Raw genomic sequence first — 144,179 nt, forward strand, 5'->3', positions numbered from 1 at the left:
AGTCAGATGCTTTCCACAGATACCAGCTCTCTCCTCAGGAGGATTTCTCATCATGTGAAAGAACAAAAATAACAATAAAGGGACCTCTTTTTCAGGATGCAAACAATTGTTTGAGATCAGATGATCTGAAGGGGGGAAGACACATGCCAGCATTTTAACACCATGTTGTTCAGGCCAATAAAAATAAAATAGGAAATAAAGAGCATAATAACATAACAGTTAGCAGAAGTATTTCTTCTCTAACATGACACTTTTGATCACTAAGCCTTCTGTTTACAAGTGGAATTTTTTTCACCCAGTATTGATTAACAACAAACTCTCATAGGATGGGCATACAGAGGTCTCAGAAATAAAACTGACTTGATAAATGAAGGCAGAAATCTGCAGAATTTTCTGTTTAATAGTGCTCTCTAGTGTATCTGAAGTCCCTCATCAGTTATTTTACTAGAAATAATAGAATATTGCTTACCATGACGTCTGAATTATTTTATTTTACTAATTAATACTAAGTTACTCCACGTAACATATTCTCCTGATTATTTTCAGTGATTATAGGGAGGTTTGCAGCCCTGCTTTTTAAAGAGAGTAATGTCTGAGTTGGAGGTCCTGCCTCTGCTTTTTGCCCATATGCACAAAATATCTCTCATATCAGTGAAAGATACAGGCCTCAGCTAAGGAAATGGCTCTAAAGCATCACTTTTTATCGTGCTGAGAATTTCTCTGTGCTTGAAGGGACTCAGGCAGTAGGAAGCAGCAAGAAACATCTGCAGTCAAAACCAAGGTATTGTCTCTGAGACTGTTTGAAATTCACTGATATATCTTGAAGTCACTGTGGATAAATACCAGAAACTACCTACCTACCTTTATTTATTTTTTTTTTTTTTTTTTTTTTTTTTTTTTTTTTTTTTTTAAGACCAGCAAAGTCCCCTATGGAAGGAAGTACACGCATAATTGTTTCCAGTCTAGAAAAGGCACCCTTGCAGGGAACATAAGCAAGTGGAAAAATGCTCTGTCATTTTGAACTACAAAATCAGACTAGTTCTGCTCAGTATTGTTTTACTCAAGACTGCATGAAACATATTTGCAGTGGCTGAGACTTCCATCGTGCTCTCAAAATCACCTCCCATACTAGAACATGCAATAGCACTGTATGAAATGCCCCTCATGATTTCTTTCTTGGTCTCAACCTGCCCCACACGATCTATCTCATCATATGCAGCTGTCCACTGCCCTCTTTTCCATTTTCCATAAAGGTGGCCAAACATCAGAAAGCACACAGTCACTAAAATATGCACTCTGGCAACACAACCAGACCACCCCAGTTAATATTTCCATATGGAAGAGTAGAAAAAGCACATCATCTCAGGTAGCAGGCTGCTTCTCTCCTCACATCTTCTGGTCCTCAGAAAAGGCCATCCTGTGGAGGCTGCCATCCATGTGAGTGGGCATGCTCTCCAACCAGCAGCCCATTTCCATAGCTCTGGCTGACATGGCATTTGGCTCATCACTTTTAAGTGACTCGGGCTCTAGGAGGAAGGCCATGCTATTCAGACTAAAGGGTTTGGTTTAAGAAAACAGCACTCACATTTTCTTTGTTGAAACCCAGAGCTGTGGCAGATGATCATTTCCATGTTTACAGGTGGGGCTGTAGCTATTGATGCACATATTCATGTTACCTGGACCTCTTCCCAATCTTTACAATTAATTATTTTCAATTTCTGTTTATATTAGCATGTTCCAAACACACAGTGCACTAGAAGATTTAAGGTCAGGTGGCCTTTTTTTCAGTGATCCATCCCTCAAGTCACACAAGCAATGTGAGTGGCTCAATTGGCAAAGTTTTATTTTACATGTAAGTGTTAGAGGGAAAAGAAAAAGTTAATACAGAAATCGAGGCAACCAAGGAGAAAAACACAGAAATAATTTGATGTTTTAGTATGATATTTGATAACTTGATAGAAATTGATGAACTGATATTAATAAACTGATATTTTAGTATGCAGAAAATCTAGGAAATATTATGTAGAGAGATTTAATTATCTTGTTTCATCATAGTCCAAAACCAAATAAATAGCAGGAGTGCCAAGACAGATGGGTTTGTCATTTCTCTAAATTTTCTTGCCTTAACTCTACAGTACAGCAAGGGACATATTCTCCTTTTGAAGCCCAGACCTAGCATTAACATTTATGGGAGTTATACACACATCAAAAGAAAAACCTACATTAAGCAATTTATAATCTGAATATTTTTTCTCTGACCAGTGCAATTGCAGGATTTATCTAAAGGAAACTAAAAAAAATTCTCATGTTATTTCTGCTGCTGAGTAAATGTATAGTAGGGGAAAAAATAGACCTAGAGAACCAGAAGCGGGGGGGGAGGGGGGGCAGAAAGAGGGTGAGAAGGAAGAGAGGGAAAGAGAGAGAAAGACACCCTGAGATTTGAAAACAATTTAGAACAGCTTCTGTTCTTCCTGGTATGTTTTTCTAATCCTTTGAGGGACCCAAAGCACATTTTTATATAGTTAGAACTGTATGTAGAAGTGTTTCCCTTCCCTACAAGACATTTTATTTTTTATTCACCTTTTAAGGAACGTGTACATGGCACAAGTTCACAATTTTTAAACCCTTTCTACATTATGCCATGAAGTACTTGTACTCCCTTCCATTTTTTCAGTGTCTTCTAATCCAACAAATTAATGTGTGTTCCCATCACAGTTTTGTGATTAAACCGCCTTGATCTTTACATGCACAAAGAGATTCCTTGGTCATACTTTCCTATTCAAGAGGGCTGATTAAAGGAGTCCCTAATTCGGATCCATTCTATGCCTTTCCAGTTTAATATCTTAGAGAAATAACCACTTCCTTTTCCTTGCTTCTTCCTTGGTTATTTTTAATAGATTTTGCCCATACATATTCTCTTTTATCTGATGTGTAAATTTAAATCCAGCAAAAAAAGTAAACTTCAACTCTTCCTTTAGAGGAGTAAGGTGCTTCTGTGACCATTTAACAAACTTTGCAATGAATTCATATTAAATTTGTGCTCGGCCATAGGGCCAAAAATGCCTGGTGAGAATCTTTTTAATCCCAGATTTTGGATTAATAGGGTCAGTGAATCAGAGATGCTTCAAGAAAATATTCTGGGACCTACAAGTAAACACTTTTCAATGATACCATGTTTCTTTGGCAAACGCACTCGCTGATATTCGAGAGAAGACTTGTAAATCTGAGACCATGATTATATGTGAATTTTCAAAGCTGCATGGGACCTTGGTTGTCTTCTCTTCTGTAAACCACATCTAACCAGCCCACACTCAGACCACCAGCTGGTATTAGGTTTTTATGCATTTGCTGTGCTAAACCCCACAATTCTCCATTCCATTTCTCACTATATTGTTTAGTCCCTCAAGAGGGGCTTTATTTCATGAGCTGTAGAGTAAAATAACCCCAACAAAGCATTGGAATGCCGTGGCTGGGGTGATGTGATTCCTGATTTACATCTGGCCAGCGTACATCCCCATTCTCCTGGAATCTGCAACACGGGCCCTACTTTAGGCCATAGATTCAGGCAAGAGATCTTTCCTATAAAACATCTTACCTGTTACCACCTAGTTTTAGAAAAATGAGACCTGATGCATGGTCATTTGAACATTTTGGTACTGGAGATGTTTTCTATACCTGCTTCTGGCTGTGAAATACTATTTTTCCATCAAGTTGAAAATGGCAGCTGGCCAAAGTACAGTAAATGAGGAGTTTCCTCAAAATATGACTGATGTTCACATGAGGTTTGCTGCTCTCTTGAGATACAGTGACAAAATATTATGCAGGCTGTCAGACAGATATGCAGGGATATGTTTGCATTACAAAATCACTACATAAAACCAGAAGGATTTCCTTGTCAAAACTTTGCAAAGTCAGGATAAGAAGTTAGCATATACAAGCCAGTTAATAAAACAAAATTACAAAAGTAGTAGTTGGGATACCAGTTGCTATTTGGGTACTAGTGATCAGATTCTATGAAATAAAAAAGAATTTTACATGTAAGTTAAAACATTTATTACAGGTGCTTAATCATGAAATCCGCTTAATCGGGACATTTCCCAGGGAACCAAATTAAGCCTAATGATACTTAATGGCAAGGACTGCTGCTTAATTGGGGTGGTAATTCCAGTTAATTGGGATTCCTGCAGGTGAGTAAATGGCACTCAAATAGAGATACTGTATCTGGCCTTCATGATGTTCCAGTATTGGTGGTGCTTTGTCTTCCCTCAAACAGCCTCTCCTGCCTCTGGATCAGCAAAGCAAAATTACCCCTGTGCTTTCATTTTGGTCCTTTCGAACATTGCTTAAAGTTACAATCACTCTCTCTGGGCTGTAAATACAAGAGAACTGCATTGAAGTCTAGTAATTCTGAATTCATGGATTTATTTGCATTTCACCAGGATTCTGGAAAGATCACACTCAACCCCTTGCCTGACCAAGAAGCTTTTTAATAAATCTTCAGACATCATGGAGATGCCACAAACATATTTGAAAACTGTTGGTTGCAACTTCTACTGCAGAACAGCATGTCCTAATTAGAAAGGTTTCTGCACTAGCTTACGAGGATAAATACTCAACTACCAACACCCCCCACCCCAACATACATCCCTTTCTTCAATACTAGGAAAGACATGCACTGTCATGGCACAGTGCACAAGGTTTATTTTAGTCCTTCACATGCACACAGAGCCACATGCTAAAATACTTGGATTTTTTTTTACCATTATTAAATTATGTTTAAATATTCAGGTTTTACACAGCACCAGAGACCCTGAAAATGAGAGCTGATAATGGCATTCAGCTTATTAGAAAGATCTGTTTTCATCATTACTTCTTGAGGTGCTCGTGCTCTCTGGAGGATGTGGTACCCAGCACTCCGTGTGCTGCACCGTTGCTCACTGAGTTGGAAGACAGGCAAGTTGCCAGTTCTTGGGAGAGAGAGCTGTAGCTGCAGTGCCTGCAGCTGCTTGGGAAGAGCCACTATTCTCTATAGGTCTTCAAAAGCACAGCAGAGTGGCCTGACTCCAGAACTACTGCCTCTCGCAAATCCACAAGAGGCTCTGCAGCTCCTAGGCTGTCTTGGGAATTTTGGAGAGAGAGGAAATCTTGCTTGCTCTAGTCCTTGCAAAACCCAGGCTGCCACTGAGCCTGTATTCCCCAGTGTGCAGGCAGGCCTGCTGGCTGGAAGGAGAAGATCCCACCAGTCAGCTGAAAGAGGTGGTGCAAGATCCAGGCTGCCAGAAAACAGCATCCCCAGGTGAGTCCAGGTTTAATTGGAGCCAGGAGATCCCCAGACGACAGACTTTGACTTTTCAGAGTGGCACATCTTCCTTTGTGAGCTTGAGGGGGACTGCTGCAGCTCCAGCAGTGCTGACATGCAAGAACAAGCTATTACCATGAGCTGGGACCCCCACAGCCCTCATTTCATACAAAAATCAGGATTGCACCTCTGTCAGAATCAGCTGCTCCTGACTCCTGGCTCCTGCTGAGATCAAAACCATACCTGATTTTTCCTCCTCCACTTCAAGCAGTGGTTCGTTTTCTCAAAACCTTTCACAACAGAGGTGCTCTGAACAGAAAAGGAAATATTCTGAAAGTACTTTGCAGGGCTGATTTTTCTATTAGCACAGTGTACCCAGCCCAACAGATTAGTACATTCCACAGCTCCCGTGGGTGAATGCCAGCAGGAGCTCCAGTTTGTACAGCTAGGGAATAGTACCTCTGCACACATTTCCCTGAGCCTCTGTGAACCTCCTTAGTCCCAAACCAACACACAATACCTGATTTTGATTCCCCTTTACAGTGGAGAGCTTCAGAATGAGAAATCAGACTCAGAGAGAAATACTATCCAAAAAAAGCACCAAAGTCAGATTTTACATGTGCTGTTCTTTGTGTTCTTAGACATCTATAAGCTGCAGATACATTTGTAGTTCTAACAATCAGCACTTGCAAAAGGAAAATGAGAATGACAATCTCAGGACTAAAACAATTTGATCTTTGTTGTGGAGCTGTTTAAATACTGTAGTTAAAACACAACAAAATTCTCAGTGGAAGTATGACAAAAGATTTCACTTCAGTTTTTCTCGATCACATCACTTTCGTGTCACTGCAGATAAACTAAAATAAAGGACAATTAAATGATTGGGCCAAAATTATGAAGGATGTCTGTCGATCTACTGCTGAAAGGTCTTTCTTCAGTACAACACATAAAATCTGTAGTGTAACAATTAATCTAGTTCTTAATTTATACCTAGTCATGTGTACTGCAACAAATGAACAAGAGCACAGTTACAAAATAGTGAACACACTCAGGGAAATCTAAATGGAAGCCATTTTTCATGCTGATCTCACGCTTGAATTTACAGATTCTTCCCAAAGCTTATCATAAAATATTCACAGAACTAGAAGAATATCAGTGTTACTAAATTATTCACAGTCAAACGTTAACTTGAAGTAGCAGCTTTTTCTCTTCTTCAGAGCATCCACGCACAGAAAATGAGTCGCTGTGTAAAGCAAAGATTCATCTTACACATGGGACTACCTTTGATGCAGGATTTGACCAACAATATCGCCCTACATTTCCTCTGCACTGGCAGAAATCAGAGGTTTGCTGCCAAGGTTCCCATCAGAAGCAGAATAGCAGCAGTAGAGATAACACCAATAACAGTGGAAACAGAATGACTTTTCTATTTGGAATTCCTGTTCAAAATTTTAAACTGTTTTCTACTGGTTCCTGCATGCTGCCAGTTCCAAACCAAAAAAAGATAACCAGGATTACTTATCCTCAAGAAATGATACTCTAGCAACAAGAACTCGCATAGATTGCCAGAACCCACCAGGAATTAGCTGAGGGATTTTAATGGACTCTGCAGCAATTTTCACTGTTTAAGGGGAAGAATTTATATGAGTTTAAATAAGTAAAATGTAAATTATTAATCATCATCATGATGAAAAAAGTTGAGGTGTCAGAAAAAAATTCTGTAACAGAAGATTAATGAGGACAACAAAAGGAAAAGGAGAAAAAAAGAAAATAAACAATTATTAGAAAAGTCAAGATTGTTAGTATTTGAAATTAGTTATTGCAATGAAATACAAGGGCTCAAAAATGATTGAGTCAGCAGGTGATCAAAAACATAAATGAATATTAAAATAATGAAGGACAATAAGTCAAGGTGAACTAACTGAAAATCAAGCCAGAATGATTTTAAGGCATTAGTAATGAAGAGAAGGGGACAGCACCTCAGCAGGTAGAAATCCACCAGAGCTATGCTGGTTTAGACCAGTTAAAGCGGTGTCTATGTTTGTCAGTAAAGAGGAAAAACCTCACCTCTCACTTCTGGGCCCGAACTGGAAGAAAGAAAAGATGGCAGTCACCCAGATGAATTTCTGCCAGGAGTACAGCATGCAAAAACTTTTCAGACAAATAATTTATTCACTCAGAAAAGCAGTCAGGTCTGCCATACCTATCTGCCAACTTGGACCTAATTCACCAGGCAGCGCTGGTGAAAAAAACTAAATCCAGAACACGTGCAATTCTGAAACATTTTATTTCAATGTTTCTAAAAGTATTATTGAGTTTTTCATACGCGGTATTTTAAACTGACAAAAATTAATAACAGAAAGATGTTAAAAATCCATTTCAGGTTGGAAAAATGTTTCAGTTGAGCTAAAATAATTTGGGGGAGTTCATTTTGTTCAGAAAATTGAAAATCCATTCTTTTCACAGCTCTGTAGCTTAGACCATTTATGGAGACTCATATTTGCTCCAATCTCGGAAGTATCTAAAATACAATCAAAACCTATATATTTCCAGTGTGTACAAATGATTACCCTTTAAACAATGCAATATGCATAAATGGAAAACCCTACTCCAACAAAGACATTTGTATTTATTTTAGGAACACGAGTTCTTAAGCAAATGAAAGATTTTGAGATGTGAACCATGAATAAACTTAGCATAAGATACCTCTGCATATTGAGATACTTAGCAATATAGACAAAATTATTACTGAAAAGTATTTTTTGAATTATAAAGCACAAAATTGACATGATATCACTTATGAATTTATTTGCATTTTGGAATTTATTACTCACATCATACCATATAGTAATTCAGTTAAGGAATGACTTTTCTAATTGGCAACACTACCAGAGTGGAAGACTTAATCTTATTTAAAGGTTTCAAACAAGAAGGGAATTAAATCTAGCCATGGCTTTCCATAGGTACTTACCTAAAGATTTTGACAAGCTTCTCCAAAACACAGTAATTAAGTAATTACCTAATACAGGGCATGCATAAGATTCTAAACTGTTGTTCCCTTAGAGTCCCAAGTACAAAGCTGAGCAAGAAACTCATTTGGCCATAAAAAGGATTTTTAGACAGTAAAGAAATGGTGTGAGAATAAAAATATGGACACTAGCTATCCTGAGAGGAAAAGGGCCAGCAACACAGAATGAGACAAGTACATTTTCTGTGTTCCACACAGTGTTTCTTTCTCTTCTCAAGCCCCCTGGTGAGCGTCGTGAGCAATGCCATTGACACCCAGAGCTGTAGATCCATACGAAACCTAGCGTGACTCCCTAGAGCACTTGCCTCCAGTCCCTGACAGCAAGAATCACGCTCTTCTATCACTAACGTGACCTCAGTCCTCAGCTGCCCCGACACATTCACAATCAAATTTGCTCCTTGGTAAAAGTGTGCCAGATTGTTCTACCAGACACTGCAATATCTCAGATCAAACTTTGCCTTGACTCTGTCACAGTCCCAGGGAAAAGTATCCCAACAGAGAGGCTAAAGCAGGGAATCAACAAACCTAGACTCTCTTCTCACTACTAACTACTTTACCGTGTGTTCCTGTACTTTCAACACTGACATGTCTTGTTTTTCAAAAGAAAATTCATTAAATGCTTATAAAGAATTCTGGGATTCTCTGAGGGAAATCGTTACCGACATTCAATATTATTAGAAATAGCATGTAGAATAAGCTAAAGCAATCTATCTCAATTTAAGTCAATATACACATTTTTGTATCATCTCCCCAGCATAATCTCCCTGCTAACTGCTGGTAAATGACTGCTTTCTAAGACTGGTTTAAAAAATTGTTCACACAATCAGAACTGCATCATGTGCATTTTAAACAAGACTAGAGCCAGAAGCAAATTCCAATTCCACCCTCCCCTGCCTCACCCAGTGAAGTCCACAGTAATGTACATTTTCAATTACTCTCCATTCAAAATTCAACAATTCAACAAACTGTCATATTAGAAACAATTGTAGCTCGTTGGCAAAACCTAACACTATTATTACACAGAAACTGTCAGCAGAAAAATAGTGTCATTTCTCATTGAAAGAAATGTTCTTGTAGAGGTCCATCCAGCAGCAATGGATGGTACAATTTAGGCTATATGGTTTCTAAACAGAGTAGGATCATTTAAATATCATTTTCAAGCAATCACTATCTCTGACTCAGAAAATATATTAGTATCCAATAACTAATTATTATTCTGAAACATTCTACACACTGTATCTTGGAACAACATGAAAACTAACTTCTTTTCTATTCAAACACTGAATAGTTTAATGTTATGATAAATCAGACTGAACTGGAATTAATAACTACCAGGTGCAGAATATTATTATACTAATTCATAAAGCACAATTCACATTTTCCAGTATGATGAATTATTTTGCTAATGAGGGCTGCAGTATAATAGAGAAGCTAATAGGTAGATTCTTTAAAGTCATGCAATATAAGTTACTTCCCACTCAGTTACTTAGTTTAATCAAGTTAAGTATTATTGTATTACATTTCCAAGTTCCTTGGGGAGATGGTGTCTCTTTTGATGGAAAGCAAGGTTACTTTGAAATAACAGATCATCTTCATCAACTGAGGACATCACCTAAATTGTCTCATGATTTCTACAAGTTGGGAACACAACAAGTAATTACTAACAGCCAGCTGATGAGTGATAACTTGCAGAAACACTGCCTGCACAGTTATTGCTTCTAACTCCACAGTAAACAGAATAAAATTTGAGATTGTTTCTTAAAAAGAAAGGTGAGTTCTCTGGTATACTCTTTCCATAACCACAGAAGGGCTGACTCCCCATTTCTTGTTTACATGGCCATACTGTGCATTCATTTTATTCAAAATGGGAACACGATAGGCAGAAGACTGGCCGCAATCTCAGAAAGATTCATTCCCTGTCTTAGGCTTTGGGACAGGCCAAATCACCATGCTGGGAATGGGACAAAATACCACAAAATTTAGCATAGTATCATATATGATCAAAACAAAAATGCTGCCTCAGTACTGTGTACAAAGTTTGCAGCTGGGTATGATGGCACTATTCAGTATGTGACTGACATCATGTGATGTTATAAATTTGCACATGGAAGGACTACTAGAATTAATGAAGCCAAATTGGATAATAGCCAGGGTGCACTGTTGCACACATCACATCACACTTCTGTCCCTCAATTGCAGAGACTTGATTATATTTTACAATTTCCTTGAACCCCAAGCTGCAAGCTACACTGCTGTCTGCTGAAAGACACTTACAGAAATGTTTCCAACAACCCTGACAAATGAAAACCACAATACTCTGCACAGCTCTTTTCTGCTAATGCAGACCCAGTCACATCTGGTGCTCCTTTTATCTTAAAACAAAGATAAATTCATATGTGAGAACAAAGAGATATCCATGTCATTTGGTGTTATTTTACAAAAGAGGAAAAAAAAAAAGAAAAAACAACAAAACCTTTCTGGTTTTCCCATGTCAGCAATCAGAGCTTTAAATCCATGAAAGGAGATTTGCATTCATTATTTAACCACAAGGCAAGACAATATTTTTAAAAAGCATCCAAGATTGACTAAACTTCCCCTTGGGTCTCCTTTCAGACATATCTTCTGGAAACCCTTACACTACAAACATCCCCCTAGAAAAATGCATCTGCCAGGTTTTAAGACCTCTGCAATGCACCTTATTAGCATATTATTTTCCTAGCCCACCCCCAATCAATAATACTTACCTTTCTCTTACAGCATTTGATAGTTCTTAATCCATCCTACAGTATCTCGCTCAGCCTGCAGCCCTGGATGTGTCCTGATTTCAGAGCTTGTCATCCCTGGACATACCTCAGATAATTGTTTGATTCTCTTCCTAAATCCACCTGCAATTTTGGATACTTGCATTACAAAAAAAAAAAAAAAAGAAAAAAAAAAAGAAAAAAAAAGAATTTCTTCAAAACTGCTGTTATTAATTATTACCATGGAAAATATTATTTAGTGACTTAGGGCCCAATCCTTTTCCTACTGAAGTCAATTGCAGGACTCCCATTACCTTCAGAGAAAGTAGGATAAGGTTTTAACTTCCAAAGGCTTAAATACATCATTAGTAGAGTTTGAATGAACTTTACAGCATATTTTTGCTTAACTCAGGAATCCTATAAGAGTCCAAAACATTCTAATGCTGAACTCTGATGCTGAGACACTTGACATTGGGAGAAAGCTGGAGGTTATTTTACTTCTGCACTCTGGTATGTGTCAGTGCAACTGCTGCAGAGTTTGTTGAAAATAAAACTGCTGCAGGTAATTCTTGGTGCACGGCTTGGTACTGGGCAGAACTTCTCATAAACACCACAAGACAACCTGATTAATCTAAGAATGAAGGAGGAAATGGGGTGGTGGGGTAGAAATTTTTGGCAATACAGAAGTCTAGAGCAAGACTCTAAATCCCTACTTAAACTTTTGCTTGTTTTGTAGAAATCATCACAAGCAAGGAAATGTAGTAAAAATGGCATTACTCTCCCACAAAAAAAAAGAGGGAAATGCTTCATATACAAACATTCAGGGCATATTATAATTGACCTTTGCACCATGAAGATTTAAGTTGTGTTCTGCTCTAGAAAATCATTACTCACATGCTTGTTCAACTGTGTGCACCTCTGTGCCCCACTGAATTCAAATGTGAAGTTAGATATAAGTATAATTATGTTTAGGATTATCACTTTGACTTTAAGCTCCCTGGGCCAGGCTGTGTGTACATCGTTATCCATTACAAAGTAGAGTTTGTAGTAGCAAGTAATGCTGTGATACTTGTGTGCTGAATTATATAGCTCATGATAAGGAAAATCATAGAATCACAAATTCTGAGTTGGAGGAGACCCACAAGGATCATCACATCCAACTCCTGGCCCTGCTCAGCACCATCCCCAGGAGCCACATCTGAGACTCAGTGCCTGAGAGCATTGTCCAAACACTTCTTGAGCTCTGCCAGGCTTGGTGCTGTGACCACTGCCCTGGGGAGCCTGTTCCAGTGCCCAACCACCCTCTGGGGGCAGAACCTTTTCCTAAGATCCAACCTAAACCTCCCCTGACACAAGCTCAGGCCACTCCCTCGGCCCTGTCACTGGTCAGCACAGAGCAGAGATCGGTGCCTGCCCCTCCTGTTCCCCTCAGGAGGAAGCTGTGCCTGCACTGAGGTCTCCCCTCAGTCTCCTCCAGGCTGAACAGACCAAGTGCCCTCAGCCACTCCTCACACGGTTTCCCCTCAAGGTCCTTCACCCTTCACAGCCCTCCTTTGGATGCTCTCTAAGAGTTTGGTGTCTTTCTTACGTTGTGGTGCCCAAAACTGCCCCCAGCACTGGAGGTGAGGCTGCCCCAGTGCAGAGCAGAGCTGGACAACTGCTCCCTTTCCCAGCTGGTGATGTTTTGCCTCATACATCCCAAAAAAGAACATGGATTCTGTCCACACATTATCATTGTTGTTGTTTTGATTTTTAAACTATAAGGACTTTCCACAGTAAGTGACTCAACTGCTTAAATTTGTCCCTGGGTGAAACATTTAAGACTATTTACTTTACAGATCTATTTCATATGGTTTGAATTATATTTGGCGACTACACATTTAGATTCCTGTTTGGCAATCAGAGTCACATGTGCTGACATGTAAATTTACATAGGCTTAAGCCAGAATCTCCTTTTTCGGCAAATCCCCGTATCTGATCCCCATTCCCACAAACACCAATACAAGTAAAACCCCTCTGAGTTCAGTGGAAACTACCTAAGCCTTATATCACTTAGAGATAACTACCAGCACGACAGAATGACAGAAGGTATATCTACATCAGCATTCTGTGTCAAACCCAGAATTCATTTTTCTATCTTGTCATCCCCATTCACCACATTTTGCCTCACATTGCAGGGCACTCTCAGGCTGCACAATCCCCTGGAGGAAACCCAAGGCATCTCCTGTGCACCTGCTGCTAAAGAGCATTCAGCCCATGGGACCTGGAGAGACAGGCAGCCTTCCTAAAATACCCAGAACTTGTGATGAACATTGGGGCCTTGCCTGTATCACTCTACAGATTCAATTTTACTTTCAGAGCTCACTAGAACACTCAGGCATTCATATTTATGCTTTCATGTTCCCTATCACATTCATATTCTTCTATACCAGGATGTGTATTGCTGTTTCCTCTAAATATGGGGCCGATCAGAGGGTACACAAGGACAAGCCTAAACATTCAGTTGTATTGGTATTATTTCTTTCATACTTCAATTTCAAACTCCTCTGCAAAGACATAACTAAAAATTGGTGGAAAAGTTCACGAGCACTACATTACTTTGTGCTAAACTGAACACAGCTTCGCCCTAAATTTCTGGAGTTTTTTACTGTTTAGCACCAACTGTTAATACAAGAACCATTGCAGCCTTTCTACTAGCAGTATAAATGTTTGGTTGATGATGTCCCTTAAACCAGCAGTTCTCACACCACCATATCTATGGGGAAATCAATGGTATCTGAATCAGAACATCCTTCCACTCACAACTCTCCACCTTTGTGGCAACTTGCAAAGCCCAATTTCTTCTTTTGCTCAGTTTCACTAATCCAAGATGAAGATCTTAAAATCTCCCAAGAGGCCTTTAATTAATGACTGACATGAATACACAAACATTCTCAGACTGACACCGGAAGTTAACAAATATATCTGCAATCCCTCAGGATTTATTGAGAGTCATTTCTTAAGCTGCAGCTTGCTGAGCTGCTGCTTATTTGCCCTCTAAATATTTTGGTTCAAATGTTGCCAAAATTCCTTCTCCTTCTTCAAACATTGACACAACTCCATGAAAGAAAACAATTAGGTTTTAGTTCACTTGTTTTCTGTTCTACTTGATAAAGAAGCACATCAAGTACATCCACACTAAGGACATGCACTCTGCAGTATGTTTAGAACTCAACCTTCAGCTCTTAAAATGCTTTCTCAGGAAAACCCTTCTTCCTATCCCTTTTCCAAGGATTTATCATCCCATATATGTAAAGGCAGGCCAATGACTCATACCAAAATGGAAAGATAATTTGTATATTTCCCACTGCATTGTAGATGTGAATTCAGTGTGTTCAGCCACTCTGCCGCATCATTACGCATGCACGTGATGACTTTCTTGACATCTGCATTAGTTGCCTTAACAGAGATGTCAGAGAAATGCATTCTTGTAGAGTGCTGTTGACAGGATCAGAATGTCATTGCTAATGCTTCTCCTTCCTTCCCACGGTTCAGCAAAGCTGTTTGTGTTTATAACAAAAAAATAATCAATTTATGAGAACTCTAATCCCTCTTTCTTTACAGAAGCTCACATCAGTAAGCAAGGTAATGAATATTTTAATAGGCTGTAGTTGGGGTTTGGAACATGCTGCTTGTTTTCAGGGATCCCACTCAGGAGCACAGTGGGAGCATCACTGCAAAAGGCAACCTTCTCCCCCTGGCAGGCTCACTCCAGAACTGCTCTGTGGACCAAGGGGAACAGGTCCCTACTATGATGCCCAAGAAAGGGACCAAGCCATGTAATACTCGCCTCGCTGCTGTCACAATTCAGCACACATAAAATACAAAAGCAGGTTTATAAAGCAGCAGCAAGATCCTACAGAAAAAATCTTTTTTACCCTACTCAGCATGACCTGAAGAAGCAAAGAGCATTAAGAAAAGGGGGACTATTTAAAGCAAAGTGAGATCTGCCATGAAATATAAGCAAAAAACTGTTACAATAAGTTACACTTAGTGAGTAAGCTGGGCAAGTGAAGCAAAGAGAGGCTCCAAGATACTGAAAACCTCAGATCCATCCTGTGCCTGCCATTCAGTGGGACATGTAACCCAGCACTTTTCCTTTAGCTTCATGGGTACCACATCAGCCTGGTCTTCTTCAGCTCAGCAGCAGGAAATGAGCTTCACAGAAAGAATATTTCATTTCTCAGAAACTGCTCATGGGGAAAGGAATATTTTCAAGCTTGCCTGAAAGCTAAAAAAGAAAAAAAGTGTGGGTGTTCTTTTAAAACAAAAACCCAAAAAGAAAAAAAAAAAAAAGAACCAAAAAACCCACCAAAAAAACCGCAACAACAAAACATACACATACACACAAAGAGTGAAAAACCTGTAATTACTTCATAGCAGCTAGTATAAGTAACAATACCGAACAAATTGCAGTGATTACAAAATCCTCTATAAATATGGGTAGCACTATTCTTGACAATAATTAGTGTACAGCATCTTCTCAATAGTATCATGATTAATATTTATTCTGATGTCGTTTTGTTCTGGGAGATAGGAGGGGAGAAAGGGAAGGGAGACAGCATTCTAAGAGAGCTGAGTATGTTTGAGAAGCAGAACCAAAAGAAAAAAAATCTGCTTTATTTTCCTGCTTACTGTCATTTCCCCTCCCCTCAAAAAGGCAATGCAAATGGTGCTTTACTGGTTTTAAAAGTAAAGACAGAAATTATGTGGAGTTGGGACTGCTGAATTATTCATGAGTTCTGATTGAATGGGATCATTATCTCTGGCCTTACAAGCTAATAAATACTGTCTAATGCCTGGGTACTGTTTTGATCTAATAGTGTCAGAGGAAAAAAAAAAAAAAAAGACAAAAAAAGACTTCCTTTTTGCAAGCTAGAGCCTAAATTAGGGAGGAGCTCCCTGATGAGCTCATTGCAAGAAAACCATGGGGTTTTTTTCCCTTCCATTGACTACAAGGTTCACTTTGCAGTTCTCAGTCTCATTTGCTGCAAAGGCATTTTAACTTGGGCATGAGGTTAAGATGTTGCTCAGTGGTATCTACACAATTACTCATAAATTCTTATTCCTTTCTTATCCTCAATAGCCTTATCCTTCCCTCCACCTCCACTCCAAGGTTTTCCAATCTCTTGCACCTTGCAGAAGAAAAAACCAAAACCAGAGTACTTTCAGAGGCAGAGTACAGGAAATGATTATGCTATCTAATCATCTGCCTGTCAGCAGTCAAATGATCTTAAATTGCATTGTTCTGTGATTTATTTCAGGATTGATTGTCCTGAGTCTATACTCACTTGATTTAATATCATAAACTAAACATTTTGTATGGAACCTGAATTAAGGTTCTGCTCAGAGACCTGTGAAAAGTGAAGAGGAATTTGTTATAGTACAATACAAAACAATCTTTGTTGATAATATTTGAAACAACAATAACAAAAAATAATGGTTCAAAACCCACATAAATTAAAATTAAAGCCAAGGTATTTCATTGGATAGTTTTCCATATGCTTTCTTGAGGATTACTTTTAGAACAAAACTTGTTTCAATAAGAGGAAATAATTAGGATATTATTACAAGTTTAAAAACCTCTCATAATTAGATAGGGATTAGTAACTTCGTTTTCATATGATTAACACAATAAAACCCATTTTCCCCCAAAGTAATCTGAGGCCTATTAAGCAACATGAGATCATATATCAAGGGACCTTTTAGTAATTCAGCAGTTTGTAACATTTATGCAGACTGAGAGTCTTTCACAAAACAGCTGGCTTCTTTCTATCAAAAAACCCATGGTTTTGGGCATATTTATTTCAAGGTCTAACACAGTCCTTGGAATCATAATATTTAATTAAGGATTTTTTTTTTTTTAACACCAGTTAGAACTGTGTGAACAGCTAGGGGGAAAGTGTGAACAGTTTCTCAAATTGTTTATAAGTAATGGAGCTCTCTGCTCTTCTTAGTCTAGCATGGAAGGACCCACCTGGTACATCTGGATTTTAAGGAGTATCTCCTAATAATTGGCACATTTAAGCTTAAAATGGCCAGTTTTATGGTGTTTTGTTAGTCTAATAATGTTAAATGCTTAGCTCCACTATGATAACTAGGCTAAATATGAAGCAAAGTATTGACATATTTGCCATTTGCACACACAGCTAATAAAAACAATAAGTAATAAAGAACAGATGCGACATAAATTTAGGTTTGTGGTTCTATTCAGTGGAATAATTCTCCAAACGTTACCTTTTGAGTCGGCTTTTTTAGTGCTTTTATCTGCAGCAAAAATACAAAACTGTTCCTTTTGTTGTTATTAAGTAGGAACGTGTTTATTCGTCTCAGCTTTTCTGCATTTTCTGCATATGATGGCAGTCCCTGCAGCCAGTGAGACCTTCAAACAGTGGCCATTATCTGTCACACTCCTGGACCAAAATAACAAATAATATGCCTGGAGGTGCTGCATTTTGTGACTGCTAGTTTCCCCGCACGGCATATGCCTAGATAGACTCAGATGAGAGGTGATTGCACAAAACTGTGATTGTGAGATGACTTAGCAGAACCCGTGATGATGTCCTAATGGCCTCCTGCAGAGGGGAACAGGGGTAATTGTTTGTCAGGGGAAGGAACACATCTGTAAGGAGGCATCCTCTGCAAACCAGGCAGCCATGTGGAAAAAAGAGAGGAAGAATCGCAGTGCAGCAAGGCTGCATTCAAGTCTAATATAATGAATAACAAAGAGGTGAAAAATGAAACAAAATTACCAGGTTAAAAAACCTGTTAATTGTAGGCTCTGGGTTTAAAAATAAACAAGTCACGTCTAGACAACATGGTTCTTTTAAATTTTTTAAGGAAAATTCTGTGACTCCCAGTGAGGAAAGTTAGTGCAACAAACCCAGGGAATGCAAATGCATCAAAAACATCAAAAACGGGCACACAGGGCCCTCCTTCCTATATGTTCTCACCTGTGACAAGGGTGGCTTGATAGCCACCAACTATTTGCTGCATCCTTTTTTTCTTCCAGCTCTTTAATCTTCCATTTAAAATATTTGTTTTTTATCTGATCACTGCTTAGAAAACTGACATCATCCCAACATCCTATCTAGAGTAAAGCTGTTGGAATTGAGAAATGAGAAAACATCAATGTCAACCCAGGCATCAGCCACATCAGTGGGAATTCGCCTTTGATGTCAACTGGGGCAGAAACAGGCCCTTAGAGTATATTACGGACCTCATTTTATACTCTTTCAGCATCTTCTATTTGATCAAAAATAAACTGGAGCAAATAAGCTAATTAATCGCACGCAGAACAAATTCCCATGTCTTTCCACCCTACATCTTAATTATTTATTTTCTAACTACAGAGTAACAAACATACTAATCTCAACATAAATACTATTAGCTACAAATCAATCAACTGATTATAGCTTCACTCCCCTTTAGGTAAGAGCCACTATTTTTAAAATTTCATACAATCACGTGTGTTCATTATTCCACTTACCAATGGGCATCTGGTAAAGAGCCACACAAACCATGAGTTAGGTGGGGTAATCCTTGACTGTCCTATGTTCATGCAGCTACACCAAGGTCAAAAGGTTTGCTTTATTTATTTTCTGAAAGCAATACCTGCTGAATTCTCTGTGAAAGAAGCAGAGCATTGAAAAGTACCTTCAAATCAGATCTATCTGGACTGAAAAAGCATCCATAATTACTGCAAGTAATTAAATGAAATTTGAAAATAGAATTGGACAAATAATACCTCTTTTTTGCTTTAATGGGTAACTTGGGCCAAATAAAGCTATAAAAAGGGTTTAAAAACAATTTACTCTGCATCAATTGCTTAATTTCATTTTCAAATAACCCATTTTAAACCTTTTTCCCCAATTGAAGGTTGATTTTTAAACAGGAGAGGAGTCTCACAAAAATTAGTTTTGTTTAAAATGTTCAAATGAAATATTTTAGCATATTCTAAAAAAAAAAAAAATCAATATTCTCATCTTTTCCATTCACTTTTTTCCCCTACCAAAATTATCCACTGTAATTCATCAAAACTTCCAATTAACTCTAATCTCTTTTTAAAATGCTACTTTTTATAAGGTTATTTCCCTAGAACAAATGTTACTTAGTCCCATTCACAAACATTTTGGATAAAGTTTTCAGTTTAAGAATCTCACTTCAAAAATATGCCAAAAATATGCTAAAAGCCAAGTACAAAGTCTTAGGCAAGAACATGGGACCATCAGCTGAGCAACAACTGTCAAGTACTGACCTGTTTGACCACCAGCTGAAATGTGTAAAGGCCCTTCCATTCACTTTGGAGTGTTTCTCCTCCGAGGGGAAAAAAAAAAAAAGAACAAAGAAACCAGACAACAAAAAAACCTGTTTTAGTAACTACAATTATTCAACAGTCTTGATAGAGAAAAAAAAAAAAACAGGTCATTAACATGGCAATATGAGGTCTGGTCACAAATTCATCACAAAACTGTTTTAATAGGAAATTGAGTTTTCAATGAAACTAAATTATCTTCTTGGGTTAAGTATTTATTTACCAGGAAAAAAAAAATAGAAATTGAATTGGAAAAGAATTTTTTTTCCTGAAAAATGGCAGGGAGTGGGGTGAGGGGTGTTTGCTCTGCCTTTGACATTCACAAAGCGAATTTCCTATGGGCAAACTGGTCTTGGACACTGCTGAAAAAGAAAGGAATTGTTTGCTCAGTGACCTGTCCATATTTCCCTCTATTTCACCAGAACTGCTGAGATGAGCCTTCAGTCTCAAAGCATAATTGAGAATAAAGATTGGTTGTCCGAACAAACAGAACCCAAGTCTGATGAATAGCTTCCTAAAAAATAAACCAAAAAAACCCCCAGGTCTACATACTTCCCAAGATATAATAAATATAATAAACATGAAAATACAGACAGTGTGATGTGAGGAGAGACACATTCTGGGTTTTAGATTTTACTTGTTGGTTCTGTTCTCTCATTCAATGTTCAGGTTCTGAGCAATTATCCTTCTGCTGAATTCAGAGTCCATGAAAATCTGTAAATTTTCTATTCTGTGTAAAATGTGCTACAAATTCTTACACTTATTGTAGTCAAGTTTTAAACAGCTGGGAAAGGTGATCATTGTAGGTCCCTTCCAACAGAAATATTCTATTTTATACAACTCCTTGAGATAGTAGAAGTCTTTTCTAGTTCTATTATATTGTGTACTCAATTGAAGCTTGAATCTTTTTATGATACTGGAAAATCATGAGAGATTTTTAAAAAATACTAAAGTGACAGAAAAAATAAAAATCACCATTTCTTTCCTAAAGCTTTTACCACAAGCTTTACAAATATGATTTTAAAATATTTTATTGCACTGCTTAATTAGTTTTTAAAAATTATTGAAAGTGTAGTTCTTAGTGAGTTTCCTTCTGTTGTAACCCTGAAGAGAACTTACAGGTAAATGCCGGAACACCAGCATATGCTTTAAAACAGAAGAACATGTGAATATTTTAAGCACTGCTTTTATCCTATTAGTTCTGAAAATTATAAAGGTCAACCAAAAAAGTAAACTGGCAGCAAAGCAATGTTTTTGCAGTGATTCCCAGGCAGCACACTTTGTCTTCCTTTCACCATAGGGAAGGCATTTAAATACTCCTACATCTACCCTCATCCTGAAGGTAGAGCCCAGAGTATGCATTTGAGTCTTTGCACACTCTGGTATTTGGGGAGCTTTTCTACTCAAAACCACATGAGAAGCATTTGTGCCTCCTCCACCTTCTTCTGAACAGCTTTTTCAACTGTGTTGAAATTTGGTTGGAATTATAGACTAATAATAAGGACAAATGTCAGGAAACCTTCTGAAAGGGACAAAATGCCCCAATATCCTTGCAATCGAACACTAAATATTTTATATTTAATAAAGAAAGGAAAATCTATTGAAAACAATGGAGGAAATTGCTAGATAATTAAATACTGTGAATTCTTATGTATGATATATCTAGGCTGAATGCTTGTCATGATTTCTTTTCTGTATAAAATAGGAAAACCAGTAAGACATAATTATTCCTGAAATGCAAAACCATGCAACTGGCTTAGAGTGTCTTGAAAAAAACCCACACCATTATAAGACATGGTGGGAGAGAAAAAGACCCTATAAAATGTGGTGGAAGTACCAGCCATACTGGATGATCATTCATGAAGAAACCTCAACCTACAGAGAAGAAGGAAGACTTAGAAGAGAAATCACAGCTCTAGGAATTTAATGCAATTTTTATTCTTGTGACATCGGGTAGGATTTCACTGCTACTTCAAAATATAATTTTTCAACAGGAAATCAAAACAAGACTAATTTCAAAAAGAAATGCTGTGCTAAATGAAGTCTAATTTCTCTCCTACGTGCTTTACTTCAGTGACTATATTAAAATACTTTGTGCTTAGCATGTGAGTAATAATTTGCTGAACTGTGTCCAAGCTGGTTACTTGCCTGAACTGAGTCAGATAAAGTAGACGCGGAAAGCTCAAACTCAAGAACAGCTATTTTTTTCACTTTCCTTCCTTAATTTCAGACATCACACCTTGTTCAGTTTACACCTCTGGCAGTCTGCTAAATCATTCTTCTTCAGAACAAAAATAGCATAACAGCATAAATTCCACTTTACACAGGAGTGAGAACAGAAAGTATTCAGTTTAGCAGGCACTTCAAGTGAAATATTCCCCCTCCTACCAGGCATTACCTCTCTGTTCCAGCTGTATTTTTCTATCTTACTCTATACTCCTCTGGTAGAATCTTTGTTGTCTTGCTAGGAAAACATAAAATGGAATTAGCAACTAGCCAACAGTGAATCACAGCTGGTAGTGACTGCAGGCAGCTCTAAAGGTGACACCATTACTTGTCCACACAAGAGACAGGCCAAGAGGAAATGGCCTTAAGCCAGGGGAAAATTGGATATCAGGAAAAGTTTCTTTGCAGAAAGATGAAGGTTTGTTCAAGCATTGGGGGCTTCCAAGGGAAGCCGTTGAGCCACCATCCCTAGAGGTGTGTAAAAATCCTGTAAACAGGGCATTTAGAGTCATGGGGTAGAGGTGGATTTGATAGTGTTGGGTTAATTGTTGCACTTGATTATGTTAAGAGTTCTTTCCAACCTAAATGATTCTGATTCTATGAAAAATCAATTATTTTGTGCTATGCATCTAGCTTTTATAAGCTTTTTAGTCTTGACCTCAAATAGAATTTTTGCATTATAACGCACATTGTATCTTGCTGCTATATTGAAACTTTATATTGTCATCTTTGAGTGAATGTTAACCAGCAAACACACATGTGAGTTATTTAGGGGCAAAGGTGGCACTGTTCCAGAAGGTATTTGCTCCTGAGTATAACTGTTTTGCAATGTTGCTCCACCAAGTTTATAAGACTTAGCTTTTTTTTCCCTGTTCTAACAGCTACTAAAAAATATTGGGGACTTTTTCCAGGGAAAATTAGAGTAAAAATATCAGGATCTGTCTTCTCTAATAGATTACTCTTCTATACTAGAACTTGTTCATAAAAGTTTCAATTAAAGCTAATCTTTTTCACTTGTAACACATGTCAAGGGGTCAAGAGCACTAAATAATCCCTGATGTCATCAAGAGTGAAAGAGATCAGCGGCTTCACAGGGGTTCTAAAACAGGATGTGACAACAGCACCCTGTAGGGATCCATCACCCTGTGGAGAGCTGGATAGTTCATGCTGATTGTTGAGCTGTAAGGGACCCTTCAGGCTCATTCCTACTATGAATTCCTGAGGCCACCATAACTCCAGAAGAGAGCATGACAGCCCTAGCCCAAGAACCATGTTTAAACTGTCCAGGAGGCAGATGTCGGCCGTGTGCCTGTCCCTCTGAGCCAATGGATAAGTCATAGCTATACAGAGTGGAATTTTTTATTGAGAAATCTCTGTGAGACAGTCAAGCCAACCACCTGAAAGTCCACAGTTTGACCAAGGTAGGGCATGAATTTGAGGTCTCCAGGCAAGCATTCTGAATCAGGTGTTTCATAATGCACAGTTTCACTCTGAGGAAGTATCAACAAAACTGGGACTGAAAAGTCTCTTTCTGTAAATGAGATTTTCCTGGGGAAAAAAAAATATAAGCATTTTCCAGTTAATTCCACTGTGACCTAGCCTTACTTTCTCTCTGGCAGATAACCCTGAGAAATAGCAGACAAAACAGAAAAATGTTGATTAGCGATGTTCTACCTCAGTCTGATTTAGCATAACACTGCAGTATTTTCCTGTGTCTTTTATATTCCCAATCACTTGATTACGGAGTTGCATCATTGCTGAACCCTGGGCCATAAAAATAAAGGAACACAATGACACTCAGCCAAAACAGCACAAACAGCTGCTTGTCTAGACATATTAGTAGTGTCCTGAAACCTTGGCAGCCTGGTGATATCATCTAAAAAACTTTGTGCCACTATTCTTGAAATGTCTTATTGTGATTATGTAAATTTACTCATTTATTTTCACTAGAAAACATAAAAATACAGGCAAAGGAAATAATGAATCATTTCACCCTTGGTTCCTAACAAACAGTATGATCCAAAGGGAGGTATCTGCAAGCTTTCTTCTCTAATGAAAGTCTCCCGTGACCTGCGTATTCTGTAACATGAAGGGACAAATTAATAACAGTGTTACAATATAGTCATTTTCTTTCTGTTATGTGTGCTTATTTTGCTGTGGCAATTATTTGTTTATAAACCATTAAATTATTTGTAAAACCTATTTGATGTTCCACTGCTGTTTTAATTAGTAGAAGACAGTCCCTTTGCAATTAACAACAAAGGTGAACTTTTTATAAAATTCTCAGTAGAATTGAACATTTCTTTTCATAGGTTTTTCGCATCCACTTCTAATTATAGATAGATGGCTTTGTTCTATTAAAATGTGCACATAAACTCCACAAAATATCACCACCAATAATAGAAGGTATCAATAATTCCCACATAATCACTCTGTAGTCTAAGTTCCTGGTAGCTCAAATTCTGAAGGAATTAAAAGACCAGGAAAGCAGTTAATGGGCTCTGGCTTGTTCTAGCCACAAAAAAACATTAACATCTAAGACATTAACATCTACAGTTGAAACAAGGAAGTTCTTGAGTAACAGGCCAGAATTTTGGGTGCTACTTCCCTTCAACTTGCTTTTGTGACTTTTCGAAGTTACATGAAGTGCAATTTTGCTGGACTTCAGCTGCATTGCATGTTTGAATAAACTGAGCACCTTGGAAAAAAAGGGCAGCCTTTAAAGACAAAGCCTTACACCAAATGTCTGAAGCTTCAAGAGTATTTAATGGTTAAAGATATTTCTACTTTTTTGGCTGCTCGGAAGGGGCTGAGAGGTAGGCAAGATGAAGAGGGAGATCAGAATTTGACCCTCTGTTTCTGTCACTTTAATATTTGGCATTTCTGTGGCCTAAAAAGACTGGGGAAATCATTTAAGAACTAATGAAGAGCTATTTACCTCCTAAATCTTCTTCCCTTGAGTAATGAAATAATTACCCTCCCATAATCATGGAAATATTCAACTTGAATCTTAAATTGAGCTGTTGTGAAAAGTGGTAGTGATGTTACATAGGTGATCACCATGGTAACGTTTGGAAACTGCACTGTCGTCAGCCAAGAATATCGTTCTGCTTTTCCCATAACAGTATAAGAGACTGGAAATGAACTCTTCCAAGATCCCATATTGAGAAGGGAAAGAGAACATTTATCTGTCTTACCTGCTAGGACAAATGCTTAAAAATGAACACACAAATCCACCAAAACCACAAAACAGCCCCTCAAAAATCCACTCACCAGCACATTGCCCATGCACTGAATTACTTTGTAATGTGATGTTACTGTTTGCTAGTTTTGTTTTGTTTACTCTCTTTACATTTAGTCAAGACAGATCCCAAAGGAACAATGTGGTAGGATTATAAGGAAAAAACAAAAGATTTTATTTGCATAACTTCAATAATTAGACATCCTACAAACTATCAGAGCAGTTACCTTTTAACTTGGCTCTTTTACAGATGAGCCCTCTATTTCTGCTTGAACCTTTGATTTCTTATGCAATGTGATTTTCTACACTGGCAATAATAGTCACTGCAACTGAAGACTTCACTTCAGGCTACCCAGTCCAAGTACCCCAAGAATAAAACTTGCTCCCTACTCAAGGGGCAGCTCAAGGGAAGATCAGTACTGAGAACATTGCTTCTATCAACAGTCAAAGAGGTATAATGAGGAACCATACTTTTAATATTCTCCCCTTACAAAAATGGTCTGAGGTTAAAACCTTTCAGAACATGTAAAATATTCAGGACAGAAGAAATGGTCAATTTTTGCTATACTTTTGCTATCCAAGGGATGAACTAATGTGCACTACAAATAAGGACTGGAGATTCTGTATCAAAACTGAAGGAGCTACACAACTCCCAGCTCTAAGATATCTTGATTTTCACACCTCGATAGTTGTTTTTCTGCCTTAATGCTGAGTGCTATGAAAGCATAACCATTCAAAGAGGAGATTAAGTATCTGGGATACTAATTTTCCATTTACAGGATAGAGAAATTGAAGTGTCAGTGCTGCTTGAGTACACACTGCTGTGGAGATGGTAGATAGGATGCCCAAACTGCATTGGCAGTTTACAGCTAAGAATGATTCTATGGGTTTTTTCTAAAATGTAAAGTTAATTAAAAATCCAAATCATAAACAAGAAAATTTTCAGAAAGAATTTATACGCCTAGCAAATTACAAGGAATTACAGAGGATTACATTCTTCTGTTACGGATATTCTCTCTACTGAAGAATTAATATACCTGAGAAACATTCACACTCATTCTTCAGGCAGTGTAAGGAAAGCTGCCTTCCAGGCTGCTGCAATAAAACAGCAAGCAGCAGGTGAGGTGAGACAAGTAATAAAGGCAACATATCCAGGCTCTGAAAAGATTCATTTCACTTGAAGTCACAAGTGATCTATGGAGTTCACAGTTGATTTCTAAAGGCCTAACCTTTATCTAGTGGTTACTGAATTTAACTATTCTCTGATAATGATGGGATTCATCTCTCCTTACTTTAGCTACCTAAACCCAGGCAAAACCTAGTGTAAACTGGCTTTCTTTGTAGCCAGTAACAAATTATGCTTGAACATACAGAAGGTAAGATACCTTTTCTTAAACACCTCTCTGTGGTCAGAGAGCAGTCATCACATCTTTCCACTTCTTTTCCATGGAACAGAGGAGTTTTATATCCTAAACTTGGCATTACATCTACATTCTTAATCGCCTAAACAGTTGTTATTGCACATGAACCCCAGGCCTAATGAAAGAGAGCCTGTTCACACCTGCTCACCAATGATATCAAGCCTGGGATGGAACAAACTGGCATGTTGCAAAAGGGAGCCAAACTTCTGCCCCATTGAAATGGGAGCAGAGGCCACAAAGGCCTCCCATTCTGCCTGCTTAGCACAGAAGGAGAAGATGCAGATACTGCAGAAGGAATTAGAGCTCAAGATCACTTTGACACATGTAAAGAGGTGCTGAGGCAGAAACAGCATGTGGTATCAAGTGGAAAAAAAAAAAAAACACCTGCTTTAGCCAAGTACAGATAAGGACAACTCACTGACTTTTAGACTGCTCCAAAGGCATAGATCAGTGCAGCGTTAGACTTTGAGCAGCACTTCTTTCTTCTGCGGGCAGCGGGGGCATCTGACTAATCCAAGAACACCTACAGTTCACTCTTGGATACTTTAGAAGCTGTAAGAGGCCTCTTTATTCCCGGAGAGCCTGGGATAACCATTTCAACAGATGACACACTCAACGTAGACTACGGTCATGTGAAGGAAGCAGCAGATGTCTTCCTTGGAAGAAGTTCTGAGTCAAATGTCCCTTTCACTGACTCCACTATCCAAGCCATTTTAAATGTGCTTGCCAGTCTGTGGTCAGCCATCCTTCTCAGAAGCTTCCCCAGTTTCCTAAACACATTTTCAAGTTGCACCCCTGTTTGTCTTCTTCCTGTCACCAGGATTAAATGGATTATCTTCTCATGACCCCTTCCCAGAACTGCCTTTAACAACCCTGGTTGTGGTCAGGAGACCAGGAGCCAGGTAGGACTGCAAAGCCTCTGGCCCCACAAGTAGTAGAATACAGCCTTAGACCATACACATAACCCAGTTATTTAGGTCTCATACACGGCGGTCATATGCATAACAGGAGTTGTACTTGGTGAGTAAGAGAAGAAAGATAAATACTCTCATCTCAGAAAATACTCCCATCACTCACACTTTTAAGAAGTAGTGCTCAGAGTAAGAGCTCAGTAGGCAAAAAGGGGAACTACTTGCAGCTCCCTCATGCCCAGGTTTGCATGCGGTGGTTCAAATTAGAATTTGTCACTCATTTTACACTCATATAGGATATAAAGTAGAATCAAACAGCTGAAAAAGCTGTACAAAGTGATGAAAGTACAAAATTTCATCTGCCCTATATCCTACCTTAAGATAACTGTGCTTAGAGGACCTATATTAGATAATCAGTTGATCCCAAAGACCTTTAAAAATGGGTATTCCATAGACTCCTCTGACAGCTTATTATTATGACGGGTGATTTTCACAGAACAGCAACACCCTCAACTATTAGGAAGCTTTTCAAATAACTAACCTGCATCATGTTAGGCCTGCCCTGCTTATTGTTCAGAGACATGGAAAACAAGTAATTTCTTTTTCTAGCACATATTTCTTTTTGCACTACCTATTATCATATGCTTACACACACACACTTCAGTATCATTTTACTTAATCAAATTTCTTCCAGACCTCAATCTCTCACTGCTCTCCTTTGGACCACATCTGTTTGGTCCACAATTTATTTCAAGTAGAGTGCCCAAAACTGGAACAAATAGTCCTGCTCAGACCCTCCTGGTGCTTACAGTAGCATTATTCTGCACACTTATATCCCAATTCTGTCACTTGGAAACTTTGCAAGAGCTCACCAGTTTTTACTTGCTTCTGACCTGTGGTCCACCAGAACCATTACATCATTTTCTACAAAACCCTAATTTCTCCTGTGCTCTCCTATGCATTTTGCAAACCCAGTGTGTCACTTCCTTCTAGTTTGGTGGCACCTGCAAATGCAATAGACTACTCTCAAGTCCATTGGTTAGGTCATTAATGAAAACAAGAATAATGCCTGATCCGGAACAGAAACCATTGGATGCTCACCCAACATAGTTTTTTGGAGTGAACAACTGTTTCATACTTGCTCTGTACATGTCTCTATGTATTTCAGTGTCTTTCCAGCAACTGTTTTATAAATTCCTCACTTTCCCACTCTTTCTAAATAATCACTAAATTTAGATTTTCTAGTATTGAGATAACTTTTCTGCCTCTCAGAAGTTCCTGCAGATAACTGTTACAGGCTCTGAGAGTTCACCTACCAGCCCATTACGCACCAAGAACAAAGTTCACCTGCCCAGCTGGCATGAAAACATATAAATTTTATACACTCTATCAAACCTGTTTCTTCCTTATTCTCTCCTGCTGGTGCTGGTGTTAGGCCACCTTATTGCAGCTGACCTTTATCCTGATATCCAGCAGAAAAGGCTCAACACTTGAGCCCTTCCACTATCCCCTCAGACAGCCTTCCCTCTCTCAGGAACAGCTCCTCTGATTTATATGTGTGCAGTTTGCCATAGTGAGCTGACCTAGTTTCGACTGTGTGCAATCCTCCTTCTCATGTTTGAAGTATGGGAAGTGCTCTTGATTTAGCCAGCTCAGGCTCCTACTGTATTTCCTGTCCTTCCCCCTTGATGGGATAATTTGCACCGTACCCTTAGTGGGCAGGTCCCTTCTTACCTTCTCACTTACACCAGACTCCTAACAACCCTGCCTCTGCTGTGCATACAGTAGATGTATTTAGACTAAAGTTTTTGCAAATAATGGCATCAAGGATCACAGAAATCAGGTCCGTGTTACTATTTTTTCATTTCAGACACCTACTGTACTGTTGGATTAACAGATTTTTCACTTCACCCAGGAGCAGCTGAATTTATCTACATTCTTTCACATCTTCTAAACAGCAGATTTTCTTCCAAAAAATTTTAACTGATTGAAATGGAATTCATTAACAATTCAAACAGTCACTGGTCATGACCTCCAGTAAAAACATGCAGATACTTACAGGTGAAAGTCCCGTATCTTATTTTTCTTGAGATGCTAGTTGAACTATTCCAGTCTTGCTTTTCTTGGGTATTTTTGCTTCCAACTCATTCAGTCTTTTTCCTTGACATTATTCTGGTCAATATTGTAAGCTGTGATAACTGTCGCTTTGATACACTGTTCCCAAGTTTTCTATGCATCTGTAGCATTTTTTGGCATTGGTACACAAATAAAATACAAAGAGCAAGAAATGTGACATGCTACAAAACTGGAGTATAAGTCAACCTTCTAGACCTGCATCCACTGGGTTCTGGGGTTTGAGGGTTATTATTGGTTTTGAAAATTTTATTCAACTGCTTTTGATGGACTTAGTAAAGTCTGGATCCCCTTCACTTTGAAGTGATCCCAAGCTCTTAATTTGAAGAAAAAACAAAATTTTTTTGACCAATCATGAAATTGCATGAATTTTCAGTACATAATACAATTTAAGAAAAGAATAAAAAAGGTCACAAGCTTTTAAATAACTAGTGACTTCATGAGAAAGAGGGATCAAGATATTATTATAATCTATAAAGATTATAGTGAAGGAAAAAGAAGAGAATGAAACCGTCTCGACTTTTCAAAACAATCTAAGTAGTTTACAGAGATCTGTGTCATTGGCCCATGCTCTTGTTCTCTAATCACCTTTGAAAATTCCCACTCTGTAATTAGCGCTCTCTGTCTCTAACACTACTGAAAAAAAAGGCACACCTTGCCTGAAATTGGGCTGCTGTTTATAATGCAAATTAGTAAGCATTTCCCCCCATAAAAAAATCCTTAATTTACAATGTTTAGCAAGTTTACATTCTGGACCAGACAAGATAAATCATTCACACAAAATTATACAGAAATCCAGTCAACATATCTTTAGTAAATATGCTTTGAAGTGTTATAAATAAGAAAGCTGACAATTTTAAATTTTTTTCCCCTTTCAAACTCTCAAGAGAATGATACCTGTATATACCAAGTTTTCCTAAAATACCATTTTCAAAGAATACACAGGGTAAAAATAATGTAGAATACCTTGATCAAAGTGATTGTTGAAAATGAGCTTTATAGTAACAAAAATATTCAGTACTTCAACTATTCAGGGTTTAAGCCCAGAAATTAGTTCACCCAATGAAATTCTAACATCAAGACAGAGCTAGACAGGAGAAAAAGCTATAGGTATGAATGACATTTCTTTCTATATAGGGATTGAAAAATGTGGATTATCTTAATAAACCAAGCTTTTTCCTGGTCCATAACAGATGACCTAATAACAATGCAAATTTCTCATAAAACTATAATTATAAAAAACCCTGTTATTCTAATTATCTGTGGTCATATTCATGTATTCAACTTAACACCATCTTCTGATGCATCTAATGTCCTCAGCATGCTGTGCCATTTTGCAAAAAGGTGGTACATAGGTTTGATGGGCCAATTTGTCCCAAATCTCACATTCTGTCCTGAAAGTGCAGCAGACATAACTGCACCTACTCAGGCAGCACCCAGGAATCAACTGTATCTCAAAGTAGCAGCTTTATGTACCATTTTCTCATTCTTCTGAAGAGATAAGGGGGAGGGGAGGGAAAATTTAACACCAAGACATTCTGGTGAGCAGAGAGAATGGCACCATCTCTATCCTGGTTGTCCTTTGTCTCCACAGAGAAAAACAGCAATCAGTCTCATTTGTTCTCCTTATAATTTAACTGAAAATTTGAGACGGGCAGGATATTAAAAAAAAAGAGGGGGCTCATTTCCCTCCACTGCTAAGTGAGGCAGATGAAGGTGCACATTACATTGCATAGTGTATAGTCAAATATACTGATCAGCAACATACAAGCAGTCCCTAAAATTTCAAGTTATGTACCTATTAAATCTAATCTGATCATTAGTTTCATGTTAAAGATATAAACTATCAAAGGCAACCAAAAACCAGAGGCAGCAAATATTATACATGATGCAGTTTTTCTATATCATAATCTAAAAATCTGTGTTCTTTAGCATAGTCAATGTGATTTTCCTAGTCACAGTGATTTCCTGCTGTGACCTGGACAAGAGGCTTGGAGTTGCTCCTGCTCTCTTTTCTGACCTGCACTAGTCCAAGGGCTCAGGAGTGACCCTGTGGGAAATGGCACTGAGAGTGGAAGCTGTAACAGCAGTGGTGCTGCATTTCCACACCGTAAATCTGCTAGTCCAACCTTGGCAGCTCCTCTGTCCTAAATGTGCTCTGTATTTCTGGCAGATAAATACTGCATAGCTATGCAAAGCACTGCTGAGAGGAGGAATAGGGCTTCAGTGAAGGTGTGCTCCTCATAGAGACCAGGAGCTGTTCCCGTGACCAGGAAACCCAGATCAGTCCCTTCTAGCCTTATTTCCAGGCTTTGTGCAGCATTGGGATAAACCGTTCTAGCTCTGGCATTTTTAGCCTGGGTTGTCAAAGGAAACTTCTTGGAAGGCCACCTGAAGACTAGAGAGCAACATTATTTGTTTACACAATTCATGGCTTTAAACCAGGACTTTTCTTTCTGATTAAGTTCATTGATACAAGAATCTTGTATTATTCCCTCATGGAAGTTAATGAACACATGGTACTTGAATTTGTGCCATTAGCAAAACCACAAAACATTACCTGGAACAGCAACAATCCACTAGCTTATAGCACCGACTGGCATACATGCTGGACTCACTAAATTTGGTGAAATAATGTGGCTGGGAATAAAAAGCATAGTAAAAAAGAGTAAGGCCTGAAGCAGAGAAGTTCAAACTGCAGTGGGAGAGTTGATATCTTGCATCATTCTTGCGCAGAAATCAGTTGGCAATGGGATGCTTGCTTATTATCCATGCATTACAGCATCTTTGGATGGCTCAGCTGTAGAGGCCAGAAGAGCCAAAAGCTGAAAACAAATTCCTTCCAATTTCTTGCCTCTCCCCACTCATTTATTATGGGAAAAAAAAAAAAAAAATCAACAGATGCATCACCTGTTCCAAATCTTCTGGCCCTCAAAGCTTAAAAGATTAGTGGTTATTCAGATCCATGAGTCCCTCTTCATCAAATCCTGATGTAACTTGTTTGAAGAGACAGATTCTGAAAACTTCATCTAACATCATTTACTCAGGGAACAAACTTTGAAATGAACAGGAGGAATTCTGAAAGCATTCTACTTCTTGGTATCAGTGAAATCCAGCCCTTGATTACTAGAGGCAATGCTTCATGTTACACCACTTCCATACAGTATAACCACCTGCCTTGCAGGGGTCAGATATCACTATTTCTATCCAGACATAATTAAATCTTTACTGAAAAAGGTAATGCATCATGAATTTGTATGCAAATTCTGAGGAAAAAATTCATAAACTATAAATCATCCTTTTAAGGTCTAATTACATGAATTTGTTTTTATAAAAATATTCTAACTTAAACAAAGCACAAAGAAAAAATATCAGGAGGATTTCCTTGCATGCCCAGTTTTGAGGAAAATAATATTTAGAAATTAAATTCTTGTCCAGGAAACAGACAAGAGATGATTTCTTAAAAATAAGCTTGCAGAGCTTGAATATCATCCTTGTTAATGCCATGCCCTGTTTGTAAGCAGAAAAATCTTTCTTCTTAAGTTTACTTGTCAGTTCAAATCTTCATGGACTGATGGCATGCATCATATAAAACTAGATAAAGAGGACAGAATCTTTAAAGAAAGAACATCTTTTCAGAATTTGCTGGGTACTATTTCTGATCTTCTTTTTTGCTTTATGGTTATAAATTTTGATTGACTGCTTGACTGACAACTGTCTCAGGTAAGACCTATTTGATATTCTCAATCTTTTCTTCCTGAGGTCCCCAGAAAATAAAGTGGTGTCTTCTACTGCTCTTTTACCAAGCCTCACAACTCTCTATGTGTCTCTCTCTGGCATGAAAGCCTCCAGATCTGAAGATAAGACCACATGACTGCAGAGGGAGCCAATTGTGTGCAGCTCCAGGATGCAACGCTGTAAGGTTAATGTCTCCTTGTTGAAAGCCTATGATCATTTTGAAGTATCTTCTTTGTTTTGTTTTGTGGTTTTGTTGTGGTTTTGTGTCTTGGGTTTTGTTGGTTTGGTTTTTTTGGGTTTTTTTTTTTTGTTTGTTTGTTTTCTGTTTTGTTTTGTTTTGTTTTGTTGGGTTTTTTAAAGAATGACAAAAAAAAAAAAACCCAGAGCCTAATTTTATGTGCCTGGGAGTAGCTATCTGAGCTTCAGGCAATACAAACGCTGCTATTACTGGGGAGTAAAAGCTCTGCATAATTAACAAACATCATCAGCCTTACAGTTCCTGTAGAATGTAGTAAGTTCCTTGCCTGAAGGCTGCTCTCAGCCTAGTAAGTCTGTTTACCCTGTCCAAGATTAGATTAGTTTAATTATTATGAAAAGGCTGCTAAGATCTTACAGCCTAATTATGCAAATGTTTCTAAATGTTCACAAAAGTAATTTATTTATTTGGAGATAAATGAATCTGTTTTGTCATAAACCAGATTGCAGTCCTGGCAATGTACAAGCAGGGTTATGTGCCCTTAGGCATATCCTTCACCACAAATATCAGTGGGACCCCTGGATTACAACATTTATAAATACATAAATGTTTTTAGCAGGTTTTTATTGTTTTTATAAATTATAGTAATCCCAGAAAGAACTATCACAGGTTTAATACTCACCAACCTTGTTATGAAAACAGGGTTTCTCAACAGAAGCATTTAAAAGATGCTAACAGCTAAAACATTCCTGGTAGACCTATTAAGATGCACCTGTTTTATTATGCTTTGGAACTGGTATCTTCAAAAGAGTTCTCCCCTCCTAGCACAGACTCTTGCTGCTAACATAACCTGCATCAGTACAGTACTAATATTCTAAATAAAGTCATAGTATTCTTCTCAAGGCATACAGTGCTAACCTTAACTGGAAACAACCCCTTTTACATTAGGAATTCTCTAAGTTTTCCTCATAAACCTCATTACAGGCTAGAGATTTAATTCTTCATCTATTTGTAATTACATGACAACACATGAAACAGATGCAGAAAAACTGGTCTATATTTAGCTCCTGCTCCAGTTTCATTGCTATTATCATGGAGATAACACCTAGGCAGCACACTGATGCCTTCTCTGAACTCCTGCACGTTCAAGGTAGACTATTTAAATTTTGGGATGTTAGGCACTTAAAATCTGATCTTGACCACAAATACATCTGAAAAGCTTAATGTGTTGCACAGCTGTGTGAAATGAAGTGGGACATAGGCCCAGAAGAACACTGGCCTTTACAGAGGTCAAATCTTGTCTTAATGAGGCCAAACATCTGTAGACAGGGTCTGTTTTGTGCACGTCAAAGCACACATCCCGATTCCCACAGGCATCAGCTTCAGAGGGAACCGAACTACAAGCACCTTTAAAACAGCAAACAAGAAAGGTTTAGCTGGGTATTAGTAGCAAAACAGGTGAAGTACAATTCATATATTTATTAAACTCAGATATTTTGAGCTAAGTTCCTTTACACTGTAACATCAAATTGATGCAGTAATGCCCTTCTCCCATCAATGTTTATTTTCTACAGGAGACAATAGCGTGACATTTTACTGGAAATATACTGCATTAAAACCAATGCAGAGTGACTTCTTGATTTGTTTATAAATTAACCATTCCTTAAATAAGCAAGGCAATAGCTCTATATGGGAATTATACCCACAGTTCTCCTGTGTATTAAATGGAGGATGTGAGCGATTATTTTAACTGGATGCTATGACATCACCATTATCATGGATATTCAAGACATTAGAAGCTGTGTGCTGTCAGTTAAATGATCACATCTCAAGTGCACCTGTGTTATTATTATTCATTTGGAGCAGGATCATTAACATATTCCTTAAGTCATTTACAGGCAATTTGACTCTACAGTAATGATTTTTCCCTCTTTGTAACAAATTAATGAGATATATATAAATACCCAAGTACAAATGAAATTCACACAATTCATACCGTAATTAGCATGTACCAAAGGTCTGAAGATTGTCTAACTTGTTGTTTTTTTTTTTTTTGGGGGGGGGGGGGTTCTTCTATGGTAGGCAGCTATTCAGCACTATATATGATTCCTTCAGAAGACCCCCGTCAATATATTTTAACAGTCACAAGGTTAGCAGTCACGCTAGCTGTTAGCACTTATCAAGCAATACTTGTAGTCCAGGCTCAAGAATTTAACTTACGAAATTAGGAGAGGTAAGAAGCTGGAGGTTTATTAAATCTATCTATTGAACTACATAAGTTACCTGTTCAGTATCACCACTGTAAATAACTTGCCCCAGTTTCAAAAACATACAGTTGTTTCTGGCTAGACAACTTTGAGAATCCTGGAGTTGATTGATGTGTACAAATACAACAAAGCATGTCCACATACCTGCCAAACAGCTTAAATATTGATAGGATTTTGGGATTTTTTTCCCGTGTCCACGCTGACAGAACTTCCCTAAAACTGTAAAATCTCTGTTATTAGTGCAAGATAGTACTGATCTCAGCTTGCATACAAAGTTCTTTGGAGAGGACATTGCTGGGGTGAAGGCTGCTGTAAGACTGTCAGAAAACTGCAGTGCAAACTCATTTGGACTCAAAGAAACCTCTATCCCATAACACCCAAGATGCCATTATTCCCTACTTCCAGGCAACATCTTTTCCTCACTCACAAGATGTGCTGGACTGAAAAAAATCACAGCAACATTTACACAGATCTGTCCTACACACTCTTTGCCCTTACATTGTCATTAGCCGGTGTCATTGGATTGAAATAAATTGTTTTATTTGATTGCAAAACAATTCCCTCAATCATATGCAGGAGAGAGGCAGCGTGGCTCTGAACTACTGGGTTGAAGTCTAGGTGCTGGGCAGGTGTACCCTGTCTCCAAAGCTCCATTTGTTCCACTAGCAATGTGGCAGTGAGCACAGGCTTCTCCACTGGGGAAAGAGACACTGTGAGGTGGCAGCTTTTCTTCTAGCTCATTCCCCTCAAAATGTGTGTAATACTCCTGCTATTTGGGGAACTTCTCTTACACAGGTGCTCTTTAGAAGTGACTTGGGAGTACCTGGAGAGACAGAGTGGGGAGAAAAGTGTTTCCAGCTTCTCTTCAGTTTGACAAGAGTGGATCCTGGGGGTGCTCAAAAATCCCCAAATATACCCACAGCAACGACATCACCTCTGCCTTGGCTCAGCAACGTCTGTTGGACAAATCTTTAAGTGCAAATAGATGCTTCACAGGAAAGAGCAGCTGTATGTGTGCATAGGGAACTCAAAGGCAGTAATCTATAACTCAAAGCATGAGACATTCTGAATGACATACATGATCTTTTTTGGCAACAAATACAGAAAGGATCCTAGATTTAACTGCGATCAATTTTGTGCTAGACTTCCATTTGGAAATCTTGACCTTAGGAAGGCAATTGGAATTTTCCCTTCACTACTTCCATAGTCAGGATATCAGAGAGAAGTGGTGAACCAATGGCACACGAGAAACTCAGTAATATGATGCCAAAATCTCTGAGATTCTGTGATCTATTTCCCTAATTATCCTAGGAAAATTACAGCACCCTTCATGGAACAAGAGCATTATAAAAATAATAGTTTGCTCTGTGGTTATCAAATCTCTGGTTACAATCAGCCAACTTGACAGGTGAATAAAAAAGTATCAGCTGATACTAATGCTGTCAGTGGATGAAGACACCACCATTTCTGCAAGTATTTCAGAAAAAGGAAGAATTTTAATTACCAAATGTCACACCAGTCATAAAATCAAAGCACAGAGGCACTGGGATGGAAGAAAAAGCAGATGAATCCTCAGTATTTTTTCAGGATATAAATAACTCAGATAATCCTACCATAAAACAATACGAACTGTGTTGGAAGTGTCATTCCCAAGTATCAGTTAGAAACAGAGATTCAAAAAGAATGTTTAGACCCTTGAACGTCACACTCTATCAGAGTAATTTACTGTTTTTAATATACAACTAAAATGCTACAGGAAAAAAATGTTGGATTATAATCTATTTTGTGTTACTGAAAGGCGCTTCCTCCACACAATTGAAAACTCAGCCTTTGCCCTGCCCATCCTCCTGGTACAGCTCATGTCCCCATCATTTGGCCAGGTGGCTCTGCTCCACAGCCCTTTCTCAGGATCTGATGTTTACAATGTGGCATCAGCAACGGCCACATTGGGGTATTACCTCTCCTGGAATAAAATCTGACAACTCACCCCCTCCCATTTCAGTACCTAGAGACTGTCCATCCCTGCCCACCAGCCACAGTTAGTGTTTCCCAACCCAAGCAAGCTGAGAAGGGCTTCTCACAGGATTTCTGCACTGCATCATGACAGCAGATATTTAAAGCAGTTCACAAAAGAAATAATTTGCTGTTCTTTTACTCAGTGATGGAAAGCATCAGTGCCATGGTAGAAAGCCAAAGAAGAGTTCCATATACATACCCTTGACATACACATATCCTCTTTCTCCCATGCCCGAGACAACCTGGATACCCATCCAGCTTGGGACAGCAAGCCCTACCCCTGAAATTTCTTGGTGCCCTGATTCTTCCCAGGGTCTGCATCACACTTTCCCTCCCACATCTCTCTAAAACTCCCCTCTGTCTCTTCAGGACAGAAGAATAGAAATTCTGCCTGGCCATCAAGTGAGCCCTGAAAAAGGAAGCCATCCTACTCTAGACTGTTACTGTGACAATTTAAAGCTGTGCATCTGATGTTATCTTAACCTGCGCCAGCACTTTCCTTGTCCCTCTTCCAGCTTTAAAGACCATTTTAAAGCGGCATAAAGCTGCATTCACTCAGGCAGCAATGCACAAGTTTGAAGAAACCCATAATACACATCAGAATAATGCAGAGCACTCATCATGACTCATTCTTACTTCTTCTGTATTCACTGAAAGCAGTTTTATATTTGTGAACTGCATGATACCACTGAACAGTACCTGAGTGCCTTCTCTGGGTGACAAAACTTGCCACTGCCAATTTGTTGGACTTTATTCAGAGCAGAGCAGGATCCATCTAGTTCCTTTCCCCTGGCCCACCCAGCACCAGTCCCCCACCCTCAGCCTCCAGGCAGTGAGCGCCCTCCTAAGTGCTCCTTCCAACCTCCCTGGGCTCCCTTGGCCAAAGCCACTGGCTCAACACAGCATCACAGACCTGCAGTCCCTTTTTAGATGGCAAAAGGGACAGAGTTGGACCCTGTTTGCTCTGAATTGCTCTATTGTTCACGTGCAGGTGAGACAAAGACTTCTCTTCCTCCCATCTTTCCTGTAGTTCTGCTTGTGCTTCAACCTACTAGTGCTTCAACTGAAAATATATGCCACAGTAAACCAGTTATCTTTAAGACATTAACATTTACCAGCTGTTCAGCTACCTTGACATCTGACAAAAACTAAAGAAATATTATGGCATCTGTATATCACACAGGCAAATAACCAAACTTAAATCAAATGTTACATCATTTTTCATCTCTGACTATTCCAGCAAAAAAACAAAATAAGGCAAAAGCAGGCTACATAGTACTTCACACTCAGAATAGATTTATTTCATTTTACTGAGGCTTCCTGTATAAGTCATTACTCATCTATCCAGAAACAACATGTTTAGCTTATGAGAACAATAGCCTGTAAATTTCGGAATCTGAAATATTCATGAGAAATAGGTAATGACATTTACAGCTTAACACACACATACACACTCTGAGTTTCTAATGAATGATCATAAAAAGCCAGAGTGCAATGCAGCATTATCCTTTGTTTTCAACTATTTTGAAAGACAGTCTACATGGGAAAACATCTGGGAGAGTTGGGGTATTTTCAGTCACAGCAGTAATTGTCTGGGAGAGGATCTGTGGCTAAAGGACAGGGGGTCCTTTAGCATTGCTGAGCAGCTGCTACAGAGCAGTAGCCCATCAATTTGAAAGGAATGCTGCTTCCTAGACCAGAATTACAGATGGAGCAGGTCTGCTCAGGCCTGACTCACCAATTACCATAAATGACTTGGACACAAGACTCAAAGGGATACTAAATAAATTTGCCAATGGTACTAAACTGGGAGGAGCTCTTGACTTCTTTCAAGGCCGAGAGGCCCTGCAGGGAGACTTTGACAACTTAGAGGGCTGTACAATCACCAGAGTTACGAAGCTTAACAAAGACAAATGCTGGATTCTGCACCTGGGATGGGGCAACCCTGGAAATACGGACCCCTGTGTGTGGGTGGGGAATGAGAGGCTGGAGAGCAGTGCCACAGAAAGGGAGCTGGTGGATGGAAAGTTGAATATCAGTCAGCAGTGCTCTGGCAGCCAGGAGGGCCAACCCTGTCCTGGGGTGCCTCAGCCACAGCATGGCCAGCTGGGCAAAGGAAGGGACTGTCCCCTCTGCTCTGCACTGGGGTGGCCTCACCTCTAGTGCTGGGGGCAGTTTTGGGCACCACAATGTAAGAAAGACACCAAACTCTTAGAGAGCATCCAAAGGAGGGCTGTGAAGGGTGAAGGACCTTGGGTGAAGGACCAAACTCTTAGAGAGCATCCGAAGGAGGGCTGTGAAGGGTGAAGGACCTTGAGGGGAAACCGTGTGAGGAGTGGCTGAGGGCACTTGGTCTGTTCAGCCTGGAGGAGACTGAGGGGAGACCTCAGTGCAGGCACAGCTTCCTCCTGAGGGGAACAGGAGGGGCAGGCACCGATCTCTGCTCTGTGCTGACCAGTGACAGGGCCGAGGGAGTGGCCTGAGCTTGTGTCAGGGGAGGTTTAGGTTGGATCTTAGGAAAAGGTTCTGCCCCCAGAGGGTGGTTGGGCACTGGAACAGGCTCCCCAGGGCCGTGGTCACAGCACCAAGCCTGGCAGAGCTCAAGAAGTGTTTGGACAATGCTCTCAGGCAGATGGTGTAATTCCTGGGGATGGTGCTGTGCAGGGCCCCAGGAGTTCTTCTTTGATAATCCCTGTGGATCTCTTCCAACTCAGAATATGCCAAAATTCTATGATTCTATCATATACTGGTAATTAAAACCTCTTTTAAATTTGATATAGGTTTTGTTTTCAGTTTGGCTTTTTTTGTGAAATGGAAATGTTATATCATTTGGTAGAGCAAGTTTATTTCAATTAAAAAGCTAATCTGTGTTTTGAGATAGAAAAATAGTAGTCTACCAATGTTATGGCTGATTTATTTTTTAAGTCAACATTATCACATGGTTTACAGCTTTATGCAACAACTATTGAGTTACTTATTTCAGGTCCCACAATTCACAAACATATATTCTTGATAATATTAATAATAATAAGCATTTCCTTCAATTAATTCTAGTTTCCTAAAACTTGAGTGTGACACATTTTAGAGATACATCCTTCATATATAATTGACTTTGAATCGAGTATCACAAATACTGAAATACAACAAGTACTGCTGATGGAGAAAAACAAAACAGATGAAAATCCCAAACACTGTGCTCATTTCAACAAAATAAACGTATGCTGTGATTCTGAATTTAAAAAAAAAAAAAAAAAAAAAACACAAAAACAACTCTATACATGAATTTATCATTGATCTATGAAAAGATCACATTACTGGATTAAATTTGATCTCCCCTATTTCATATCTCACAAATCCTTTGCAAATTAAGGCAGGAGGGAAAAGTGACATTTTTAAAGAATGTAAAGGAGGCTAAGTTTCCCATTGACAAAGAAATCAAGCATGTTTAAAAGGATCGACACCTTTGATTAACTGGAAATTTGATACCCTCAGAGCACCTGTTGACTACAGCATTTAAGGTACCAGATAGTCTTGTGCTAATCGCTGACCCTTACCTCATACAGGGGTTGAAAAGTGTAGCTCATCCCCTTAACTCAGGAGGGGAAACTGGAACATCAGGCATCACTTTCATTTTCACTTTATCAAGAGCTCAGACCTTCCTAGACCCACATCATCTGCTCTTATCAGAAAGATGCCCTCTGCTCTCTTTCTTCTGCTTGAAGCTGGAGCCCCTCTCTGCTACACAAAGGATTTTGTCACTGCTTTCACATGGTTTGCAGCTTCATTACAACCATTTTGCACATCTCAGGCTGGAACCTGTAGATGAGAACAGCTTTTTAATGTTTTCTGTAGTCTGTAAGAATTGTGCAATTATTCAACTGAAAGCAGTAAGCATGAAGGGAAAAATATTGTTTTTTTCAACTCTACTTTCACTGCACATTTCCAAGATGAAGCAGTGAAGCTTCATTTGCAGTCTGTTACAAAGCAAATCAAGATATATATTTAATATCTAAATTGTGCACAGAAGCAATATGGAAAGAAGAGAAGAAACTGCTGATTATGTAGTTCAAGATGGGGCGAAAAACATGCTGTTCGCACATATCAAGTGCCAGCAGGCAAATGTTGGAATAGTATCATTTCCTGCTCGCTTAACTTGCTTTGTGCAGAAACTGACACATCTGTATAAATATTGTAGGACACTCGTAATTGAGGTCTCTCGTTACAAAAATAAGGGCTCCAGAATTAGCTTCTGGAGTGCCTGGCACCCAAAACTGCAAGATAGTAAAGTGATCTTCCACAAGATGGCTCTCTCTCGCTCTGCCCTTATTACTGATTCAAACCTATGGAGAGGGAACATAAATAATATTCAGGACAAAATGAGATTACAGTTTGGAGGAGTAAGAGTGCCTCCACATGGGAACAGAGATGCTTCGCTGAATTAGGCAATCTATGTGACAGTGGAGAACGACACATCATCCATTTTCTGCTGACTGTAAAGGGGTTTCACAGGGTGTTTTGAAATTACGTCTTTTGAAAGGCAGGTGCTTCTCCACCTGCAAGCCAAGCTGGTGGCTTCCAATGAAGTTTCATTTTATCAGCCCCATTCCTAAGGGGCAGTGCCTAAATTAACAAACACTACTTTTCAGGGCTAACAGAAATGCTCAGCTTCTGGACTCGATTTAACACATAGTAGTTCCTGCTCTGCTATGAGCATGGGCAGCGAACCATCTCTGCAAATGCAAATTCATACTTGCACTCCAGACTTCAGGGAAGATGAAGCAATAATAATAATTGTAGAAAACGTTTGCACTAATATATTTTTTAATATTTTTAGACAGAAATTCTATTCATCTCTTATATGACAGCTGTGGAAAAGTATGTTTGTGACATTTGAAAACATGTGATTTTGAGTAGCTTTAAAACCTATTGGACACACAGAGCTTGCTTATCCATATTTATCCTGGACCATTTTGTATCTTTACCTTATTTTCTGTGAAATGCACTTTCCTGTTTATTGTTCTGTTTAATGTGCTTACCGGAGCCTTGAGAATTTGTGTAACAGATTTGTTTATGGAGTGTTCATCTACACCTACAGAAAATTGTCTCAGAAATGAAGTATCTCAACAATCTAAAATACATTTGACAGGAACAGAGATGCTAAGATCTTGCCTTATGCCACCAAGAGCTTTACAGTACCTGATAATGATATAGATATTTGTCATTGTATAATGTGTTTTCCTCCTATGTCAAGTGTTTAAAGTAGCTCACCTTTAAGCAGTTCCATTAGGCAGATTCAGGACAGTTTTGTTATCAAATAACTGCCCTACTGAGCAAGAGAGAAACAAACATCAAAACAGGAGAATGGGAGGGAATATTTTTCACACTGTTGCTTCCTTCATCTCCAAACAGTACTGTGGGACAAGCATAAAAGCAGCAAAAAACTCCCTACCCCCCATCCTCTTTGCTATAGAAAGTGGGAAGAGCTGTGAGGGAAACCTCCAGTTCTGTGGGATTCCTGGCAGTTTGGAGCTGGTAAGGTGTGCACTTCCTAAAATACATTGTGGGAAAAAGCTGGGACACCAGCTTCCCACATGGTTTATCTAAGGCAGCTCACAGCTTCAGGCTACCTCACTTCTACTACAGCACAAAAGTACATCACTGGCAGCTGCACTAGGGCAGCTGGGATGCTGAAATTACCATGTAATTTACTCTCACATGCCCATGCTCATTGCTTCTGGAATATACCATCCTCAGTTGGCCCCATTTTGACAGATGATAAGTGCAGTGTGGTAGGCAGGGACCTTCTTTCTTCTCACATCACTGTTATGTGGTCTCTGCAGAGCTGTAAGAAGTGTAGACCCACATTTGGCTTGACAATAGCCAGCAGAGAGTTCTCTTACCACACTAGGACTCCTCAGTGAGCATTTGCAGCTAGATTACATCTCTTCCTCATAGTATGAGCACAGGAAACTGCTTACAGGGTCCCCTAAGAATATGGTCTATTAAATTAGCAAAACCAGGATTAGGTTTAAAGCCTAAAAGGAATGAGAAAACAGTGTTTCCTACACATTACAAATTGATATTTTTTTTTTATGTACCTCGAATTGACTATTGACCACCTGCTCCTTATCACACACAGTGCTCCCCACCTCATCATTCAGCTTTCTTGCATGCACGCAACACCCTTTTCCAGCACTGTGGCTGCCATTCAACCATTTTCCTAGCAATGTAAAGGAGCTCTGCTCTCTCCATTTCACCTCACCCACACTAAAGAAGTCACATTTTGATCCATATTACAAGATGAGGGAGAAGCCTGAGCTCTAAGAGTAGCTGCCTTTCTGTCCTGGGTGCTGCCAGTCACAATTAGGGCATGCAGCTGAGAGATATAAAAAATGAGAGAAAAGCCCAAATTTCACACTCACATGTGCACACAACAACAGCAGCACATGACTGGATCACATCATCCAGTGCTGCCTCTACCACTCATCAGAAATGGTGACTCAGACCTTGGGGTGTGTAGCAAGCTTCTGGCACTCATTTCATAAACAGTTTAAAAGTTAGGCAAAGTATAAAGAGAATTTTTTTCTTCAGATGTTTTTTAGTCCTTGAAAGATAAGTCTGTCATTAGTTTCACTTGCTTCTTTGCAACTACTTCATTTCCCCAGCACATTAGACAAAGTCCGCACCCAGTGCTATCTCACAGCTCAGGTACTGACCATCTCCTTTGAAACACTGACCTCCTCCTCAAAAAACATTCCTGTTTTCTACTTGTGCACATAGGTAGCAGCACTGGGGAATGGAGTTCAGTTATGACTTGGCAGGTTCTACACTGTGAAGTAACTTCTTCATCCGTTGGGACGAGAGAAAAGGAGCTTGAAATTTATAATGAATGTAAGGGCTGCACTGGAAGCAATGTGGCTTAGCTCCATTCTGTCAAAAGGAAGATTTTTTTTTGTAAGAAACACAGGGATATATCTTTCATATGCTTTCAATCTGTGTTAATTAAGTTATTTAATTTTACTATCAGTGAAGCTTAGGCATGTTACTGAGAGCTCCAAGATCCAATTCTGATGACATACTGACTCAGATCAGTGCAAGGCAATAATCTTATTTTATAGAACCAAACACAAGGTATTCTGAAAAGAAAAGGAAAAATAAACTAACATTTTTGCTTGCAGCCTTGTAATTTCCCTGAACCATGCTGTGCTGTTGACTTTTAAGCAAAAGTCTTTATTGAAATTCACTAGAAGTTCTATTTAAGAACTGGTGGCAAGATATGGGCCATTGACTTCAGTACAATTACTCCAAGTTGTACAGCAGAAGTCTGAGACTTAAGTCCCGAGTATTTCATAAGCTTGGGCAGGCTTAAGATCCATTATACAAAATAAGACATTAAACTGAATGAAAACATACCCAGAAGTTCTGTGGAACCTGATTGGACCTCTTTTCTTTTGGCTTTTTCTTCTGTGGGTTTAATTTAAACTCCAAGATAAACTCAATGTACAGGCAGTTCATTTTCCTTGCATATAAAAGTTTACATGAAAAATGTTGTCATTGTATTAGAGATTACTTTATGCACTTGATACGTTTTTATTTTTATGACATTTTAGAAGAATCCTTCCTCTTTATTATTGTCAGATTTCTTTAAGAAAACACATTAAAATCCAAAAAAAGGTCACAGAAATGCAAATAGAAATGGTTAATTTTCCTCTGCTGGGATGTTTCAGTATTTTGGGAATATCTTATGTCCCCAGAGACCCAAAAGGCAAGTCATTTGAAAAACAGTGTGTATGCAGAAAATCACCAGAATGCCCTGTGGGACCAATCTGAGCCCTTCAAAATCCACTGGAGTCTGTCTGCTGACTTCAGAGAGTTTCAGTGATAGTCCCCCATGCACATTTTCTAAATCTAAAGAATCATTAAGCTTTCCAAAGCTCCCTGTTACTGCCTGCACTTTAACAGATTCAGGAACAACACACCACTAAAGATTGATGCTGTACTACCCCATGGACTGTCCGATCCCGTTTTCTTTCCACGCTGCTGACCACGGGAGCTGCCATACATATGCACTGCAGCAACTGGAATAAATTGCAGGGAAGGAGACGTGTTGAGTGCTGACAAGTCAAAGATCTGAGAGCAGCCAGTACTCCTAAAGAAGATTCTGTACAGTGAAATAACACCAAAGCAGGATTAAGCCCACAATCAGAAGAATTTAGTATATATTAACTGGAGTTTGACTCAGGGAAGGCAGACCAGCAGTATTTTTGGGAATTTTCACAAAATATCAAAAAGTCTCCAGAATACTAAAAGGCTGGTAACCAAGGGCCCCAGGTTTGGGACCCAGCACCTGAAATCAAAAGGCCACAGCTGAGATTCATAGAAGCAATAATTGCAGAGCTACTTTCAATGAAATGAAAAATAATATTATTACGAAAATTAATTCAAAAATCCATGGAGAATGTGTTTTGTTTCCCTGGAGCATGGACCTCTATCTTCACAGCAAAGAAACAAACCCCGATTTGTACCAAGCAGTGTCAGCACTGTAAGAAAAGTGTAAATGGCTTGTTATGGAAACTGTTATGGCATCTGACACATATTTCATCTGTACAGGGAAAATCTGTTGCATGTTTTCACATCATTTAAATTAAGCTTGTTCATACAAGCAGTGTCATAAACATCTTAAAAAGAAAAAGAGCAGAAGGCATTAAGTAGAAGCAAGAACTACCATGTGGTCTGAAAACTGATCTGCTGTTTTGGCTGCTTCATTTTACACTTACATGAATTTTGGGTGCAGATAAATGCTGAAGAAACTTGGTCTATGAATTGAAAGTAACCCATAAATTGCTTAATATATTAGTGACTTCTATAAACGGTCAGCATACACAATTTTGTTCACAACATTTTCTAAAGGAAGGATGGATTTTGGAAACCTGTACAAGTATTCGTGAATATTACAACGGAACACAAGTGGTTGGCCAAGCTATATTTAGAGTGGCCAAACATCTTTCTCATTTAAAACCAGGGAATCCCACGGTGGGGAGCAGGAGGACACACAGTGCCCTTGGGCACAGCACCAGAGGTAGGGGAACACAGTCTGAAAGAATGAAGCACAAGCTCACTGCGGGAAGCTGCTGCCTGCATGGGTGAGGTGTTCTGAGCAAACTGGGCTTGAGAACTCCCTTCCTGACTGTTGTCACCCGAGCAGCACAGGCTGAGCAGTTGACTTACAGTAAAATCAATTTATGTAGTTTGAAGGCTATACCTTCAACACCTGATTAGATTTTCTAATCTCAGCATTAAATATTTGGAAAGCTTTTACCGGTGGTGTACCCTTTTAAAGGGCAGAAGAACTTTTCTCATTTGAAATACAAAAATCAGCATAGATCTCAGTCAAACTATTTACATTTTCTCACCTAGTTCTAGGTCTTAGTTCCCCATTCCTTATCTAATCTTTTCTATTTTGTATCTATTTAGGAATTTGGCCACTCACCCAAGCTCATTTTTTCATATGCATAAACTGTAATACTTGTAAGAAGCATGAAAACCTTTTCATGTAATGAGAACCTTCCCAAAGTGCTTGGAATTCCTGTAACTTATTTCTTCCTGGAACATGGATGCGAGAAGCTGGCTTCAAATCTTCACACAAAAGTCTGATGATCTTCTTAACAGATATCTCCAAGCTATAGCAACTAACACATATTTATGTGTGAGATGGCTCAGAATAATCAATTCGGTTTGCTAAGGTTCCAGTAAAGAAGCTACAGCTACAATCTCTTTTTTCCTTCTCCCTCACTGTTTTCTTGCATAACTTTTTTTTCCTTATCATGGCTTATTTTCATGCAGAGCGTGTTTGCTTATTTGCTATGGTCAGTAGACACTTTATTTTAATTACTTCAAAGGTAAATGTATTTGAAGACACTTGGCTCTCATTCCAGGTAAGAAAAACAATTAATATGAAAGCTTTAGAACTGCACAAGAAAAAAAATGTAAAAAACGTGAGCTGCCAACACTTAAACCCCCCATATTCATTAATAAATATACTGATTATTTTGCCTTTGGCTTCACCTTCTTTCAATGAATACAGTAGTGGCAACAAGTTAACTTAAGTGCTACCTAAACTTATCAAAGGTTATTGTGCAGTTATTTATCAGCTGTGAACCTACAACTTCATTACTATAATTATGTGGTAACCAGCCAATTGACTTCTGGGGTAAATGCATATTGCTCTTGCACTTCCTGCTCCAACACACATTTAGTGCAAAATTTCTGTTGTTACTATCTATGTGACACTGCAGCACCTCCAAGGCTCTTTAGAGATCAGAATGCCACCAATGCTGACACTGGGCAGTCAAATAATGTAAGAATGCATGGAAACCTTTAAGAAAGCGCTGGTGATATATGCGAGATACATTTGTTGTAAAAAAGTGACAGAGATCTCTCATGTAATGTAGACCAGCTCATTCCAAGATGGACGAGAGGATCTAAATCATAAGCTAACATCAGTCACTCTAATTTCAATCAAATCCATGAAGTAACACCAACCCAGGAGAACACTGCCCCTCCTTCCATAACATATAATGTACATTTCATAATATATATACAAATTAGAAACTTGGGAATAGGATACTGATACAGTCTGTCCATACAGGTATTGATACCACTCTATTTTGATGGTTGCAAAATTCACTGGTAGTCCAAAACAACTGCTACAGATGTTTTCTATGAAACTGAATCAATATCTAGTGCATTGAGGCACTAAGCAGCTGAATAATTTCTGACTGTTTCCATGTCCAAGGAGACAGTACTGAGCCTCCTAACTCCAGCCCCTAGCTGGCAGCACACAGATCGTGTTCTCCACAGTCCACTGGTGGTCCCCAGGGCGCTGCTGCTGCTCAACCCAGGCACTCTGCAGGCAAAGCCCATGTTCCAAAGGCGATTCAAGCATGGAAAATTTGCTATTCAGCCTTCCAAGGGAAACTTAATACCTTTTTATTAGGTAAATGTGCTCAAATGACACAAAAATTCCTTTCCAGACATAGGTGAAGGAGAAGAATTTTAGAGAATTATAAGAAAGATGTAACAGGGTGCCTCCTGATGATTTACAGCTAATAGGGCTGTCCTGAAATCAAGCATGGACGTCTGTTTCTTCCCTTAAAACTACTTCTGGGAATACATTTACTGCCCCTATCCTCTCTCAGATTCCCCAATCTCTTCAAGAGCTTGTAAAAAGAATTGCTTGGCAAATAGAATTTAATTGCATTAAATAGCAAATTAATCTTTTCCCTCTAGATATCCTACATTGTCTCTCCACACCAGAAAACAACACGAAATATAGCCACACACTGACTGGAGCTTCATTGTAAAAAGTTATTCCAGGATATTGGCTTCTGTCCAAAAGGTAAGAGTAACGGAGGTAATTTAAATATGCTTGAGCACAGGAACAAATCCCTAAGCTCCGTTGCTCTCTTTGTCAAAACCCATTCTTTCAGAAAATCATTTTCTTTACTCATTGGACAACAAAATGCAATGTCAAGAAATTTTATAGCAATAATTATAAAAGATGTCCATTTGAACCCATTGAGGTCTTACTGATTTTATAATACCCAGCAGACCTCCCTGCAGGAGAACACTATATTTATGTTAGCAATATATGCAAGAATTGAGATCATAAAATTAAATGACCACATAGAACTGTCATTTATATGATGAGCACCTACAAATGTGAAGGCTGGTTTATCTTGCAAGATAGGGTAGAACTAAATGGTCCACTCTCAGTGTATGCTTTTAATCACGCATTTCTTCACTGTTTCTGCAATATTACACTTGAAGGACTGGTGAGCAGTTTGCTATGAAATGTTAAATGGCTACTAGCAGTACAAGCCCGATGGAAGTGCTCACTAAAATAGAAGTACAGTACATATTGTATGCAATTGTTTTATGAGAGACATTATGGTTACTAGAATAACATTTCACCATTACCAACCGCTGGGAGAAAAGTCATTAAGATATTTGGCAAGCCAGTGTAATTTTTCAGCAGAACTACAGTACCAGACCTCAGAATAGCTTCTTACAGAAAGGCTAGCTGTCTCAAGAAAACAACTTAAGTCTTTGGTGTCATTTTATTCATAGGGGTTTATTTTCAGATTCCAATGAGAAAGTTATTGCTGATGGAGAGTGAACAATTGAGCCTTAACCCTTATTATAACAGTGCCATTTCAGAACCAGTGCAATAAATCTTGCAGCAGTGTTTCCATTAAAAATCTCTTCTCTAAAGAGATTTTATGGTGTGTTGTTTCATTCAGACACTTTTATGAGAGATTTCTTTAAACTATAATTTCAAAACTAGAGAAAGATTAAGCACGTGTTTAAACACTGTTAAATACTGAGGTGGAAATAAACAAAATTCAAGTCCTTGCTGTCATCTCAGCCTCTGCCATGGTTTTGCAAATACTGCAGGAACAGAAAATTCATGCTCTCCATAAAAATATCAGAGTTCATGCTGGACAGGGTTCCCCTCAACACCATCAATGGAGCAGCAACTGTCCCTTTTTCATATTGCCATTAACATATTAAAGATTGACTCACAGACACACATATGCCATTCCTTCCACCCTGATTGTTTCCAGTAAATACCCTCTCCCTCTTGCTACAACTGTACTCTAATGATGTGACGAGGCATTGCAGCTTCAAGGTGCAAACATTTTGAACTGAAACAGCCACTATGCATCACCGAACTAAATCCTTTTCTCTATAACAAGAACGGTAATGACCTATTACAGTATTATCACAAGGTAACAAGACATAAGTAACAAGGCCCACTGCAACCAAACACTTCTAGTTGTCAATGTTTCCAGTGGAAACAATGATTTCTGGTTAACGTGAGCTGACAGGAGATCTCATGAAAGTCCCATAAATGACACAGGCCAGCATTAAACAAGCTGCTGTTTTAATCTTGCTTCTTTCTACAAATCTGACCATGACAATCCCAAAATTGGGTTGTTCCAATAGGATTTTCTATTTATCTGATTTGGAAAAAGGTCATTTTGTTATTTGACTTCTTTTGATCTGATATTGTGTAATTTCCACACACATATTTAACAACTTACTTTAAAGCAGACCAACTAGATTCAAGCTCAAGGAAACATTTGCCAAGTGATCCATTTTCTAAGAGAAGAATAGATCAATAGAAGATCCATCAAATACAAGGCAATTATTTGACACCATATGGGAAAGGATTATGCTGGGGAATATTTTGTCTATAAAACTTGGTAAAAACATCCATGTTCCATTGTGTTTCAAAAAGAATGCAGTTCCCATGAACTGAGGTTTTTCAGTCATTTGTTGCTAGCACCTAAGTTCAGAAAGTTCTGTTCTAAAAAACTCATTCTGAGACCTCTCAAATTCTGAATAACATTACAGTATGGTTGGTCCTAGGTCTGTAACTTCCAAATAAAACAAAACACCGAACTACAGAAACTGAAATTGCATAGAAACTTAGTTACTTGCCTGGATCTCTCAGATGATTACACCTCCGATTCACAGCCCGTCACTCCTTTGGAAGGTTTCATGAACATGTACAGGCATCCAGAGTATTCTCCAGGGCAGCAGCTTCCTGAAGTGTCCTGTTTGGAAGACTACAACAGGACAGACTGAATATCCGGATTTACTTGATAATTGTCAGAAGTAACCCCAAAAGAGAAACATGCAACACAGAAAACCATGGTGAAAATTAACTTATTCTCTAGCAAAGATACATCCCTGAACTGGCACTTCTGGTCAAAGCCATCCTGTTCAGAGAGACTCAGGCTCAGTTGCTACTGTAACATTCTAGGCTTGCATCATTATATTTCGAATTTTGCAAACATTTAAACATGTGCTTGATTATGCCATCATGAGTAATTCTTATGGGTCTAGTACTAGTACAGAAATAACTCCCAAAATTGTCCATTCACATGAAGAGGTGCTTAAGACATTGACAGTTTTCATACATCCATCACCCCTTTCTGCACTACTCCTCACAATTAGCAAGTGATTTCTGAACAACTGTAGTTCAATCATGCATTGTGAATTTACGGCAGTTATTGATAATGGAGGAAAAATTTTAGAAGAACAGACCTAGATGTTTAGAACCACAACAGGATATAAAAGAAATTTAGACTGGAAAGATGAAAACATTTTCTAGAACTTAACTGTTGAACTCCACAACTCGAATGTTATTACCATAAGGGTTTCTAAACTAAGCATTTAAAAGTAAACTTCTTTTTCTTACACAAATAATAGCCAAGAACTCAAAGTAACTACCATTATATCACAGAATTATTCCCTGTTGAACTGAAAGCTAATTCTGGGAACTTCATTCTCAATTAGATGCAACTGTACATACAGAGGTATCAACATCTGTATTTAATTCTCATACTCATTTCAATTCCACAAAATTAATTTCCAAAGGGAAAATACATTTATTAAAGATCTACTTTTACTTCCCTCTCTCCTAACTTAATGAATTTGCTTGTGTTAGAACCAGACAACTAAATCAGATATATATCCATGCACTAAAAAAAGTATTTTCCCTTTGGTCTTAACAATGAATAAATTTTGCTTTTATTTTAAAAATCAGCTGTAAACTTTTTTTCCTCAGGAAAACATTCATTCTCTTTCTTAGGATTTTTCAGAATAATTGTGAACATAGGTAAACATAAACAAATGTTTTGTCTATAAAGCTCATCTGTTGTGCCAGAAGGGTGTGCTCTTCATCATTTTTAATTTAGAATGCTAATTTTACAGAATGTGAGATTTCAGAGCTAGCTCTTCATAGGGTCTATCCCCACTAGAGTTCTCTCTGATACGTTAATAACTTTAACAGTTTTTCTGTTCATTTCATTTGGCTTTTCCCTGGGTTTTTGGGGTTTCACAATATAAAAATCCTTAAACTTCAGAGATTTTTTAAAAGAAGTTGCTAAAATTTCCCTCAATAGACTAAAAATATATAGCAACTAAGTGCCTTATCAAAATTTCTAAAATTTCACCATCAATATCACTTAGCAAAAAATTTCCAAAATTATGCCTATATCAGAAAGCAAAAAATGACATAAATTAAATTTAAAACACTAGCTGCATTAGCTGTTTCACTTCTTGGATGTAGATCTACACATCTTATGCAATTTACAATATGAGTGACCCAGTCCATGTTTTAAAAATTAAAAATTTTCAGGCAAAGCCAAACTCCCTCTTCAAGGAAAATGTTTGGGGTGAGGAAGGAATTTCTTTCCTCAGATAACTGACATGACAATAGTCATGTGGTCGCCAGCATCGCCATTGAGTTCTTTAGGCAGAATAATGCTGGCAATTTACAAACTCTGAAATTATAAAAAAGTAATCAAATGGTTTTGCATATAGATGGCTAAAAAAATCTCAGCTTTTCCGACCAAAGGAACTACTTGATACTATTTGTAGGACAAAGGGAAGCCACTAGTGTGTTGCTGAGCAAGATACTTCAGATACTTCACAGAGGTGTTACCATTTCCTCTGACAGATGGCTTGAAGGAAAATATCTGTAAGAATTAGGCTAAAAAGTGTGAAACAAAGATAAGTTTTTACCAGGTATGCCAGGAGATACCCACTAGACCATTTAATAATACTCGCAATTTAAATATAAAAGTGTACAGTTAGTTTCACTCACTGCTCTCTATGCTCGAAACTGATCAAAATTATGTCAGTTTGTGATCAGTCACAATATGTTGGTGCTTTGTTCACACACAAAATGAAGAAAAATTACATTTTTTCCCAATCACAGATTCTATTATTCTAGTTTTACAGTATGGTGAGGTGTGGTATTTTTGATCAGAAAGGGATGTAGGAAAACAAAAGAAAATAATAAAATTGTAGAAGTGACCTGTGTAACTATTTGAGATAATAACAGTTGACTTCACTGTTTCATATGATAATTAATTTTTAAATCATATTCAAAACAAAGGCATCAGAAAAAATGTGTTGAATTAATTACTTAGGAACCACCATGTTTAACTGGGCAAAGTGTTAGACTTAAATTATTTGCCTCCAGTGACCCCTGAAAAAGGCTTATTTTTGCAGTTTGAATATAAAAAGCTTAGAAATGCTAATCATTCCATCTGGAAATCAAAATCATAAACTGCTAGATTAATGAACGTTACAAGTAGCTCTCACATGCAGAATAGTTAAGACATTGTTAGCAATTTGTTTTGACAAAAGTGATTAGAATATTTATTTTTGCTAATACTTCTCCTACATGCGGACCTGGAAAAATGAAACTTGTTTGTATAACACAGTAATAAAATCTTTATTAAAACTCAGAATGTTGCTAAGTTAATTATATGATATTACCAAGAAAAGGGATAATCAAGAAATCCTTCATGACTTCATAATCTGTAAGGCAAACAATTCGTCACTGGTCTGATCTGATCTCTAGTGCCACTTAAAGCTATTTTAAATGGAATTGCTAGTTTTTACTATTTATTATTACATTAGAAGAAAAAGCAGAATTGTTGATTATAGTTTCTTCTGATCATAGGGAATGTAATGCAACAGCATCTAAACCATTAAGGGTTTTTTTAGATCACATTTGCCTGCAAATATTGCTTCATGAATGAGAGGCAATGTTGTAAAAGGTGTTTTTGTCATCTGGCTTGTACCTGCTTATTCCATTATGCGTGGAGAAAAGAAAAATCTCATTTTTTAACAATACTGCAATTAGCTGAATTTAAAAAAAAAAGAAATTGTAGGTGTTTTAACAGACTAAAATCTCATCTAGGACATCAAACTCAGCTGTGGGATTTCAAAATAACCACTGGTGGAAAAAAAAAGGCAAAAATTAAGAGCAATTACTCACAGATTCCTTGTTCAGTAGGAACCGTGTTGTTCAGGGCTTCCAGCATAGCACAGACTAAAGATGTAACACAATGAGTTCTGTCTCAGGTTCCTTTCTTGTGGTTGAGGTAGAGGAAGATATTCCACCCTGATTACAAGCAACAGAGGATTTCTTAACCTCCTTGAGTTCCAGTGATTAATTACTCTCACTGTATAAAACAATTATGCCTGCCTTCAGTTTCTAGCAGCATAGCTTTATTATGCCTTTCTCTGCTAGATTAAAGAGTTTTTTTCTTCTACAGGAACAATGATAGATTACATATATCACAGTTTAGGTGAACCATTCCTCTTATGTTTGATTCCAAATCCAAGTTCCAGCTCTGCCCTAGGTTATACCTGTAGGCTTCCTACTGGACAGATGAGACTAGCAAGAGTCTACAGGTCCTAAAGTTTTTCTCCAGCTTTTAAAGGATCCACAGCCAAGGGGCCAAGTTTTCCTGCTATGAATGAGAGCTTGACTTGAGTATAACTGCATCCCCAAGTCTGAATATAGAAAGTACAGAGTACTGGTTTCAGAGTAAAATCTTCTTTTGACTAGGACAGAGTTTTAGAAACTTGTCAGTAAGTCTGTGATGATAGGGAGGGGGAGAGGGGAGGAAACGCTGCAGCAGCTCTGAAGAAGTTAAAGGACTATGATTTTGAATGTTTTAATGTCTCCAGTGATATGTGGACAGTGTTGGTACACATGAATATTTTATTGTGCACAGTAGGCATGGCTTCCTCAGCCACATGGCCTGCGTCCCCACAGTCACACCTTCTCTGATCACTTGCAAAGCAACTACTAATTGAGATGAAGGGCAGGCTCTAGACAACTGTGTGTTTTGCTGTTAGGAGGAAACTGCAGTTGTGCCGAGTCACATCCAGACTCAACGAGAAGAATCTATCCTTACAAACCTGTAACCTTAGTCCAGGGCTGGTGGTCCATATAAGCAGAAAAGAGGAAAATGGGAAAGTGCAGGTCGAATCTGCTACAAAACTCAGAATTAAGACAGTCCCCATCTCCTCATTCATTTGGCATGGTTCTGTTTTTGTCATCAGCTTTGGTTGGTATCTGCAAAGCAATGTCAGCACCTTCTCCAGGCAAACAGCTGCCTCTGAAACATTCAGGGCCATCTCTTGGCAGCTGTCTTTCTAGTGGTACATCAGTGAAGCACTGCCTCTCTAAAAAGCAGCAGCTGCTAATTCTGGTGTGGTACATAACAGCTTGCTGCCACATCAGGTTTGGTCCTGCAAGAAAATGAGTTTCTCTGGCCCAGATCATTTGACAATTGCTACCATATGAATAATTCAGTCCGCAAAAGCTAGCAAATGAAAGCAAGTGAATAAAACAGCAAGCTGTGTACTGCACTGGATGGCCAGCAACAGCCCCAGTTCAGCCAAAGGGTGTGACAGCTGCTTGCTGATGGTGATGGCTGGCCACTGCATACCGGCTAATCGACGAGCCAGCAGGAGGCTTCCCGGGAAGACATTTCCGTGTTTCAGACTGGATGGCTTGCCATCCCAGTCCCTTTGATTTGAGCTGGCAAAATTAGGGTTCAAACCTATTAAAATATGTTCAGCACAATTCTTCCTCTGGATTAACTGACCTGATTGAAAAGCACACATTTAACTGAAGCCATCCCATCTTCTCATGACTTAAAAAACCTTTAGCTACATCTTACTGGCCTTTGGCTTCTGGGTCTGCAATTCTGTATGAGAGTGAGCTTCACAGCTTTGTTCAAAAATGTTTCTTCAGCTTTAATTTTGGTAATATGTAGAGGAAAGATACATTAATTGAAAGGAGTAATGCTTCCTTCTCTGTCCTTCAGCATGTGTTCCTGCCCTTATTTCATCCACTTTTAAAGCAGGAAAGGAGAATGCATTTAAAGAGAATTTTGCTGCTCCTGAGATGAATTTATTCTGCTCATCAATTCAGAAATACTCTCCAAAAGAGGAGGTGACTGCAGCTCCATCCCAGGCTGCCTGGTGGGCTGTCTCACATCTTTGGCGGCCCACCTGCCCTGGCTTGCAGGCAGCAGCCTGGAAATCCGGGAGCCCCAGACCCAGGGTAGCCCACCTGGCAGAACAGCCAAACAACCTCCACATCCTGTGCATCTCACTTTGTAGCTGGCATGCTTCCAGCAGCTGCGTGGGTGAACCAGCAGGAAACCAGCCTGAAACTTTACATGTTTCCAGAAAGAAATTTGTCAAATTGAACTATTTGCATGGACTACTCGGGTGAATTAGCAGCCCCACCATTAGAAGTTTTCTGACTGAACCTGCTCCGTCATGCTTAGTTAACACAGTAGCCAGTAAGTGTGGGTAAATGATTCACACAGAAACAGGGAAAAAAAATAATAAAAACATCTCTGTAAAATTGCAGTTGCTGGGGATATGATCCAGGCTAGAATAATTTATAATGCTTGCCATTAAGGCTTCCCACACATAGGTTCTCATTGCTTCTTCCATGTTGTTCTGCTTGCCCACAATCACTCCATCATACGCTGTGTCCCTATTTTCCTACTGTAAACAGTGCCTCTAGTCAGGGATACTCTTCACCTTTGGGCACTTTGTTCTTCACCTCAGTTACCCACAGGAAAAAAAAAAATCAGGCTATCAATGGAGACACTTGATTTTATTCTTTACACAGGAATTCTACCTGCAATGGTAATTTTGTATCATTTTATTTGTTCAGATAAATGAATACAATATATTTATTGATTGAATTTGCCTTGATAATTACCAGCACTTGGCAGGACTTGACTTACCTGTATATAGAAGTAAATTAGATTAGTTTATACAGTCAGTGTGGGGTTTCTTGAATAATCAATATCTGGGTGTAGAGCTGACAAAGACTAAGTAGCAACCCTGTTTTACTCAGGACCATTCATTTTCTTCCTTATGAATGGAATGATTCCAAAACACTTAGACAACCTCTCTTCCAGTGAATTAAGAGGCTTAGCTTGATCTCAAATGGTTAACTAAAAATCTCTCATAGTCTGGCTGCCACTGCTCTTGCAGAGGTTATTTCATCTCATGGCTAGGGGTCAGCCGACAACAAAAAATGAGGGACTCTCTGTTGCACAAAGAGAGAAATGAAAAGCATTTACAAACCAGAGACATAATCATCCAAATGAAAATTAGAGAGCAGAAGAGATCAGCAAGGTAGGCAGAGTCCAACTTTGATGAAGAGCTCTTGTAAGAAGAGATAACCTGCCACCATAGCAAACAAAAGGAAAAAAAACTACATTGATCCTTTAAAGCAAATGAGAAATCAGTTTTGTTCTCAAGAGGAAGGGAGGGTGGGCGAAAAGGCAGGTCGACATCTATAAAAACAGGAAAAAATGAATGCAGAAAGAAAAATTGATGAGTGTAATGAAGGACAGGAGATAAGCGGGTGGATCTTACAAAAATTATAAGATGTAATGATCTTATTCTAAAATGCACACAGATTTATGACATTTAGGACTACTGACTGTCCTTTGGCAGACCTGCTTCACACAGGACATTTACTCAATTTCCTGCCAAAATTCGAGATCTTTTATTCTCCAAAGTTAAAATGAGAGGTAGTTGAACCACTTTTCAATCTGCACTTGGCTTCTTGGCCACACCATGTGTGTTTTGCCAAGTCTTCCTCATCCCAGCCTATCCAGAGCTGGTTTCCCAGGCTCTCATGGTCTCTGCTGAGCAGGGTATTGAATGTGCTGAACAGGACCCGCTACTGAGCCTATACTTTGTGTATCTTCTGCTCAGCTCATCCCCTGACACACACGCACACTGGGCAGCTCTCCCTGCAAAAAGCAGCTGTGTGCACACGCTCCTCCAGCCAGTCCTAGCAGTGCTTCCATTCCCTCCTTCCTGCACATGTAACGGGCTCACTTTCCACACAGCTCCCCCTTGAATGCATATTCACAGCTTGTGCCAATGCTAAAAGTACCGCAGAGCACAGGCACATTTCAAGGGAGACTTCCACAGCCCTCTGAAATCACCATCCTTCTAGGTAAATAAGCCTCTGATGACCCATACTGTATGTACGGCATTATGCTGCATTTGTGATTCAGATGCCTGCTCCAAATCCAAAGCACACACACAAAGTACTAAGAGAACTTTCAACATAAAGGAGGTACAAAAGTGGAGCTGATTCACACTCTTAGCCGCAATCAAACTACCAGAGGATGCTGAATGATTCCCTCTGCTCTGGTTTTGGATGTCATTATCTGACCTCATTTCTTGCTTGTGGCATTTTCTTGGGCAGCTCAGTGCTCACATATTATCATCAAGCCAGCCGCACTCCAAGTCATACAAATGTGAGTGTATGTGTATGTCACTGAAGGGGAATAAGGGGTGGGGTAAATTAAAGGCTTTTAAGTATTACTGATTGAGAAAGAGAGAAAACAACATTTAAAAGCCTTTTAAATTGCTATTCCTTCCTTTTAATCCTAAATTTCTCTTTGTTTTGTTTTATGCAGCTGGCTGAATGATGGCAGAGTGGCTTGCAATTATCTGGATGACATTAGATGCCAGCTGAAATGGACACTAAAGGAAGAATCCAACATCCTGCATATGTAATTCCTACTCCATTTGGCATTTAACCAAGTCAACAAATATACATTCCTTCCCCCACCATCCCCAGAAAATCCCATGGCCATTGAATGCTGCTATGGAAACAAAAGCCCAGGACACAGGAAGGGTTTGGATATACAGTTTCCAAAATGCTGGAGTAGGGTTTTAGATTGAGAACTACATGCACCTGTAGGTAACTCCCACAAGCTCTGCACACTGAGCACTTAAGTGTACACCACAGACCTGGGTTTGCAATGCCTGCAGAATTCTGAAGGGCCCTAATTAATCTGATGGCTTTCATTTTCAGTCATTGTATGGCTTATTTAAATCACAGGTACTTCTCCACCTGTTCTGTGAAGCTTACTAAAATAGACCTTAGAACAGAGCACAGCTGTCAAAACAATGTTGTTGTATTCCTGAATCTGTTCCAAACATAGATATTCCAGAGAAATTTAAATGTTCCTGTATTAGCACACTAGGTAGTTCATAGCAGTTTAGTAAATCAAATATTCCATACTGCTAGGTTAATAAGATGGGGAGTCATGCACGAAATGACTGCCAGGTTAATAACACAGGGAGCCATGCATGGCATGTATTTGCATATAATAGCACAGAATGTTCCCCTAAATCCTTTAAATTGCTCATCAGTTCTTAAATAGGCATTTAACTAAGCCTTCATCCAGAATCAAAAAGAAAGTGGAAGCCACCTACAACTGAAAGGAACGATAGATAAGGACTAAGTTAAACCTTAAATGCCATCTTGTAGAAAAAGCTGGAAATCTGCACTTGCAAACAAACCAAACCAGAATTCCTACAGCTAAAAGTAAATGGATTTTTTTTTCTTTCGAGCAACTCTTAAAATGAAAACTAGATGCATTATAGTATGAAGAGATGACAGAGAGAAAACACCAAAAATCTTGAAACTAAACCTGGAGCAACATGCAGAGGTGATGATGAGGGGAACAGAATTTGTGCCTATTATTTTCCTGATGACTCACAGTCAGCCAGAAAGAAGTCCAAACTGAAGATTTTTGTTTGGTTTCCTTTTCCAGAGCCCCTTCCAACTGCCATATGTACCTTCCTTTGTGCCACAACGTTTTTTGGGCTTAGGTTGTAGGAGCAGCTGAAGAAACAGGACACTAAAAGCTGAGCTACAGATGGAAGCCAAGGTGAGGAGAGAGAGTCTAGACCCTTCTTAAACAATAGTTCAGGGAAGGTGCGTTACTGTGCCAATCCATGCTTAGAATCAAGAAAGTTGTTTCAATTTTCCATTTTTCTTCTTTTCTTCCTGTTGCCTGTTATAGCTGCTCAGATGGCCAGGTCTCCAGGGCAAGGACATCCTCCCAAAAGGTTCCCAAATGTGCCCTCAGGCATACTCAGGACTTTTCATACCATTGCAATATAACAGTCCAATTTGCATGTTGTTTAAATAGCTTCAGGCCTAAATACCTGCAACATGCAAACACACACACTGAGGACAAAATTCTGGCTGAATACGTTTCTGTATCACTTCAGCAAGTGGTATCTCATGTAAACACTGTCATCATACATGCTGTGCTGTGCAGAACAAGTGTTTTCCTCTGGATGCTGAGTCATTCCTCCCTCCACTTTCACAAAAGGAAATCCTCAAGAGTGCTATTTTATAAATAGCTGGATTTAAATGTCCATTATTGCAAACTACAGATAACTTGCAAATATGAGTAACAAATTTATATAACTAAAGTCTCTAAATCTAACCAAAACATATATTACCATTTCAACATGCAAAAAGATAATGCACTTATTTATTACTGTGTTTGGATGTGAAGGGCAATTTAAAAAATGAATTGAAATTTGTCAAGTATGGAATAAAGAACCTTGAACTTTCACACTGTCACTGCAAAAGGACAAATAGTGTTCACCATCTGCTTTTGCTATGACTCACTCACTAAGGAAAGGACAAATAATTAGATTTCTGTAAGCAAAAGCATTAAGATATATCCATTTCCTCATAAGATGAGACCGTTTCAATTAGGAAAAGTGTCCTTGCCTAGGCAATAGCAGAGAAAAATATGAACTCACTTCTCTCCTCAGCTCCCATCCACTTCACCGAAGTATCGGTTTCGAAGCTTAAGCCACTGAAATATTGCTCAGTTCATTATTCCCTTTCTTCTTCATAGAATAAAAAAATACAGATGTTGTGTTACTGGCACTTTATGTGTACCAGCTTGTATTTAAGAAAAGAAACATATATAGAAAACACAAGGCTCCACAGATGTACTGATTCATCCTTTTTGTAAATCACAAAATATCTCTATTTGGCTCATCAGAGACCAGGTACTGCTATAAGACAAAAGGCTGGCTGTCGTTTATTTGAGATTAATTTCCCATGGAAGAAAGTCAAAATCACATCCAGAAATAAACTTCAAAGAATTTGGAGAATCCTACTGTCCCAAATGAAATTGCTTTACACTGTAAGAAATATGGGAAATAGTACTCACCTCTTGAAGTAGGTGAAGCACAATGGCACATAATATGACCATTCTTTCATGCAAATGGCCAATAAAGACATTTGAAGGAGTTTGCCCTATACTATTAGTCTTATTAATAACTAGATTAACATGTTGCTTTGAGTATGTGAAATGTTATAAAGGAATGTATAAATGGATACTATTCAATACCAACAAAAAGACTGACACTGTCTATACCTGATGTCAAATGCACTGAGTAAACAAGAAAGAAAATACCACCTCTTTCATCTAAAACAGCTGCAGACACAGTACCTAGATGCTTTCTGAGAAAGATCCCTTTACATTAATGAAATTTTTGTGCTTTCTACAGATTTACCATTTATTTTTAGTAACTGTATATCAGAAATTCCTTCTATAGTATCAAGGTGTAACAGTTGTAAGCAACCACAGTAAAAACCTATATTTTATTTGCTAAGAAATACTTCTATTTCCTCAGAATACACCATGCTCTAAATTTTAATTTCTCTTCAACTAATGCTCGAGCTATTACATGTACTGTTGGAAAGGCTTTTATTTGTAAGTATGGTCTTTTGTGTTAAGAAAGATAAATGTCAGACTCATTAATTATGTATCTATAATTAGATACTGCTGAAAACGAGCTGAAACTTGTTTTGACATCTTCTTTGAAGAATGTATTTGTACATTGCATGTAACATTGCATATATGCATTTGCAAAACCTGAAATAGCTGAATGGCAGCTATGTACAAAAGCCAGTAAGGCTTGACAGGGTAAACAAAATCAAAGCACAGCTGAAGCACAGACTAACAGGAGGGAAATTCATGTGAGATATCTTGCCCAGAAAAAAGCTAAATGGCCATCAAGAGGAAAGGAAGTCTCTAACCAGGAACACATGATGAAAGCTGTACTTTGTTGATTGCAGAAAGTTTGCTTTTAAATACACCCTTCTAAGTGTTTAACTAATTTCCAAGAGGCTTGATTGTACTTCACTCAACTTCAGGGGTTTTTTTCCTACTAATCTGGAGATGGATTGCACCTTAAGGCAGAGCCAGGAACATGGGGTGTGTGCTTAAGCGGCAGGAACCCAAGAGAAAGCGTGGGAGGTATTGTGCCTCAGCGACAAAACAACTCCCTGCCCCCACAGAGGCAAAGGAGACAATCAGCCCTACAGTTAACTGTGAATTTAAGTATGAAAACCAGCAGTGTGCAGAACATACTGCAGGATGGAAGCAAACTCTCTTCTGCCTTTTATGAATCTAGGAATTTAAAGAAGTAATGCCAGCAACCTTTCCGTGTAAGTGGTCCTGTGTATGAGGAAATCACATGGGAATTAATAATGGTAATAACAGTAAGAGTATTGATGAAGATTCAAAGAACTGTCCAGGTTTTTAAAGGATAATTATAAATGGTCTGACAATACTGTTTCTGGGACTGAATAAACAATTCAGCCTTATCACCACTGCTGGACTTCGCCCAGCATTTAGGTGCTGTTATGATCAGAAAAGCAAAACTGTAAAAACACCTTCCTACTCAGAAGAGATGCTTCTATATTCTTTGAGTCATTCCTGATACCTCTACTGACAAAACAATTCATTAGTACTGATAGCATGGCAGTGCTAATCCAGCTCCAGGAGGGAAGGCTGGACCCCAGTTTGTCTCACCATGCTGGAGAAATGACTGGCACATAGCCCAGATCTCTGCTAGAGGTGCAGTGTTAGGGCATGCAGGAAACCATTCCCAAATACCTGTGATTAGGCACAGTCACTACATCTTTCTTAAGGACAAACACAAAAGCCTCCCAAAACCAACCAAGACCCTTGCTGAAAGAGGAACAAGCAGAAGCATTTGCTCTGAAGGCACCCTCCATACCACAATATGTCTTCTGCAAGTCCATGGCACTGCAACAGACAGACACTGCAACCAACACTATCCCTGCGCCACCCTTCCCAGACAATGAGTTAAGACAAAAACGATTTTTAAAGTAGAGGGACTACTACTCATCACCTTATTTTTGCACATTTCAGAAACAGTCACCTTCCTTTGGGATAAATCAGCACAGCCACGCCAATTGCTTTGACTGATGCCAATAACTTTACTGATTACTTCACACGTGGTAAAGTATGCCAAAAAGGAGCGATTCTCTTGTTGATGATCCCTAAGTCAGGAACAGCTTGGCAGCTCCTTGCAAGCACAGTACTGCCAGTGCTTGCCAGTTTATCCCTATGCTGCCTCACGCTCTCCATAGGTACAAGGCCATTACATCATCAGTATGCAAACAACCACATGGCTTGCAAATAAATATAAAATGGCAGTGGGACTTCTCCCATAGCAGGTGTACACCAAAGTGAAAAGTTTCCATGTCACAGAGAAAGATAAACACCTGGGAGTTTGGTGTTCATTTTAGAGTAACCTTCAAAATTGAAAAGGAGCAGGAAAATTACATCCCTTATTTTTAAGGCTCTTGCAAATAAGAAATTTGAGTGAACATAAGGAAATGTGAAATTAAAATATTTCTAGCCTTAGACAATTTCAGTGTTTCTACATTTGTAAGTGGCCACAGTCTAGCAGTACTCTTTCATGCCAAGAGCATCCACTTTGAAGGACATAACCACCAGAAAGACAAGTTTTTCTTCTATTCTAAAGTTTTCCCCAAATGCCATTAGCACACTGAATGCAAAGCAACTTGAACTGTTGTGGACACTGTGCTCAATCTTGTGCAAATCCAAGAAGGGAAGAAGCTTATTTCCTGATTAGCAATTCCTCAATGGTAGTAGTGGGGAGGAAGAACCTGCCTACAAAAATCATAGCAGTTAGGAAATATCAGCCTGTCTATAAACAGATGGCTACTCCTCACGGGATACTGTCCTCTCCAGGAATGCTGCACTAAGTTCTGAACCTCTTCCAATGCAGCCCTGAGCAGGCTGTGTTCCTAGCAAAGGTGAGGAAAGTTAGAAATGGAATGAAGCCAATCTGTTCATATAAAAGCTCTAAATTCATTACTCTCAATTAAAATGAATGAGGATAAGGATCGCTTCCAAGTACATCAATCAAAGAAAGTACTTGCTGCAGGAAAACAGAAGACACTGGTGTATACACGAAGGAATTTATTCCCATGTTAACAAAATTTGTGCAGGCAAATGTACACAAAATGGGCAGTTTATTTTTCACTTGAGAAGTTGCAACTCTCTAGGAATGATGGGTTAAATATCTAGAGTTTTATATTTTTATTATTTTTAAAGAGCCTATTTCTTAAGGAAATATTTGTATGCCTGCACAGCTGATCTTCCGAAAAAATAAGAAGGTAACTCAAACCAGAGTGCTCCATGCTATGTAAATTGGTCTACGATGCTTAGTAGACAAGTATAGATTTGCCTCCAAATTAATTTATTCTGTTAATTATTCTATTAACTTTGGGGCAGCATATGTGCCCTTACCTCTTTCTGAAATCAACAGCCTGAGAAACTGCTGAGCACTGCAAAATAAACTCTTGAGAGGGAAAAAAATCTTCAAACAAAAACTAATGCTTCTTACTGTTGACAAAAATATAGCCCTTTACAACACTGGTGTATTTTTCACTGTGGTTTTGCTTTAGGTCTTGGTGTTTGGGGCTTTTTTTCCATCGGTTGCAGTATGAACAAAGTTGAGGTTTGCAGCAATAGATATTGGTATAAATGAACTAAGAAAAGGATGAGTTAATCTTTTTCGTAGCAGCTCTTGTTATTGACAACATACCATCAAGATTCATGGTCCTCATCTCCTCTAAAGGATTTGTTCAGCCCAAATCGCTTGTAACTTTTGCAAATTTATCTCTGCAAGAGACTGAGGATGTTGAGATAGCCCAGTACCTACCATACTGTTAGAAATGTTTCAACATATTATCACAGCTATGGAACTTCAGAAATTAGGCTATCAAGGAGAGTTGCACAGGGGATGCTAAAGCACTTGAGTAGGATGCCTGAGCAGGATGTGCTTGAGTAGGAATTCGGAAGAGATGGAACAAGACGCTTTGTTTCTGTCTCAGTTCGGCTTATGGCTTGCCTCAAAAGCAATATTGGAAATCCATGTTCATTATTTGTAAGAGAGCAACTGGTGTTTCTTTATGCAGGAAGAGTATAGAGTCAAGCCTTTCATTAATGGAGATGTGTCAAGAGCTTGTCATTTTTAAGACTATAATTTCACCAACCTATACCACGAAGCACAAGAAATGTGCTTATTTCATTAGGTGTGGCAAAAAGGGGACCTATTTTTACTACATGCCTACAATCAGGCTTACAGAAAAAAGAACCCAAAGAAGTAGCTGTGATGCATCAAAATAAGACCAGAGCCTTTCTCCATCCTGAACAATGCATGTAATCCTGCTCTGGGTGAATACCTCTTAGTGCTCCTGAGGGATGATTATCAGCCTCAGAAAAGTTAAAACTTGACCTGCAGCACAGCACAAGGATTTTAGATTTGCCTAGGATGACTTTCAGTCCAGGCCCTACTGTTAGGGTCACATAAGTAGCTTCCTTTGGCAGGTCATAATGCTGTCAGAAACTACAAACACATGATATTTCCCCACACTGGCATCACCACAGACCAGCTCTTGTTGGAGAGGGCTGGCACAAGACTTGCGGGATAGAATGAACAAAGCTGAAAACAACCTATGGCCATGATGGTGAAGAGCTCAGAAGAAAGGATGGGTGATAACAACATTGAATCTAAGCTGATCAGGCCAGGGAAGCTGGGGCTGAAGCTGATGTACCTGCCACCTTCCTATGTCCATTGACTGCATCAGCAAAACTGTGCCTCCACCTTCTGGCATCCACACTGTACAAGCACAGCCCACTTGCAGGCTGCAAGCCACAGCAGCCCTTGTGTTTGTACCTCCAAGCTTCCTTCACAAGGCAAAGAACACTTACAGATCTGCTGTGCAGGTCTCATTTTTGTGTCTGTCACTCCACCGGATCTGTGATGGGAAAATTTATCGATGAGAGCCACAAACAGACACCAGACACAATGTAAACAAGCAGCTGGACACTGACTGCACTGAGCTTCAGAGCAGGAAGAGCTGCTTCCTCAAACTGTGCTATAAGATGTTCTCATCTATAGGAACTGACAGTCCAAAAATCAACAAACAACTATGACCAAAAATGTCACAAAAGGAGAGCTATGTCTCAGGGGTACTCCTACTAGGACAGATACGAGTCTACAAAGAGAAAGTGATTCTTGCAGAGGAAAGGAAAAAAAAAGAAAATTAAAGATGAGGAAAACAAAGGGAAGGAGAAAGTGCAAAAGTACAAGAAAAGGCCATCACAGAAAGACTCCATGAGGTAGAAAACAATATTCCTTAAAAAAACCCCTCAGGAATCCCAACAAAATAAGTTCTTGTTTTATTACCTACATACCAACTAAGCTGTTCTGAAAGATTTAATTCTATAATAAAATACAATAAAAACCTAGACAAAAATGATAAACAGATTTACAAGGAAAAGAGGAGACATGTAAGATCTTTAATGTAGCCACAGAAGTTATCTCCCCTATGGCCATTTTTAGAATAAATGTTGCTATATATACATCTAGTACTACCCCAAGTCTCATTAACAGCTGTTCAGGTAGAGCTGTGAATTGAGCCATACGGACACTATACCACAGGGCAGGCTTTAAAGATAAAGACTTCAAGAACTGTGAATAATTTAAGACATAATGCTATACACAGGACTTCCCAAATTCAATTTGTCAATGAATATGCAACTGACTAAAACATCTTTGAGGCAGTACTGAGATTTGCATGAGAGTTTGGATCTTACATAGTAATTAAAACTAAGAAGGGTCTGCAATGACTTTTGCATTTAGTTTGAGACTTGGATCCAGGAGATTAGTTTGGGTTCCTGAACACAACCTTCTCTTACCATAGAAAAAAACCACTGCATTGCTTTCTACCCCAATCTACATCAGTAACAGGAAACTATGTTCATGTTCTTTCCCCTCCTGCTCTAGAAGCAACTGGTGACAGCTCAAAAATGAACTGAGATTTATTAGCAACACCCTCAGCCTCCTGACTCCCACCTCACACCCCACACTTCAGAGCTCAAGCCTTCACAGGGACTGCTAAGTGCTACTGAGCTATAAATAGCATCTTACAATAACACCATAATTAAAACACATATGCTTATGCATAAGCATACTTCCTGAAACTGGGGACTGAAAAAGTCCTTCATTAACTCATTTACAGTTCTTTCCTATACACCAAAAAATTCACCACTTAGTCCCACTGGACTTCTCAAAGTTGATTTAATGGCAGAGCCCTCCTAGGAACTTTTAAAAGAATTCACTAATTCACTCATGGAATATTTACTTTGATAAGCATCAGTACTTCTTACATATATTTTCCATAATATATTTTCAGTTGAAGTTCTCAAACACATAATTTGTTCATCTATCATCCTTGCCCACGTTATCTTGAATTAGGATACACTCATCTGAACTGCTTATATCTTCTTGTCTGAAATTACTGTTTCACCATGAGTCTCTCACTCACTGAAAAAAAAAATGTAGTAATGTTCAGTTTAAGTGAATTTTTCTTTTTCAAATAAATATAAGCATCCTATCAGCATTGCTTAAGCAAAATGAAGAGCGGATGGAAGCTGCAGGACTGTTCCCATAATGTGACTGTATTTGATGCCATAAAGGTATGGGAACACTAGATGGCAATAATGACTGCACATCTATCTTTTACTCCTGTTACAATATTGACTAGAGTGAAGCTTCTAGGGCAATATTAATTAGAAGGTGCCATATTGCATCCCAAAAAAAAACACAAAGAAAGAAAAAACTTACCATCACAATCTACCCCCCCAAAAAAACAGCTGTGGGTTAGGGGAGCTTTTAGGATTTTTTTTTTTTTTAAACCAAGCCAGATTTCCTCAAAGGATTAGCCTTCAATTCAGTTTTCTAGAATATATCATAGTAACCTTTACTTGAGTATGAATAAAGTTGGTATCTTTGTTTTAAGATTCAAAAGTTACTGCAACAGACAAGGCATAAAGGTCAGAAATAGAAAACATTGCTAAAGTGTTGTCATTCCTAATTGAATATTTATTTTAGCTTTTGGCACATAAAGCAAATGCATAGAATACACAAGCATCACAAAATAAAGATAATTGTTCATTTAGAGAATACCCTGTAAGGGCATTAGTAACAATAATAATTTTAAAAAGAACACTTTACAACTTTGTTATTCATCATCAGAATATCCAAGAGACTTCATAAGCATCAGGAAATGGAGCTCATTTAGGAATCTGTACTAGAAGTTTGAATAACTCAAAATCCCATGGTAAACTACTTGAAGAACTAGGATCAGAGTACAAGTGTCATGAGAAACGAAAAGCTCTGTAGACTGGTTTGTAACGTAGAAACATTAAAAAGCAGAAACTCATATCAGTGAACTGAGGAATGTATTCCCAAGTCACTTAGCTGCCGTCTGCACCCTGACAGTATTTCGGAAATCTGGCCTTGGATCAGGGTCCTGCAGGAAACTCTGCGGCTATCAAAGCAGGAGCCTCTGCCCACAGACCTCACAACCCGGTCCCCAAGCTTGGCTTCAGCTGTGTGATGTTATCACTTGTCCGCTCCAGGTTGTTCCAGCTCTTTCTGAAGAGGACTGAGGCATTTCCAGAGGGATTTAACACAGTATCTGGGTTACCTGGAAGAGCCAGGTTCGAGGCTGCGATCTTCCCCGCAGAGGAAATTTATACAACGTTAAGTGTTTAAAGACTGCACACTAAGGGATGCATGTCACCCTACTTTTCCTCGGAATATCCTCCAGGAGCACAGTAACCACTTGATCGGGCAGCAGGGCCGGGAGGGACAGGGCAAGGCAGGCCGGCTGCCGCTGGCTCTCCTCCGACACCGGCCACGGCACAACCAGAGCCCCCAGCAGCCTCGCCACAGCCGCCTCCGCTGCCGGGAAGGAACGGGGCTGCGGAACCAAAAGAGGTGAGGGACTGAGCAGGAAAGCGACCCGCTATGCCATAGCCCAGGGAGCAGCGCTGTGCCCGCCGGCCCCCAGCGGTTCCGGGGCTACAGCCCGCGGGACCTTGGAGGACGGACCGGCATCGGGACCGGCACAGGATCGGGATGGCCGCGCTGCCAACTGCGGCCTTGCAGCGCCACCTGCCGGCCATGCCGGGCAGCGCAGGCGGGAGCTGCGGCCCCGGGGCCACGGGCAAGAGCGGCTGGGTTTGAAAGGAATCGGGTTAACTTGAAACCTGCAGAATTTCCTGAGAAAATACAATTACTCTGCTTCCTATACTGATCTGCCTCGGATCAGGTGGCTTCCTCGCCTGCCTCAAAAACGCGGAACGTGTTTGAATGCATCTGTTCAACTGGAAGATGATAACTAAAAATAAGAGGGATCTGCATCAACTTTTATTTTCCTCAAAAAGAAATCTCATAAACCAATTAATCTTTGCAGAGTGCAGATATTCTCTATGGAGCAAAGACTAGAATAATCATTCAACTTATGGTTCAGCTTAAGGAAAACTGTCTTTTACTCAGAAACATTGATTAAATGTCTGTCCAATATACCTATTGAGAAAATGATCAGTTTAAATATATGCAGGTGTATGCATTAATGTTTATAGCCAGCCACATCAATATTTACTAAATAATAGCAGGAGCTCAGCAAGGCCTGGTGAACTTCCTTGGCTCAGCATCTGTGAGCAGGCAACTCCACTGTTTTCTGCAGAAACTCTCCTGCCTCCCTGCTGCACCACAACTCTGTCTCGCATACAAACCCAAGCACGTGTACAAACCTCCCCATGGGATGTGGCAGGGAAGAAGGAGGAGTTCAATCTGAACTCTCCCTTTCAGAAACACATTAAACTCAAAAGGTACAGTTTTGCTTTTCCAAATAATCATTTATTAGAACCCAATAAAACTCATCACGTTCAGTTGATTGTTCTTCTCTTCTAAGAAAACCAGCAAAACCAAACATGGAAGAAAACAGAAAAGCAAAAGGGAGAGAAAAAAGAAACTTCACCAGCGTGTTTGTCAAATTGGTTTTTTAAATAATGGAAAAAAGATTACTTTCCATTCTGATCCTTCATTTACACCAAAAAACCCAACAGGTCTATATTTGACAAAGAATAGACATTTATGTTGTAGTCTATAGAGCAAAGTTTCACAATCCGTCAGTAACTGAAAGTGAGATCAGCAAAGAAACATTTAGATGACTGCTTCAATTTTTGTCTCACTGACTGTAATGCAGACCTAAAAAAAGATTGCAAAAAATAAATAAGCACTACAGAAATAGATGTCCTAAACACGTGCAAAAACGTATTACACAATTTTCTGTGTATCAGTTACATATATTGTTGTCTAGAGATGTTAGAACCCAAGTAAGTCTGAGAGAAGTCTGCTGCAGTCCCACACAGCTGAATTAAACTGCCACACTCAGGACATAAAACCCCTCACCATCCATGATAGGATGAGGTTGTGGGGCTTTCCTAGCTCCCAAGTGCCTCAGTGCCTGGCTGCCAGAGAAAAATAGTTCAGACCAATTAAGGACTGTGGCCTTTCTCTGTCTGTGTATTATCCAGATCCAAACCTTCATTTTAAGAAGAAAAGAATATTTTCTGTTAATTTTCTCTAGGTCTGAAAGTCATCGGGGATTGCCATCCCCATAGTGAAAGCAAGGTTAACAATCCTTGTAAGGGAAACCAGCTCTCCTTCCAGTACCTGTAGGCTTTGCTGTCTGAAAGGAATTATAAAGCAATACATTTAAGTACATGCATAGAAGAAAATAAGTGGTTCTCAGAATACAAGAGTGGAACAGTTTCAATGAGAAAAAAACTTTCTTGCCCTAAAGTGGCTATCACACAAAGATTTCTGGAACAAACAACAGGGGAAGTGTTATTTATTTCCATGCTTCCTGACAGGTGACATCAGTAACAGTCACCTGTTAAACAGATTGCAGCAAACAAACAGATAAAGTAAGAAAAGTGGCAGCAACAACAACCGTGATTTCCAGAGCTCCAATACTGTTCAAATCTGCAGCAGGAATTCTAATGAAGTATTTTCTATTGTCTCTGCTTACAAAAGAACTTTACAATTCCTATTCTCCAAATTTTTTATCAAAAAAATAATGCTGCTCAGAGAAAGCAAACCATTTTTCTAATGTCCAGAGACAGAAATTTTGCTGCTAAATCACCATGAAATGACTTCTCTCCTTTTCTCAGAACTTCATTTTGTAAGTTGCCAAATCAGGTGAGACAAGATGGTGGAGAAAAGGTATGAAACAAATTCAGAAATGCAGAATATTTCTGCCATTCACAGAAAACCAATTTTTTATTTTCAGTTGAGGGAAAGAATCTTAGAAAAAAATGGACTCCAGAGGTTGGTTTTGTATCTTTCTCCTTGGTTTTCACTATGCTGTCAGAAGGGGCAAAGGTACCTCTGGGAAAAACTGCTTCGATAGAGCTTGACAGCCTAACCTTTTCCTTGTATTTTCAATTTCTTGGTTTACCTACAGCATGTCTGTACTTACAGTAGTAGCACCACGTTCGAGGCACTGATTTAGGAAGCATCTATCAGCATTTCCTCACCACAGAAAATGGCTCCAAATTAAAGCCTCCCTCAATCAGGAAGCAGTTAAAGCCCGCTGAAAGCAAAGCCTCGCTGAGCAGCAGGCAGTACTGGGAGCACAATGGAACCGAGACCAGAGCATGCACCTCACTATCTGTCAGCCACCCTTTCTAGCATCAGACTAAAGAGACCCACTGAAGTCAATGAAAAGGTTTCCATGGAAATCAATGAGGTCTCAGTAAGGCTGTAAAGATGCATCATTAATTTTTTCAGCCTCGCTTTCACACACATCCATTCCCTCTCTAATATCAGTTCTTATACTATTTATATAACTCAGGATCTAATCAAGACGTGTACTCCTACTTGCTGGGAGCTGAAAAGATCATGCTGATTTGTTACTTATTTTTTAATATTTAGCAGGTACCCAGTTACAGTGTGGGTATGGGCTCCGTGAGAGCCTGTACAGAGATACTGAGAAGCAGCAAAGCAGCTTGGATATATGCACACAAGAACTTTTACATCTAAAGACATATCACATAGTTGCCAGAGCAAAAATTCCTTAAACCCTAGATCACTAGAATTTAAACATTGCAATCACCGAAATATTAATACCCAGAACAAGGCCTAATTTTTTGTTGGCTAAAATGAATCTCATTTACAAAAAGCAAGAAAAAAAGACAGCGTTGGTAAGCATCTTCCCTATAAACATTACATAGTTTAAAAACTATTTAAAATCTCCTCTCTTTTCTGCATATATACAACAGTGCTTTTTTAAAACAAAGCTTCTTCAGGGAAATGTCCATAAAGTTGTTGGTTTATTGCTTCTGCTCCTTTTTAAATTCACAGTTGCTAGTATACATAAAAGAGTTGAGAAGCATGGAAATTAATAACTGCAGAAGCTGTGAGGTGCTAATGGCATTATGTTTCACAATACTAAAATGTGGGTAACATGACTGTATTAATATTACAAAGTACAGAGCGAACTATAAGAAAAGATTTTAAATTATTTACCTTTCTACTTCAGCACAAATGTCCTATAACCAATTATCATGAGATATTGCCTAGAAATTAACCAGTCATCTTGTGTTTCTATCTCCAGATTTACAATTAGTAATGCTATTAATGTGGATCCTGTACTTAGCATCACTAATTACATTGCTATGAACTAATGGTGTTAAAAATAGCAATAGCCATCAACTACCAATTAATGCTTAATGAGAGCATATAAACCCTGGCATTGTAATGAATTTCCAAATTATTGTTTCTCATGTGTCTCTTGAAATCATACAAAAATGTGTGCAACCTATGAAGGCAAGCAGTGAATAAAAACATATTTATCACAGAATTTTGAACAGGAACAGCAAGAAAATGTTTAAGGATTAATCTGCACCTTTCAGGCAAGTAAACAGCCAAATAGAGATACACTTTTACAGGTAAACACTCATGTTTTTACAAAGGTAAAAAAATACAGTGGTCATTGAGTTGTTTAACTGTTGCAGCCTTAAGCAGAGCAGGGCAAGAGCCTAAACCACGGGAAGGCTGTGGATACTGTAAGTAGAATTAATAAGCTGCTTTTGTATTGGACTGTTGGAGTACAGAGTAACACTCACTTTTTCCACACCAAACAGGTTTTGTTCTTTGAAATACTATGGTAGGCAAGACAGAAAAGAATCCCCATCACCTGCATCATAAAATACAGCCGGTTGTGTTTACTCCAGCAACTTTCAGAAGTTGGAATCCCCTTTAAGTCATAAAACCTGGATCTGTTGTGTCTTGGTGGAAAGAAATAAACATCCACTACAGGTCTGATCTCTGGGGCACAATATGAGGCCAGGATTGATCCAGGGCTGGAAGTTAAAGGCAGAGAACACCAAGGAAAATAGTAGACAGGAACAAGAAGAAAGAATACTGAAAGCAAGTGGGAAATTCTGAGTAGCTGGGAGATTCAAAAGATATCCTTGTTTAGCAGGACAAACTAAACTAGATAGCACTGAAATATCTATGCAGTATTTGTTTGACGTAACCTCAAAATTGTGGATTTACTGCTGTTCCCTAACAGGTGGACACTCACTGTGAGCCCTGGTACACCAGCTGCAGTTAAAATGAAGCGTCTGCATTGTGAAGCAACAACAGGTAAGGAAACAAATACTGCTAAAATGGGAAAGTCCATCTTTCTGGGAAGGAAGCAGTTGGAAAAAAACCCATGGAATGACTGACCCTTGGAACTGAAACCCTGCCATAAAGGGATCCCTCCTAATGCCAACTTAGAGAGATGAGATGAGATGAGATGAGATGAGATGAGATGAGATATGAGATGAGATGAGATGAGAGCCCAGAGCAGTGACCACAGTAAAGGCAGAAGGAGCACAAAATTAAACTGCTTTATTCAAAAATGTAAACATGGGCATAGGATAAAGGATGGGAAGACCAAACATGCTGCAGTCACAGCCAACCTGAGCAGCCCCAGAGGAGCTGCCAAGGGGCACAGTAAGTCCCTCACTGCAGGGATGTGTGGGCAAAGAGACCTCGGGAGAGCACCTCGGCTGAGTTCTCCCGTGCTCTGCAGGGCAAATGCAGCCTGGGGCCACCAGGAGCATCTCTTCCTTCCATGGAGCAGTGTCATGGGGGGATCCAGCCTCACAGCTCCACATGCCAGGCACGCCAAGCTGCGGGAGCAGCCCAGGCAAGGTGCTCTGTCAGCACGAGCTTTCCAGGGGGATACTCTTCCAAGTGTTCTATTGTTCATCAGACAATGTAATTTTTCTCATCTTTGCTCACTAAGCTCTGTGCACAGCTTTGGTTAGAAATAAATCCCAGAAATTCCAGATATCTTCCTAACTGCTATATCGTGGACACATGCTGGGACAACTGTAAAAAGGCGGCAGCTACCACTGGGAAGCAGCTCCATGTTTCCTGTTTTGTTTTGTATGTCTCTACAAGGAAGAGCAGATACACAATTCTATACAAGGAAGGCCTTACCCATCTTTCTTACCCTGGTTTACTTACAGCAAAATTGAGTACTGGAAGATGTTCTACACAGATGTGCATTAGAAGATCTTCTCCCCTTAAATTTCACGTTTTTTTCTTGACACATTTTTTATCTCCATGCTGGGTCTTCACAGTTCTTTTTGCTGAAGAAACACATGTTCCACCACAGCAAAGCAGGCAAGAAGCTGTAATGTCAGAGGAGGCAGTCCCCAGGGAGGCTGCAGGTCAGCACAGTCAATGCTCCTTCCTCCTGTGAGCAGAGAATGAATCCCTGTCTCCTCCATGACACAGAAACTCCATGGTCACCTTTGCTTCACGCTCATTCAGACCCTGATCATCTTAGACCTGAAAAGACTTTTACAAAGGAACCTTGAGACAGGTTTATCTAATGAAAAAACTTTTTTTCCCCTTCAACAACTATCCAAATGCTCTAATTGGAAAAGTTTATTTTCCATATATGCTATTCACATTTCTCATAGTGGAAAGAATGGCTGATTACAAACTTCAGGAAATAGAGACCAACTTATTTTGTTCCTTAGGAGAAAAAGTATCTTGGTTTTAATGAATATACATCAATATATAAAGATAAGGTTTTATGGTTTGGATTTTAAGTCCAAAGCAGTAGAGTTTTGTTCAGCATTTTTTTGCTGTATACCCTCACACAGTGGTCTCTTCCAGTATTCAAAGCTAATCACTTTTTAATATCCATCACTTCTAGTTTCCCTACTAACAGAATTCTATCTCAGTATCCTAGCAAACATTTAGACAGTACATAGTTATGGCAGGATTTTCATGCCACTCAGTGTAAACCTGTAAACGGTTCTTGAAAGTTAGAAAGATCCCCTCTCTTCCAAAATTATTCTTCCATTTTCTCACCTTTCTTCATCAGCAATTTCAAATTCTAGAGCACTAAAAGCACTTTGGTTCTCTAGTACCAAAGCAAACAAGCAAACTTAGATCTCTTTTTATGGAAATCAACTAATTTTGATCTGAAGTTATTCTAAGATATTGGAATTTAAATGTTTTCTTACACCTTGGCTCTTCGTAAGTCTTTCACCTAAACCAGTGTTAAACCAGTGTCATTCAATTCTACCTGCTTCAATTACTTCTCTGAAAATAGGCATCAGGAAATTGACATGCACTTGTCTGAGATGATGTTTAGTACAAGACACTCAAATTTCCTGCACTTTTAGAGATGCAGCCATGGTAGCTTTGAGGCAGGCACCAGAACTAAGAAATCTCATTCAAACCTTTAGCAATCTCCATCTTTTTTCACCAAAAGCATCAATCTACTGTGCCTCCATGGTGGGAAAACAGGCTTTATCTGATGTATTACAAAGGATTCAGAGCAGAACTGATAGTATACAGCTGGGATATTCTGGAAACACATGTTGGGAACACATGCTGGGATTCTGGGAACAGCAGGGAACACCCATGTAGATTGACAACCACTGTGGTTAGTTTATATGGTTCAGGGCAAAACTCAAAGCAAGAGTTCTGTAACCACGCACAGCTCCAGACTCCTCGTGCAGGCACTGCTCACTGCTGGGCACCATGTTAGAGATCATGCCTCTGCTTCTGAGATCAAACAATTAATTTTGAAGCTTAGCTGCTCTTTTAAAGTATTTGAAAATATGTTAGAGCTTAAATATCTACAGCCCTAGCATAATTCTTGGAAGTAGATTTGTGTGGTTTTCATTCACACTGCATATATTTGTTTCATTGATGATGGGATATTTTTAATGCAAACAGATTAAAATCTTCTTTGCTTTTTTCAGTTCTTCGAAGTCCTATTTTTCTGTGGTTTTCTGTTTTTCCACTTACAAGCCAATTTCAGTTAGAATCAGATATTTATATTCAAACTTAGAAATGCAGAGATTTTTTTTGTTTGTTTTGTTTTCCACCAGCTCCATCATATGGTAATCCTTTTCTTCAAGCTTACTTCCCTGATGGAAGAGCTAAATTCTTTTGAAAAAACCTCCTAATCAGAACACAAGCCCATCTGTAAAAGGGCTTCAAAAAAGTGAAGATTATCTGTACAAAATGAGAATACTATGCATTAAGGCCACATAGTAAATTGTGAATTAATTTGCTGAAATATTCATTATCACACAGACACACCAAAAAAAAAACCAAACCAAAAAAAAAAAAAAAAAAAAAAAAAAAAAAAAACCAGAAAACCTGCTCTGATTATTTGACAATGAGAATATTCTGCTTCACAAAAAAAAAAAAAAAAAGCAAAAAAAAAGCAAAAAAAAAAAACACCACAAAAACAAAAACCAACCAACCAAAACAAAACCATAATCAATAAAACATAATCACAAAACAAGTAAAAAGAAAAAGAAAATAAATGAGATCTTGAAGCCCTTGCGGTCTCCTTTACAAGTCTAAAGGAAATGAAGTCTAAATAGGAATGGAAAAACATTACCTACATTCAAACTGGCTAAAGACTGATAAGATGAAATGCATCCATAGTCAAGCAACCAGAAAGTTCTTCTGAGTTTAAATTCTCACGTATGTCACCTTTATTCAATGCCTTAACAAAATATTTCTGGGAACATTTTCCTAGTCTGTTCACTAATGCAATATATATCTGAATTATTCCAGCAGAGATTGTTGTTGTTATTGGGTTGTTTTTTTTTTTTTTTGGTAATAAAGGATGAATTAGAATTAATAAAACCAGGTTGTATGCTTACAGAGTTTATTGTGCAACCAATCAAGTTGGATAATTTAAGTTGGATCCAAATCCTCCATCTTTCAAGAGTATTTAAAAGATACTAAATGTGGCTCCTAACTGCTCAGCTTTTGACTTCGGTGCCACAAAATTCCCTCACGCCTATTTTTCTTAATATCACTGAAGATGATTGCAGAACTCTGTATAGATCCCATATTTAGTTGAAACTATATATATATATTTGACACAAAGCAACCTTCTACACTATAATTGTGAGTTACACAGCCTGAAACTTATTTATATGTTAAGTAACATCTAAAATTTATCTCACCCTGATGAGGATACACATAATCCAATATCTAGAAGTTTTACTTGTCAAAAGGCCCAAATCATAATATATATTATTTGCAAACAGCCAATCTATGAAAGAGATTTTTTCCCAGTATATACCACCTGAAACAGAAATCAAAGAAATAATAATAATAAAAAAAAAGCTTCAGTAGAAATTTATGGTAAAATAATCTCAAATGAGTATTTGTGTTTCTGACGAGATGATCATCCTAATTACCATGGATGTATTTGAGATAAATTCTAAATGTCTGAGTTGGTTCAGACATGGCAAAGCACTTAGACCCTGGGAGATATTACTCCGTGTTTGCAGCAAACAGTCTCGTAACACAGTATCCTGCTCATTAGTGCTTATGAGAGATGTGCACTCAGTTTGTTAAGACTCAAAAAAAGATACTGCATATACCGTTATTTTATTCAATGAAAAAGCTTTCCTGAAGACCTTCTGATCCCACAAATGCAAATTCCATATGAGAGTCTCGATTGTGTTTATGAATCTCTGTTCAGTATAAACCCAGATTTCTGCCAAGGGCTGAGTGTATACTCTGACCCTCACACCACATCTCCAGCTCTTAATCACTGCACTTCCAGCTTTTTCTTTCTTGCTTTTCTACACCACAAGCACAAGACCACTACACGAGGATAAAAGTACGTGTTTATTCTTCAATCCATCTGTACATGACAACAGCCACATCCGGTGTTGCCAGGTGTAATGACTTACTAACACAAGATGGTGCTCTCTTCTTAGTAAACAGCTCCAAGTCTGGTTTACAGCTTGGTGTTTTCGAGAACTCCAACCAGCCTTCAGAGGCATTTTCCCCCCTGAACCAGAGTTTCACGGGTGTCAGAAATTTAAATAAGTGCTCCTTTCAAAGGAGATACACCAGCTCTTTTCTCAGAGGCTGCAAAAACCCCAACAAAATCTATTTCTTAGCTTTTTATCAAGTGGTAAAAAATAATCCCTCAGAATAAGTTAATCCCTGAGATCGTTATGGACAAGGTTTCCTCAGCACATTCAGCTTCCACTATAAGAATCTAAACACTAGATGAACTCCAACCCAGACACCATATTAAAGACCCAATAGTGGTTTGTTTCATATTTGTGTTACCAATAATACGTATCAGTATTCCAATTTTTCCATTTCTCTCCTAGAAAAACACTGGTAGGCTTTCATTGCCAAAACTTCCAAGTAAGCTCCAAAAATATCAACCATACATCTGTCCATCAAAACAAATGCATGTGCAGCACTTCCAGATGAAGAGCCAGAGCAAAACAAAGTAATCCCACTTGCTCTTTACAGAAGGCTTTCTTTCAGATGAAAATTAAAATTCAGAGAAAGTTCAACCATATGTTCTGCCCAGGTTTTGAATTTTTTAGGGTTATATATTTGTCTAGCAACAACAAAATTGACACACCTTTGATGGAGGTCAGCCAAATACGGCACTCTGATAACTCTTTGGGTTTCAGTGTGGTTCAGATCCAGAGAAACCCTTGCACCACCTTGGAGCAGTCAGAGCCTTTTATCTCAGTACACACAAAATCACAGGCAACAGATTAATTCCCAGTCTCTTACAGGTCATCCTGACCTTGGAAATATTGGCCATCTGTGGGAACCCTCTCAGAGCTGCAGGATACAAATTACGCAGGTACACCTTGGTAACTATATGAAAATCCGTGCATCTAATCCCTTGAGCAGACACCAGTGGTGGAAATTTCCTACTAGAAAACTGCATCCTTACCCTGTGCAAAAGTGTATGCTACGTAGTGGCTGACTACCTTTTCCATTACCTCCATAAATTTCTTGGCAAACTAGAGACAGTGGAAATCCCAAAGCATAAAACAAGCAAGATAAACCTTTTTTCATCTCTTCCTTAGAAGTGCATCACAAGAATAGTAAGCATATGGGAAATTAGTTAACTTATAAAGACCTGTGTTACATAAACATCTTTTTAATCAGATTACTCTGGTGCCACGGGATTGTGGAATGCTTTATTTCCTCAGAGGACACACTGTTCGGTTACTATAGCATTTCTATATCTGGATTAATTAGAAACGGAAATGTGGATACAATTAAGTTTGAAATTAAACATTCTGTGTAGGAGGGAAGATAATCACTGCTTTAGAATGATCTGGCTGCTCCAACCTGTGAAGTATCTAGCTATTCTCTCAATTAATTGGAACAGTACTGTGTGTTCTCAGAGCCAGCTAACCGTGGCACTCTGTACAGAGTGTCTGTGGACATACTGCTTCTCTGACCTGTTATTTAACCTGCATTATTTGATGGTAATAATAGTAATTAATATCCCTACACAACTCTTGATGTCAAGCATAGTACTTACACTTTTAAATGACTCTGGTCTGTTGCGCCTCTTCTTCTGCCTGCCCTAGATTCACACCTCCTGCTGTGTTCATCAGCACATCCTGAACAAGGAAACTGAAGTGTCAGTGAATTCAGCCATAGTTCTCCTCTGATTCAGAGCAAAATTTATTACCAATTTTGATTTTCATGAAGAAGGGTCTTCATAAACAGGATGTTCTCTCAAAACAGGAAAAGACAAGTCCTCTTCCCCAATCCTGCCTCACGTTGAAAAAGAATGAGTGAAAAGTGACCAAGGTTCAAGACCTGAGGGAGTGGGTTAGTATTGATGCAATTCTGTGCACGCTAATGTCAATTTTTCTCCCAACAGAAAGCACAATAAACTCTATGCTTTATTGTAACAGGAAGATGTGCAACATTCTTGGGGCTGCAGCAACAAGAACCTAATACATATCAGGAGGGCCATCAGCAGTACACACAGACCTCATGATCCAGTAATCAGGCCAGGAAGACAGAACTTCTGACCCTGTGGAAGGTCTTAAAGTTCATTATCTAAATGCTTGCTTCTGCTTTACCTTCTGACCTGCTGTGAAAATAGGGAGCTTATATTCTCCCCAGCTCTCTGTACAGTGGAAAAGATCCATAGGGTTGAGTGAGCACACCAAGGCAGGGAGGACATACAGACTGCATAGGCTTCAGATTCAAGGCAGTACGACAAAGTCTTTCCTTCCTGGTAATACTGGTGGAGATACTCATGCTAAAATGTAAAAAGGAAAGCAGGGTTCTCCAGATGAACTGTGCAAGTAATAGGTCATTGGGAAATTCAGAACCATCAGAGCAAAGAATATTTCTTTCTGTGCATAAAGAGAGCTCAGCCCTGTTTGACAGGTTGAGAACAGACATCTCTATTGTGTGCGTTATAACTGAAATACCAGAGTAGGTGAGGGCTAAAAGCACCCAAATATGGGATAGTGAAAAATACAAACAAAATTTACATGAGCTCTCCATAGAAAGTTTGCATGTAGAAATATAGCTCAAAGTTTAAATCTGATTTTCACATTTTAGAGCATCCACTGCATACATGCAAGTAAAACAAACAAAAATTAAAAGACAATGGAAAATTATCCAAACTGTGTAATTAGAACACCCTGATCTTCTTATTGCCAAGCCCTTGGCTTTAACTACTAGACCACATGGCTCACACCCTAATTAATGCATAAATTCAATGTTGTAAAAATTTCCAAATCTTCTTTTCTTTTTTATTTTTAATAAAGCTGAGATGGAGATTTCCAGTGTCAAGCAATTAGAAGTGTCTTAATCCACTCAGATACCTTCTACAAGGCTTAGCATATGGGAAGTACATTTTCCAGTCTTCTTGTTGGGCTTATTGCTCTTATTTTCATTCATGTCTTACTCTTTATATTAAAATTTTCACATTTTGTAACCTTAGTCACAAGGCAGCTTCACTGAGGATAGGAAAGGACTTAAAGGTCTCCTGCAAAGTTACAGTCTAAATGAAGCAGAGACTCTCTCAGGAGCCCTACATCACCTACATTTCAGTGGGGGTTTTATGCATCAAGTATGTAAACAATTCTGGGAACCTGCAGAAGGAGAAATTCTGTGCCAGTAGACTGTAGCATATTCCCCTCAAAGTGTTTAGCAGTTATTTGTAAGCATAAGAATGACAGGAATAATAATGATAGAGAGAATTTAAATATCACCATGGAAATATTTACAAAAATACAGAAGGAGGAGGAGAAAAAAAGCTTCTCTGCATGTTTGTCATGAAACTGCAAACTGATACTCTCACATGCAAATGTTTTTAGAACACAAAATAGGAACAAACAAGCTCCTGAAAGTGTAGTGTATTATTGAAACAGTGGAACTGTGAAGACTCTAAGTTATAGAATAGTTTCCTTTTATAACCCTGGCACCTGTTTGCAAGGTACAGGCCTTGTTGCAGAAATTTCCAGTTTATCAGAAGACTCCCACATGTGGCCATTAGTCCATATAGAGCATTTTTCTTTTAAAGTTTGAAGATGATTAGGTAATCTGCATTTCTTTAAACAGGAAAACCCTAACCCAATATGGCCTTTACTTTTACCAACTCAAAACAAGCACAGGCTTTAAGACTAAAAGTCTCTTAAACAAGGTTTCTTATCCCAAAAAATGCAAAGGCACATTATTTCCATGTATGTGGAGGAGAAACTTGGTGGAGATTATCAGAAACTGAAATGTGCCTATGAGTCTTGCAAAAAATCTCCTGAAACATACCTGCATGGTGGCAAGACCAGTGGTGTTTACAGTAGCTCCAGCTTTTCATCCAACAACACTTTTTCTATAAAGCTTTTTAAAAAAACTAGTTTTCCCAGGGGCTCACTATAATACTTGAGGAAAAATATTTTTCCAAATGGAAAAATCAAAATTTATCTACAGAAAAATTCAGCAAGACCCAGGAATTCATTATCCTTACTCCCTATGATACTTTAGACATCCCTGCTGCCAGTGCTTCTGTTTTTCTGCCTCTAAAGCCCAGTGAACCCAGGAATGCTGGCTGAAGCATCTTATGAGCTCTGCCAGAAAACTCATGCCTACCATTTCCTGGGGTTGCCAAGGAATTATAGCAGATGCTACCAGAACAGTTCCTACTTAGGAGACCACATCTCTGCAAACATCAGTTCTCAGGACAACAATGAGAAAAAAGTCTTTAGGAATCTTCAACCCGCAGGTCTTTTAATCTGAAGTTCTATTTGAAGTTAAGCAGTCACCTTTGTGCATATGGCACAATCTGTTTTGTAGTCATTTTGATGTCTAAGCTCACCATTACTACCATGGTACATAAACCACATCACTGAGTTCTGAAGATGGGGAACTTGGAGTGGCTCTGCTGTTCGCTACTCAGTTATTATCATCTTGGGTTTGGATAAAACCAGGAAGTTTGTTATATAACTCTTAAGAATCAATTCTCACGATCAGAAGGCAGCAGACACAAATAGATCCACTCATACAGGGCTGAGAAATGAAGGAACATATCAGATCTAAAGCACAGCAGGCACCATTTTCCTGGTGACCTTTTTCTTGCAGCAAACGATGGCCCTGGTGAATAAATGACCAATTTGGGTCTTTTTCATTTAACTGATTTTTGCCGTTTGGGGGCTCCAGACCTGTTCCTTTCTCCCTGGGAAGGTCTGTCCCTGCTGTGAATGGCTCTCTTGGTCAACAGCAGGAGGTAAGGCTGGTGGCAGCTGCCTGAAGAGAGAATACAACAACCTATTACTGCTTCATACAGGAACAGCAGCCACCTCCGATTGTGTGAAGAAAGAGAAGGAACACTTGTTTCACCCTCAGCAATCTCCCCTATTTCATCCCTACCTATAAAAGTTATTCACACAGCTCCTACTGAGCTATGCAATCTCCAGTGTCCTTACAACACTCCTGCATTGCAGCAAAGCACATCGTATCTTTGTGCACGTCAAAACTTGAGGCATTGAAAAATAAAGTTGCTCAAGGTAACAAAAGGTTCATAGTCCAGAAGAGACACTTTGTATTTGGAGAAAAAAAAAAAAACCTCTTTAAAAAAAAACAAGCTTACTTTTAGAAACTCTCCAGAAAATCTTCAGTTCCGAAAAAAGTTGATCAATCCACAAAACAGCCCTGTTGTGACACTTCTCTATGTCTTCACCTTAAAATACTTGCAAAGCCAAGCTGAAGAATCAGTCAGCCATCTTGCAATAGATCAGAGAGGTAGCAAGTCTGGACTTTATTGCTGAGCTTCCTGTACAAAAATTCCTGGAAAAAACTCTTCTACAACTTCAACTTGCTCCATGGCAGTAAAGCCACAGCCTGTAAAGCATTTTCTGAAGACTCGAATCTGTGAATACACCAGTACCTCAGTCTGAAGTGGAGAAGACAGGGGATGGAGATGAGGTTCCTGCAAATGAAACCCTATCTGAAAAAATATTTATAGTCACTAGAGGCTTAAGGGAATTGTCAGGCATGACCTCCAGCATCTCTAAATCATCAGGGCAGATATCACATTACTTTGGTGCGACTGCAATGGAAAATGGGTTTAAGGGGTCTGTCTTAACCTCTATCTAAGATATAAGGGTAGGAAATATCAACTTTATTTGATCTGCACAGTTAGTTTCAACTCATCTGCAATGAGAAGTCTCATTTTACCTTGATGCTACTGTTATTTATTATGATCCCAGCACCTCAGCTTTCAGCATCAGAACGTATGATGAATAGACACAAAAATTCATGATTTTAAAAAACATGTGAAGATCACAAGACATTTATTATTAATTTTTCATGACTTCTTTATGTCAGATCACTCTTTGGGGTCACTGTCTTATGGCAGATACCAAATTTTGCATTGGCAGAGTATGCAGGATAAAAGTCAAGACACGTGTTCCACAGAAAAAAATAAGTTTTGGCCTTTTTGTTAGCAGCTTCCTCATAATAATCTTTAGAGAGAATATTATGTAAAGTGTGGATTTTAGTATTTATTTTTAAGTTATATTTAGCTAAATAAATATAAAGCTAAATAAGAGCTAAATATATAAAGCTAAATAAAACACACTTGCTCAAATACTGTATGTACTGTAATTACACCCTCTAATTTCATGCTTTTGGTCATGCATTTAGCATAAGTAGCTGTAATTACACATTTAAGGCATGTAATCATATAATTATTAAGATTCACAATTCAATTATATAATTAATGCATGCAAATACATAGAACTATCCTGTGACATTGATTTTAAGTAGAATACCCCACTAATTCTGAGGGGAGTTCTGCTTAAAAACTCATTACACAATACAACTTACAAAGGACTATACTGATAGATAGGTATATTTCTATTCCTCCAAATAGAGGACCCACTGTCATGATTCTTTGAATATCTGTGGGAAATTTAAATTAAAAAACAGATAGATAGATAAATAGATAGATAATCAAGCTATACACACACACACAAAGATTCTCAAATGGACTAAAATATTCACAAGCTTGTTTTGCTGACCAACATTGGTAAAAAGAGAACCATCTTCAAAGAACTCTCACATCCTCAAAAATATATTAAATAAGCAATGGTCTCTTTATATGTTTCAATTTTTAAAAATTGTGTTTCATTTTTTCTTTCACAGGAGCAGGAAAAGAAAGAAAGAAGTTTTTCAAAAATAAGGAACATAGACAGCCAACTCACTTCCACTCTAGTTGCTTTTATGCTTAACCATCAAAAACACTTAACAAAAATATTAACCCCATGATTATTGGCCTCAATCTCAGTGCACATTTTTGCTAATGCTTTTAGTAATTTTTTTGCCATTCTTTTCTTCTCCCAATAAAGAGAGACTTCTAAAACCAGGAGGGCTTTGTGCAGAACAACACAATAATTAATGGTGCATTCAAGGAGGTTTCTCTCCAAGAGTAGAAAGTGGGAGAAGCAAGAAAGCCAGTGGCAGACCAAGGGGACAATCATCTTTCTGTTAAACCACAGAGATCATGCACTCACGGAGCCCCAGTGCCCATTCACACTCATCACTGGCAAATTGGATTTGGAAAGAAATTTCAAAAGATGACAATATCCGGGTATGAGCTCCACTGGAGAGGGGATTCACCTTCCCCTGTACATTCACCTTGGTGTGGTTTGAAGAGTAGGCATGAAGTGTTGAGAAGCAGCCATTACCCAAGAAAGGCAATGAGGAAAATCCATGATCTGTGCTGAAACAACACCCAGCACACACAGTGAGTTTGTTTATTAGTAGCTTGGTAGGGACATTGCATTGGAAGAAACACACCAAACTAAGAACCATGTACCTGAGCACATCTAGACTGGAAGGAAGGACCAGGATGTTTTAACTCTCCTCGTATGCCCCATTCCCTCTGCCCTCCAAAACACTTTATTGTAAGAATCGTTATGATTATATGTATGGTTGTGCTGGGGAAACTCCTTTTGGTTACAAATTCAAGCAGGCATATCCCAGTGAACCCTGACTGACTCTGTGGGGTTCAAACCACAACAATGAATAACTAATTGCTGGGAGCTCATTGTTCTACATGACAGATTCACACACATTCTTGAAATAGGCAGGCAGAAAAATAAATTATCAAATTATTTTCATTTAAGATTTTTGTAGCTTCTTCCTTCAGGAAAAAAAAAAATGTCAATACCCTGTATGTCCCCTGGCTTGAAGATATAAATCAAAGTTAATAATATTCAACAGTATGTGTGATAACAAAATGAAATATTAAATGATCAGACTTCTCAAATATCAGAAAGGCTTTAAAGATGCTACATAGATATTCACAGGATCTGGGATGAAAATAGTTTTTCCACTAAGATTAATATCTATTGCTATTCATCTTTCAGATGAATAGTCATCATAGTCATCAATAGTCATTCATAGTCCAGGATCTTAGAAGTGATTATAAAAAAAATGCTTCACTGTCTATTTTGAGTTTAAATAAGTAACTGTAACTGCATGCTAATGGTCAAAAAAGAAACTGAATTCTACCAGGAGAACACACTCAGGCAATGCTATTAACATTTCTAGATACTGAAGGTCAGGAACAGATATAACCAAACTATTTCCATGTTTCCTCTAGTAGAAAGCTCTGAACCAGAGCCTATTTCATCATCAATTGGCACAACATGTCTCTGACCTTTGGTGGTGTTTCTATCACAGGTTTCCCACTCCACAATTAATAAATAGCACTTATAACCTGGCGAGCAACACATCTGCAGGTGATCTCCACAATTTTCAAAGTATTCTCTTCTATCATTACTGAGGAATAACATAGCTAGCCTTGAAGAGGAATTCATCTCTTTTTGAAAGGTTACCAATAGCATTTCTCTATTGGCAGTATTTCAAAGAGAAACTACTGGTTCTCTCTAAGACCCTGCAGCTCTTTGCAGAAGGAAAGGCTATTCTGAAGTGCTGTAATGCAGAAACATCGTATGTTCTGTCTGAGAAATCAAACCAAAGTGAGAGGTCTTGAGGGATCTCACAAAAATAGGATGGCATATTTCTATTCCTCCAAAATGTCCACTTTATCTTCACACAGCACAACCAACATAGGGTTGTTTCCTCTAATTTCAGGGGTTTTTGCCATGTGATACTGAAGTATTGGAGCTGCTGCTACAAGACACTTTCTGCAACAAACCGCAGAAAGATCTTACACTGGAGGTATTTATTCATCTTTGCTTACTGCTAACACCTTGTGCTTCAAACACTTTAGCTGATCAGCTTAGGTTTAGCCTTGATGAAATGGTAGAAGACAGTATCATAGGTCTGAGGGTAGGACTTTTCATAGGTCAGACACATTCCTAGCCCATACCTTTGCAGTTTTTTCCCTGTCATTTCCCTGATTTTCAGCATGAGCTTACAAAGAGTATTTCTAACTAGACAGGTCTTGTCTAGTTCCCTGCTTACACACACCCATGACTCTTTCTCTGCACATTAAACATTTAGGCTAGCATTTCAGAAATTTAAGCTTGGTACAGAGGAGGCAAGGGCTCCTAAGCAGAACCAGTCTTCACTTCTGACCCAGCGGGTCAAAGCATATCCCAGAGGCATGTACACGCATTTTATCATCCTCTTAAAAGCTGTTCTCATGGCAATTGACCACTGCAAACAGGAAAGTCATGAAAGTCATTAAGTGTTATAATTTAGACAAATAAGGATTTTGCTGCTGTGGGAAAATCCAGCACTAGATTAAAATAGCATACAGCAACTACCTTCAAACATAGAAGTCAACACATTGCAAAGCACTAACTGCAAATTTTCATATGAACTTTCACAAAAAAAAGGAGTTTGGAAAAACACAGACACACACAAAAAATCATGCCAGTTTGGAGCCTGTTTTGGTGAAAAATACAAAAATCAGCGATGCTATATATTACTTGCTCTATAACATATTTATTTTTGCTGCCCTGAGTGGCATTAAGAGGAAAGACATTTTCAGACTGGCAGTAGCAAATTATTTATTTCTAATGAGATATCATGGATATAGTACAGTAGCCTATCATACTAATCTCATCACCAGTTCCTGTGAATCAAATTTGGGCCCAATGCTGAAGGATGTGCCACACCTTCCAAACAGATATTTTGGTGCATTTGTACCACTTCATGTCGTTCCCAGCACTGCAGCCCAGCCCATTTCTCCCTCCACCCCTTGCCCTTCCTGCCTCACAGACCAACCAGGATGAAAGAAAAGGAGACTGTGTGTGACAGCTCCTAAAAATACACAGGGCAACAGCATTCTCAAGAGCCTGCCTGTGAAAAGGGTTGACCACTGCAGAGAGATTCCAAGATTTGCCACCATGAATATTTGATATCCCATAATGCCAAGAGCTGCTGACAAACCTAGAGAAAAAGTCTGACCAATGAAGATCGCACAAGGATATTGACCAGCAACGACCTTAACTTGTGTTGCCAAACAATGCCCTGAGCAGAACAGTCTGTGTGAGCTTCCCCCTCACTGGGGGATTGTGTGACCTCCTTTAAAACTCTTAGCTACCATTGGGTAAGAGGATGACAGGTTTGTACCTGCTTTAAAACTGGACAGCAACATCAAGGTGGATTCAATTAAGGTCTCATGTCCCGTCTCAAGTGTAAAAGGATAAATGAAGTAGTACAATCGCATTTCACAGCTGATAATTGTGTTTCTGCCTGATTTGCTCTAATTACACAGACTGAACAGGCTCCGTGTTGCAGGCAACCATTAATTACCTGTTCTATAATCAAAGTGCATATTTTTCTTCAGAGTTTTATAGCTAAGGTCCTAACCCTTATCGTACAAGAATTGCACATAGAAGTTTAGGTAAGCTAGTAATTCTCCTTCCACTCCCAAAAACTCTCTTTTTCATTTAGGGCAGGCATTTCATTTCACTGCCAGCATACTTAAAGGTAACTAAATTACCCTGAAGAGAAACTCCAAACGAACTTTCAAATTCATATAAGAGCCTTTGCCAACCATACATTTTCAATTATACAGTAAGTTGTTTCATGGCACAACTGCTGCTTTTTACATTTATTGGTAGTTTTTTTTACTCACATTGAACTGTTCAAGGGCAGAATACATCATGATGAGAACTGGATTTCAGAAAGTTTACCTCATCACATTTTGAAAATCATACATAATACAGTTAACATTATACTTTTTTGTTTTATTTCTCTTCGTGTCTCTAAATTTTGACAAGGAATTGAAATGAATGCAAATGTTGAACTGTTTCCTATTACATATTTGTGATAACCATTTACGTCTCAAGAGCACATTACTTTTCACTGAAAGTAATTTTGGCAGAAGTAGCAGGCTTGTGGATTGGCCCTACGCAAATGTGAATTCCCATTATATTTATGGGGCTCTAATGAATACAAAGCTAGAGCTACTTAAAACAAGACTAGAGAAACACAGTACTTTGAAGGGAAGAAACATTTTGGAACTCTTTTACTCAATAGAGTACTTTTGCTAGAGGACCATGAATAATTATTGTTAGACAGCAGGAATAATGCCACATAAAACAGCTCTGAAAACCTTCTTACAAAAATGAACACATTAATTTATTACAAGCAAAGAGCTAAGTGTAAAAGTAAATAAAGAACATTCCCGTTAATGGAGAATTTGACTTTGAAATAATTTCATTATTTATCTTAAGGTTTTCTCTTACAGAGGTGTTCCTTATACAGAAAACTGTATCCGATCTTCTAGAAAAGAACAGGCTACACACAGTCCCTTACAGTAAATGGCTGAAGCCACAAACTTATGTGTTTCACAATGCTGTGTTTGAGTCTTTCTCTAAGGAATTGTCTTTCAAAACATTGTCATGTGCCAAAATTAAAAGTATCCACAGTCTGTCAACATTGTAACCTGAAGTTAAAAAAGCATTTGTGCACACTCAAAAAAACCCAGACAAACCAAAAATCTCCCCAAAACACCCCCTCCCACACCAACACAATACCATGTTACTAGAGTAATAATTAAAAGCAAAATGATCCTAATAACATAAGTGTAAAGGTATTGAGATAAGGAGTCTACACTGAGAATTACAATTGAAAATGTTGTATTTACAGAAATTATGTGTTTGCTTGCAATTCTGAGAAAGGCATGACATCTGAGACTGCTCAGAACACTCCTGACACTATTTATTTTTAACATCCATTGTGTTAGCCTTAAATTTTTTCTCCTTTCATTGTTCAAGCCATTTTATGTTGCAGGTGACTGGAATAGGTGAAATGAGAGAAACAGGAAGTCAAGCAACAGGAACTCCTAACCACTTATCTCTGGGAAAATACACCTTTTTTGGCCTGTCAAATCGAGGACTTAAGGTAGCTTGCAAGGTTGGTATCATATAATTCAATAATTATAAGAATAATTCATATTCAGTTGGATATTCTGTATCATCATCAAAACAACCCCACACCAAGCAAAATAACACATGGAAAATGACAGGGATAATCTTACCAAAACCTGTTTCATTCTTTGAGAGTAAGGAACCCTGTGATGGCCCCTCCTCTTTCCCTTCTTGTCCTTACAGGAGGTTAAAAGCACCTTGGAGATGTTAATCCTCCTACAACACTTGATTTTGCTGTAAGAATCATTAGTTTTCTCCTCATTAACACAAAACTTGTGTTAATTAGACATTAGACTTGGCAACTTTTGCTGAAGAATTTTGTTTCTACCCTGGCAATTCACTGTAAACATGAGGTTGTGCCTTGCTGCCACAGGTTCCATTACTAATTTTATACCTGTCTCCCCCTGCCTAACCCCAAATTTGGCCTATTTTCAGCCTGAAGTCTGAGGTCTTCAGCATTTCTTAACTACAGAAGGGTTTTAAGCTCTGCATATTCTTGTAGATCAATTGAAATAATTGAAAAAGGGAAGAAATAGTCAATATTCTCTTCACCTTGATATATATATATAAATCATACATTTATATAAAGTCAAAGTCCAATTCTGTAGGGTCCTAAGTACTTCGAAAGTTTGCTTTTCTTTTTTCCCCCTTGTCTCACTAATATTATTCATCTTTAAAAAATTAATGATCCTCCTCTTGCCAGTGTTTTTTAGTAACTTTCAACAAGAACAGACTCACTCCATTTCCATGTACAAGCACTAAGGATTGGAGTCTCTTATTAAAAAGGTGTGAAATAGCATCTCCTTGCTTCTACCAGTTATGCAACCTGACAGAAAAAAAATTCCCAAATTCACATCTGTGAAAACAGAAGGCTAAATTTCATCATATGGAACCAACAAAAGAGCACTGCCACTGCAAACTTGTGCAAAAAACTCTCAGAAATGCCTGTCTGAAAGCCCTCTTGGATTTGGAGTAATCTTACAGATAAAGGTTTTCCATCCAAGACTGAAAACACAATGTTCCCTTTCAAAGAGCCTGCTCTCTTCTACCTAATTGCCAGGGTAAATAAGTACCTCTTACAAGCACATCAACTCTAACTAAATGCAGAGGCAAAAACTGTGATCCACAGATGATGGAAGTTATCCATTCCCCTCGGTGATACTTCCTCCAAGTCACTAAACTGCTTATTCCCAGTAATATGCACTAACAAATTCCCACCAATCTTCTCAGGCAATGAGGCCCCCTGAGGGTCTCTGTGGCATTGTGCATTTTATCCCATTGTCCTGCTCCCGTTGTTTGTTTGCTGCTGGTGCATCTCTCAAAGAAATGCACACTGTCTGATCACAAAGCAAGAGCACACCATTCTCACCGCCTGCTGGTTTCCATGAACACTGCAGCGTTCTCTTGTTGGTTTTAGAAAAGACCCTCTTCCTTTACTCTCCATTGGATTTTTCACGATCCAGCTTCCAAGCACTGCTCTGAATTTCTTCATGTGGTTTAGAAAGCCTTTTGATGTTGCTTTTATCTTTCTATTAAAAATTCGCCTCTTTGTATCATTGTCCTGTAAAAAATTTGAATTGACTCTGATAGCCCTCAATACAATAGCATTTCACTAGCCCACAAATCCTTCCAGCTCTTCTGCAGACACTGTCCTGTTCTTCATCTTTTGAAGATCTCAATCCCAGACAGAGATACAGTATCTAAGTATTTATTAGTTACATGAATCCCTCTTCTCAAAAGCAATTTTCTATTTGCACAAAAATAAGAGTAAAGGCAATACAACCACTTGTACCCCAGCAATCTTTTTCTATTAGGTTTACTTCAATAATCGTAAGGCTTAATTGCTTACCCTGTCAGCCAAGCCTTTTGTAGAAAAGTATCGATTCATAATTCACTCTCAATTTAAAAACAGTATGTTTATTCTTCCCTTTTGTCACATGAAAACTTCAGTTAAGCTGGATATAATTGTCTATGGCACTACAGAATCCAGCTCTGTTGTATAGAGCTACCAGCTATAGCAGCCATCTATTATCACAGTGCAATTAAATAAACACTTCATCTACATCCAAATAACACAGCACGTTCCGTTTTTCTAGCACAGCAGAGTCCAGTAATCCCTGACATGACTGAGTGTACTTTATAATAAAAAAACCCAGAAACCAAGTTACATTAATAATTACAAGTATTTCCTTCATTCCACTTACTCATAGAGGCAAAACATTACATTTGAAGAGCTGAATAAAGAAAAATATTGAAATACACTTCCACATGTGAAGCACACAAAGCTTCAATCTTGTTAGCATTAAGCACAGAATTTTTTGGAAACACTGTTCTGGAAATGCATATTGAAATATGACCCTTATTTTTTCCTGCATTACTCTTTTCACTTGTCTTGCATAATACATGTAAATTTTGGGAAAGTCTGAATTACAGTCTTGGCACAAAGATGCTGTCTTCCCAGAACAAGAGTGATGACCACATCAATTTTGAAACAAGGATTATTTAACATCAATGAGACCAACAAGGGCTATTTTAATACCAAACATGAACAAATTATGCAGTCAGTCCTGCCCTAATTTCCACCTGACTTTTTTAATAACAATCGTAATGAATAAAAATACAGGTTGTTTGTTAATGGTTTTATCTCACTACACACAGTAACTATTTTCTCAGGCCTTTTGTTAATATTTAGATGATGGAAATTACTTTAAATTATGCCCATTACTGATGGGAAATTTTTTAAGCAATACCCCATCTGAGCTGCACACTGTGAGGCAAAAGTTTCATTGCTTGGTTTGATAAAGAGGCATCTAAACCAGCAAGGAGCTGGCAGCCACCATACACTAATCAGGTTCACCCCTGTCTTCTCTGACAAAGGGGCAGCACTTCAGCACTAGGCAGACAGTGGGTTGGTCCTATAAAACTACCTTTATGCACCTACAAAATTGGATGCATCAAATAATGCCATAAATGCTCACATTTCACACTGGAGACCTACTTCTAATACTGGACTGCTATGCTGACATTTGGAAATGTAAAATAGACAGGCATATGGAATTTATTATTTTGTTTTTCAAGTCACAGCTATTAAATTCAAAAGAAAGAAAGTTATGAGATTAGTGACAGGCAATCACAGTGGCTTGTTTAAGAGGACAATACTGAAAGACACTTTTCAATTCAGGGAGGAGTAGGTGTGAATAAATCACATAACTCATGGATATCCTAGTTTCAAGAAGACAACTCATGTTCATTTTTCAGTTAATCCAAATATAAAACCATAATATAATCTACCTTACTACTTCCCCTGTATCAGGCACCCGTTTGAAAAATGCTCAGTTATGTCTGCCACACAGCAAACTCCAGGAGGAACAAATCAGTGCTATGTATGACTTCCAGGAAAAGAGTATGGAATCTGCATTCTTGTTTATCCAAGAGGGTGCTGTCTGCAGTGTAATGCTAAGAAACTACAATTTGTTAGAATTAAATGGAAGAGTGTTACCTAACAGAAACCAAAGTTATAGTACAGAGAGAAGACATTTACCCCAGCAGATGTGATCACTTTCAGTGTCTGGTAATATCTAGGTTTTACAAACAAAGTTATTAAAAAGAAATCATTATATCAGTCAGTTACATAAAAATATTACTGTATGCAATGAACTCGGCTCAAGACTTAAAGAAAGTAATGAAAACAGAATGAAAACTGAATTAGTTGATCTGAATTATAACAATGCTATAATATATATGACATACTTTTAACAAGAAAGGACTTGTTAAAGACCAAAGTTCTTCGTATTATATGCTACTTTTTAGAAGGCTATGGGTACATCTTGCTACAGAATAAAAATCTAATATTTGCAGACATGCAATCTCAAAATGGTCCCCAAGACCAGAACAGGACATTCACACTAAGAAACAAAGTCCCATAAATTTACCAGCCCTTGTCTGGTACCCTAGAGGCATAGCAGATTCCACAACTCAAAGGATAAACAACAGACAACTGTGGGCAACATTCAGCTTTAGTAATGATCAGAGGCTAAGAATAACAAAGAACATTGCATCTCTCAACAGTAATAAAATCTACCCATCCAAGAGTCTGGCTTTAAAAACCCTTGTGCACAGCTGGGACCAGCACTGCCCCCATAAGTCAGCGCTCCTATCTTTTCATTTATATGATCAATCAAAGCAAGGAATGGATAGACAGACTAAAAATATATAAAAACCTTTAAGAAAAGCACACTGCTTTACTAATAATCAATTTCACACGGATGAAAAAAGTATCAGGAACTATTTTGAGGAGAACTCATTTCAACAATCTAACATAATAAAGTTACCAGAATTAGGGGTTTTGTCAAAGTGACATAACTTAGTGTTCAGACTGCAAACTGAATTTTATTCAAAAAAAAAAAAAAAAAAAAATTAAAATTGGAAAAAAAAATATTTAAAGAAATAGTCTTTCTTTCAAGGCCTATTCTCCCCACTACTTTCAAATCTCTACAGTTTGGGCCTAGTGTGAAAAAACCCAGCAATATTTCACTCTGCCAAGTCATAGTACACAACTTCATACACAAAACATGGCTAAAGCCTTCTAAGTCAGTGGAGATCCTTGTAGAGAATCTGTTCCCCTAAGCCCCAGTCTTGGATTTTTAGTTCAAGATGCAGCTCAGCACATGCCAACCCATCACAGACAGGCGATTCTCCAACTGCAAGCATTTGTGTGAAGTTATGGGTAAGCTGCGCTCTGCAGTTGTGCAGAACCCTGGCTGTCTGATGTGCTCCATCATTTAGCCTTCCCAGCAGCAAATCAAGTGAAGATGCAATTTTGCTTCTTTTCAGACCTGATCGACATTTTAATTAATCTACAGTTAGAAGTGTTAATCGAGCCATGAAGTGAGGCAGTAATTCACAGCTAGTAAAATTTCCCACAATGGTCTTACAAGCATCAGTACACAGTTTACCTCATTAGTTGTACTTCGGATATTTTTAATAAAAAAATAAATGCACCCACAGTGGTATAACTCTTTTATCAAAGAAAACTAACTTCCAGGAACCCATTTCCTTCTATAAGATAATCTAAATCCTTAATGAGTTATTACAAAGGATTCAAATATAATAGCAACTTTATTTACTACTTTCATTTTGATACATTCATAAAGATACAGCCATAATATCCATTCTTCCATGGAGCTTCACCCTACTGATAATATTATAGAAACAAGTCTTGTCCTTTTATTTTTTAAGTATTCTACAGATTCAAAGACTCTCACTCCAAAGATTTTCAGAAACAAAAGCTGTGCTTGCTCTTAAACACAGAGCAAAAACATGCTATGTGGTATGCACGGTGTCACTAACATGGTATGTATGTGTGCCACTATTTATTTTTTAAAGAATGTAAACCCTTCACAACAAATATTTTTAAATTAATAATTCATTTGTTTATTTATTTAGTGCATGAATTTTTGAAAGATTATTTATCTACTACAAAGCTCAACCATCTGGCTATTGTGAAAACCTTAAAAAAATAAGAGAAACAAATGGCTAAGAAAATCCCTTGCTTTACTAAGAAATATTATGGGTGTGGTGGGGCTGTTTTGACAGTGTGCATATGAATGGATCCAGCAAAGGATGGCTATAACATAGCATCATACTCTTGATAGACAAAGTTTTTCACTTCAGTTTTTGGATACAATAATCCTAAAATATACTCAGCACTTGTATCCAATGTTTTCAGAGAACAGGGCTAGGAAAGGAATTTGAGAAGCATTTGAGAAGTCAAAAGTGCCCCTGTGCACAGATGCATATCCGGTTCTGAGAAGCACATTTCATAAAAACTCACCTATCAGGGGCAGACATTAAGATGACCTTCATCCTGTCACCACAAAAACTCCCTAAGCTATGTTACACTTACCAGACACTAGAAACTTTTCACATAGAGATTCTTTGCAAAAAGTTTTGATTTATAAGTCTAAAGGAAGAAAAGGACTGCCAGCATTTCTTCCTTTCCTTTTACTCCTTTAAGGGGCTCGACAAGTTCCTACACCAGTCAGCAGTAGCTGTGAATCAGCTCAGTGCAGGGGTAACACACCAGCATCTGCAGCTCTGCGGAATTTTCCATTTTCAAGCTTAATTCCTGACTCTGCGGATGAACTGAGCCACATTAAAAAGACAGCCTTACCCAGTCACTAGTGTAGGTTGAGAGAGAAATTAGCCAAATCCTTTCAAAATGTATACCTCAGGCAAGATATAGAAAATTTCTGGCATTTTTTTCCTATTGATTGCTGACTCTCAAGTCAGGATCCCTTGTCAGCAATTTGCAAATAAAATGATCTGTTAAGATATTATGACAGTCCTTGAAATTCTTATACATCTTTCATCTTTCACTGGATACACATATCACCAAACACCTGTGAATGAAATGCCAAAAATCACAAATAAATTCATGGTGAAAGTATATATTGTACGACAGCCTCTTCATAAAGCTAACCTCACATAATCAGATATGGGGCAAGGAGGAAATCAGTTTTGAAAACATTATCAACACATTATAGTAATGTTCCCTGGGAGGGCACAGATCCAGCCTTTGGCATTGTAATAGCAGAGGCTGTAGGTCTCACATTTGTAAGTATTATATAGATTACAACCAAACATGAACTACAGTAAGTTATTTATAGGATTCTGGAAAAAAAGCTCAGTTCACCTATTTTGTTTTCTTTGAAAAAGAACATTATTACTATTATTATTATTATTATTATTATTATTATTATTATTATTATTATTATTATTATTAATATCCATAGTAAATGAACTTGATTTTATCAAAAGTACTCATTAAGAAAATGAATCCACTTCAGGGAACCATTTTTTCAAAACCAGTGTGGGTTGGTCTTCAGACAAAGGAAAATTTTCAAGTGATTTATTTATTTCACTTATGTTTTTAACTCTGGTTTTATAATAAAGACTAATTTCAGATGTAGCAGAATGAAACCAACTCAATACATAAAGAATCCTTTTTCAGTTAAATACCGTGTTCTTGACACTAGCACCTCCATCTTCATTTGCAAAAGACTATAGTTGGCCATTGTGCCACTTTCCAAACATTATAGCTTCTATTGCCACTTCAAGGTATCATGTTCAGGGTTTTTACTAGATACTACTTCCCTTTTATCCCCAAAGGTTACTGAACTTTTCACAGTTGACTGAGATTTACAAGCGAAGTGAGAAAGCTGCTTGCATGAGCAAGGCTTTGTAACTAAGCAAGAAGGCAGTTCTAACCATGGAAATAAAGTACATTATTCCAATAACCAGTAAATAAGGCATGATGGGGCAGCAACAGTACAAGGGCAAAATACCACGGAAAAAAACAAGTCATAGGATTGACAGACTGATAAACTAACAAAAAATGGATCTACATCCGAAGCAGCTTAGATTGTCCTCATTATAAATTTTTTGTAATTTAAAAAGAACAGACATTAATATAACACATAGTTTATGTTACTCCACAGCTGGTGTTTCTTTAATTCAACAAATGAATAAGACAAAAAAGCATTTTAGTTATTCTTTGTAAGGTGACTCTGTCAGAGGATTTTATTACTATAAGTAAATCCAAATGGATACTTCACAATTTTTTTCCCTAGATGCATTTTCTTTTATTCAAAACAGTCCATAAACATGTGGTAGAATTCTAATAACTAAGTTGAAAAATTCCAAAAATAATATACATTTGTAATAATGCTAATAACTCATTATATATATATATATGTGTGTGTATCTATATCTATATCTAGGTATCTATATCTAGGTATCTATATCTAGGTATCTACTTCTAGGTATATGCATATTTAAACTGGAGCATGCATTACTTTCTCTGGCAAATTCAATGCATTTACCTTCTCAAATTGGGAAGTACTACAAGTCCTGTACCCTGGTTTTTACATAAAGTACACACAAACAGAAAAAAACCTTTCTGATAATGAAATAAATTATAGATAGAAAATTCAAATACCTTTAAATTAGTAAGAAGGACAAGCTGAGAAAACCAACAGAGCTGCCACAGCCCTGACAAGCTTTTAATATTTCTTTAACATTTTCCTTGGAATTAGCTTTTCTGTCTGGATCAGACAGAATCAGTTCTCTGATCAACTTTGCCCTTACCAGTGAGGACTGACTGAACTAACAAGCATCTGCACAGTCTATCACACACAGATCAACCTCAGACAACACACAGACACTGCAGAGCTGGAAGAGAGCACAGATTGTGTGGGAACAATGCTCTCCCAATACCGCAAGGGCAATTACCTCACTTCTAGCAAGGAAAAGAATGGGGGGCATGTTGTTCACAGGAGCACTCCAAAGCCAAACAAGCCAACAGAAAAAAAGAAACAGAGATGCATGTGACTGCATGAAGTAAAGGAAGCTGCAAGCACCATGGGACCCGTCCTATGCCCCAGCTTGCTTTTCCCAAGAGAAACTGCAAGACCTAGATTTTATCTCAGCCTAGGTGTCCATACACTGATCACTCCTGTCTTGTTTCACATCTGTTACAGTCCTCAAATCTGTGTTAACTTCTACTGCATGCAACTCTCAAAAATGCTGTTCAAGAACACGAAGGATGAGTTTTCTTCATATACCAACCATCCAGAGAGCTGAAACTTAACCTCCAGCCCAAGAGTAATTACAGCTCTTTCACAAACTGGGGAAATCAGTCAGTGCTGATGTCCAAAATAACAGCACCAAGTAGAGTTTACATTTCTGCAACCAACAGTAGAGTCCTTTGGGCAAGCAGACAAGGACTGAGTTCAGTGCTGTAAGGTTAGAGAGCTCACACTGTGCTGTTCTCAGCACAGGATGAAAGAGATGGATAGAGTTGGTTTTTCTTGTTCTCCTGCCACAAGCAGAAAAAGCAACACTTCCCCAGATCCCACCTCATGGGACAGATCTTCAACAGCATGGAGTACACAAGTGAGTTACAAACTATCCCAATTTTAAATCAGCTGAAAATCTTGACTACATTGGAAATAAAATTTTTAAAAGAAAACAAAAAATATATCTTATCTTTGGTGGTTCAAATGTTCCATGACAGCACTTATAAACCTTTTATTGGATGTACTTTGAAGAAAAAAAGGCAGAAAGCCATGTCTAATAGCACAGACCTCCTTTTTATTCATAGAACTCTCAACATTATGTGTGGTATGAAGAATATTTTCCTTCTAAGTCGAAAAACAAGTTTGCCTTCTTTCCTTTCTCCCCAAATGCCAACACGTGTTCCATTTGGGAGAGCTTGCAACTCAAACAGCTTTTCACTGAAAAAGTGGTTTACAAAAGTGGTGTTGAACTATGTTTTGAAAAGCATTATCCCATTTTTCCATAATTTGCCCCTTGTGTAAAACTAAATGAAATGCTTTTGTTTGCATTTATATGTTTTTTTTTCCTTTAGTTGTCTTTCCTTTATTGAACATTTAGAATATACTTCCCTTTCCCCTCCAGTTCTACTTACGAGTCCTATAGAACTGTGCTCAGGAGTGCACAGAAGGCAGTGGCACATTTCTCAACACATGGTGTTCCATATGCAAGACTTTACACGTGTCCATATACTGGATGTACTAAAAGTCCTCTGACTGCAACAAATTGAATTGCTGCCAGTCACTACAGCATGGCTAAAATAAGTCTTTGCTTTCTTCCAACAACCACTTTAAAGACGATTTGGTGTTCCTGAAGAACTGCAAATAAAGAAGAAAAAACCTGCTCAGAAAAATAAATATTATACTTTTTAAATATGAAAAAAAAAAAAGCTGAAAGATCCAGATGTGCTTTAAAGGTTTTTTTTTCTCCGCAGAGCCTGATTGATTCACAGTTACTGCCATGAAAAATAATGTCTCGAGGGGGATAAAAGAAAAAAGAAACCATATGAAAACTCTAAGTACAGAACTGGTGGCACATACAGTAATCAGAGGTACACTATATGCCCTTCCTGATGGGATTACTGCTCCAGATTTGCTCATTAAATTGTGAAGAGTTGGCTGTTCATGGTCTTCTGTCAGGTGCTATCTGATGACAGGAAGATCAGCCCAGCACATTACAGCAACCAAGTGTCTTGACAAACGTCCTGCAAAACTGGGATATTGTACTTCAGCAGTATGCAATGGAGTTCTGCCAAATGTCTAACAGCCCTATTATTTCTCCCTGACAGGCTGTTTTACAGAGATTATTATTTTCTGATTACACCAAATTAAAGTATGGGTTGCTGGACAGAACAGAAGGATATTTACATTGGATCTCTGGCATCATTATAATGAGATAAAGGGCAAATACAAGCCAGAAATGCTTCACTCACAGTGACATTTCAACTTGTAATACTGTATATTTACAAAAGAAGAGGAAGACAAAGTAATTGAATCCTTATTTTCAATACAGGCTTAGCAAAACAAGTCTATTGTACTCACAGTGATTAACCATCCAGAAGCAATAACATATATACCCCTTCATTGTGAAACAAATGCATGTCTTAGCAAGTACAGAAAGTACATTGATAACAAGACCCTCCTTGATTTTAAATAAAATTCAGACTGAATTTTTCCTACAAGTGTTTTACGTTGAGGAGAATTATTTCCTACTGTTGTCATTTATCTCACTTGGTAGGCACATAGCACTAATTTGGCAGTGTTGGAGTCCTTTGAAAAATAGCATTCACTGATACAGAAGCTATAAAATTTTGTCTAACAATTCCCTTTCCTCTTGATTGTGCATCCAAAATGGTATGGAGTGGGCAGTCAGCTGTGCAGTCCCATGAGTGTATCATCCAACAAAGATGAGGATGCATCTAAGAGGAAATTATAGTACAGCAAATGGAATTATTTCTTTTCCGCAACGAAGTAGCAGGAGATTGTTTTTCTGCTTTGTATCTCTGTAGGACACACAAGTTACGTGCGTTCAGTACGCAGCACTATCAGCTCATATGTTGATGTGCATAGAAAACAAGCATATATTATTTTCTAACTTCAAAGGATCAACCTAACTGTAAATGGTAATTAAGACATCATTTTTCTGGCCCCATGCACATTTGCATAAAAATTAAATCTTCATGACATTTGTAGTTTCCAACAATAGAGTAAAACAATGCTGCATAGAACAGAAACAGAGCTTACATCTGTTATATTAACCATGGGAAAAGAAGAATGGCACATATGTTTAAGATTAATACTGATCAAATTACATAGAAATCTGGGCTCATAGTAATAACAAAGCAGAGAAATCTGAAAAACCTATCAAGGGTCACATCTGAAATCTAAGTTAGACTATAATAACCCTTCCATGTTAGTCTGCAATGCATTGCTGCTGGTAGAAATCAGCACAGTGGTACCAGAAAGAGAACATAATGTTGCTGGTTCTGAGGCTGAACTTCCTGTTTAGGTGCTAATGGTTAAAAAATTTATTTTATCTTGGAAAAGATATTTCGGTCTGCCCTAGAACAACACCTTAACAGCTGCAGTTATGTAAGCTGCTGGTATTGCCTTTTCTGATAGGCAGATGTTACTGCCCACAACACAGACATTATCTTATCTGAAAATATAATACGCAATCCCCAACAACATATCTAGAAGTTCCTCAGTCCATAAAATGAAACCTGCTGTCTTATCAGTCCCCAGTCAAAAGAGAAGTGATCATAGGAAAAATGAAACCATCAAGTTAAATACCTCAATGACACAAAAAATAGTTATAAATATGATCAGAAACTTTGGCTTCACATCTCTAGTCCAAGGTCTTTCGAAGGCAGTAAAATTCCCATTCAACTAAAAGGCAAAAGCATCATCTCAACAGTGAGATTCCCAAGGAATTAAAGCACTGTTAAGGCTGCACAGTTTGAAAGGAATGCTTTCTCCTGGGGACAGCTGGGAAAGGAAAGGCAGAGAGCCCCTCTGAGCTGGATGTAATGGTTTCAGTCTTTATTACTCCGGTTTGAAATACTCAGGCTGCCTAGATAACTCAAGTTGCATTGATTTGGGTCCTTGACTGGATGCTTTTCCAGACAGAAAGTGATCTTAATATGTCAAAGAAAACTGAAACAGTCTTCAAAATGTGTTCTCTATGCTGCTTATTAGTACTGTGATTAAAATCTCATTTTAAAATTCTACACAAATATTCTGTCACATTCTTCTGCTAAAGAGAATTCTTCTATATAGAAATTTGCATAAACACCATGCCACTGACACATGTAACATGATGCATACAGCACTGTGCATTTACCCTTCTAAATTTTGAAATTGTTTTGAAATTCAAAAGCTAGTGAAGTGTTGTCAGCAGTGAATAAATAGAAAGAAAAAGGCAGAAATTACCCTGTTTTCTAATCCAAATTAACACTTTGATTTCCTTTCTCTTCTAGACCCCAGCCCTAGCAGCCATGCAAACCTGGATAGTAATGTGCCAAAAATACCAGGAGGGCTGACCACAGCTGGGATATTCTGTAAAGGGGAGGTGTTTTTGTCAAATCATACTAAGTTTCTCCACTACTGATGCCCAAAAATCACAACCACAGCAATACAGGGTTTCAAAATAGCTCTATCTACAGAGGCAGCTGGATGTGGGGAGCTGAAATTGGTCTGGTGTTCACATAAAATGACTGATATAGCTGAGGTGAGAACTGCTCAGGAATGAAAAGCTGAAATTATATCGATTGGGGGGACATCTTTGCCTGAATACTTTTAAACATTTATTTCAGTATGGCTGAATAAGATTCCTTTCCCCTCCCTTTGCACTGCACTGTTAAGAATCAGGTGAATGAGTTGTTTTGGGCCATCAATCTGAAGCTGACGCCTCAACCGACAAAAGGTGTTCAAGCAACTGCCACTGCAACAGTATTGATGATCCACTGTATACTGACTATTGGGAACATGGGATTAGACCTAGAAAATCATCATTCTCTTGTTGTCTCAAAAATACAGCTTTCTACCATGCACTAGCTAAAGAGAAAAGGATTAACACTGATCCACACATTCGTATCTCTTCTTCTGATTAAAAAAAAAAAAAATTAAAAACCTAAAATAACTAGGCAATTCCAAAATCCTCACACTTTATAACTGAAAGTATTTTTTAAATACAAATAGTTGTAAATTTATGCAAGGCTATTTGGTACCATTTGGACAATAATAGACTAAGTACAAAAAACCCTATTCTTCCTGATATTATCAACCACAACATCTTCTTCAGCTTTTCTTTTGTGACATTGAAATAAGTGTGTTTCCATCTCCTCTTGTACAGGGAGGTTCCATTGTCTCTAATGAGCCTGGTTGGACATTCCAGTTTGCATCCACATCTTTTGATCGTGATTGATTAGAATTGTTCTCAACATACCCAGAGAGGTCCCTCCAGTGTCTGAATGTGAGCATCAGGACTGACCCTTCAGGAGCACTTTGTTGGATACGCATATCATTTCTCCTTGGCCATGTCCCACTGATGGCTCAATACATTTCCTATATGGGAAATGTCTGCAATCAATGCACCCAGATCCTCTTCCTCCCTGACTGCTTCCATCTGTGAGCCTCTGGAAGAGATAACTTAATTCCCAAGGGCCCAGACCAAGAGTTTGTGTTATTGATTCTCTATTACCTTGGTCTCCAAGCCTGTACAGTTTTTTCTTTTTTAATGGAAAATAACCATCTTTATGATTCCTCCTAAATTTTTGTCATAAAAAGATTTCATCAACATGATCCCATTGCTTGTGCTAAAGTTATTAATAAAAAATTTAAAAAAAATTAAAAAAACAAAACAAAACAAAGCAAAAAAAAAAAAAAAAAAAAAAAACAAGAGAAAGTAATTGCCTCCAAGTTAATCCTTGAGGAAATAAGAAGTAGCCTCCAATGTTTTCCATAATGATTCACTCTTGATATATTTTAAATGGTTCCTTATGTGCTGTGCACATTTGTATCACTTATCATCATATCTAATAACTTGCCATTATTTCTTCCAACCCCTAACAGTTTTCCAGTGTTAGATTTAAACTGCAAAGACTCAGGAGAAAAGCATAAAGTATTTAAATTTCTCTGCAAATTCCTGTATTGAAATTATTAACTATCTTGGTCAGCCCATGGGAGATGAATTTTCTCATTTCTCTGTGCAAAGATAGATGTAGATCCCAACTGCAGTGAGATTTTGAATGTAAAAAGCAGACATAACCCCAGAAACAGAACTTTCAAAAATATTCAAAATATCCAACAAGCTAAACAGAAATCCAAAGAGCTCCTACAACAAGAAGTTAAAGGTTTTTCAAGGAGGACTTCCATACGTAAAAAAAGTCATGATGCACTTCAGATTTCTTAAACCTACCTCCTTTATACGTCAGTGTGTCTGAAACAGGTTCTTAATGAAACCTTGCTATAGCCAGTTCTACTTATAAATTCTCAAATTATTTTTGAAATTTTATCAGCATAAAATCCAGAAAGCAATTCTGTATTCCTATGTTTCATTTAGGAATTCTCTTCGAAAAAACTCCTAAACAAAAATTTAGCTCATATAAAGTAGCACCCTGCATGAAGCTGGATGAAGCTTCTTTCAAAGATCCTTGTCCCTACCCCAGCCCCAAGAAAAAAAGAAAAAAACTAAACCTTCTACACAGTCTTTCCATGGTAATCCATTCCTGTTCAGGAATGACTGAGGTTCACTGGTCCCTTTCCCACAAAACTCCCTTAGTTCTCCCATCACTAGGGAAGCACGTTCACTTCCCTTACCAAAGCTTATGCCCTCTATCTTCTCTTTCAAAGACGTTCTAAAATTCCTTTTTATAAGTTCTCTTTCTCTTAATAAAACTTTCCACAGCTCCAAACGTCACTGTTTCACTATTTAAAAAATACTGGGAAGCTGTTGCTCTTATCCAGCTTCCCAGAATACTGTACACCACAGCGGACTTTCACTAGAAATGAAATCTCATTAAAATTTAACACGTACATCAAGTAAGAAAATCTTATCAATTCATGATGAAAATACATAAATATTTTTAGATCACTTGTGCTTTCTTATACTCAAGACTTATTCTTTGTTTCATTTCCTCATCTGTAATACTGGAGCTGGGCTTTATCTCTCATGTTCTCTGTAGGCCCAATTCCCACAATGGGATGTATTTCTGAGGAGTTCCACAGTGTGTCTTTCCAGCTACATGTATACAGTATCTTGCAGAAAAGGATTTCAATGTTGGATATAGGATTTCAGCACTATTTTAGCATAAATGCTGGTGCAAAAATGTAACCAAAAATAATAGTTTAAGCACTTAATAAATAAAGTAATGTAAGTGAAATGACTTCTTGCAAATCCCCTGGGATCCCAGCCACAAATACCAGAGAACAGTTTGAGAAGCAACCACAAATAAAAAGTTGGATATCGGATTAAAAATAACCCAGAACAAATGAATTGCAGTCTTATTTAAACTTAGATTTAAGAATAAGATTGTCTTATTCTGTAGTGTTAACCACATAAGTCAGATCTCACCATGAAAAGAAAACTAACATCAGAAGTACACAAAAAGAAGAAATACCAGTGGTAACATTTCCACAAAAACTGAAAAAAGAAAATGAAAGGTGCAAAAGCACAGACTTCTGTAGAGAAAGAAACTCATGGAAGTGTATTAAAATGGATGTTACTTGTGAATACTAATCATTGTAATATTGTGGGATTTTGTCACCACAAGCGTTTTGTAAACTAAGGAGCAGGTGCTTAACAGGGCCACTAGCTATACTGAAAGTTGGAACTTGAAAGTTGAAAACAAAAATATGTGAAGAAAAGGAATCAGAAAAAGCAGAGGAAGGAATCAAAAAAACAGCAGAAAAAGGAATCAATTAATAGTAAATTTTATCCACAAGATTAGTGTAAAGTAACTCTAATCATAGACTGGCAAGGATGAGACCTAGGTACCATAAAATTAACATTATTACATAAAATTGGATGTTGGGTTGCCATATTGGGCTGCAGCTCTAATTGAGCAACACAAATGTTCTGCCTGTGACAGTGATTTCAAAGAGTTCTCCAGAGGCAGCCATAATCCCCAAAATTTACAAGTACAGTTTACTCTGCCCATACATATTTTTACTTAGATCCCAATGGCTGTGTTTTCACCACAAATTAAGATGTGCCCCAAGAACATTTTCAGCACTGGATACATGCTCCATCCATGTGGTTAACACAAAAGGTAAGAGACCCATGACAGGATGCTTTGGCCCTTATTTTGTTCAGGGGACTGTTTGCTCCAACCACACATCATTTGTGTATCATACATGCAGAAATGAAAATAGTTCTTAGGCAGGTACTTCAGAAGACCTACAGAGCAGAAGAAGCACCTTAGCAAGGAGCTCAAAGACATCTTCTTGCCCATATCTGGACCACCCAAGCACCTAAACCATTTGTCCAGTCCCCAGCCCATCCTTTAACACAATGACAAAGATTTAAGTATATCAAATGCAACCTATGTAAGTTATCTTCACTTCTCAACAATGCCCAAGTAATGCTGTTGGGAAGAGTGACCCAGGTAAATAATATCAGCCACCCAACTGCACTTACAGGCTCAGATTCAACATTTTATTTCTTTTCCTCAAGTACAAAGTGCTTCTGAGGAGGGGGAAATAGGCCTGATTAGGACCAATCCCAGTAAAACTGGTCCCCAGAAAACTCCTATCCATTCCACTAAAGCCTGTGCACACTTCAAAAATCCTTCCTTAAAACCAGAAGTGTGTATATCTTGGGGAAAAGGGCTTAATCTCATTCTAAACAAACATGTCAGCGTAGCAGGAAATCTACAGCAAAGTGAGAGAGCTAAAGACATCAGGGCACATCCAAAGTCAACGAGCAATCAGCCAGACCTTCAGTTAATAAAAACCAGCCCTATCTTCATTAACTTCTTTGGCTCAGAATCATCTTCTAGGCTTACAGCACACAGACCACACGTGACTTCCTCCATCAAACTTTTCACAAGCCAAATCTCAGCCTCACCCACCTCCTTGTCCCACAACCCCTTGGTTGCATTCTGCTCCAACACAGCTAGGCTTCATTACTGCACCCTCCTCAGCCCTGTGAAAACACATTTACACAAAGCTCAGCCCTCCTTTGCTTCTTTCTTCATGCTAGAGAAGTTTGAAAGCACCACCTAATGGCACAAGTAACATTCTGGATATTAACTTTTTACACTGTTTCTAAAGTGTTCTATCTTAAGGAGATACAGCTTCATATAAGTAATTTTAGTGGCCTTTTCCCAAAGAATGCAAGGTACAAAAAGGGAAATATTATTTTATCCCACAGCAAGGAAAAGGCATTGCACTTTACCAAGACATATGCAAAGGCATTTCTTTCTATATTGTATATCGGAGTTCACAGATACCCTCAATTTGGCTTAAATATGGAGTTCATTAGTGCAGTGACCAAAATTCCACATCTGGATTTAGAAGCAACTGCATGAACTGTACTGCAGAGAAGTTAACAAGAACACTTCTACTGTCAACTGCACATGAAAGAAAAAAAAATGTGCTGAACAAAACATTTTACGAACTCAACTGTGGGCTGCCTTGTATCATTAGTACTTACTAAACAGAAATTGGAACGAGGGGAAGCTGTGTGATTGCTTACTTTACCCCAAGTTTACCACTTGGCTACTGTAATGTTCTCAGCTACTTTCAAGAGAACAAACTAAATGCAAAACTGTGATTTCATTCACAAATTGGGAGTGGATTTTGGCAGGACACTACAGATTGCTGTGGTCAACCTCTGACTCTGAAGTAATCTGCCTGTTACTTTATTCAATCCTGAGCAGAAGACATAAACACCCTTCCTGCATCCATTCCCTCCATAAGCAGCCAGAGCAGGAGTCAGTGGTCTGTGTATGCCTATTTATATCCTTAATATTTTAGTATCCAAACATGCCCACGTGTGGCACATCAGAAAAATCAGAACTGATATTGCTCCAGTACCATCTAATATTTTTGTCTTTGTAAAATGAAATTATGCAAGAGGAACAGATGATATTCTACTGCCAGCTAGTAAGAATTATATCTTCCCGCCTAGAGAGTTTCTTTTATGCAAAAATCCTCATGATATTATAATACTTCTGCAGGTAGAGAAATCAAGAAAAGAAACTAAAGCATATAATCACATTCCACAGCAAGTCAGTAGCAGATCTAGAAATATAATTCAGTGTTTCAGCACTGTTCCAAAATTCTATTCACTCAGATGTATATAAAGCATATGGCATGTCACAACTCTAAGCAAAGCAATAGCATGGCTGGACTTCATCTACCCCAGCTCAAATCCCTCTCAGATGAAAACTTAGGGATACTGGCAGTGCCATCCTTCTGATTCCAAATGCTCAATCTGACTTTATTAAAAGAAACTCAAACCAAACCAAACAATCAATTTTCTTTCTGAAAATGAATACACTTAATGCAGATTTCCAGCACTGTGCAGGAATATAAATTGCCTACATGCACTAGAGGTTGGAAATACCACATGGAAATAAAAATGGTGAGAGAATAAGAGTCATAAGAAAGAATGTCTTTTTCCTTCAAAAGTATCAATATTAAAAGTGAGGATGTTGGAACTATTTTATCGTATACAGGAACTTTCTTCCATATGGGATTCAGAGTACCCAGAAGGATATGAACTTTAAATACCAAATGCGTGACAACCAAGTATTCACATGTCACATGGCCTCCACAGATACAAAGGAAAAACAGTGATTATTCCCCCTTAAAAATAATCAAATATGAACCAAAACATGAATGTTTCTGCACAATCTTTGATGTCCTATTTTTCCTAGCTATTGAGACACTGATGTCTCTAGCTAGGATTTTTTTTAAATTTAAATCTTAAAAATCTCTTATCCTGATCCCTATTTTGTTTTCCATTTGATTCTGCTGTAGTATTTGTCTTTGCAAAGTGGCTACTAAACAAACATTTATTTACCTACTTCAAAATAAGCTGGTACTGAAGATGTTTCCACAAAACAGCTAGCAAAGAACTACACCTGTAAATCCTTATTGCTTAATACTGGAGTTTCTCTATACAGTTTTATTGTCATGTTTTTCCTATATGAAGATCTGCTTTGGGAAAGTTTCACTCCTCTTTGAAGCCACAAGGTTTTCACTTAGACCAAATCCAATGCAGTTTGAAGTTTAACAAGGGCTTTGGAGTTTACAGTGAAATCTATTTCTGTTTGACTCCTCCATTCTAACTATATCTTAGCTTCATATTTGCTATGTTTGAAATTTTTGTCCTGGTTGCACAGAAGAAGTAATAACTAAGTGAATACAGAAGCAATTTGAGCCTGGTATCATTCATGATAAATCAGTGAAGGAAGACTTTTACCCCTTTGTTACAGATTGTAACATTTTTAAACTATGTTTTGACTTGTCTATAGGATTTTCTGTTTACATGCACTAAACCACAACAATATTTAGCCTACTGAGAACTGTTTATATGTCTTGTATTTAAGAAGTGCTTGCTGTGTTTATGTTTAAATCCGATAACACAGATGGCTTCCCCCCTCCACAACTCTATAATAAATCTAAAGTTTAACTCCCCCCCCTTTTTTTTTTTGCTGCCTTGACAAGAATCCTTTGAAATTGTCATGTATTTTATTTAAAGGATTTTTTTTTTCAGTTTTCCCATGTTAAAAGAAATCTCCTGGGAGGGAATAAAAGGCACTTTCAAAACAAAGTTCCATTAATAGAAAAATATTTTAAAATGATAAAAAGGGAGTAGATTCAGAACTTACTATTTTTGCCTACAGACTGAGCATAAAGGATTGTTCTTTTTTTCTGGATTTTGATTCTTTTAACTAATATAAATCAGGGTAGTAGGAACCAATATTTTGCTTAGGTTTTATAGAATGCATTTTAACTGAAGAATGAGGTTCCACTGAATGTTAAAGCCTGGTTTTGTTCCAGATTTACCAGTTCCACTGACGGCGTGATTATCCATGACTTAGCTGGCAGAGGACTGGAAACTGGAAAATCCATGCTCTACTTTGGTTTCTACCACTGTCTGTTGCTTCATGTGAGTTTCTCTAAAATTCACTGGCATTATAAAAGGAATATATTATTTATGTTTCTTCATTCATTCACACAAATTTCATGTGCAGCAGCCAAGAGTCAGGGCTTCCCAAGACTTTGGAAGCCATTAAAAGAAGCAGCAAGCCTGGGAGAAACCAGCAGGTCAAACTTCACATGGACAGCTCTGGTGTGTCCTGCTGCCCAGAGGCAGAAATGTAGAGGTGATGGAGGGAGGCCAAGCTTCATCAGTTTTATTGCTCAGACGCTGAAGAGAATCCACAAAAGAGCTATCACACACATTGCAGACTTTTTATTGTTTGTATTGAAGCAGGGAAGGATGGCTGGTGGTAAACAATGTCTTTTCCTTTAAAGTATTTACTCAGTTCTTACAACGACGAAAATGGGCATTACACTAGAAAGTGACCCAAGAACAGAAAATTGACACACTACTTAGAGAGTATATAGAGCTCAATGTCTACATAGGCATACATGCCTGCCACCATTCATGTTTCCATGTTGCCAGGAGCCAGCAAGACTGCTGGCAGTGCTGATTTTTTTTTCCATATTACATTTTCCCCTCATGAATCAATGCTTAAGATTTTATTTTAGCCAGCCTTGAGAGGGGTTAGAAGCAGAAACTGGTCTATAAAAGACTCCATTATTCTAAACATATAAAGGAACTAAATATCAATTTTTGTCCTTCATGATCTAATTTTTTTTTATTTAATAGTACAGCAGTGCACCTGAGAGTCCAGCCATCCTTTCACATCACTCCATCTGATGAAATACATCCTGATTTTCCTGATTTAAACCAATACGAGGGTTGAATCAGATTAAGATTGGCAAAACATACTTAAAGCTTCATGGAGCTGAACAGGAGATTACATATGGTCTGTAAGAAGCAAAAATTAAGAGATCACATCTAAAAAAGAAGACATTATGACTCCCAGGCTTTAGCATAGTTGAAATCTGCATGTTTGCTGAATGACCAGAGTTTGCACATGATGTTTTAGAAGAAAACAATGCCTTCACAAGTGATACCAGCTGTAACCATGCAAGGATTTGTACCTCACTCTGGAAGCTTCAGCTTCTGGCTGTCACTCATCCTGTGGTTCAAGATTGTCCTAATTACTGCCCTGCAATACTCCTGAATGGGCACAACCTCTTCCATGAAAACAGATCACCTAAATGGCATATAATCTGTAGAAATTGCCCGCAGAGAAAAAAGAAATTACCTGAAAAAAATACCAGTGGTCATAGAAGGCCACCATTAACTCATCATAAAAAGAAAAATACTGGCTATAGTTATTCAGAGAATGCAGCTCACCAAGAATACCTTTTCTAAATAACTAAGAGATCTCTTGTGCCAAGATGGAAAACACATTATTTTGAAGTTGGCCAGGTCAATGGAATACACGTTTGGAAACATATAGGCTGTGTAGAAATAATGAAATCTTTCCATCCCCTTTACATATTTTGGTATAATTAATTCAGATAAATTTTGCAATGGAAAAAAAAAAAAAACAAACCAACAACTTGTCAGGTATTTTCTGGGTCATCTCTATTGGCTGCCTCCTTTTTTTTTAATGTCTCTCCTCAGGTGTTACAACTTTACGATAAAAATCAGGTATTGATTAACAGTTAAAGATTCAGTTCTAAATAATTTGACAAACTTCTGGAAGAAGCACTTGAAGAGGCCCAAGCAACTCAGTGACAAACCCCCTCCCACTTCCATGTTCAGTAGAGGAGCTGGCAGGACACATCAAAATTACAACCATGCCACATGACTTCATAAGAACTCCATCTTGAAGACCCTTTTAGGATTATTATGCATCACTCCATCATTCTGCAAAGCAGGCTGCTCTTAAGTAAAAGATTGGGGTGGCAGTGACAGTCTCCTTATGAACATCATAAACTCTTTGTGACACTTCCACGGATACCTCTTAGGTTGTTTTATAGTTCTGCCACTAAAAGCAAAACGTGCACAAATAGATTTAGTTGGTAATACAAGATGGTAAAGCACAAACCCTAAGAGAACCAGATGCAATTTCATCTTTAAAACGTTTCAGTTGACTTTATTGATTTTAGAATTTACTATTTGATTTTATTGCACAGCAACAAGACCTACATGTGAAGCAAGAACCCTTTCATAAAAGGCCAGATATATCCTTTTATTCCATTTCTACATTGTCTTTAATTTAGAACAGTTTAGGAAAAAAGACAGATCACCACACAAAGATATGCATCATGGCAAGTAGCTCTAATGATTCAGCACTGATAAAGTCAGACATGGATAACATGTCAAAGGCCTCTCCACAATTAAGCTCTGTTTAAAGCCTTGTAGAAACTATTTTAGCACATGCAAACACCTTTTAAAAGGCCTCATAGCCAGGAAATTACATTGGCTGTTCATTATTGTGTACAGATCATGAGACCACGGGACTGCAGAACACAGAGCACCTTCTTGTACACCGAGTAGGGTCTCATGTTTCCAGGCTGGAATCCACTTCCACATGTGTAAACCACTTTGCCTTCCAAAGAGGAGTACAGCTAGGGCTCTCCTTTAGTTACATGGATTTTGGCCAATGGAATGCTTACAGAACCAAGCATTTGAGAAGTTTTATTTCTGTTTATATTCCCACAAAGAAAGAGGGGAAACTTTAAACCATGCTTTACACTAGTTGAAGTGAAGGTAAAGCACTTAACTGCCTCTCCGCTTCCAGACATTCATTAGGCTGACTTTACAAAACCAGGCAAAGTAACAGATAAAAGTAGTTGGGCCCATTTTTTTAACAACATTTGTTAGCAACAGCTTTCCACAACAACTTTTTCCCAGAAAATCCATCAATTAATTTTCTTTCTCTTCTACTTACGCGTGCTTGCAGATGCATGCGTAAGTAAGAAAAAAATCAGTTCCTGCATCACAGAATAGAGAACACAAAATTCACAAAGACTTGGAATTTGCAGATCTACACTGAAATCCCCACCACTCTCACTGCTGGCTGATGATACCCGTGGCCTCCCTGGTCTCCTCACAAGACATGGAGCACACACTCCCTGCCTTCAGGCCTAACACAGAAAGGCCAGGTGTCAGGCATAAGGAGTTAGGAAAGTAGAAGCGGCTTCTTCTTTTTTTCACAAAACAGCACATGCAAAAATTGACTAAGACCATGTTTCACGCAGGAAGCTCCTGCTCCAAAGCACAGGGCTCTAACATAATTAAAATCTCCCATGATGTTTTGGTTTCAGTCAGACAACCATCATGGAAAACAGTGGCACACTAGAGCACACCAAAATGTGGCTGTATTGCAACCATCTGAAAGACTCACAGGAAACAAACATCCAGCTCCTGGTCTGTACTCCAGAACACTCGAGAGTAGCTCACAGCTCCAGCTCTCTAATAATTCATTTGGTACTTGCAGTAAACTGGGCCAAAATCTTGATCCTGTTCAAGTCAGTAGTGTAAGTCCCAAGTCTCTGCTCTTCTGTAGCCCTCTGGCCCCAGTTTAGCTCGGGGATATTCCACTGAAACAGATTTGAACATTTCAAATGTGCCTATTGCTATCTATCAGTAGGACAAATTTATATTTCACCTAAATGCCTGGTATTAATCACAGGAAATAAGAATAATTTACCCCATATAGCCATTCAGGAGCTAAGTGGCTTTCCCTGGAAACACCAGCTTTATTGTGTTGTGGGGTAGAGAAGAAAGCCTTAAAACATCAGCTTCTGAATTGAATTTGGACACTTTCTGAAATAAAATCTCATTTCCCTTACTGAATTTAATAATTGATCCAAATACTTTTCTTGAAAGCTATTTTTCTTCTGCTCCAGACAAAGCTACTAAGAATCCTGAATCATCCATTCATTTCTTTGTTTTTCACACATTTAAACTTAAATCTCATGACTCCAAGGGGAAATGACCACACAAGTCTGATGGATTGTCAAAGAAAAAAGCATCACTTTAACTTTATGGTGTTTCTGAGACCAAAGTGTTCCCCTTAATGGCTTTAATAAAGGTTTCACTCAGATTTTCTTTTTTTAAATTTAAACTCTTAATTAAATGCTGACAGTGTTTCCAGTAATAATGCAAGAAAAAAAATATCCTATCAGGCTGTCTTCAGTGTACGAATTAACAGCTCTCCCTCAATGAATCGAAGTTCCCTGATACCAACTAAGAAAAAAAATCAGAAGACACAATATTTTTTGGGTGACCAATTCCAAAAAAAACGTACTTTGCTTTACTATACAAGCACAAAAATAAATGAGTTCTTTATCTCAACTAAAATGACCACCCACACTGTAACTGAAGTAAAGAATACTTCTGGAAACAAGAGTGTGGTTAACAATTCTGTGATTCTATTAACACGTTATGCGTGTAAGGCAGAGCTCAGACACCAGCTGCAGGGTCTTGCCAGCCACAGCACAGACCCCACATATCAGTATTGGATATTCACGAGGACTTTAAATTGACTAAACTTCTGCAACTTTCAAATAACTGAAAATTGCTAAAGGTTTTCTTTTTCTCTTAACATCTTGTGTCTGATATGCCACTGTTCTGCTCAGTTACAAAGCACAAACAGAATTCCACTAACACATTCCCATACGTGGGTAGAAGCTCTGCCATGCTTCGACTACTGTAGGTACAACAAGAAATTCAAAGAATTTTAATTTCTTGCCCTGTTCCTAATAATAAACATGCTTGTACCTCTTTTAAAAGCAGACAATTTACATTACTCTTTAAAGGCCACTGGCCCCATGACTCTCAATCGTTATCTGCATCACTACTCTCAAACGTATTACTGACATTTAATACTCATGGGAGAGGGAAAAGCCTTGACCTCCTCCATGAGGAAGTTGTTCATCACTGGATTTTATCCAAGGGGAATGTTAATGATGATACAGAAAAGTGGTTAACCATTTTTCTTAAATATAAAAAGCATCTCCTCTTAAGGATATGCTTACATCTTATGTGGGAAATACACTAAAAGTCAACATATTAACCTTGGTTTGTTTGTATGAACTCTTACCTTCAAATGTGGACTCACAGCTACAAAATTATTCTACCTGACAGCTGAGGGATTGCTCCAATATGTCCACTCAAGAAAAAAGTAAGATTTAAACTGATTACGTGAGGAATGGAACCAGGCCCCCATGCATACACTGCAAACATACTCCACATGGCAGCACTGAGAGAAACTCTTGGGAAGAGGACATGAGCACACTCTTAGAGCCTCTCTGCTTCGCCCTGCACCTATGATTTACCTCCATTAGGAATGTCAGAGGACACACCTCTGCCTATTCCCTTTAACATCCTAGCAGATGCAGGGAGTAGCCTCTGCCTCCCTCTCAATAACATTCCTGAGGCTGCTCAATATTTTGTTGGCTTTTTTGAGTACCACACACTGATATGCCAATTTTAGGGAACTGTAAATGATGGATTAATGACCTCTTTTCTGAGTTTTAACTGCTGGCCCAAGTCTAAAATCATGCAGGTGTTATCTGTGCTGCTCTCCCTGAAGCTTTGTCTTCTGCCCTTTTTGTCCACTCACACAGTCATGTAGAGTTCCCTCCCCACGTGCTCTAAGAGCCAGTCAGTCACAAAACAGACAAGTTAAGAATATCTGGTAACTGAGTGGAAAAAATGGATAAAGGGAAATCCACAGGGTTGTTCTTGTTATAACTGAGAATTTTATTCAGCGAGATAATAGGCAATTATAATTTTATTATTAGATTGGTAAATTAGGAATTTAATAAAACAGTTGTTCCTTTCATTCACTAAGTGACTAGGACTCGCAGTTGAAGGACTAAATCGGGTTTTTTATGTCTAGAAGACTTAGGAAAAATAAAAACAATTTCTTTCAGTCATTGAAATCTCAGGAATGAGATGGTGGCGTTAGGCTAGAAAGGGTGACACAAGCCACCTGTTACTACTATCATACTCTTTGTTTGGCTAGTATTGGAGAAAGTACAGGTCACTTTTGCAAACCTCATGGGGTTCTGTTATAGAAAGAACTCTAGCACTGTCTCTACAGCTGCTCACACAGTGAGTACCTACCACAGGCAGGTCAGTTCCTACATTCTGGCTTTGGCCACACTTGTACCACCTAAGGTTAACTTGGACAGCAGCTCATACACAGCACAACGAGGTCAAATACAGGTCCCATGATATCGCTCCACAGAAACAATAAATAAAGAAGGAAAAATGTGACCCACACTGTGAGATTTGGCAGCCTTTTATAGCTCCATCCCTGTAGCAGCTGTGCCCTTGGAAAGGCAGAGCCACACTGCCAGTGGGAGCAGCCAGGAGAGCTGTAGGAGGGTCACTCAGAAAGGAAGGATTCCTCTCCTCTGCTGCTCTCAGGACAGTAACCCTGCTCTCTCACACCCACTGTGCTGGAAAACAGAGCAGAGACACAGAAGACTCTCACTAGATTTTTTAAAGGAAGTTCATTTAATCCATTTTTGAGTCTCTTGGTCTCTCTCCATTACTTTCCTTTTGCTATCCAACTCTGATTGAGAGGAAGGTGCACTATGAGTCCTTAGTTTTAAGAAAAAAGAACCAAAAGACAATTTCCTCTTTTACCATACTGGAAAGGAATTAATTTGCCCAGCTTTGAAGCAATAAGTAATTTTATGGGTGTTAAAGGAAGTTAAGTCCTTATTTACCAATAGAGATGCTTACACAAATGAAGGCAGATTACAAAATAAAAATGTCCAGTTATACACCTAAATGATGTCCAATTACAAGATTTTGCTGTTTGGGACCTATTTTACAATATGTTTAATACTGCTGTACTAGAATATATTTTAAATCTTTTGCTTTCTGAAGCATTACTGGTAGAATGCCTGTCGTATTTTAGAATTGAATTATTCAGCAATTCATTAAATAAATCAGACAAATCAGATTCTAGCACAGCATGTAGTAGAATAGACTCCAGTCACTGGTATTTATGATGCTTTGCAATTGAAAGTAAACAGGCTTTTCCCAATTATATTTATGATCTTTTATTATTTTTAATCTCATTTATATACATAGCAGCTGTTTATACAAACAGTAGCTGTCAGGTCACATTAGAAATCAATGTGTCAAAGGTATATAAGAAGGTTATATGTACGGCTGTATAGAATTAAATATATATACAACTCACTTAAACATTTGCATTAGCAGTTGTTTTTCAATAGATTGTGAAGAGGTATCAATCTATTAATTCAGGATTAAGTCTGTTAGTATAGCATGAATCCACTTTACCAGTCTCGTCAAATATACCAAATTATTTTATTGTTAATGTAAACCATTCACACTGAGATGTTCTGCAAATCTCCTTTGCCTGCAAATGAAAATATGATTAGACACAGCACCATGTAATACTTCAGAGGCGAGAATGTGTGAAGTGAGAAATAAATGTAGCAGAACATGAATCTCCCATTCCTAGCAGCTGTTTGGCAGTACAGCATGTGTATGTGACAGCAATGACAACACAGTGTCCTCAGAGGTAATGAGACTCATTTCCCGATGAGCACAGAAATGCGTCACAGCCCCGCGAGCCCCAGGACAGACACCGCGTGCACGAGATGCATCACTTTGGGCTGCAGGAAACCAGGGAGCAGGAATTCCAACCAGCAACAGCAACTTCCATACCCAGGTGGAGAAGCAGTATTGATCTCCACCACTACTAAAACAGCATGATCAACTATTAGAGCTGAGGTAGTAATATATTATTCCTTGCTTTTTCTAGCTACTGAAATGGAGGTCTGAAGCCCTTTCTTGTCTCCTTTAGAGTAACAGTATAACTGACTTTATTTTAGCAAGTAAATAAACAAAAAAATTTAAAACAGAACTTTTTTCTTTCATCGGCTAGAAGCTGCTGTCATTGCTGACAAGGGAATAGAGCAACACAACAAAGCTGGGATGACTACAGCAGAGAATCCCCCAAGAGCTCTAGGGGAGCCTGGGAGAACGAGACATATATATAGAACCTATTGCCAGAAAGCCCAAAAGACATATCCACCACAGAACGAGAGAAAATGTCAAGAAAGCTTTTTTAAAGTTTCTATTATCCCTTTTCTCTGATGAGCTTCTTCTGGAAACAATCCAAGAGACTCTGTAAAGAAATACTAATCCACAGAAGTAACGATGGTCTCTTAGGAGGAGCCACACTCTCTTCTGGACAGGTTTTGCATTCTTGTCTCCTCTGTGGAACCTAACGCCTGTCAGAACAGGACAGGCACCAGGACAGTTCATCACACCAGGACACAGCCTGGGACACAACAGGGGATGTGTTGCCCTGCTCAGTTCGGCTATGAGCTTCATATGGACCTTCTGTCAGTGGCTGGCATCACAGGGACTGCTCAGTGAAGGGGCTGTGTCTCTTTCCCAAGGACTCCTTACTCAGCTGCCACTGAGTCCCTGCTCTTGTGAGAAGGGAAATGATGCACAAGGTGCCAGAGGTAGAGCAAACAGTGCTCCAAAATACACGTGATTCACATTGCCTAGAAAAACCACTGGGGAGTTGCCTGACTCATCAAGTAGAGAGGAGTTGGTTACAGCTCTGTCTCATCACCTATTCTTAAATGTTCAATATTACATAATTTGAAGAAAGCATCACTAATGACAGGATTTGTGTTTGAAACAGAAAATGGTGTTTGTCTTGCATAACTCAAGGGAGGGTTACATTTGTCAGCTCACAAGGTTTTACTTTCTGTTGGAAGCACAGGAAACAAAAATAATAACAGAATGATGCATACTTATCAGCAGATAAACAACCTGGAAGTTTCTGAAGGTCAGCATTGCCAAGTTATTTTTCTTGTTAGCCATACACACATTCTGAATTTCATGAAAAGTCAATATTTGACTACACATAGACCAGTCCTCACTCATAAAAATAATAAAATAAACCCCAGAATTATTCTAATAGTAAAAATGTCATGCATTCTTCAACAGTAACATTAATAAAAGATGCAGAAAAAAAACCCTGTGTGTTTAACCAAGCCATGGTTAAATGGCAGACAAAAATAAATTTTTAAAGCACTTTTTCTACTTTCCAAGAACAGTTTTCATGAAGCAACATGATGATTTTTGAGACTTTGGGGTATCATGAGCCTACATGGTATTCAGATATGGCAATGAGAATTTAGATAAAAATCATTCTTTGAAAATTTGAACTTTCTGTTCTTTAGCTAGGAAATGTCGGCTTTGTTCTTCTCCTACAGTAGGGAAAAATAATAACAAACTGCCAGTCAGCCATGGCATTTCAGAGGGACTGAATGGATTTTTAAGAAATGATCAGATATTAGTGAGAACAGACACAAGTTCTCTCCAGTACACACTCTTGGGGGTGTGCATGGGAAGAAGGAAAAAGATAAAGAGAATGCTGAAAGGCTAATTATTGAGGGGGGGGGGGGGGGGGGTGTTAAAATATCTTTTGAAGGAGATGTAATCTTATAAACAATTTGCCCAGAGTCAACTTGTTTCACTTTGAAGCCAAGTGCCATATTTTAGCCGTTTTTTAAAATAATACCCACTAAAAGTGGTATTTATGGACAGTACTTATATGTGCATTCTGTTGTATTTGCATCATTTATTCTTCAGGGGAACCATCCCTCAGTCAACGCAGGAAAATGTGTATAGGCTAACAAAAACAAACAAAATATTATATAGCACACAGGATGTGGCAAGATTCAGTCAGGAAGGCACATTTTATTTTTCTAGAAACTCACACAACACACTGATTTTCTGAAAGCTAAATACTAACAGCAAGCACAGCCAAAGAAAATCAAATATCTTTTCAGGTCAGGCCCTTCTCCATGAGGAACAGTAAACACAGCACAGTTCTAGCCTAGAGATACAACAGCATTTATTGATGCAAATAGAAACAGTAAGAAATAGATAGAAAAACAGGACAAAAGCATCACAACAGAAAGAATTAAATATAGATAAATTCTATTTAATGTATATTTCTATGATTCCTGGATAAAGCAGTTCTTTCAGAAACCAAGCCTACACATGTTCTGCAGCCACCTTAATGCCAAACTTAATGGCAAATTCTGCCTTGACCCCAAGGATTATAAGGCTGCCTAGGCCATGTTATCTCAGGCAAAGTCAGGACTTACAATGGTCAGATTGTGTTTTGTGTATCTATTTTTGAACCACACACGTTGAAGGCCCACTGGCACAAAGAATGAGATTGCATTGTTACTGAAGGAGGAAGACCATGGTTTAGTGTAAAGTTACAGTGAGACAAGGTAAGACAGACAGATAATTAACCAAGGGAGTCACATCACACAGATTGCAGCTGGAGTGCAGAAGGGAGTCCAGCTTCAACAAAACACTGAACTTGTGAGGTTCAGAATTCAGGTGACCTGGAGTGAAGTTTTCACTGTTTACAAGGCAACAAGCATGTGGCTGTTTGCTAACACCCATGTACTCAGGCCTATATTTAAAAAAACACTTTGTCTTTTATTTGCAGAAAACTTATTATCAAAACCAATAAGCCATCAGATAAGAATGAGTCATCACAGCAGCTACAAAAAGGACAGGATTAAAAAATACATATGTACGTATCCAAAGTTAACACCCATGCATGGTAGCTAACACAAGAGAACACTCATAAATTGCAAGATATTGTCTGTGCAAGGGGTTGCAGAATAATGAAATGTTGAGAAATTCCATATGGAACAGATTTTCAAGAGAACATTGTGAAAGGTGCATCTTCCAAAAATTTGTTCCGTAAGTGAGTACTTTTGCCTCAATCTGATTTCATCATTCCATCAGGACTCATCAGCAAAAGATTTAGCAATAGCCTGTAACATGCCCCTTTACACAGAAGTGATTCAGTTTCACATCCACATGTGCATCCAAACCCACATTCTGCACAGGAGACAGGTTCACTGTAAAGAATCACATTCATTCAGTTACTGAGGTCTATTAATTTTCTGAGGCTGAGGAACACAAGACAGAAACCACTGTCTGTGCATTTCTAATCTTTAGTCAAGTCCTCACTTCTCAGTGTTACTCCCTCTGAATTTGGTAGTATTTGTAGAAGTGGATCCCTTATTTTGCCCTTAACTCTTGTTTGTGCTGCCACTGACCACCTTGGCAAACACATCTGATACTGTGGCTACTGTGACCACTGCGCTACATTAACACAGTAAGAGAACAATGCAACACATGTTTTGACAGAACACTTGTGAATAAGAGGAATCTGCTGCATATTATCCAATAAACACCACAATTAAAACCAGATATCTTTGTCCCCTTTACTCATTTTAATTAATGAACTGACAAATATGTAGGAGGTCAGAAACAAGAAAGATACTGACAAGGAATTTTATCACTTGCTGTAAAATATACAAGTGTGCACGTTGCCATATTCGAGAAATTTTTCATATACAAAACAAGATATGGCAAGACCATACCCCAGCCTGCCTCAAATCTCTTCAAAGTGTTAAGTAAAACAGATTAGCATTTTCTTGATACTGAGCCAGGATATAAAGTTTACTTTGACCAAAACACTGAAAACTGATCACAGGGCAACTGGGGACAAGATTTTCATTAAACATCCCACATTTGTAATATTTCAGAATTTACCAAAAGGACGAACTAGTTATTGGGTTTGTGCTTTCACCACTCCAGTAAACCCTGTCTGTCCCTCCCCTGCAGGATATCATATTTTGCTCAATTTCACAGTTATAACAAAAAGTGACTGAAAGTACCAGACCTTGCGCTTAATTCTGTTCAGAAGCCATTTACGCACATGCTTTGGAAGAGATGGCCATGTGGGCATCTGCAGTTCTGTTTTCAATTTTACAGCCCTCACTGATGAACAACATTAGATAAAAAGCTGCTGACCCAAAGTCAAGTGTGTGCCAGCAACAGAAAAACAACTCAAAGGTGTTAGATAAGTGACATTTCTATTAGAAATATCACCTTCTATTAATGGAAAGTGTCTTTTTGCATTATCTAATCTGAGACTTTAATTTTTGGAGGGACAGTCAAAGCCAGTATGTTCAGGACCTGGCTGCTCATATAAAGTCATCCATATAATATAGATTTTACAGTGAACAATGACAAAGCCCCCACCTTTAACTGACATTTCAATAGCATTTCTCTATTAGCATTTAGTAGTGTTGGGAGAAAAAAAATTCTCTATTAGCCACATGAAGGCTCCAAACAGTTGGTGATCTTCCAAATAGCTGACTCATCTGACTCTGCTAACTACTTTGGAATTTTAGAACAAAAACTTCCACATTTTGCTTTAGAATATAAGAAAAAGCACTTTCACGTCATATCTTTTCATGGATGCAAATAAGTGTGCAATTAGAAATTCATTGCTTCACTTTAGATCAAAGTTAGCTACTGCCTCTGTAGAGTCAACACTGCCTACTCCAGCTTTATTCAGTGCAAGTTTCATAAAGTGCAAAGGTGTAAGACAAAGTACATATTCTGAGAAAGAGATCCCAATTTCTCTATCCACTCTTGGACAAAGAATAATTTAGAATGGATCTCACCTTTACAGATGAGCCAAATCAAATTATAGAATTTTTTTTTTAAGTCACAATGCCTATTTTTTTACTAAAAAGCAGCAAGCAGTATCCAGCTTTCTGATAGAAACTGCATTTAAGAATAAGTATGGGCCCAACATTATCTCTTTCAAATCCATTTCTATGAATGGCTAAAACATTATCTCTCATTTTATTTCTGCTCCCTTGTTTTGCTGCTCTTCCTGCAAGTGTTAGACAATGTTATTTTCTCCTACTTGCCAGCACTGAGCTAAGTGTGAGCTCCCTAAGGCAAGGCTAATCACAGTGGGCCATGTTGCCTTACTTAGGGAGGGCAGAGCCTCTTTTCTGCTGTTTAAAGGTCTTGGACTACAGGTTGTCAGTCAGAGATTTCTGGCTGGAGGTACCAGGGACCGTGGAGCCATCTCAGTAAAGCAGTTGGCCAATATCAACATTTCTGCAAGCTGCTTTAATTTTATTATTCTCAGCCTATCAGCAGGCTGAAAGGGTCTCAATACTGAACCTGTACCCATTCATAACCTTGTATGTCACTGAGATGCAAATAACACTAAAACCAAATGAACCACCACACCAGGAAAAAGAAGCCTTCCTAACTGGGCTGTCTCACCCCTTCCCACTTCAACCTCCACCTCCAGTGCTTGGCATTTTCCATGAATGCAGGGCAGGCAGAAGCTACCAGCATTTCTAGCACCTCACTAACCCCCAGTGGGCTGTCATTATTTAAAACCTGTTTCCAATATTCAAGTAGTTTTAATCATCTGCTACCCCCATCAATCACAATCACGGGGGAGTGCCTCAGAGTCCTTTTCAAACTGATAATGCCTTCCCAAGATCGATTTCTAACCTGTGTTAGATCAAATGTGCAAAATTGGTCAAATGTTACACCAGCAACCCCAGCTTGGGGAAAGAAGATATTCATGCACTTGAAAATGAAAATGTGCCAGCCAACGTGACGCAAAATTGATACAATTCTGTATTCCTATATGCTTTAGGGAACTCTTATGTTTCTTTTTACCTGGGAGCATATTAACCTTGAATAATGCTGTATGCTCTGATTCCCCTACGGCAGATAAGGCTTACAAATCTATGAAAAGACTGATTAGAATAACAAAATATACTTAAATATCAGTTTCCACCCTTGTGGGCTCTACAATAAGACAACTGTAGGAAGCAACTTACACAAGTTAAGCTGCAGGCATCAAAATTAATTATTCTGCACCAAAGCTTGCCTCAAAAGGGACCAGTGTAATTAGGATAATAAGCATTAGTGCAGATCATCAAATTTATGTGGGTTGGGCTTTTTTTAAAGTTTATAAATCCCCTTTGTATGCAATTGCTATGTTATTGCTATTTGAAATAAAAACACAAATTAGACATTTAAAATCTTATTAAAATGTATGCAGTTAAACACTGACTAAAGTGTATCTAACCCTCCCACAATTTCAGATTTTATGGACAATATCTATCATTCTAAGTCCATAAGTATATTAATTGCATGGATTTTAAATACCATTAACATTCAACCAATAGTGTTATTCCAGAAAGCTTCCAGCAAGGATTAGCACCTTTTGGAAATAAAATTTAATTTGCAGGGAAGGTAATAACAACATTTTAATCTATCTCAATGTATTAAAAAGGAAAGGAAAAAAAATCAGCTAATGTTGGTTTTGAGCACTGGAGACCTGTCCCGTGGCTCCCAGAAACTGAAACAAATCCATCGATTGCAGAGCGCAGAACAGGCAGGGAGTGACCTGGGGCCCAGCTGGGGGAGTGTGCTCTGGCCTGCACTCCCCCTGCTGCAGGGAGGTGTGAGCCCCTGCACCTTTGCTAACTCTCACCACCTCGGCTGCGGCCCCAAAGAGAGGAAACAGATGCTGAGGTGAAAGCAGATGGTGCATTGATTGCTTCTTTTAGGATTAGCATTAAAGTGTGCAATGCATAACGTTTAACCCTCAGCTCCTACACCTCCCCGTCAGCCACCAGCGCACTGCACAACGACAGAAAAGAAGGATTTTTGCCTTAAGCCAACAGAACATTTGACTTTGTAGGAACAGCATAGATCCATCTTGCTCCTGTTTTTTGAAGGTGGCAGTTGTTTGCTTTCAAAAGCGCTACAAGGCAACATCAAGTTGCTGCTGCTGGATACCGTATTTATAATTACATCTCAGACTTGATTTATAAAACAATTTTTTAACATATCAAAAATGTTACTGGTAAAAAGAAAAATTTTGAAGGGTAGTTCTGCATATAATCATTATGAAATTTGTGGTACATTCTCTGAAATTTGTTAGCTCGAGGCTCCCAGCAATTTTTTTCCAATTAATTACTGCTTTCCTTCCTAATTTTCTCAAACATTTTGACTGTCACTATATGTGCGATTTCCTCCCTCAGATTATTTCAAGCATCACAATTAGCATTAAAACAGATACTGTTTTTCCACCCAGAACCTAATGTTTTTGAATGAATCTAACAATTTTTTCCTACTTTCTGATCTATTGTGAAGCCTAAATAACATCTGTACAGTGCTCCAATATCTTAGATACAGACAAAGTAAGAGTAGGAAAGGAGTTTTTATCACTGATTGTAGATTTCTTTAGGAAGAATGGGGATTCTTGTTTTCTTTCAATTTCTTTCCCCATTCCCTTCTAATAGAAACATTACATAGCATAAAATTTGACAAAATATCACCATTTGGTTGCCCAGAGCTATGACATATTCACTGAAATAAACCCTTCAAAAGGGGACAAAAACGATGCAAGTACTGTCTGAAAGAAGAAAGGAAAATTCCACTGAGATTTTAATCTGCCACTTACCATTGCTGAAATAATGGCTGATAACACAGATCCCAGTAGCTGATCACACTGTTAACATCCCTTGCACGTTAGTTTACATGATTTCTGTGAGCCATTGCTGTATCCATTGCAATTGTTTATGCTCTCTTTCAGAACACAAGGATTTATGTGATCCAAAGCTGAAGGAAACTTTTTCATTAACGTCAGTGGATAAGACCGCACACAAAATATGCACCTTGGCTGTCTTGAGCCAGCAGTTATCAAGATCTCATGTACAAATTTAAAAAGGGGAACTCACAAACGTTTCAGGACCAGTATCACATCATCTAGGGATGCAAAGCCAAGCTCAAGTTTATGTGCAGATGAACTAGAAAATTTTAATTAAAGAAATGTTAATCTTTTGGGGTTTTGGGGGGTTGTTTTAAGTGAAAAAAAAAGACAACAGCCTGAAGACCAGAAGACACATTTCATTCCATGTGTACGTGAGGAGAAACAGGGAGGCAAGCAAGCAAAGCATAGGTGATTATATAACAATTATCAATGAGAGAGAATACAGGGAAGATAAACTTGACTGTGTAAATGTTAATCACCAAAACAAGTGTGTTTAAAATGCAATGAGGGCACCGGCTGCAGGAGTTTCTGGCTTATAGAAAGCTTCACATCATAAATGTTTTGAAAAAATTTCTGTTGACCAAACCCTGACTTGTTCAGGGCTTTCCAGTAATCACTATAGAGCAGACTTGTTTAGAAAGAAAGTGTAACGTGTCAGCTTTGGCTTACTTTAGAAACTGTTTGTAGCACATAAGGTATCCCGACATACCGAAGACCAGCTGAACATTGTGATCCATGCTCATACCCATCTGAGTGTGGATGACTGCCACTACCATATAGGGAAAAGTGGGCTCTAAAACAGGTGAGAATCTTAAAAACAGGAGGAGGCAACTCCTGGACCTGTCCAAATTGTTGATAAATTTTAGGAAGCAGAATCAGACAACAGTTGAAGGAATAGTGACACTGCCATAGCAGCAATGCTTATATTTTGTTCCAAGCAGGCAGCAACCACCTTCAGCAAACAAAGAGCACAGCAGTCAGTATAACTTCATACAGCTCCTAAATCCAAGCAGAGTACAAACACAAAACACTGACCAAGGCCTCTCTTCTAAACTCCAAACACAAACCACTGGTTGGCGTTTCTGTAGGGAAGAATGCCACTATACGAAGCACTAGAACAAGTTGCCCAGAGGAGACGTGGATGCCCCATCCCTGGAAGTGCTCGAGGCCAGGTTTCATGAGAGGTCTGAGCAACCTGGCCTAGTGAAAGGTGTCCCTGCCCGTAGCTTGGGGGTCGAACTAGGTGATCTTTAAGGTTCCTCCCAAACCATTCTATGAAAGCATTTTGGAGCACAAATCATCAATATGGCAACTCCTCCAAGGCCCTTACAAATGAGTACAATTAGTTTGTGTAAAAAGCACACAACTCTGCTGCCTCTGATAGCAGGGTCTGGACTTGATAGCAAGTTGTACTTTCTACATTCCCACATCTCAAGACCTCACCTGGTTAACACTACACAAGTAGAGTCCAAGCTGTCTAAAAAAGCTGACAGAAAATGTATTTTCCTGTCACCTACCTAGTGCATTCTCAGGGCTCCTGACAATGCACCAGTCCTTTTCTTGACATCATTGTCTTTCAAATGCACATCAATCACCATAGCAAATTGGCCTTTGCCACTCTTTTGAAATACAACTGCAATTTATACTCTTTATCACTAGCTACATTTTAAGTTTCCAGGCACATAAAATTATTACAGCAATTACTTAAAGAAACCCCTAAACACTGTAGTGACCACGATAGATTACATCAATTTCCACATTTCTTAGCTGGATCACTACCATTTTTTTTCTCCAAGTGTTTGTGCATCATCTGAGAGCTTCTCTTGCATTGATTCTATTTAAGGAAAGTTTCATTACATTTCTGAAGGTCAGCCACAAAACTTAATGACTGTATGTCTTGCTGAGGGAATGGTTTTTCACACCTCCTACAAGCAGTATCAAAACTCTTCAAAGTCAGATACATGTTTATATTTCTATCAGCCACCTACCTTTTTAACTTATTTATTCCCTCACTCTTGAACAGGCTTTTCATCCTCACCTCTTATAAAGCCTGTTTCTTTACAACTGCTTGACCTCCAAGTCATTGCTTCTCTCTATACCCAAGTTCTGCAGCTGTAGCTCCTAACCATCCAGCTGGAGTTCCACTCATTCAAGCCTCTCATAAGCCAGAGAACTTAACCCTGAAGTGGTTCTTCAATTTTTCTGCCACTGACCACAGTTACTCTCTTTAATGAACTTTAGTTATGACTAATTGCTACTTCCTCTTATTTTCACTATCAGAATAGGCCCCTACCAAGTTCCTCTCTTGTTTTCCTTTCTGTCTTTCTACTAAAGCAAGGCCTGTGGATGCCCCTTGGTGAGCTCATTGCAGCTTAGCTCCCGCTTCCACCTTTCCACAGTTACATCAGGTACTTCAGTGAGTCTTATCATTTCCATTCCTTATTCAACAAAACAACATGAACCAATTTTCTCTGCTACATTTTAAGCTTCCAGAACACACTTTTATCACTGGCAAAAGAAAATCATCCATCCAGATGTTCCACCAGCTGGGACTCTTCATGCAGCATGGTAGGGCTCACCAAACCTCCCAAATGCCCCAGTCCTAGCTAATAAATGACATAACTTTCACATTCACCTCCCTCAGGTGAGAGTTTCAATAATCAGATTCAAAAACCAGACAAATCCTGCCCATGGATCTTGGAAACTGTTGGGTTTTGTGTGTCTGCTCACATAGTCATGGGGTTGGAATAGTGACCCTGCCATCTCCAGGGACAGGGTGTTGATTCCCTCTACGTAACATCTTCCAAACTCTTCCTGTAACCTTTCATACATTTCAAACACTCTTGTTCTTCAGTTGCCATCGCTATGTCCTCTCATTGTATTTGGGCAGAACTCTGGATTTGTAAGCATTAATTCACCTTGTGAAAATCTTCAGTCAAAAACTAACATATGAATTCCCTTTTGGATGTGGTAACAGAGCCATCTCAGTTCTTTGTTCACTCTTACCCCATTGGGCTAAATGTGCATTTCTAGCATAATGTATCTCTAATCCAAATGGCTACCTGCAAACTGGTAAGCTGAACACATTAAAAAAATACTTCAGGAACATTCCACGTTCTCCATAAAGTGGCATTTAAAATAAAAAAAAAAACAAATTTAAAAATCCATGAGCTCTGGGCAATAATTCTGACATCCCAGAGACAAAACATGAAATACATCAGATAGTGGTTCACACCTTTTCTCCATGGGGTCATGTCATAAGAAAAAGGAACACAGAATATTCATTTTCATATAACCTTTGCATTTAAAGGCTTGAGAATTACACATTGACAGAATTCAGGTGTCTGAACACACAGTTATTCTTTCTAGAAATGTTCTGGGTTTATGATGAATTCTTTTTCCATTTATATTTTATTCTTAAACAATTCCACCACTTCTTTAATAAAGTAATGTGTTAAATAAAATCCTGCTGTTATTTGTCTCTGCCAGTTTTGTTCTACTGAATTCAGTTTTGCCTGCAGCAGCACTTCAATTCTAACTTATAATGTTCAGTAGTAAGGCAAAGTAAATCTCATCACACCACCCTCCTTTAACCTAAACAGAATTAAGGGCTTCCCTCAAAGTAGATTTTCTTCTAAGCCATACTTTAGGTGATAAAGGAATGTAATTTAAAAAACACAAAACAACACAACAACTCCACCAAAATAAAGCCAAATAAAACAAAATCAAATAAACAAATCCCAAACATTTGTAAGAATGACTCAAAATGAATCTTGGAGATAATGGGGCTAGAATATTGCAAGCATTGAGATTCCATCAAAGTTAAAAGAAAAAATGGTCAAGGAGAGAAAAAACATCATAACAATTTCTGATTTGCTGAATCTCTAGATCAGGACTGTCTGTTCTGACTCAATGAGCAAAAAGATGTCCTAAACTCTTAACTGGAAGTTCCTATTATAACGTCCTACTCTACTTTGATGAACTCTTGCTTCTACTATGAGTTTCCCTACTACAAGCTATAGACACCTATCACTAAAACCAGGAAGAAAAGTGCTCAATAATACATTTGTCACTTTATTTTACAGACGTTACCTCTGTGACCTCTTTATAGTAGTGAGACTATATCTCCAAGAAAGGGCATTGCCACCAAGCTAAAAATCCAAGCCATTTTCTTTTCATTTATCTATTGTCTCCAGATGTATTAAATTGCTGTTCTTCCTTCTCCTCCATTTCCTGATTATTGTAGGCTTTTCTACAATGCTAATGATCTTTCCAAATAGCTCTTAAAAACAAACAAATAAACCAACTCTATGCGTTTGCTTTATCCAGAGCACACAAGCAGGAGAGTTACCAAAACAACACACAGAGACAGACAAAACCTGTAAGTTCTCCCCTACCGAAGAAAGGGTCACAGGTGCGAAGGCAGAAACATCATGAGGAACAAAAAGCAGACAAATACAGATAATAGGGATGTAATCACCCCTAAAAGGTGGAACATCCTTTCAAAAAGACAGAGTGGTGAGCCGGTTGCAGAAGGCCTCCTAATCAAGATGCCTAGGGAAGAAAGTTTAAGGAATGCACAACCTGGTCCTGCTTTGCCCAGGAGCAATGTTGCCCTAATATCCAGGGGCTGACCACTACAAGATTCCACCTTCTGGAGCAACCTGCAGCCAGCACTACCATTCCTGTTTCATCCCTGCTTCAGGCACAGCACAATGAACATGGGAGAATGCGATATGATTTTTTCCCCAGCTATGAAAATCTCTCCTTGGGTGCTACGGGTAGTCTGGTATGCAGAAGCAGACTCCCTCCCTGGATTGCAAAGCATCATTTCATCGTTTGAAATCCATTGTACACAATCTACCCAGTACAGCAACAAATGTTCTTCCTTCCATCTCTGTGACTTTCTTATATTCTGGATCCTGTGAACCACCCAAGCTTGCAGTGAAAGTGAGACCTGCCAGATGTGTCAGACAACTCTTGTCCTGCCAGCTTCTCCACATGCAGTTCTGGAAAGCTCACTACAGTTGTAACTTCCAGGTAAGCAAAAACCTAGTTTTTCCTCTTAGTTTCACTTCACTCCAAATTAGAACTGCCTGTTTGTTTGTTTGCTTGTTTGTTTGTTTTTAACAGGCCTATAGAAATAAATAAGAAAGCTAGAAAACAATGTAAGTTCTGTGAGAGAAAGAATGCTGTGTTCTGGCTCTAAAAATATCAGAACAAAGTATAGTCTGTCATCTCATGTTGCTCAGACACAAGGCAAATTACCAAGAATGTTGCTGATTCTGTGAATTGATAAAGAGTTATTATCTCACATAGCTACACTTTCCTGTATGGATTCTCTTTTTTTGGCCTAATGTAATTAAATCAGAACAGACATGGTTTCCAGTCGGCTTGCCCTAATGCTGAAGTAAATCTCTCGTGGTTGTAGCCCTGTGCACAAAGACTCAAACCCTGCAAAAAAAATAACAGTTCTTGAAAAGCATGCAGAATCTTGATGCCTATAAACAGTTTGTTGAAATATGAACAAAGACATGTACCTGGCACTTCCAAAGGGAGGTTTATAAGGTAGCATCTACTCCCTAAGATTTATATGTGCTTATGTTTTAGAGTTAACATGCCACAACAGGGAGGTAATAAGTATGTTCTTCACCAATTATTCAAAGCACTCTACATTCCTCGAATGCTAAAGCACTGTTCCAGCTGGGCTGTGTCAGCTCTGCCTTCAGAAAATGCATCCAAATACTTGCAGATAGGTCAGGAGAATATACTGTGGAATGAATATAAACTGGGAATGGAAGCAACATACTGTTTCCCAGACTCTTCCAAAAATTAAGTTTACTGATCATGTCCATAAATAGAGCCTCACTCCCTGGTTACCTGTAGGAAGCACATGTATTTCATTCAGTACTTTTCTGGAAGGATTAGCATGTCCCTGGTAGTATTTTGATTTTAGCAACATTTCAACACATTGACATCATGCATTAGATGACCAATATCTAATGACTGCTGACTGCACCACCTGACAGGGTGATCCTGACCTCTCAGAGGAGAAAATCAAGAACATCAGTCATTATGACCAGCGTTTCCCTCATAAGCCTAGTAGCCCAGGCTCCTGTTAATAAAGGAGCACCACAAGAATACAAAACTGTACTTCAGAGAAAAAAAAATTGAAGAGCAGTTATAATACTCAACATGCTTTTCTACAAATGTTTATGTAAGTGTACAGAGAGTACAGGTAAGTTTCTATGGAAATGTTTACACATCTATACATTTTTTTTTGTTTCTTTGTAGATGCACTAAGGCTTTAGGAAACTGTGATTCACCTTGTGTAATTCGTGTCTTCTAGAGAGCAAAGTATTCTAAATGCTACTCTTTGGTGTTAAAAGCTTCACAGTATAAACCTATTCAATCAAAAAACTTTAAATTATTTAAAGAAAAATCCTGATAACCATTCTGTGATCCTCAGGTTGTTTGTTCTTCTCATCCTCATATTTACATAGTTCATTGTCAATAAGCTAAGCCCCCCCCTTGCAATAAACCAAACATCATGGTAAACAAGCTAAAGTCATCTCAATTATGAACAAACTAATGTGTTCTTGCTGTTCATTAAGGTTGCCTAGGAACTACTTTTACTTTTTTGAAAAACAGCCAATATCTGGATAAACAATTCAGCCCTCAAAAAGTGCAGCGAAAACGGACAACATCTGAAAGGCATGAAACAGGAGTGCCAAAGGCACGCCCTGGCCTGGCCAGGCTGTCTGAGAGCACTGAGATAATGCCTTACAAGTAGGGATGACAGCATGGGCTGGCCAAGATTTAAACAAAAAAGCAGCCACTGAAATTAGACTGCTAAATCATACGTAAGCGTAGAGAGATGTCCTTAGCACCATTAAAACCAAAATTAGCACAAACAACTAGGTCTTCAGGACATTCATTAATTGTGAAAGACAACAACTCCAACCAGGCAGTTAGCACCACTAATTAGCGCCATCCCCCCCAGCCTGCCTCAGCAGATTTCCCCGTGTTTCTCATGCAGTCCCTACATTCCTCTCAGCCCTCTACCCTCTGTGACAAGGGAGTGGAGAGGCAGAGAAAAAGGACAGCCAGCAGTGTCATTTCACCCGGTCACAGCAACCCAGAGCTCTGGCAGGTGAGAGGGGAGCTGCTGTGTGGGCCAGTACTGAGCTGGCAGCGCCTGCCACAGCCTGTTTGTTCACCCAGCAGCTCCACAGTGGAGGGACTTCCAAAGGCCACTCCATGTGCGAAACTGTGAGATTCTGGGGCGTTTTATGCTATGAAATTTGGATTGAAACCAAAGTTCTGGTTCCGATGCAAACACTCTGAACTGGTGAAGTGTCTGAAAATTGCAAACTGATCTAGATTTGAAGGTTTGGAAAAAATTGTAAACAACAGTGTTACATACTGGGAATTAGGCTTTTGTATTTCAGATGGTGATAGAGCACGGATACTTGTTAAGCTATCCATAGGAATCAGGAAAGTGAAAAACACCTTCAAAAACAGTTTTATAGATCCAAGGTGATTATTAAAAGTTCATCTTTTTATGCCAGTCATCTTCTATTTAATAAAATATTTCACATGCATGGAAACACTGAAAGAGAAATTCCCATTAATTTTGTTCATACAATGATGGAATCATTCTGATAAGGTAAGTTGTTTCAATCATGCAATGATGTCTTTATAACATATTCCTTTGTTTTCATGGTGTCCTAACAATATAGCATGCATAAACACATAATCATATATTACATTCACCACATGTATGAGGTTTAAACTATCACCTTTCAAATCAACCCAGTCATTCTTAGACACGTCTTTTCCAAACTTTTCCCTTTCACAAGAGAGGCCAACTATTTGCCCCCGTTCATGACAAACACATATATTGAAATGTGAGGATATCCTGAAAAATAGTAGCCCCCATCTTCTACGTATTTATACACGTTTGCATTGCTTATTAATTGTTTATTAATTGTCCCAATCTTTCCTCTGCCAGGATATTGTAGTTTGTATTAGAAGTGTAAGTAGTGGCATAAGACAATGAAGTGTCAAGCTCTTGGTTCTGCAGCTCACACACACCTTTTCAGCAGCACACTGAGCACTTTGATTAGCTTTTGATTGTAGTGATGGATTTTCAAGGAAGAGTTACATCTCCAGTAGGTCAAATACTCCATATTGGAAACTTCCACCTGTTTTTAACATTATCAGCCTGATGACTATTGGAATTTAGCTGCTTTTTATCTTACTGCATAAAATGCTTGTTCTATTTATAATAATTTGATTAGAAAGTGCTGATTCTCAGATGACAGTGCTTTGCAGATAGCACTGCTCTGCGGCTGAGGGAGTAAGAAGACTGAATTTTCACCCTACCATAAGTATTCTGAGGACCTCCATCAAGTTACTGTGTGATTAAACATCCTAATTCCCCTGTAAGGTGATGATAATACTTCTGTGCTGTCTGTTCATCCCACAGCAATTGGGCGGGGCTAGGTTGATGACCAGTATGTGCCTGGAGCCACTGGGTGTTCAACCATAGCTCCAATAATTCTCATCCCCACTCTGAAGTGCTCTGATGAGAAGGGATAAAAATTCCATTTTTGTGTAGAGAATTAAAAGATGCTGCTCAGTAACTCTGTGTTTAAAACACCATCTTTCACTCTCCTGTTGCTTACATTTCTATTGCAGAAACAGAAAAACTCCCTGCTAACTAGAAAAAAGTGTTTTCTAGAAACAATCTGCAGAGATTGTTTGTGCTTCTGTTTAGCTCAAAGAACACAGTGAATACTGTCAGGAGGCTAGCTGTAATTCTTGGCAAATTTACAGAATTCCAGAAGTAAGAACTGACCTCTAAATCTTTCCACGATTAGGCTGGAGAAGAGAGATTTTCACGTAGTAATTATCACTGATAGCACTATACACTCTCCATCAAATTTTAATCACAATGATTAGGGTCAACAAGAAATAGAGGTCAGCTCAAACACCAATTTCTGTTTCCCTTCTTGTTCCAAAGTATAAATGTGGGTTTATGAATACATACGGTATTTAAGTTCACCACAATGGGAACTCTCATTTGTTGTTTTGAGGAAAGACATTTCAAAAATTACTAATTACACATTAGTCCACACCCATTTTCTAGGTGACTAAGCAATGCAAACATCTTGCTTTACCATAACTGCAGCCTTTCCCAGAAACTGATAATTTTATGATCAATTAAAAATTAAATGGGATAGTTCTTTTGACCTACAAGAGCCTTACATCAATAACATGGCAAGAGGAAGTGCCTAAACTATCCTTTTCTGCTGAACAATAAAAGAACCGCATAAAAAATAGTCACAAATTTTATAACTTAGATTTCTCTATTTCAGTATTTAATATGTTTCTTTCAAATTTTAACTCCGTTCTACCCTGAACATAGTTTTTACATAAAGGTTGCTTCAACTGAGCTGGATTTACTCAAAGGAAGGGTAAATGAAGGGCTACAATGTGTTCCCCACTAACACCACTCAGTTCACACACAGCATCACATATTGAGAACAAATCACACAGCCTGTCCTGTACTTCACTGTCATCAGCACTGCTTCCAGCTCTAAGGAATTTAAATATGATTCCTTCCACAGGAATAATTTGTTGGTTCAAATTTTGCTTTCATAAAACCTGAAGCATAAATGATATTTGTTTGGCATTGTGTGGAGATCAGAGCTAAATCTCAAACAGACATAACTGTCAGTGCTAGAAATGGGAGCCAAACAGCACAGACTTTGAATCATGACCACATTCAGTGTTCACTGTCCTGTGCTGAACTTCATAAAAATAATCTTTTGAATGCAACATCTGTGTATTATTATATCTAATGGCATGCATAATTTTAGAAAACACATTTTAAATACAACATTTTGTTGCCAGTTCCCAGAAAGAACATGGCCATGATCATGCAGCAAGGGTGAAGATTCACAGGCCAGATTTAAGTGGCAAACCCAAGTTAATTGGTATCTATGTCTGGGATAAAACAAAACTATTAAAAAGTAAAGTATCTAAGTCTGAGGAGAAAGGGATGATTTTCAGAAGCACAGCAACGTGCTTGATGAATAAAGGACCTCAAATACCTACCTGCTTACAAGCGGTAGACTTCTACTCCAGCCTGACATTTCTTGGAGGTATTCAAAAGATGGTTCTTCTTGGTTCTCCCTGCTCCAGTCAGGTGAAAGGCATCGTGAGCAGAGTAAAAGGGGTTTTTCTATCAAGAAGGCCCTTAATTCACCTAAAAAGGCAGGTTTTTGACAGAAGTACAGCAGGGAAATGAAGAAGGTAAAGAAAAGGAAGAATACACAAGGAGGAAACACATCATGTAGTTAAAAGAAACCCTGTTGCTGCCCGTTTTAATATTAAAGTTAACAATGATTCCAGCAAAACAGGGTCTACTTTGCATGCAGTTTGGACACAGATTTTGCCTACACAGGAAGAGAGGCATTTGCTTTTTGGAACTGCCAGCCCAGAAGCAGCTCCTGTGACTATGCAGATGGAGCAGCACATGTGCAGCAAATACAGCCTCTTCTTTTAAAGACTATTTCAAGAGCTCATGACATTAAGTTCTTTTGTTTGAAAAATCCTAGGAAGTCTTCAGAAGAAGAGGAAATATCTCCCAAATTATGTTTTTTTCCAGTTATTTTTGGTAGAGCTGACTATCATTCCCTCACCCTGTGGACTGCAGAGCAGTGTGAGCACAGTTTAGGGAGCCCAGCCCAGCCCCTGGGTGCTGCCTTGCCAGTGCCTGGGCTGGCTCTGATCTTGCTTCCCAGCAGTGCAACACCCAGCACTTGCTGCCGTGGAGATCCCTGCCTCAAAACCAGGCCATTATCTGTCACAGAAATAGCTCTGGGAGAGGAGCCAGGCTCTTTGCAGTTAAATGGTGACAGGACAGTTCCACCAAGTAGGGATTTACTCAACAGATAAAAGAGTCTAAGTCTCCATCCCTCCCCTGCCCACAGAGCCACCCAATTTTACTTCCCCCTTAGCCAAGGCAGCTGCCCACACAGGGCTGGAAGCAGGGCTGGGTGCAGAGTACTCATTGTACACCCTCTGTCCAGGCCAGGCTCTCCTTGCTGGCACCTGCAGCTCCTGCACTCCAAGCCCACGTTATATATGCCACTGCATTCAACAGTCCAAACCCAACCCACTTGTAAATGACATGTTGTCAATGATCAAGCACATTTCTTATATAGAAACAAGTACATAATTGCCCTATTTTATAAACTTCAGAAAATGATGTCACACACTTCTCATTCAGCTCAGCTCATTCAGTTCAGCATTCACAGTAGAAGCCAAAAAAAAAATTCTACTACTTATCCATCAAAATCAAACTAGTTGAATTTTAAAGTGTTATGGAAATGCTGAGATTTGAAACACTGCCTTCCTTAGAATCTTCATATTTTCCAGCCTCCCTTTTTGCTCAATGATATGATGATTATGAGGGATACAATTAAAGCATACCAGCTAAGGAAGACTAGAAGTTAAAGCATATAGCTTCCTGGAAGGAGATTAAATATCTTAATTGTTCACAGACCTCTTCAGAAAAAAAAAAAAAAAAAAAAAAAGTAACGTAAATTTCCATCACTCTGGAGAGGCAGACCTTGTGGATATTAGCACCACTGCTGCTCAAAAGTCTGCAAATGACCTCCCTCACACACACAAACACAGATTACTCTGCTGGCCCAAGCAGAATGTTCTGGTCTCATACAGAAGTGGGTGACAACAGTAATATACACTCCTATTCCTACAGCAGAAGCTAAGATTTTTCCTGCAACTGAAAAGGTTTGGGATCTAGAGAGAGACAGTGGGAACTACAATGTATCTTTTTTCAAATTTTTCTTTCCTTAATATTTCCCCAGTAAGATTCATTTTTAGTAGACCTTATAGAAGGGAACACACTCTAAAAACACAGTTCATCATAGACAAAAGTGGATTTAAAAAATGCTAAATTACAGATGCATTGGCCTGGGATCAATTCTAGGTCCCTTTGCTCAGAAAACATTCAGGGATATATAAACAGGATAGAACTGAAATACTCCTTATGGCAGCAGGAGAGTATTTTGTGTTTAAAAACACAAGAAGTGTTCTTGAAAAATAACTTTTGTAAGTTGTCTTATCTTCAGGAAAATCATCAGCTTTACTCACATCAGATTGCTACCAGGACATATCCAGGTTTCCAGTAATTCTACGTCTGAATTACTCAGTTGCTTCTAAGCAAATCCACAGATATATTCTATGTGCAACAGTCCAGTCTATTTCCTGAAAGAATCAACAGTGGGAAAATGCATCAGAAATGAAAACAAAATAATACAATGACGAGAACCAGAATGCCACAAATCTCACAACCTGTGGTACTTTCCTCAAGCCTGGCTCTTGGCATGCAGAAGCATGTAGGAAGCATCAGCTTTCAACAAAGAAAATAACTTTGTACTTCTTGTTTCAGCAAAAAAGAAATAAAATGTCTTGAAAATGTAAAGAAACTACAGCCAAAATGTTCAGATGTGAATCATTCCAAACATATTACTGAAAAATAAAGGGTTTTAAAGGCAATGTAATTTTCAGTTCCCAATAAAGAATTTGTTTTAAACTATTTATTCTCACTAGACCACTAGTGATTTTAATAAATATTGCTATTAGAAAAGCTATTTATTTGATTTCACAGCAATCAAATTGCCCAGTCCAGTCACCTTCTTAATGATAGCTCTTTGCTCTAACACAAGCAATAGAATGAAACCTGCTCCATGAAACCCTTTCACATTACAGACACCTCAATCAATTCTGGTGGGAAGCAGCCTCCTTATTTACAGCAGCTCAATGAAAACAGAATTCTAGCCATCAAGTCTATTATTCACTGGATGTTCTTGTAAATCACATTTCTATAGTGAGTGCATGTTGCAGTGCTTATCATGTTACAATTCTGTTATTGGGGTTCCAGGCACAAAACTGCTGGAAGTGAAGAGATTTGCCCAAAATTACATTAAATTACATCTCTCTCCTACATACCCCAGAGATGGGCCTGAACTCAGCAGAGAGATGCAGACCCAAATTCAATTTTATATGCATCTTTTAAGAAAGAATCCAATTGAAAAATAAGTTGTTCTGTGTTTTTTGTGTGGTTTTGTTTTTTTTTTTTTTTTTTCATTTTATTCTGATTTAAAATACAGTTATCATCTGCTTTCTTCATCCTTTCCTGAAGAGAAGAGACAATGGAATGCAATAAAGGGCACAACTGATCCTGCGCAGTGATTCACACATACAGAGGCATTGTAAGCGGCCAGCATTTGATGATGGCATTGGGATTTGATTCAGCTCTTTGAGAACTGAAAGCCCTGCAAATGTCACCTTATGGAGATCTCCTGCCCACCAGCTCCACCCAGCAGGTTCTACCACACAACACACTGAGGCAGAAGTGGGCAATAGCTGCCAAATACAATGTTACTCGGTAGAGTTTGGGAATCAGTCACACGTGCACAAAGAACGGTTTGGAGAGAAAAAATACGTCCCATATGACAAGAGCTCCATGTAATAAAACCAACAACATAAATGGGGATAACACAGCCCACTGCTGTAGTCAGCTTTAGGTGTTGCCCAGGCCTGAATAGTACCTATTGCAAGTGGTTTCTAGTCCCTGTCATAATAAATCTGTGAACATGCACATGGTTCATCATTAGAAGATCTCCCAGCATGATCTCTTTAAAGAAGAAGACAATTACAAACTCCCCAAGTGGCAGGAGGGCAGAATGCTGCCAATATAGACTGCTTCAGTCCTGGCTGCTGTTTTGATGAAAATTCAGATGATTTTTCTTGCCATAAAAAAAAATACGATAGGAGCAAAAGATTATGTTACAGGTGAATTAGTGCTTCCATGTAACACACCCATGGCCCATCAGACAGGGCCTGGAACAACTGAATTTATGCAATGCGCTGCAGCTCTGCATTTCTATCTGAACCTCTGATTTAGCTAACAGATTTTTCAAAAACAAGTTGTACCCAGACAAAACCTTACTGATTGTATGTGTGCAGATACTGAAAAACTACTTGTTATCACTGCAGAATCCAAATGTTTCCTCTTGATTTGCTGCTCCTACTACTATGACTAAATAGACTGTAATTATTCTTAGCCACAATGAAGTTACACTGCCAGCCTTTGAAGGATATTGCCATCCTAGATCATGTCTTTCTTAAGAGGGCCTTCAAAAACACACTAGATGTATAAAAAAGATTAGGAAGCAATCCACAGTTGTGCAGATCCCATTGGAATCTTTAGCCCTGTCCATAACTATGGTGTGATTGCCCTAACACGAAACCTAACTTCTGAAATCCTGTTCTTGAGAAGCATGACAGTGTCACAAATTCTGCCTGAAAAGTTGTTCCCTGTCCTGTTTAGCAGAACGAGAGAGATGTAAATAAGCAAAATCCCTCATTTACAAAATCCTTTCTCCAAACGTCAGTTACTGGTGACATGAGAAGTCCTCCTAGAACATGTATTCCAAGGGGGTTTCCTGTTTCCTCTGTCTCCCCTCCCAGAGAATAAAGTTTGCCAGATTTATTATGTGTATATTTAACTTCACTAGTGACGATCAGAACATTCCAGTTGTGCACACGGGAGGCCCCGGGTAGTCTTAGGGAAACTGGGAATGTTTGTACATCACTCGCCACCACTTCCCCTGAAAGTTGGAGGCAAAGGCAAGGCGCGTCCCTTGCCCCATCTCCGCAGCCCGCGCCGCGCTGCCGGCCGCCCTTCCCGCCGCGATCCCAACTCCCGGCGCGGCTCTGCCCAGCGCCCGCTCCCCAGCGCCCGCTCCCCCGGCCCGCCCGGCACCCCCGGGCACTGCCGGCCGGCTCCGCGGCCGCGGCTGGCGGAGAAGGAGGGGTAGGGGGAGGGAGCCGGGTCAGCGGGGTCGGTCCCGAGAGATGGGTGGGGAGAGGCACGGCCGAGCTGGGCTGTACCGCAACGCCCCTCGCTATAAACGGAGGGGCCGCGCACGGAGCGGGAGGAGCGGCGCGGCCGGCGAGGAGCGCGCCCGGAGCCCATCCCGGCTTCGCCTGGCTCAGCCCAGCCCAGCCCAGCCCAGCCCAGCGCGCTCCGAGCGCCGCCGGGGCTCAGCCACCCCCGCCGGACCCAGGTAAGCGCGTCCCGGCCGGTCACCTTCGGCCAGGGGCAACCAGAGCGTTTGCGAGCGCGGCATAGCCTCGTACGGAATTTATACTTGGCCAAGACGGAGCTGGCACAGGAAGGCTCAGTCCTGGACGAAGCGCAGCCACTTAATCCCCCATGCTCTGGCTTGCCCTGCGAGGCCCGCTCCACATAATTATTTTAGAGAGGACTAAGTACCCCACAGACTCCCAGCCGTGCCGCGTTTGAGCTCTCGAGTCTTGTCAACAGTTTGAAGAGAAAGCGAGGAGGGTTCCCTTTGGCAGGAGACACAGCGCTGGGGGCAGTAACTCCACCGCACCATCGAGGCTCATCCCAACATCCTGCAAGACGCAGCCCTGTCACCTCTGCTCAGGATCAGATGAGCAATTAAGTTTTTATCACTGTGCTAAGTTCATGATAGAAATTAATTAAACACCAAAAGTGATGCTCCTGATTTCTGGGAGTTGTGCAAACTGTTCAGTTTCTCAGTCTGGCAGGCAATGCGACTTTCACCAGTTAGCAACAAGTATTGGTTTAATCAGAATTTTGTAGCATACACTCTCCATAACTGTATCTATGTTTTTTCTACAGAGCAAGAATTGGAGTGATCTACAACCAGAGATTAATTTTAGTTAGTAAAGTTAAAATGCCTCCCTGCCTTTTTTTTTTTTTTTTTTCCCCCTGGCCAGTTTCTAAACTTCTCTTGGATTCTCACTGGACTACAGTTGTCCAACAAGTTCAGATGAAGTCCTGTACTACATTTATTGTTCTTCCCCTGTCCATGCATCAAAGCACTTAATGTTACCAGTTACTTACAAGTACCAGCCTTATATTCTTCTAAGTCAACTGGAGTATCAGTAACTAAGTCAGTGCGGTCATGATGCATACAAACAGTAAAATTGTAGTATTCAGTTACACCTATTTCTATACTTCTGCAAAACCCCTAGAATTAATGAAATATATGGCAACAAGGGACAGCAGGATTCTGCCCAGAGCATGCTACAGTTCACTGTAAATTTCCATCACTTCCAAAAGTAGTAGCACTCATTTGGATTGTGTTGTGCTGCATAGCATGGGACAAGGTAATAATTGGCTCAGTAAAATCACAGGATGAGGGCATAAAGAGGGGGTTTTTGTATAGTGAAGCCTCTTCTCTTGTCATTTGCATGAACCCATAGCACTAACATGATTAGATTTTTGCCTGAATAGGAGGATTAAGTATGGCCTGAAGCAGGTAATTACAATGATGATGTAGAAAGGCTTTTTTAGGTCTGTTTTAGTATCAGACAAATGTTTCATACTCCTGACTATGGCAGCCCATTTTGCTTGTTGCCACCATAATCTTTTCAATTGCATCTTTCAAAAATATTAAGTGCCTACAAATTCAGCTTTTGCTCATGTATTAAGAGCTTAAAATATATGCCTTTCCAGCAGGAATGTGGTATTTCTGCACACTTTTCCTCTCTACAACTTGAACTACATAGCAGAAAAATATCAGTTGTGATTTTTCCATGCTTCCTATTTATGTTGTTGAAGTGAGAAAGCAAAGTGGCCCTGTGCAATTAAGTGAAGTCACATTTATCATTAAATTTGAATATAGCTGGTTTCATTCTCTCCTTGCTTTTGTCAATGTAATAGATGGAAACAGAGAATTTTTGCACTGAGGGAGAGCAGAAGTGTGCTCATTTTCTATGGTTTAAGGTGTCCTGCCCTCCTGCTTAGAAACAGTGTCTTCCTGGACTGGGCAGCATGCACAAACTGCAGCTAGAAGTTACTGGTTTAAAAGACAGCAAATACCAGCCTGAAGTGTCAGTACCCACAGTGCTGCAGTAGTGAAGAGAGTGCTGCCTTTAACTTTTAAATATCACAACTCAACAACCTACTTTTTAGAGCCCTCTTGGAACAAGAAGATTAATGATGGTATTTGTGCTTCCTGAATAATATTATGTTTATAATATTATGTTTAATTGTATTAAATATTGGAAAATATATTTTCACTCTTTGTCATACTATAAAAACAGAGGCAGATGCAGAATGTAAACATGGTGACTTATTTACTGTTTCTACAAATGTATGGACTGACATGGAAAGTGTCAGAGTTAATGCCCATTTTAAAAAAATTATAATTTGTGTAATGGGCACTGTCTCCATTTTTCTGCTCCTAAGTTTGCTCCTCTGTGGTAATTTTATCTTCCATGTTTGTTAGAGGAGCATATTTAGGTAGTTCTTTTCTTCAGCACTGCCTATTGTTGAGCACAGTAATTAATATGGTAATTTAAATTACATAAATTACAAACTCTCATTACACTGTCCTAGATAAAATCTTGTTTATGCAAAGGCATAGTATTAGTTTAAACCATTTTAAGCAGTCACAAATTACTCCTATTTTCTCACCACCTCTCTTTTCTCTGGAACGTCTTGTTTTCCAGAAGTTATTAGTGTCACCAGTAGTATTCATAAGCCTACCTGTGGCTGTTGCTACCCAAATTTTAGGGGTCTTAATCTCACTCTAAGAAGCATGCAATTGTTTGAGTGGTTGGCATGTTGTCTACACCTTAAGTATCCTATTCTACCTTGGTGACTTCATAAAAGGTCATATTCATCTTGATGTGGATACAGAACATGGATATTTATGCATTACTTTAATCAAATACTACATCTGACTTCCATTACATGGTTAATCTTGTGCATTTTTTAAACTGAATTTAATGGTTATCTTCTAGGAGACTACCTCAATGAGAGGAAAGATCAACTAAAATTGAATTTGGATATGTTGTATCTAAAGCTGAGCTGGGGAGATGGGTTATCAAGATTCATCCACAAATA

This window comes from Chamaea fasciata, unplaced genomic scaffold (genome assembly GCF_029207755.1).
Source record: "Chamaea fasciata isolate MVZ Bird 193981 ecotype frontalis unplaced genomic scaffold, bChaFas1.0.hap1 SCAF_11, whole genome shotgun sequence".
Classification (NCBI taxonomy): domain Eukaryota; kingdom Metazoa; phylum Chordata; class Aves; order Passeriformes; family Sylviidae; genus Chamaea; species Chamaea fasciata.